The 144,179-nt window shown below is 35.8% G+C and overlaps 10 protein-coding genes across 19 annotated transcripts in view; 5 read left to right on the forward strand and 5 right to left on the reverse strand.

The window, feature by feature from the left end:
* Positions 1–5,389: 5,389 nt before the first annotated feature.
* On the reverse strand, positions 5,390–16,942 carry LOC124415953 (PDZ domain-containing protein 8). 2 transcript variants are annotated; one of them, XM_046896712.1, is made up of 9 exons: positions 16,031–16,942; positions 11,846–12,038; positions 10,888–11,150; positions 9,466–10,570; positions 7,895–8,160; positions 7,613–7,816; positions 6,806–6,955; positions 6,054–6,236; positions 5,390–5,957 (listed from the first exon to the last, which is right to left on the reverse strand). In XM_046896712.1, exons 1-9 carry the CDS (start codon positions 16,430–16,432, stop codon positions 5,754–5,756), a joined length of 2,970 nt encoding a protein of 989 aa, XP_046752668.1. In that variant the 5' UTR covers positions 16,433–16,942; the 3' UTR covers positions 5,390–5,753. The 2 variants fall into 2 exon arrangements, with proteins under 2 accessions (XP_046752668.1, XP_046752677.1); XM_046896721.1 differs by lacking the exon at positions 6,806–6,955.
* An 899-nt stretch (positions 16,943–17,841) lies between these two features.
* LOC124416178 (ras-related protein Rab-9A) lies at positions 17,842–23,945 on the forward strand. Its single transcript, XM_046897103.1, has 3 exons — positions 17,842–19,062; positions 19,135–19,391; positions 22,004–23,945. The coding sequence occupies exons 1-3, from the start codon at positions 18,583–18,585 to the stop codon at positions 22,020–22,022; spliced, it is 756 nt and encodes a 251-aa protein (XP_046753059.1). The 5' UTR covers positions 17,842–18,582; the 3' UTR covers positions 22,023–23,945.
* Positions 22,208–27,337, reverse strand: LOC124416118 (exosome complex component RRP4). 2 transcript variants are annotated; one of them, XM_046897014.1, is made up of 3 exons: positions 27,077–27,337; positions 25,862–26,102; positions 22,208–25,019 (listed from the first exon to the last, which is right to left on the reverse strand). In XM_046897014.1, exons 1-3 carry the CDS (start codon positions 27,109–27,111, stop codon positions 24,498–24,500), a joined length of 798 nt encoding a protein of 265 aa, XP_046752970.1. In that variant the 5' UTR covers positions 27,112–27,337; the 3' UTR covers positions 22,208–24,497. The 2 variants fall into 2 exon arrangements, with proteins under 2 accessions (XP_046752970.1, XP_046752962.1); XM_046897006.1 differs by having other exon boundaries at positions 27,051–27,336.
* Positions 27,338–29,055: 1,718 nt separating this feature from the next.
* Positions 29,056–34,560, forward strand: LOC124416078 (T-complex protein 1 subunit zeta). The gene is made up of 7 exons (XM_046896926.1): positions 29,056–29,287; positions 31,436–32,027; positions 32,398–32,733; positions 33,080–33,145; positions 33,259–33,481; positions 34,026–34,194; positions 34,302–34,560. Exons 1-7 carry the CDS (start codon positions 29,151–29,153, stop codon positions 34,372–34,374), a joined length of 1,596 nt encoding a protein of 531 aa, XP_046752882.1. The 5' UTR covers positions 29,056–29,150; the 3' UTR covers positions 34,375–34,560.
* Positions 34,561–37,076: 2,516 nt separating this feature from the next.
* On the forward strand, positions 37,077–42,819 carry LOC124409780 (beta-ureidopropionase). The gene is made up of 6 exons (XM_046887617.1): positions 37,077–37,125; positions 37,266–37,386; positions 38,354–38,601; positions 39,435–39,823; positions 41,490–41,807; positions 42,085–42,819. Exons 1-6 carry the CDS (start codon positions 37,077–37,079, stop codon positions 42,166–42,168), a joined length of 1,209 nt encoding a protein of 402 aa, XP_046743573.1. The 3' UTR covers positions 42,169–42,819.
* Positions 42,386–50,299, reverse strand: LOC124415964 (peregrin). Its single transcript, XM_046896734.1, has 9 exons — positions 50,056–50,299; positions 49,537–49,819; positions 47,890–48,217; positions 47,212–47,727; positions 45,951–46,250; positions 45,657–45,831; positions 44,310–44,728; positions 43,304–43,711; positions 42,386–43,167 (listed from the first exon to the last, which is right to left on the reverse strand). Exons 1-9 carry the CDS (start codon positions 50,173–50,175, stop codon positions 42,987–42,989), a joined length of 2,730 nt encoding a protein of 909 aa, XP_046752690.1. The 5' UTR covers positions 50,176–50,299; the 3' UTR covers positions 42,386–42,986.
* Positions 50,300–53,611: 3,312 nt separating this feature from the next.
* Positions 53,612–64,769, forward strand: LOC124416105 (lipase member H-like). Of its 2 annotated transcripts, none has more exons than XM_046896986.1 (6): positions 53,612–53,750; positions 60,844–60,989; positions 61,048–61,305; positions 61,398–61,628; positions 61,841–62,000; positions 64,585–64,769. In XM_046896986.1, exons 1-6 carry the CDS (start codon positions 53,665–53,667, stop codon positions 64,667–64,669), a joined length of 966 nt encoding a protein of 321 aa, XP_046752942.1. In that variant the 5' UTR covers positions 53,612–53,664; the 3' UTR covers positions 64,670–64,769. The 2 variants fall into 2 exon arrangements, with proteins under 2 accessions (XP_046752942.1, XP_046752950.1); XM_046896994.1 differs by having other exon boundaries at positions 53,648–53,763.
* A 6,691-nt stretch (positions 64,770–71,460) lies between these two features.
* Positions 71,461–125,454, reverse strand: LOC124415874 (F-actin-uncapping protein LRRC16A). 6 transcript variants are annotated; one of them, XM_046896565.1, is made up of 25 exons: positions 125,246–125,454; positions 124,513–124,610; positions 120,293–120,343; positions 116,285–116,478; positions 115,232–115,409; positions 107,153–107,391; positions 106,589–106,683; positions 106,165–106,206; positions 105,453–105,640; positions 103,164–103,241; positions 102,494–102,827; positions 100,441–100,709; positions 96,895–97,022; positions 96,425–96,743; positions 96,236–96,349; positions 94,682–94,887; positions 89,152–89,239; positions 86,444–86,647; positions 84,831–84,851; positions 82,866–83,007; positions 81,428–81,677; positions 77,845–78,746; positions 76,835–77,074; positions 73,901–73,965; positions 71,461–71,892 (listed from the first exon to the last, which is right to left on the reverse strand). In XM_046896565.1, the coding sequence occupies exons 1-25, from the start codon at positions 125,280–125,282 to the stop codon at positions 71,779–71,781; spliced, it is 4,596 nt and encodes a 1,531-aa protein (XP_046752521.1). In that variant the 5' UTR covers positions 125,283–125,454; the 3' UTR covers positions 71,461–71,778. The 6 variants fall into 6 exon arrangements, with proteins under 6 accessions (XP_046752521.1, XP_046752538.1, XP_046752556.1 ...); XM_046896582.1 differs by lacking the exon at positions 106,165–106,206; XM_046896600.1 differs by lacking the exon at positions 73,901–73,965 and having other exon boundaries at positions 76,838–77,074.
* A 3,632-nt stretch (positions 125,455–129,086) lies between these two features.
* On the forward strand, positions 129,087–136,552 carry LOC124416094 (suppressor of cytokine signaling 1). 2 transcript variants are annotated; one of them, XM_046896972.1, is made up of 4 exons: positions 129,087–129,252; positions 129,387–129,644; positions 129,730–130,190; positions 135,632–136,552. In XM_046896972.1, exons 1-4 carry the CDS (start codon positions 129,229–129,231, stop codon positions 135,993–135,995), a joined length of 1,107 nt encoding a protein of 368 aa, XP_046752928.1. In that variant the 5' UTR covers positions 129,087–129,228; the 3' UTR covers positions 135,996–136,552. The 2 variants fall into 2 exon arrangements, with proteins under 2 accessions (XP_046752928.1, XP_046752919.1); XM_046896963.1 differs by having other exon boundaries at positions 129,117–129,644.
* Positions 136,553–142,844: 6,292 nt separating this feature from the next.
* LOC124416131 (ubiquinone biosynthesis protein COQ9, mitochondrial) overlaps positions 142,845–144,179 on the reverse strand; it is a 13,088-nt gene continuing 11,753 nt past the window's right edge. The window contains exon 5 of the mRNA XM_046897026.1: positions 142,845–143,559. Within this exon, the coding sequence (XP_046752982.1) occupies positions 143,524–143,559 (36 nt within the window). The 3' untranslated portion in view covers positions 142,845–143,523. The remainder of the gene's footprint in view (positions 143,560–144,179) is intronic.

Raw genomic sequence — 144,179 nt, forward strand, 5'->3', positions numbered from 1 at the left:
ATATCTGACTTTTTCTCATATAGAGTTTCTAACTTTTCGAGCATCAGCCTCGCAGTCGTACAGTTACAGATTTTCTTTGCTATATCGCTACTTACATTTAAACCTATAAGTGTTTGAGCTTCAATGTCTTTCTTCATCCAGGCCTTGACGCTTGCTTCAGTATCTGGTCCCTGCGGTTTAACCTCAGCACCCGTTGCGACTTGAAAAAGATCCTTAGTCTTTAAGGTTAGGTTCAGCTTGAACCTCCATGACTCGTAGTTGACTTCTCCCTGACTGTCCTCTGCGAGATTTTCCAGTTGAGATCTGACTGTATCCATGACTCGATTGTTTTCCAGACGTTTGTTATCCTCTTTTATTTCAGTTCATATGTATACCCTTGGTTATGTCTGGGCCCATAACCTGTTGTAATATTTCCTTTTTTTTGGTTGGAAGTGGGTATACATATATTGAATTTCAGTCTGGTTTAAATCTCTTATTTATTTGAGTTATTGTTAATAAGAACTGAAGAGGATAACAAAAGTACAAAAGGGGCCTGCAACATTTACAATCAAACAAGGAAATGGTGGTTACATGTTGCACGCGGTTTCACATGAGAATTGCTAGTTTGCAGTTTATTGTAGTTTACGTACCTTTCTTAGGAGTATTTATACTTGTATCGAAGCTTAACAATTTAACATACATTTAGGAATAATTTTACTGACGGATTTAGCAAGTACGTGCAGGATTATATTGGATACACTTTCTTTGAAAATTTCACCATACTTGCTAGCTGACTGATTTCTGTTTCTTTGTACCGGAAGACGCAGCAGGAGCAGCTAGCGCCCTCAAGCCGCGTTTTCATTTTTCATTCAACTTAAGCTTGGTACTTATGTGCGACACTTAAAGTAATTAGGTATCTTAACACCCTGGCATTACTCCAATCTACGAATGAAATTATTTCTTACTTAAATTATTTCACGTTTACTCCAACGGCGCACTTTTTACTTGCGAGCAAATACTCAGCGCAAAAGCTAAGTTATGGAAACATGATTATTAACCCTTCAATGCAGAAATTTTTACTTACATACGATTCACTTGAAATTCTTTATGCACACGCTTTTTGAGCACGCTGATTACAAATCTGAACTCGAAATTCGAAACTTCGAAAAGGCTGATTCAATATGGCGGAGAAACAAGAACAATAAGAAGAAAATTGTGTAAAAGTTCTGTAAAATTTTTTGGTGTGTATTAAGTTTGTGTCAAAATTGGTATTCGGGTTTTTATTGTAGATTAGCAGAAAATGCTTTTTTACGTGGGAAAGAACAAATTTCGACCACTAGTTTACATGTGCTCTTTTTCCAATAAATAAACAAATAAATTTTGTATCTGTTTTTTGACTTATAAATATCTCAGGGACCACGTGGAACCTAAAAACTATGCAATTGTTATCAAAAAAGTAGTTTAATAAATAAAACTGTACAAAAAAAAATGGGACGCTGGGCATCTCAGCGTGGATTGAAGGGTTAATAATGAAAACTATTTTCATATGAATATTAATCAGAAATCAATTGATCAGAAAAAATGCGAATAAAACAGAGCTCTGTATTTTTATAGATCATAAGACTTCGTTTTCAAACTGACCTAATTCTCGCTTGCCGATCATAAATTTCCACTTGCGAAAATCATTCGGTATAGATATCGGCTGGCGATAAAGCATCGTTTTATGACAAATTTCCAAATCGGTATTAATCTATAGTTTATCAGGCTTTTTATTGTATTACTTGCGTTACTTATTACAAAGAATAGGGTAATTGTTATTGAAGAATTTTCAGAACGGAGTATCATCACGTTTTCTTTCTATTTTTCTACCTGACGAGACAAAAAATTTCTTCTGTTTCTACTGAAAAATCATGGTGGACAGGTTTCAAAGCTTTTTAGGAAAAAAGAAAATCGTAAATTCTAATTTATAATATTAGTTCAGAATTACTTTAGAAGAGAGCTACAAGTGAGGAAAAAGTCAAGTTTTTGTTAGTGTATAATTTAAAACTGCGATAAATCGAAATGTCCTTTATCTAATTCGCAGCTAAAAAGTTATTTTTAGCAGCGTTTCATCAAGTGTAAAATACAGTTCGATACAGCTGCAACAGTGTACTCAAAAAGAGTTAGCGAATATCTGAAATTGAATTACAACCGTAATGTCAACGGCGGCCATATTGTCGATTTTCCATAATTGAAAACATCTACACGGTACGAAATTTTTTGAAATCCTGTGTATTTTACGGCTTCTGTCAGAAGTGTGTAACTGACCTACGATTAAACTTCCATCCAATTTTATTTAGAAATAAAACTGTTTCCACAAAAAACTAGAAGCGAAATTGCGGCCAATTAAAAAGTGACTCCGATTCTCTATATACTGCACGTATCTGCAGCTTCGGGAGGAAAATCATGCCGCCTATGTTTTAGTTTATTTTTCTCATTCACTGGCCTCGTACGAAAGCACCGAAGAGAGGCAAAATGTTTATACACGACGGTGTGCTTGGCCGGAAGCCAGAAAATACTGCGCGTGCATGTCTTCCGACGAAAATAGAACGTGGGCCAAAATCCCCCATGACTTCTTCGCTTGGCTTTATAGTACTGGGCAATAATCTCCTACGTCTTTAGGTATAGCTCAAAGACACAGCTCATTGGAACCAGGAAACCTTGGCCAGCGCTTGAATCTTTGTGTCTTCGGCTCGCGTCGTTTGTGTTAGCTACGAATATTGTAAGCAGGTATTTTCGTACTTGCCACTCTGACGCACGTGGATAAAATTCAATATTGCCTAAGCTACGAAAAAAGTAAACAAATATACAAATACAAATGAATATAAATAAGCCATTATGTTGATAATATAATATAATATAACAATGTTTAAAATAATGCAGAATAAAAATATTTTCCACTTCAATAAGGCCATATTAATATTTCAACTCAATTTAACTATAATAACGTCTGACTGCAGGCATTTTTTGGCGAGGGCAGCGTATACTAATATCGTGATGTCTACTTCGCTAAAAAAAAATCTAGAACCTTGTACTGACGACGTTTGCGGATTTATTTGATTTGCGATAGTGGCACACATGGTAGAGTATTCCATAATAAGAATCCATGATGAGAATAACCGAAAACAATCGATTTTAGGTTAAATCGATTATTTTTTCTGATTAATCGAGTATGAACAATTACTTTTCAAACTCGATTAATCGATTAATTAATTAATTTTGATCGAATTAATCGAGTTGTGTTTGATTATTTTTTTAGATTCGATTAATCGATGCATCAATTATTTTTAGCTTAGTCTCTTAAGTGGGCATCGCTCCATGAAAATGTAAATACCCACCTGCTAGGCTCATTGCAATCTCGATCGATAAAAAAGCTAGGGAAAAAAATTAGCTGTCGCAAAATCAACTTCCGTACGTGTACTCCTTGCAAAGAATATGTACGAAACAGGTGTGGATGAAAATAAAGTAATTTAGACTTTCTAAATAATCTATATTTCTCAATGGTTGATCCTAATTTTGTACGGATATATAGTATTATAATATCATATGAAAGGTAGTAGATGAATAAACTCATTTTTCTACCTTGTTTTATGCAATATATTTCTGTTTTCAGTAGTTGAAATAAGTAAAAACTCTAAAAATGGGAAAATGTTCAACAGTTGATATTACATATTCATTTGGCGTGTTGTACGTTATCGTTATATTTTCATTTAAAATAATCATCTTGGATATATTCACCTCAGCTTTCAACTACCGTTATCTAGATGACAAATATAAGCTCCTTATCATCTAACAACATTAATTTTTTATGTCATTACTTCAAGATATGAAGGATAAACTCATTTATCTCGAGCAAATATCCAAATGTAATTAAATTGCTTTAAATTCATAAACAATAAGTAAAATGAAATTTACGCAAGTGTGTTTCACATTCTAGATACATTTGTTGTGTATAAATATACTTTACATTCGTTTAAGTTAGTCGTAATGGTTGTATATAAAAAAAAGTTGTTTGTAGATTCGTTGATTCACATATTATTGATACATATAGATTGATTCATTATCATTATTTATATTATATCCCTACATATTCCCTTTTACCTGCGGATGAAATAGTAGGCATTTTACTCCTACGAAGTATTTCATTCCTACTATAATAATCTTATTATAATTGATTAGTAATTAATAAATATGTATGCAATTATAGACAATGTCAATATTGGACATTATTCTTCGTTGCTGCATGTAGCTGTATACGGATTTTTCCAAACGAAGTGTAGAGAATGCAGCGCGTAACGCAGGGAAATCAGTCATGAAAAACATTCTCAGTCACACATTCGTGACAATAGTTAAACACTTCGTTTGTCGTGCACCGTACAATGGAATTCATATTTAGCAATAGTAATGGAAATGCAAGAATGAAATGTAGAATTTCTCTTATAGATAAATACCTAATTAACAATAATTTATATATTCATTTATCATTATGTTATTCAAGTCTTGGCTTTTGGTGTTTTCTGGTAAATAATTTACTATGATATAGCGATAATAGACATGAGGATTTAGCCTTCACGTTATATTTGAGCTGACTGGTATTTAAAAATTTATCTATGAAAAATGTAAAAACTTATTCAAGTAGCTAATAAACTTGACATGAAAATATTGTAAACTTCATAGATCATATTGCAAGTTACAATTTTGCAGATGCCATTGTATAATAAAACTAAGAATAATAATAATAATAATAATAACAACAATAACAATAATAATAACGACGATATGTGGATGATACAAAACGCCTCAATAATTCGTTTTCAAATTGATCAACAATGATAGAAATTATTTCTTCAAATTATATTTTAATAATCTGGTATATAAATGTTCATGAAATAGAGACATGATAATTCTTCAACTTTACAGACAAATGAGTTTAGTGTTCGGGACCATGAGGTAATTAGTGGAAAATTTCGTCGGTGATGGTCAGTGAAATTCTTTATCTTATTTGAATACAATTTCTAAACAATAATCGTAGTGGGTATATGTTTAAAATAAAAGCAAATTGTACTGTTTTAAATTGACTTTAATGAAACAGATTTCTGACTCTGAGATTCGTACAAATTCTGGACTTCATCAATTTCATTTGTGATTCCACTTTCAATGCAGACGAATTTCAGACAGAGACGGATTTATTTCAGATTAATTTCGTACTTATTTCGTACGACTTCGAATGCGAATTAAATCGTATAAATTGTCTGTCCGAAATCTATCCGGAATTTCTGGCAGGGAATTATTTCAAAGTGTTTGATATCTTAATATCGAACAAAATCTATATTAATGATACGTAGAACTTTAAAAGAATTGTTTATAAAACTTGTAAAAGTGGATCTGACCTAACAATTGGCCCACGCCTTGCGCACCGTGATTATTGTTTAGAAATTTATATTCATTTCGTAACATTTTCTGTAGATTAAAGATGGGCGGCCAGGCCCGACTGAAACGTCGAATGAAATAAAGAATTCCACTGACTGTCACCGACGAAATTTTTAAATATTTGCATACAAAGTTTCAGTACATTCTGCTTTGAAATTCTGATCAATAACACCTTTAATATTTTTAGACGAAAACAATTGATTCGCAATTGCTCTATATTGACTTCGTGTTTTTCATTATTATTAATATCATAATCCTTATCTATAAATAAATATATAATTGGGCTAAACCGAGGATCAATTAAACTAAAGATCCTTCTCAACTTCTGGCCGATCCATAGCTTCCTGAGCATGTTGCAGACCTGCGCAATAATGTAGGAGTAAAACACTCAGCGCTTGGACTCTCGAATCGCTTTGGGCGATCAATTTGGCACTGCCCGCTTCTCCGCTATGAGATAATTTCAGCCTAGAGGTAGTTTCGACATCGAGTGCTGTCTTCAACTTGCTCATCTGTGTGAGATAAAGACCAAGAACAATGACTTGCGAATTGTCAAAGTGATTAATCATCACGAACAGCTTGTGCACATAATTATCGTAAACAATTACCATGGAATTGATTTTGTCAACTCGTTCTTCAGGCTCCAGATATGCATAGAGACATTTCCCCGTATCTTTCGCTCGGGACATCAAGCCGTCATCCAGGTCTCCGCTCAAAAGTGGCCCTACTATCGACGGGTCCGCTCCTTCCAATAAATTGGTGCTTATTCCCAGTCCACCAACAACAGAACTCTGCGTATTTGTGTGAATTAGATCAACTTACAGAAATGATACAAGCCGGGGTAGTAGGTAATCATTAATTATTAATCGTCAAGCAACAGTAAAGAAAATATATTACTACACGATTTATTACTGCCAGCATTAGTACTGTGGATTTTTGCCACGAACGCAACTCAAATATGCATTTCTCATCAATTTCAGATTATTCAGATAAACTTTTGGTTTTTTAGTCTTCATTTTCATTGAACAAGAAGACAAACCAACTACAGTAACATGCATAAAACAGTTTCGAGTTCGCTTCCAAGATGACCTAAAACGTTTTATTAAATTAATTTTCTAAAAGCGAAGCAGATCGAAGTAAAGCGTTAAGGTAAAAGTTTACTTATTTTACAAACTGTAAAAACTACTTGGAATATATCACAGGGTACAATAATACATTATTATAAGCGGCATTCTTAAAAGTTTCTGGACAACTTTTAACAACTGCGAACTAAAGTTCATTCATTATTGTTTTGAAAGGCAAGTTTAATTGAGTTGATAAGCGGTGCTGGCCTTAGGAAGAAATGTGAGTTCCGTTCTACCTTGCGAGACGAGCATGGGCTGGGTGGGAGGCTTCTGGAGGCAAGTCCGCTGCCAGAAATCGGCGGTGCCAGGCAAGTCGCACTTCCAGCTCTCTTCAGACCAAACAGCGTATTCGCTATACTGGCCTTCACGCCCATCATCCCCGCGCCCTGATTTTGTTATTACCGCATTCAACTTTTCAACTGTATTTTAACCGTTCTACATGCTAGCTGCTACCAGGTATAACTCATAAAATTGAATTTTAGCACTTCAAAAGATGTAAATCAGTATTCATCTGTACACACACAGTAGGGTGGTCCATAAAAAGGTTATTTTTGTATTTCGACTGTCTTACCCCTCAAATCGACTTCAAAGATCAAATTCAAAAAGAATTCCATCATTTTTTCAGATTTTTATCTCAACTTTAACCCGCGCCACCAGAGGGTTGATTTCCGCAATTAACCCTTTTCAAGGGAACAGTAAATCTACCTAACGGATTTTGATGAAATTTGATATAAGGGGGTTTCTTGGGTCGTCGATTACGAGTCTGGACTCGAAACTTCGAAACTCAAAATAGCGGATCCAATACGGCGAAATCAAGTGACTTTTGGGATGTTTGTCCGAAGAAATGTCACCTTTCAGAATTATTAAACTTGAGTTTTAGATATTATATCAGTAACACGTCGAATAAATGAATAGGTTGATAAATAAAGTTTAATATTCGATTATTGAAAAATGACTAGATAATTATTGATTTGGTCGCACTTTTACTACAATTATAAGTTTAAAAATCATGTAAGAATGGATTTTTGTTACATATCTAATACCTGAACTTGGTCCTCACACGTGGTGAATGATATCTCGGGTCCGCCGTCTCCCGCAGCGATATTAGACTCGTTTTCATCCGCCTCGAAAGCCAAAGTTGTGAGACTATCAGCACCGCAAACTCCAGAAGTCTGGCACCTTGTTTCACATTTCTTGTGACAAACCAATCCACAATCCCGACACTGAACAGCGTCTTTAAGCCAGATCTGAACAAAAAATACCAGAAAATATGATTTTTAGACTATTCTGCCTGCGGAAAATAAGCCTGCGAACAGAACTGTTACCTTTTTAGAACAAAAGTCGCAGTGTGTCGCTCTGTGGAAATGTGTTCTTATGAAATCGTGCAATTTTTTGTCCCCGCTTTCGACGTTTATCATTTGAGGGGTTCTTGCTGTCTCAGGATTTTCCTTTCTGCCTGCCTCGCTGCCGTTCAATTGATTCTGACCTTGGGTGACGTTCCATGTAAAAGACAGTAATACATCTCCGTAGCAGAGCGTCGGATCAAATCCAGAATAACCTTGCAATTTCAGGTTCGACGTCATTGTAGAACCTGTTTGTAAAATGTTTATTTCAATTGGTAACCAAAAATTCATTTATATAAACACATTATCAAATATCTGTGCGGTAGACAATATATTACGATTCTTATAATACGAAATTCGTTGGTTTTTCACCTCCGACTATTTTTGCTAGGTTTTTTGGGTCACTGAAAACGAATACAACGTCAGACTTCAAAAATTTGTAATGCAGATCCATTATAATGGTTCATAATAACAAAATCCTAATTTTCATGTACATAATATGGTATCCGAGAGCTTTAGAATCGTTAATCATGAATCTGAATTTGTAGTTCGAAATTCAAATCGGATATTATTCTTTTTTTTTTCTCTATGAAATCGGAACCTGCAGTATGAAAACGGGAAGTTCGAGAGCTGTTTCATGGCCAGTCCAAAGTCGCTTGTTTCTAAATTCTTGGTGTCGCACAATGGAGGATTCCATTATCTGGTATTCTAAAGTCACATTAAGCAGAGTTTCAAAATTATTGCGACTTAATTGACTTTAGCGATAGCCAGCAGAAGAGATAGTGATTAGCGTAGGATAAAGATGATATCATTTATCGAAATTTGTCCAAATTTGCTGCAAATATTGTACCGTTAGCCGATTTTGGCATAAACTAATTATGTTTGAAATACTCTATTTGTAGAGAGTGCATAGCAAATTTCAAAAAGTTATGCTGAACAATGTTGTTTCTAGTTTGTGACAACCGTTTTTATTTTTTTCTGATAACGTTAATGAATCAAATAATTTGATATAATTTATCATAATTTGTTATGTGCATAACTCGAGAACTACTAGACCGATCGATTCCAAAATCTAATCAGTTCTGAGTTGAGAAAAGCCGTGGCGATTGAGGCAATAATCATAAAAATCCGTGGGTCAATTTTCGAGATATTAGGATTTCGAATTTTTGGTGAATTTTGTTACATGCATAACTCGAAAACTGTTGAACCGAATGTGTCAAAAATCTAATCAGTTCTGAGTTAAAGAGAGCCACCTCGATTCAGCCCAAATGAAGATATCGTCGGACGAAAAATTGACTACAGATACACAGCGAGTGTTCATATGAAAATGTTTGAAGTCGATTCTTTAGATTTCAAAACATCAAGGTCAGTCGAGATCTAGCGAAAATTTAATCTAATGAGTGAGAATCTAGTGAGTTGATACAATATTCGATCAAAATACGCAGGTCGTTGTAAAAAATCGTTTTTCAAGCATTGTCTGCCAAACACATCAATATTAAAAGACTAGTAGATACGATCATTAAATTCTAATATTAAAATGCTGTATGACGAACCAGTATCCGGTGGAAGTAGAGCATAACATTTGAGATAGTGACCGATCGTAGACATAGAGCACTGCGCCAGTATCAGTTTAACGGGAGCATTGATGTACCCCAAGAGAAGTGGAGGATTATCTCCGCCTTTTACTCTAGCCCAAACTCCCAGGTTCAAATACTGAAGGTCAGAATCAATTTGAAAGTTATGCGTTTCCTCAAAAGATATTAGCGACGCAACGCTTTTCTCCTTTGTCGTGTAATACAAATCAGTCATGCTTTGAACGCTGCCATCGTCAGTCGAGTAAATTTGGCTGATGTTTGTGATCAAAGATTGATTGGAAATGGTGGAAATCGTAGAAATTCTGCGAGATGGTGATTCGGGACACGAGGGGGTCTGTGGTGTATCCTCGCTGCTGTGCGTCGTGCTTTCTTTCCTTGTAGATAGTTTGCTGGCATCGCCCAAGTCCAACATCTCAAAGTCAGTTTCTTTTAATTCAGAGAATTTGATCGGGGTATCAAATTTCGTGTTTTTCGAATCCGAGGTGCTTTTCTCGCTAGCTGTTAATTCGGTTTTCGATACATCATTCTTGCTGACCTTCTTCTCAATGCCAACCTTATCGAACGTTGTTTTATCGGGTTCTGATTTCACGGAACCTTGTCTTTCCATCTCTGCTTTAGCATATTTTCTCTCCACCCTGATAATGAACCTTCGTTGCGCAGCGCCTTTGACGAGTTTCGCAACCTGGTTCATATTCAACACTTTCTTTCCATCCACAGCGATCAATATGTCGCCTCGCCGCATTTCACCAATTGCTGCTGGACTGCCCGCCACGATAGTTTCTACTATAACGCAGTTGATTCCAATTTCAGGTATGACGTCCTGCCTGAATACGACGCCGAGTTGCTGATGCGGAGTCTTACTGATTATCAAATCTAAGATCATGTACGCTACTCCGCTGTACTGTGTCAAGCAAACCCAGGGCGTCGCGTCAACGCTCATTGTGCAGTAAATTTCAATTTGATCCATTTCATCTGTATTAAATGAATTGGGGCTCATGTTTAATCGACTCACTTCTAGAAGCGTCACTTCCAGGTTTCCCGGACTCAGCTTTCGGTTTGAATCCTGGGGAAAGAGTGGCACAAATTGTATTAAGGATGAACGAACCATATTGCTTTAATTAAAAGTTAGGAAGAGAGAAAAAACCTTTAAAAAAACTTTCAGCAGCGTTACTCGTTAACGGTAATAATCACCTACCGCATTCTCAAGGAATTAACAATCTAAGTGTGAAAGGAAAAGGATACATACGTTCATTTTTGAACCCTTTCTTACAGACCCAGTACATTTTTTTTCCTTTTCCTAATTTTTAACGTACAAACTTTACTTTTCTAAAGAATAATAGCTGTTCGAAATAGAAAATGTTCCCAATAGGGGGTAATTACTTCGATCAAATCAACATCCTCGTCATTGAGCCTGCGAAAGAAAGGCTTGTATCGCATCTTGTATCTGGGAAGGGTGTGTTTTTTACGAATTGCTCTCCGTATCTGGCCGGTGATCAGCGATATAATTTGCGGTTGTAACTGGCGTCCCTGAAACTGCGACTGTACGTCAAATTCCAGAATTGGTTCAGAGTAGAAGCTGAGAGACCAATGGGTGTAGGGGACACGCGTAAACTGTAGTCGAGCTCTTCCCGTTACTCGTTTCACTGAAATTGCAGGATATTCCATATTTTTTGAATGAAATAAAAATTAAAAAGAATACAAAATTGTTATAGGAAATAAAATTTTCTTATCCGAGGCATTCCACGTGTAATCGACCTGACGGAAATTCTAACCGTTTCAAAACCGATTCAAACTTTATGAAACGTTTTTGGCAGCTGATAAGAGTATGTTTACTTATTCGTTGATTTTTATTCGAAGACGTTTAAATCGTAAAACGATAAGGTTAATCGTAAGATGTAAAAATCGATAATGAGCGCGTTGTAATAGAGTATACACATAAACAGAAAAGTTTGGTACAAAAAAGGTCAGTTTTAAGCGAATGAAATTGAATGAAAGCGAATAAGAATCGAATGAAAAACACATTAACCAATTCCGGTCCCATAACGAAACTTACCCATGAATCTTTACACTAGCAGAGGAGTATTCTCTGAGATGTTGAGTGCATAAAAACGGTTTGCGAAAAATCTAAAAAACTGATTATTTCAACTTTTGGGGGCCACCATGTTTTCTTTTGAAATTAATCTTCGAAATTTATAAAAAAGTACGAACAATCACACATACTCTCACCAACTGACTAATATATTTCACAAAGGTTGAACCGGCGTTGCGTAGGTCAGGGTTTTGGTCAGTTTGATTACACGTGGAATATCCCATGGTTGTATAATTTCTATATTTACACCTTGCACTGACAAATAAGCCGTCTTTCCCAGCACCATTTTAGCATCGATCGACAATTGGAAATTCCCACAATAATGAAGATCCAAACCCAAGTCCAGGGTCTCCAATAATCCTGTATCTGCGTCAATTTTTGCGTCTGCCACCTCCAACCCTTTTATTGTCGGGAATTGATTGCCGAGGTGAAGATCTCGCAACTAAAAATTCAACGAAAATAATTAATATGCATGAGAATTTTTTTTAGATACCTAGGTGTATATTTGCTATTGTTTGTACTTCTATGTCTTGGAAATAATAACGATATTTAGAAGAATTGGATTATTGGAAAGGATGAATATTCAGATAACGGTCGGTAAAGACCGTTGGTTCATTTGTTGTTTGATGAAAATGACAAGTCAAAAGGTACAAGATAGTAATAAACAAATTGCTCCAATTTTGTGAAAAGTCCTGGGAGTGAACAGATAATTTTTGAGTAAAGCCTAGGGTTGGAGTTTAAAATGAAATATGGGCCAAAGAATGAAAAAGTCATTTAGGCTCAAGAATTCTAATATTTTATAGTAAAATTCACGAAAATTTATGAACTTGAAATTTTTAACATTAATATTATAGTGCATTTTTGCGGAACATCATTGTTTCGCGACTTTAGAACATTGTCTGAAATTTAAACAGGAAAAAAAAAAGAAAAGTTCTGTAAATACATATAGTGATTGATTTTCAATGTTACCAAGTTAATCTTGGAAAAATTCTAGCTTTTTATCGCAGTTGCCAATTTTTCACGTGTATTATGGATCTCCTAAAATTTCTACAGCGTCAATGATATCAAAAGTTGATGAAATGGAAGGCCATTACGTTAATATAAAGAGAGTTTTGAAAGGATCACTATTTTGCAAATATATGGAGTTACTTTGTAAGTATTGGAATTCCGAATGATTTTTTTTTTTTTTTTGCTCTATTCGGGCTTGTAATTTACATTTAACCGTATCGAGAATAAAAATTCTAATACGTTGCAAAATAACGATTTTATTTTTAAACGTAGGAACTGCAGAATATATAATGTGGTTTTGCTGAATATCAACTAATTACGAATGAAAAGAGTGATCGAAATGTGTGAAATAAACCAAGAGCAAAATAGAAGCAAGAAGGACCAAGAGAAAAATAGCGTAACAGAAGAGAAAAAAATTCACACATTATTTGGCAAAAAAACCATTGTTTCGACATTTCACCGAGTTGCACATTGTTTTTTAAGAAACATAGATGCTTGAAATTTTTTTTCCAATATCTTCCAAGAACTTTTCCTTTTTCTAAGAATTTTCTCAAAACGTGCTGGTCAGTTTTTCCATGACTTCATATTTCAAACCCAACGCAAACTACTAACTAGATAATCAAGGAAATTTTTAATAAGTAGTCAAATTGCTCAACGACAAAATACAAATTAACCCTTCGAAGAATTTCAAAAGATTTCAGGGATTTCAAAAGATTACACGAGACTTCAACGGATTTCAAAGGATTTTTTCAGCCGAGAATTTCAGAGACTTCAAAAGATTTCAACATATTGTAAAAGATTTTATTATTGATATATCAAGTTGAGGGTCTCCAACATCAGCATAAATTTTTCTGGAAATTTTCAAGTGCATTAACAGGGTGAAAAAACGGGTCAAGGTCATGTACTACTCCTACCATTACCGACTGAGCAAATTCGCCCTTTTTCCTTCTTACATTAAATAAACGAGCGAAAGGAAAGGTTTCAAATTTCGACGGTGCATCGCTCTTTTGTTACCGGTATTCAGGAAATTTGTTCATGTCCCGAAAATCGTTAAAAAAATGTGTGATTATTTCCGGAATTGTGCAAAGTATCTCAGTTGTGCACTTTTAGTCCTTTAAATGCGGAAAGTGCGGGAGTAAAACCACACATTTTTTTACGTTTTTCGGGATATGAATCACTTTCCTGAATTGCGCTTCAAAAGAGAGATACACCGTCGAAATTTAAACTCTTTCCGTTCGAAATACGAAAAAGGGTGAGTTTGTTCGGTCGGCAAAGGTAGGAGTACTACATGACCTTAATAAATTGATAGCCCTGCCCCATATCAATTCTGGCATCTTTAAGGCTCTAACAGGGGAAAAACACGTTTTTCAGACTTTTTCATTTTGTTTTAGCAGATTTTTTTATTTTTTCGAATGAAATAGTAGACGTTTAGGAGTATATATCGTCAAGTTTGTAAAGTGGAGTGAAAGTGGGATCATAGTTAATCAGAAAACTCAAGATCTTTGGAGTTACTTATACTCATTCATTATGAATTATGATCCCATTTTCAATCCATTACGAAAAAACTTGTGGATGTACTCAAAAATTTCTGTTCTTTCTGACAAAGAAATAAAAAATAATTACTAATCCAAACGATGTTGGAGTGTTGTTATATATATGTTATATTTTATTAAGTGTATATTAAACTTGTTTTATATAAATTTTTATTAAAAAATATATAGAACTAACAAAGATGAGCCTTGACTTAGCGACTGATAAAAAAATGTCCTCTCCATCATGGCATTGATATCTCGGTGAAGGGTTATCTGAAAACCGAAAACAAAATTTTATCAATATCTGTACAGCCGTAGCTATCATTGTACGTGGCGGTTTTTTTTTTTATTATTAGTTACAAAATGGCAACAGATTAAAAGTTTTAGTATTTTCAAGAATCTTTTTATTGTTTAAGCCGTCACCATTTAGTGGAAAAAAAAAAAAAAAAAAGAAAAAAAAAAAAAAAAAAAAACTGCCACGTAGAACGATAGCTACATTTGTATAGATATTGACAAAATTTTGTTTTTCATTTTTAGATAACCCTTCAGCGAGAGTTCAATGCCACGATGGGAGGTAAATTTTATTTAACAGTCGTTGTGTTACTTTTGAATATTATTTAATAAAAATTTATATAAAACAAGTTTAATACACACTTAATAAAATATCAATAATCAGATCCCTTTAATGATTAGTTATCCGTATGAAAAAAATTCTTAAAAATCGGTTATTTTCTCAGCCGTCACAGTGGCTTCCCTTTTTAAGACCGACGATTCAATGCCTTTTACTGATTACGATTACTCAAATATTTCTTCAACTCTTCTAACAGCCTAATTTCTTGTCAGTAATATATAGAATAGATGTAATTTTTGCTTATAAAATTCTGAACAATGTGATTGACTGTCCCGAATTACTATCTGGGTATCGTTTTTTTGCTCCGAGCAGAACTTCACAACACAACAATTACTGTATCTACATAAATTTGAACAGCAAATCTTACTCTGCAATTGACCGTCTATCGTCATTACCTAACGAGAATTAAAAATTGGTTTTATCCTTACAACACTAGTTTTTATACTATAAGAAACCTCTCTAAAGCTTTATGTAGGTATGAATAGTTATTTCTTTTGTAAATTGTATCATATCTTTTTCTATGTACAAGGGTATATCCCATTAATCTCTAATAAATAAAGAAATCAATTTCTGGCCATAACCATGGCATGTAAAACAAATGCCTGGCTGCAAATGGCACAAAAGTATTTGGTCGGCTTTGAGCACTGTGAAATTTTATTTTTAAACAATTGAGTAACTGATATATCTACTGCAGAGGATATTCTTGTGATTGAATTAATAAATGGATAAATTTATATACTAGGAACAATTAAAATGCTTCCCTGGTGAAAATTTCTAGTACTACAAATTTCCACAGAACTGGTGTCGTTTGGTATTGTTTTCTGCAGAATTGTAAATATGCATAGTTTTCATGAAGAGTTGTTACCTTTTTTCAAAAAATTGTAGTGGCTTCTACATTTTTCACTGAAAGAATGCAAATTTTCTTGAAAATCTACAAGTTTTCATAAAAAAACTATGCATATTTAATGTCCCAATTTGCCTAAAAAATCGCTAAAAATTGTAGAAATTAGAATAGTTGAAAGACTCTGTGCACTCTGAGAAATATCTCTAAACGTAGACTACTTTTCAATAATAATTCAAAACTAGTTTTCAACATTTGTTTTCTCAGCAGCAAACTCTGATTCAGTGCAGAAGAGTGTCAAAAAAAATTTTTTTAAGTCAACTATTCCTATTGCGCGACTTGCCCTCAATAGCAAAGGTTTTGGAAAGAAAACAGTTGACGATCAAAGCAAATATCGTGTTCTAATTAATTATAAGACTCACTTGGACGCTGTCGAAAAATTTGCCAGTAGTCGACCTGGTAAGCAGTACTTTGAACTCGTTGTTAAGCTTCCTGTAGAGCCAAGAGCGAACTCTTTCTGCGCTTCTGAGCTCGTTGAATAGAAATTGCAGTGTCAAATTGATAGCCAAGTTCTCGTTGCCTTGGGAAAGACTCTGCCTGGGGGTGAAGCTGCTGTTGTGAAAGTTTGATTTCTCATTTTCAACCTCACCCAAAAGTTCATCAGGCAAAACTGCACGTCCATGAGGCGTCGGTTTTTCTGGAGGATCGGCAAGTGGCGCCGATTCCAAGTATTTAACGAATATGTACCATTGCAGAGCCAACATCGATATGACGCCGCATATAAACGACAATATCACAATTGTCACAGCGCTCAAGAAGTCCATTGTTTTATAATGAATTTATTGAATCTGATTTATCAAACATAATCGTCGAAGGGAGACAAGTAATTACTTGTTTTTCTAAGCGGGGATGCGTAGATACCCGATATTTATCGTGATGCGATCGTACTTTAGTCTACTTTCACCTTTATTCAATAAATATTCTTTCATTTGGCTGGTAGGAGCAGATGGAACAAACGTAATAATTGATATACCCCAAGGTGATTCATAATTAATATTTCATTACTTCAACTACTAGCGTGTGATGGTGTAAAGCTAATAAATAGTGTCAGACTTTCACTCCGAGTCACACGTTTCTAATTCAACTACATATAATGTCTACTAAGTTCAATAATGTGAACATTTTTTATGTGGAACAATTAGTATCATCATGGGGCAAGAAACAGCCGCCACATGTCGTTTTATGCGAGAATTAAATTTTGACATTTTTGTATCGATTCCAGCGGCTTCCCCGCATTGACACTCTCTCACAGCTGACGCGTGACAGCTGGACGTAGGCTTTATAGAATCATACAATACTGACATGTGAAGGGGGGGGGGGGGGGGGGGATTCTCTGTACCATCCGTACATACATACTGCACGCTATGTACCAATTCTACCCTTACCGACCGAGCCATTTTTCAAATCAATTTTACCTGATTCTTGCAATAGGATTGACTGTTAAGACAGTTCTCCTGAAAATTAGAAGTAATAACGAGTGAAATAATATATTGCTGTACTACTTTTGTGCAATAATTATGACAGGGTATTAAAGCAGTTGTATGTATTATGCTACCGGGACAGGGTACAGAAAACTACGATTTGCATACCAATAAACTCATGGTCAGTAGTTTATTTTTATGCCGTAAATGTTGCATGATCATTTATCTTTTTATTTCTTAGTAATAATCACTTTCAAGTATCCTAAGAAAGTCCCAAAGCCATGGATACTTATGCCCATGACATAATAAAGCAATAACTCGGCCGGTATGGAAGGACAGTGCAAAAAAAATTGGAATACATGACAGATGACCTTATTTATAATTATTTGTTCGCTACTGATGATTGTTTACACGGTCACTAAGAAAGTGACGGAGAAATTAAATGAAGAATGAGTTGTGTCATGCAAAACTGTGTCATAGGACTATCTCTGGCATACGATTTCTCCAAAAAAGTTTCTCTACATACTACATACGTCCTAGTTCATTTTCGCCATCTAATTTTGAGTCTAACTCTCAATTTGTCCGGAGTTGACCGTTAGTACGTCACACCCTGTCGCTTATGGGCATTATTCTGGTGACTTATTGAACCACTATTTGCTGCTTTTTGGCGGACACTTTTCCAGTTGAAACCCATATGAGATGCTTCTCCTTACTTTTACCGCCTCTACCCATTACACTGTAAATATGGCCGTCGTGATCTGTCGTCTGCAGTGTAATAGCGGGTTTTGTCCTTCGTGACATGTCAAAAATCGGTTGTCATCGATTGATTCGGGCCGTTCGATTGTGACATGAAATTGTGAACGACGCGAAGTGATCAGTGAATGACGATAAGTAAGGTATTGATGTGACTTAGAGTGAATGACTGACTATGATCTAGATTGGAATAAATCCGAATAAGTAAATAAAATTCTTGAAGTTCGTCGCGGCCGTGAGTCATTTGACAGTGTGATCAAGTCACACCCCGGACGATGGAAGTGATTTATTTGAAACGTAATTAGCAAGAAATAGGAATAAAAAATATATCGTTTGAAACTCGACGGTGTGAAAAACTTAATTTCATGAACCTCTGTGTAATGTTCCTCGGAAATTGCTTATACTGAAAGAATAAATCTATATCAGTCAACTTGTACAAAGGTTACGTACCCATGTCCGGGGTTCTTTAATACTCAAACGACGAATACGGAATTTAATTTTAACACAAGATAAGCCTACTTTGGAACCAAGCGAATGTTTCGATTGAGCGAAGCACTCTATCGAGTCGAAGAAACAATCTAAGCCCCACCGAATAGCTTTTGCGGCGTCAGGCAACTCGAGTTTATTCATAAACAGTCATTATGGTTTGAAGTAGCCTTTCTTTCTGGGAAACCAAAACTTGAATTGCATTATAATTCCGCCCAAACAGTTGTAGATACGATAATTAGCTTGTTAAACGAATGCAAAAAGGAGAGAATAAATACATTAGACAAAAGGCATCGAAGATGTCTGCAAGCAATAACGTAGCTGGCAGTGCACCACGCGTGTCGAACTTGCCAAACCGCAATTCACAGAGGTCGACGTTGCTGAAAGTAGTTATTTTGGGTGACGGGGGTGTCGGGAAATCGTGTCTGATGAATAGGTTCGTTTCAAATCACTTCGACGAGCACAGCTTTCACACGATCGGTGTCGAATTCCTGAACAAAGACATTGAGATCAACGGCGAGGCGTACACGCTCCAGATTTGGGACACTGCGGGTCAAGAGCGATTCAAAACACTCAGAACGCCGTTCTACCGAGGCTCCGATATCTGCCTGCTAACTTACGCTGTCGACGACAGAATTAGCTTCCAAAACTTGGCCCTCTGGCGAACAGAGTTCCTTTACTACGCGGATGTTCAAGAAGGATCGACGTTCCCCTTCATCGTGGTCGGAAACAAGGTTCGTCCACTTCATTCGGCGGCTTAACAGACCAAAGCTCAGGCTGCGACTCGATCGGCCATTTTTTTACAGGTCGACGTTCCTGAGTCGGAAAAACAGGTTTCTACAGAGGAGGCGAAAGCCTGGTGTCTTGAGAACGGGGATTCTCCGCTTGTCGAAACATCTGCCAAAGACGCAACGAACGTTGAGGCCGCCTTTGGTGCTGCGGTTGCTGCCTGGGCTAGACTGGAGGCCAGGCTGGAGCGTCCAATCGTCGAAGATACAGTCGATCTGTCCAAACAGCAATCTCCGCATCGCACCAGCTGCTGTATGCCAGTTTCAACGTCAGAGTAGGTCATCAATAACAGGTTTAAAAGTGATTAAAAAATGGACGCGTATATCCTGTTACTTCCACACCTTGAATTGTTGTGTCATGTTCGATGCATCGGTTGATTATTACAGCACATATTAGGTCGGGTTCTTTTTCTTTGAATGATCGTTTCAACCAAGACTATAATACCAAGTCAAATGACGCTTCTATATATAGTTTTTATTCGTCGTGTTTTCGATGTTAAACGCAACTGTCCAAATGGGCCAGCTGTTTAAACGAGACACATACACTCTTAACTGATATTGGATCTTATAATAGTTTGCGAACAATGAAATTCTAAGTAAACATTACGCTTTGTTATTCACGAATTTGACTAACATTTTTGTGAAACTAACAATAAGAAAGAATCGACTGAATTATCTGTATTAAATATTAGAAAGCGAAGAACGTTTAGCAAATCTTCAGCAATGTCAATTTGCACCAATATTAGTAGACACGAGTGGAACAACATCTCTATTATGCAATAAAAATGAATCTAAGACGATTCGAATAATGCAAGGTGATATTCACAATTTGAGAAAAAGTAATTCTAATTCAGATGATAGAAATGATTAAACATTGGTCTTATTTATTTCATTATAATACCTTTGGGCTTATTTTGTTCGCTACAGAGTTTTTGAGAGATCACTTGAAACAGATTCTGCTAATAATTGTTTCCAGAGTGGATAAAAATAGATATTGAACGCAGAATAAAATTTGCAGATAATGATTATAATATAAAATTTCTTGTATATTTTTCAGACAATTTCTGGGGATTTGTTAAAGAGAACATTTCTTTTTTTTTTTCATTTCAGAAAAATTAGGTCACGCTAGAAACAAAATATGCTACAAAAATAGCATTTTCTGCAGAGATGAATTGAAACTAGAATTTAAACTAACGAAGAGTATATAAATAGAATAAGCTTAAAACGTTAAAATCAGATCATAAATACCAGAGTTTAAGTGTTTGAACATTTGAATCACAAAGCTTTTTTTCAAATTGTTGATTTCTCAGGTTGCATTATTTAAATTTGATCAGATTTATTTCTGTTACACAGGAGGGATATTGTAGTAATTGTCTTCACAATTATTGGCGCAAATAACATTCCTGTATGCAAATCAAAGTCGCGACCTCTAAAACTCCCAGTGTCCCAAAAATGGGTTGTCTCAACCGCTTGTCGTCCTGAACCAGTATTTTATGAAGCAGAGCAAATGCGAAGGATTCTATTGATTGTGGTTACAATAAAGTGACGTAGATCAGCTTGCCTATCTAAGGGTGATTACCAGCGATTCGCTGTAACAAGTCTTAATATCGTGCCGAAAATGTCGGCACACTACACAGCAATTTTCAAAATTAATTATCATATCAAATTTCCCGTGATTCTAAATGGAAATGAAAAACATGTACTTAAAACGTTTCTGTATCAATCAAAGTCCTTCAAAATATTGAAAAATTTATACTTACCGATTCTCTCTTTTTCTCTATAATTTCAACTCTGTATTAGGTAAAATTTTTATTCCATCCTGGACGCAATGGTGCATATTTATTAGAATTATAGTGTAATCAACGAGCAATAGAACATTTATTATAGGCTGTAAGTACAGTTGATGGGCCTCACACACGTATCGACACGTAAGCTCGCAGATATTTGTCGAATATTACAAACAGCATGTAACATTTTCTTGTTATAATACAGTCACGTTAATCGTTTACTAATGCGGGCACTATACATATCAAGTATACTGCACGAATAGCTGGTGAGCTAATCTATTTTATTGTAACCAAAGTAGAATCGTTAACAGTTGCTTTACTTAGAAAAATAATGAGTTGTGATGTTTGTAGTTCTGGCTGACTAGCGGTGTTGACATTGCTATTGCGGTGGTCATTCAAACAGTTATTTTTGTAGTTCGACTGTCTCCCTCTCGAAATCGGCTCCAAATAATTATTTGATCTTTTCAGATTTTTATTTCAACTCTAAATCGTTGCCACCAGAGGGTTGATTTTCTCATTTAACCCTTTTCAATAGAACAGTAAATCTTCAAGACAGATTTCGACGAAATTTGTTAAAGAGGAGTTCCTTGGGTCGCTGATTACGAGTTTGGATTCAAAATTTCGAAATTCAAAATGGGGGATCTAATATGGCGCACAAACGTCCCAAAAGTAGGAGTTGGAGTTGAGATAAAAGTCTGAAAAAATTAGGGAATTATTTCTTAATTATTTTTCACCCACATTTCTAGTAATCTTTTAAACAGCTTTTCCTCCTTTCCTAACTGTTTATTCACTCGATCTAGCCCATCAATTTTTAACACAAGTTAAAGCTTTATAACTGATCAATAAAAAGGATCACCTGTTAGCACGTTTTTCCATAAATATACTCAACTATATAATAGCACCGATGATTGATTAATTGGAAGTTGGTTTAAAAACCGAATAATAGGATAAACCATCCAAATTTTGATCTAAAATTATAAAGAATGCATGCTTTTTTATGAAAAAAATAATAATAAATAAATAAAAAAATTAAAAAAAGATAAAATAAATTTAAAAAAAATGTACGCAAGACTTCACTAGGCATGCTTTGTTTCTTATAGGTCTAACAAAGTAATTTGAAGAGAAAACGTAACACGTTCGTGGAAATTTTTTGCTACGTACAACACTGTATGTATTACACCTTTAAAGAGAAATAAATACATCAAACATTAACGCTGTATTTAGCTAAACACACAGAGCCAAAAGTAATGCTAATACTAATTTTTCAATTTGTAGAAAATTACAAAAACGACACTGTTTTTTAGTTTTACTCTATTTATAATATTTACCAAGGATATAGTGCAATTATGCTAAAACAAGATGATTATACCCTTGCTACTCGATTGTGATTAGAAGCAGCTCATGACACTGCGCAGTATTTCAAGTCTTTTACCTAAATGTCCCACCGGCTTGTGATGATATTTAACAATAATCATAAATATATAAAATAAGAGTTAGTTATGAACTGTAGTATATACCGATAGCTTTGGAGCACAGTTTTGCCTTATTATTGCAATGTAATAAATGATCGTACCTGAGGAATGAAATGGGGCCGCGTTTATCGTGTACTGATACAAACTCTTAGATAGGTAGAGATTGCTACACCTTGTGATACACGGCTACTTTATGAGCATTATTTAACTAAAAATTCTATTATTAAAAAAATATATATTTGTAACATTCAGATTAGAAAAACACACATAAAAGACTCAGTTCCGATTTAGTACTGGTGATATTTATTTTACTAGATATGCCTCTGTCATAAAAACAAAATAATCATCATGCTGAGATATTTTCAACATTTGACAATAATTCACGATTTTTTCTCACTCATTGCAATCCTCGTTTTCTCTTCGATGTTCAAGACTGTTAGATTTAGAATCTTTAATTTATTATTTTTAAACTTCAACTCTAAAAGTTCCATGCGCAAACCCCATTACCCTCAGTCTGTACATTGCCTTGAGTAATAGCTTTCGTACAATTTCAGAATTAATATTATAAAATAATTCGAATGGATATGTTTTTATATAACGCGAGCATGTTTTATGCGTTTTTCCCTACACAAAGTATCTGTTTCCATCACGGTTGAGTGAGTCTGCGAGTGCGTATGCGCAGAGTACTGAAAATACTACTTTCGAGCCCTAGGAGTTAAAAGTGGTTGCTTCAGTACTACGCGCATGCGCTGTCACAAACAAATCTGACGTTACGCTACCGACGCTACCGACGTCAATTTCGTGCTTCGAGAAAAACGCGTAACATGTTCTTGATGTATAAAAAGTCGTGTGCAACAAGGAGGCAACGGTCTTTTCGCCTCGTGTATTTGCAAAATTCTCTTTGGCTCGTTTTCTGGGTTTGTCTTTGTTTGGGCCTTCGGCTCACCTACGACTCCTATTGCAAACTTATGCTCGGACTGAACAGACCGAGTTTGCGTGTCACACAATATACTATTTATCAAATCAAATGTGCGCGATTGACCATTGAAATTTTATTTCATGTTCAAACGTTTCAACGAATTCACGTGCTCAAGTCAATATTTGGTATTTTGAAAGAGAGACAAACATGAAATAAAAATATTCGGTTATCAGTTATTGACTTGACCTCACAGAATTGGTTCATGCTGATTTGGTGTCAGATGTGTATGCGGTGCTTTTGTATAGCTGTATGTCCGAAACAACTTTACTATAATGAATAATTATACTAATATAATGATAATAATACAATAAGCATCTAAATCTAACCATATCAAAGCAAAGGAAGAAAGAAAAGAACGTACATGCTCAAATACTGCTCTTATATATATGTATACAAACGTATCATAGTATGTTTATTTTTACAGCGCAGTTTCAAATGTGTAATTGCTTTCTAATTTAGAGCATTGTATTTTGAGCGCAAACCAAAGGTTCAACGTAATACACTTTTGTGTTATTCTCGTCCACTTTTATTTTTATTTCCTATACATTTTTCAATTTTCCATCAATAAAAGTTGTACCAAATTTGAAATAATATATGGCAATTTTATTTGTTACAATAGATATATTAAACCCTCAATTCTCTAACATACGGCTTCAAAGTTTTTAACATTTTCAGAACCAAAATCTATCTATACCTTCTCATCCATACCTTTATTATTTTAACTTTGTTCCGCGATGAAACTTCTGAAGTTTGTCAACATTCATGATTGTTTATGGCAATTTTTTATTTGATTCAAACTATACTTTCGTACTTACAATTCGTTCTAACAGAGAAAATTGTATGAAAAGTCAAATTCTACTTATTTTACTTATGGCTGCCCTTTGTTCACAGTTCGATAAGCAATTGGTCTGAATTTATAAGAATAAAAAATTAAAATATGTATCAATCTGTTTGAAAATTTTGCAATTACGTTAGTTTATTTTGCCGCTTGGCTTGAGCAAAATGTTATCCTCAGTTTTCACTGTTTCATAGAGATATTAAAAATGTCAATGTTTCGTAACTGTAATACTGCAAGGTTTGGTGAAATTGCACGTATTTTAAACAATTAGAAAGCTTGTGTGATTCTGTGTTGCTAACTTGATCTCAATCAATTCTCTCGCCGAGCCTCTGCTGTGTGAGAAGAGCGACGTCGAGTGCGGCTTCAGGTTGTAGTAACTCGTTCGCGGAGTATTTGGTAGATTCGTCATAAGCGTAAATGACTGACGTATCTGTGAGTAAAATGTTAGATCTAGCTAAAGCCAAAATGCAATTTCGCAACCGCGCGCACATTTCTCGATCCTGCTGCGGTATGCGGGACAAATCTTGCGCAAAACCACCTTCCGTCCGATCAGCGTTGTGAATGCTAGCGCCTATCCACACGTATCCGTTATTCCCCAGTATCAAACTGGCGCCGATTAACAAATTGTGGAAATGAATCTTCTTTCGTTTAATCAACGAAGGTGGCACTTTCAACAAAATTCCCTGTGACAGCTTTCCATACTTCAAAACCCTTGTGTGCAATGAGAGCGAACCGTCGACAAAGACGTTTTGCACCTCCGCACAGATCAAGTCACCCTCTTGCAAGTAACGTCGCATTGTTTGTTCGTCCTCTGCTGATCTCCGTCTCTGAAAGACATTTTTAAACAATGACAGACATTCGACATAAGAATGAATGCGTTCTCCCCTTGAGTAAGAAGTTGGAAATAGAGAAAAAGTGTTAAAAAATTTCCAGCAATATTATTTGTACCAATGATGGTGATCAGGAATGAAACGATATTCCTGCAACGGAAAAAAAATGATGGAAGGTTTTAGAATTAAAATGTTGACTATGATTAAATTTCTGCCATTTTCGTCCGATTCTAATGATTTTGGGTTCATGTTGTTCACTGACTAGACCCTCATAAATTGTCTGGTATACATTCAAGAATTCTTTAAAATCAACAAAATAAATCCAAAACGTTAGATTAGAATCGGATAAAAAACACCAAAGTTCAAGGGATCAAATTTTTATGGTGCATCGCTCTTTTGTAGCTCTTTTGTATTCAGAAAAGTTACTCATATCCTAAAAATCGTCCAAAAAATTGGAGGGTTCATATAGGAAGAGGGTGAGTCTGCTCGGTCAGTAAAGGTAGGAATACTACATGACCTTAAGTGCAGTAAATCATGCACAGATAATCGCTTGTTCTTGATACATCTCAAGTTCAGACTCAAGTTTAGAATAATACTCGAAACAATGTTTGCAACATTGATGTAACCAAGTATCTCTGAGAAATCAAGTCATTTCACAAAATTAGAATTATTTGGGATTCAGAAAACGATATAAAGACGTAAGGCAACCTCAAGCTGCGCAACAGTGATTATTTTTCAGTAGCGTCACAAGAATGTTACTAACTTGATCTTCATTGTAAAAAACATTAACCCGACCTTGCATGGATTGTAAAGAAAATCGGTAAGGTAGTCAAACCTACCAATTCTCCGCCAGGAAGATTGACACTGGATAAAAGCAGGGCCGAATCCAATTTTGAGTTGGTATCAACCTTCCAGCGTTTTTGCTGAAGCTCTGTAATTCGACCGACAACTACATCTCCTATTTCGCCTTGGTATCGTGCTTTCAGTGGTTTCACGGATATTAGTTTATTCACTTTTTCCAGCACACCGGCGACGGATGCACGCAGCGTGTCGTTGTCATCCATGTATGTTCCATGACCTCTTTATAACATTACAAGACATAGAATTAAATTCGAAGCTAATGAATCTTAAATCATAAGTCTTCTGTATGCATAATTGGTGATATTTAGCTTGGATTTAAATAGGATTAATAACACTACGGACATTCACTCGTTTAATGGAGCTCAGTGATTTCACTTTATCCAGAAAACTAATAAAATAAAAGATATATAAGAAGGTATTGAAACAGATTTGTTTGCTGTCTGCAAATCCGAATTTCACATCAAAACTGATGGCATGATTCAAAAGTTAAACTAAATCAATCGTTTTATTGTTTTGAATAAATGCCGATGGATTTGATTTCATTCAACTTTTTTGGTTCGATCGTAATACCATTAAGACCTAATCTAATTTATACTATATAATGACATCTCTATCCATTTTCCTTTGATTGTTTTGTATACTTTTGAATTCACTTGAAATGAAGTTTAATACGTCTTGATCAAGTTAATTTCCATCTGATCATTTCTGTTCAATTACTGCAACAATTGCATTAGTGCATTGAGTTTTCTTATTGATCCTCTTTGTGGCGATTCAAATTGCTATAAATCCAGTTCAATCTGTGACAAGATTCTGAATTGCCAAATATAATTATTCAAATACTTTGACCTACACTCTAGTTATATGAAATAGATTTCAATGATTTTAACTGTAATGATACTTCATCGGTCTTTCATTCTTGCAGAAATTATGATTGCAACAAATTCCACTAGTTATCCTAGCTATTGATTTCAATTGCAATTGTATTTTTTAAATTCTCTATTGGTGAATTCAATTGGTTTTGGATCTGGTTGGACTATATAAGTAGTATTATTGGAAAGAGCGGCAAAACAGGTATAAACGGATTTGGCATATTCTTCAATAGAAAATAGTCACAAGGGAAGTAATAACAGAGGAGCTCATTGGATGACAGCATGGGTTATGATATACCTCATAAAGTCAGGCTGACTACACACCTCTTCACCGGGTGTATAAAATCTGGGCATGCCATGGTCACCGTTAGATAAATTCGTATTAGTGCGATGAACTGCAAGCCGCACGCGGATAATGTCTTCACTGTTCATTGTGAGGTTATGTACTGTTCTTGTCACTGTTTATTTACTGCGGATACTGCGGTTGATGAAAAATTTTTAAATCGTATTGACAAGTGTTATTATCACGAAATAACGTTGTAACAACTGATTACAATGTTTTCACACCTCGTACTAACTCTACTGACACTGGATATGTGCGCAAAATCAGTTTTTGGCGCCTAATTAATAGACGTAAGAGGATAGAGAAGCACATGTTTGTAGACTAATTGGTGTTGCCAGCCATCAGGCGCAGTGCACTAAAGTGACTCCAGTGCTGCCAGTAGCGCTATTGGCTTATAGATATCAGCTCCATATAATTAGCTGCTTTTCGAAATCGTTTGTAGGTTGTTTGCAGGTGATTGTAAGTCGTTTCCCGTCGTTTTTAAGTCAATAGTTCAATTTTTATTAATAAAACAAATTTGGCTATTGCAGGTGATTGTAAGTGACTTCGCATCGTTTGTAAGCCAGTAGTTCTGTGGTTTATTGATAAAACAATTTTATCTAGGGAGTTCGAGTGACGTCAGCTTCTTTACGCTTGCAATATACGATCGAACACGATCTAATTGAGTTCTGCTTGCGCGAAATCATTCGTAGGTGGATCGTGGGTGTTTAGAAGCACTTCTCCAACCTTTAATAATCTCCGAATTATCTCTGAAACTTGGAACAAAAAATCTCTCCCCCCTCGAAGGCAGTCTCTTCTTATAAAAATAGGAAATAAAAACTGAAATGACTGCAGCCAGGCACCAGTTCCGAGAGTTTATCCAATCTCAGCGCATCCAACTTACCGCAGCTGCACATTAAGTGACAATTGCATCAAAATTCTATTTCGGGTCGGGCAATCGTTTATTTCACGTTTTCTAGGTGTTGAATAACGCAATCCAAATGTTGGAGAGTCGATTGCTGATTCGCAAAAATTAAAACATGAAACAAACCATTGCCCCACGCGGAATAGAATTTTTATGCAATTTTCAGTTATTGAGAAACTGTGGTAAATTAGATACGCTGGGATTGGACAAACTCTCGGAACTGGTGCCTGGCTACAGTCGTTTTAGTTTTTATTTTTTATTTTTGACAGTAAAAGGCCGGACCCCCGCTGTTGCTTTTTCCTTCTAATTGAGGCTCCCGCTCGGTGCATACATCACGCAGTCTATCTTTATAAGTCTATGATAGAAGACCGTGAAAGGCACCCGTATGTAAAATCCGACCAGAACGTCGATATTTTTTATTCGTGGTGTGAGTATACATGGTGTGCCATCCCGTTTAGGTGTGCACCTTCGTTCTCCAGAAAAGTTCATCTTTCACGCTGGACTTGAGTAACATGTGTACCAACGGCACCAAAATACCCTAGATCGGTGGTGATTAATTCTTGTGACCTTGAATCTGCATGGTGAAAAAATGAGCGGGACTTTAAATACATAGGCTTTAAATGACTCACACCACGTACACTATACATGATGGCATTACCGAGCAGGGTAGCGTTTCACCAGAAAAATAATTCCCTAACAATCTAGGGATTTCTTTAGATTTCGTGGAGTTCCGTTCGACGTCACACATAAGGCAAGACTTAGGGCGCATTCCTAAATTAACTCCTAGTGCTATCGGCTATTTGTTATCTCTTTTGTTAGCTAGTTTGAAAACGCACCCATAGTTGCGCAGCGAGTGCAGTGAAAAACGTTATTATTGGTTCGTTCTGATATTAGCTCCCAGTGCTGTCAACAATCTCTTATCTCTTTCGCGCAGCCCTGTTCGTAAGTAGCTCTGTCTCTATCTTAGGGAGTTTTTAGCGCTGCCAGTCCATTTCGGAACGCACCCTATAAACATACATTTCGGTGGTTGGTACTCTGACTCATTGCTCCGAAATTTTCCGATCTAAAAGGCACTGCAGTTGTTTCTCGAAGCGGGTGTATTCGCGGCGTTACAATCATCTCACGTTATTTATTATAAGAATAATAAAGAAATGGCAGCGATTAGTCTCCTAAACCCGAAAGCTGAGTTTGCACGAGCGGCTCAAGCTCTGGCTGTCAATATATCGGCAGCAAAAGGCATCCAAGATGTGATGAGAACAAACCTCGGTCCGAAAGGGACTATGAAGATGTAAGTTGATTTCGCCGCACATGTGATCACTCAATTGTCCCTGCCTATGTCAATTCGTCGGCATTTTCTCAATCTCCAAAATAATAATTTCCTCCATCTGTTACAATGAACCTTAATTCTGTTCTCAATCATCAATCCGAAGCTGATATAATGCAGCGAATTAACGTATAATCAAAATTTATGTCCATATAAGGTCATCCACAGTGAATACACCTACGTCTTACACACCTACTATATCCCTAAAGGCCTGATACTGATTTTGGTTTTAAACTGTGACAATACTAGAACAGTGCTGAATGCTGCTTAGACATATTATGAAGCAGCTTTAAGGCTTTATCGAAATTCTATCATAAGCGACAAATTGAATTTTATAATTATTACTTTTTCAGAGTGCCGATATCTCTTGGAACTTACTCTGATGATAGGACTTATGATTTTAGTACTTGTGAAAGTTAAATTCAATAGCCTCAAATCGAGTGTAAATGATATGTTTCCGTCAACTTTCCAAACTTTTCTTAGTCAATTCATAAGGACATTAATAGTCTTATCATCACCCAAAATTTAAACAAATTTTATCACACAGCATCAGAAAGAATTATGAAATACAATTTGCCGTATTCGATAGACGTCCGACATCTCTGTAACCGGAAAAAAATCTTTTAATTGGCATAACGGAAATTAAAACCAAATCCTTGCCACCCATGCTACTTATTATTTCAGCCATTATCTTTATAATTTTTGAATTCTTATCCTACATCTATTGTAAAAATTTGTGACAAATACCAATTTCGTCGTAATGATATTCGGAGGCTTGTTTATTACTTTATTTTTAAAGCACTTCGGACTTGACCATTCAGTCTTCATTCCTTAATAAAATTTCAATTAGAGAATAAAAAACTATACGTTACGCGTTGAAGAGTAGATACGTATACGAGATCGAGGTCCATCTCGTTATCGTAACGAAACATTGAGAACGAAAATGACTATTTTCTTAATTTTACAGTGATTTACAAAACACTGTAGAAGGTAAGGCACGGTACTAGGTTTAGGATATTTTCAAGTTCAATTCGTAGTTCCCGCGTTAATAGATTCTAGATAATCCATGGCGCGAGTGCCTAGAGGTAGTCTGTTTCAATTTCGGATGATGCGATTAATAGTTTTATAATACAGGTAGTTGCTTTTAGCTGCGGAATCCTCACAAAGAGTACGTGGGTTTCTAATTGGATAGTCGACACTTTTCACTACAAACAGTTCCACGTTGCAGTCACATTTAAAATTACGGTTTAATAGTTTGAAAGTTAAAAAATCGTCTGAGATTATATAAATGGATTAAATCGTACTTAATTTTAATCACCGAATGAACGTGCCGAAATCGTGCTCAAACCTGTTCATAGGGTTACCCGAATTTAACGCTAGATGTGTGACAACACGGTGCTGGACCGATTGTAAAATATTGACCAAATTGTTTGTATATGGGGACCAAAATGGACAACAACATAATAAAATTGGGCGGACAAGGGTTTTATAAAGATATAGTACAAATTTATTGTTCGTAAAATCGTTCGAAAATATGAAAGTAGACACGATGAATAGAAAAGCAAATCTAGCTAAGATCTCTTAACTGGATGGTCTGGGAGAAGTCGCGATTGAACAATGCCTGAGGAAATTGATACTCAAGGTATTCCACTTGGGCTCGTTATGCCATTCAATTTCCTTCCGGGTAAAGTCGCCCGCAATGACGATTTGATGATCGAGAAATCTAGATAAGGATGATCCGACTCAGTTCGTAAGCCTAGAGTAGGATATATTAGCCTCGCTCGGGGAGATATGAAGAGCATTTGTTAGGCTGTTTAGATTAGTACATAAGGTTCTCAGTGTACCATATATCTAGTATTCGGTATACGGTATGCAAAATATCCAGTTTTTTTTAAGTACATTATCTATATGCACATCCCATCGTATACTATAATCGAAAACGACCCCTAAGTAGGTAAATTTTTTAACTCTATCCATTTTATTATCTAAAATTATTACCTCATATGGAAGCCCCCGAATCCCGTATAGTTCTAGCTTCTCCAAAAGAATACTACGATTATCAGTATCAAAGTTTTCATACGGAGCTTTGAACCTGTGAATAATGATTCATAGGTTGGTGTCCGGAGCAGGAGATATTAAAATCACAAAAGATGGGAATGTCCTCCTGCACGAAATGCAAATCCAGCATCCAACGGCGTCTCTGATTGCCCGTGCGTCGACGGCACAAGATGACATGACCGGCGATGGAACGACAAGTACCGTTCTGGTGATTGGAGAGCTTATGAAACAAGCCGATCTCTACATCTCCGAAGGACTCCACCCCAGAATGCTTACGGAGGGTTTCGAATTGGCCAGAGCCAAGACAATCGAGGTTCTGGATTCTCTGAAAATTCCCATCGAGCCCACCAGAGAAGGGCTTATGGATGTAGCCAGGACATCACTGAGGACCAAAATTCATCCTAGCCTTGCCGATAAGCTTACCGAAGTTTGCGTTGACGCAGTTTTGGCCATTAGACAGGATGAACAGCCTGCCGATTTGCACATGGTCGAGATAATGGAAATGCAACACCGAACTGCAGCTGATACTACCTTAGTTAGAGGAATCGTCATGGATCATGGCTCCAGGCATCCGGATATGCCAAAGCGTGTCGAAAATGCTTATATTTTGACCTGCAATGTCAGTTTGGAATACGAAAAAAGCGAGGTATTTTATTAGGAATAATATAACGAAATGGTTACCCTTTCAGTCTGGTGTACTGAATCACTCCTGTATTATTGCGAATTCGTTTAAAATTCACTCAAGTCTCATCACACCTGTTGAAAATCTGTAAAATTATATAAAATCTCTGAAATCTTCGAAATCACACAAAATCTCTGAAATGCTTAAAATTTATGTAAAATGTCTCGAAATGATGCCATTTTAAAATTTGGGGTACACACAAATTGATGAGGGTAACCCCTTGAAGTAACATATCTCCGACAATATTGCATTACCTTACATAATTTTATAAATAAATGCATAAGGTTCCTATAATCGTTGCCTGATTTTCTAACTTATGGGCCAATTTTTTTAGGTGAACAGCGGCTTCTTTTACAAAACAGCTGAGGAGCGTGAGAAACTCTTGGCGGCAGAGCGTGAATTTATTGAAAATCGTGTGAAGAAGATAATTGCACTGAAGAAAAAACTTTGTGATGGAACAGACAAGTCGTTCGTCATAATCAACCAGAAAGGAATCGATCCCCCGTCTTTGGACATGCTTGCCAAAGAAAATATCGTAGCATTACGTCGTGCTAAGCGCAGAAATATGGAACGCTTGGGGCTTGCCTGTGGTGGTTCCGCCATGAATTCCGTCGACGATTTAGTCGAAGAAAATCTGGGTTGGGCCGGGCTTGTCTACGAACATGTTCTGGTTAGTTGTTTTCGAGATGATAGTAAAAACAGGGCGTCGACTTGCTGGAAAACTTTGAAAACCGTCAATTCTCAATACGGGTATTTTGTTTTCTAATGCAATACTTTGAAATAACCAATTTGAGATTGGAAAAAAAGAAAGTTTTTTATCCTTCTGACGCATGGATATTATTTAATGCAAAATGTGAATGACAAATTGTATCTTCGTTAAATTTTGAAAAGTGTTGATTTTTTGGGGAGTTTTGGTTTCACGCTTGAGTAGACACTTTGGACTATTGAGAAGACTGTAGCAATTGTCCGAATGACTAGTTTTATCGATTATGTAATAAACTGTATACATTTTTCAGGGTGAAACAAAGTACACCTTCGTAGAAGATTGTAAGAAGCCAACGTCTGTAACGATTCTTTTGAAAGTAAGTTGCTCAGTAAGGGTTACAAATTTAGAAACAATGAAAGCAAAGGTATTCAATATCGAGAATTCTGTAATAAATGGCTAGAATTATAATTTATTTCTGTTACTGCTTAGGGTCCCAATAAGTACACTATTACCCAGCTGAAAGACGCCGTTCGTGATGGCCTGAGGGCAATTAACAATGCGATCAACGATCGCGCCGTTGTTCCTGGTGCCGGTGCCGTTGAGGTAGCTGCCAGTCGGGCCCTTCATGCCTACAAAGAGCAAGTGAAGGGCAAGCAACGACTCGGCGTACAAGCCTATGCAGAGGCTTTGCTCGTCATTCCTAAAACACTAGGTGAGCGGTTTGATGCTTTCCCGTCCCTCCCTTTTTACAGAAAAAAAGTTATTGTAATAACAATTATATAAACAATCATTCGGAAATTAAAAAGTTGATCTTTCACTAGATCGCGACGTTTTAAGACCCAGAGAATCACCTTTGACTATTTTCAAATGAACGTTCGATATCTCAAGAATGAATGTACGGATTTTGATGACTTTGGTCCCAATCGACGTGGCTATTCCTAACTTAGAACTGATTACATTTTGGATTTGATCGGTCCAGTATTTTTTTATTAAAAATTTTTTTTTTCATGAAAATGTTTCATATAATGTTTTTTTGAGTTCTAACCGGATCCGAATGGGATATTCGTAGGCTGGTCTCTTCACATCAGCCAAATCAACAACTTCTTTCTCGTAATAGGTTACACATATCTGGCAATTCTTCGAGTTACTTTGTTGTCAGATTCTCTGAAATATTATGTGAATTGTGATTCGATTCTATGACTAACCAGTAGTTACATTATGGTGTATTGACAGTTTTATATCACTTTGTGTTTTAGCTGTGAACAGTGGGTTTGACTCGCAAGACACTATTGTAAAGCTGTTGGAAGAATCCACTGCACTTGGCGAAGCAGTCGGACTGGATGTGACGACTGGTGAAGCTCTCAAACCTGCGGATGCCGGAATTTACGATAATTATGTCGTTAAAAAACAAATTATCAATTCCTGGTAAGTCCTTGTCATATACATGATTCTTGTAAGGTTCTTTGAATTTATTATAAATGTACACATGTTTTCAGTTTGTTTACTAATTTACTCTTTTCTTTTTGTTGCAGTACTGTTATCGCTAGCAACCTTCTGCTTGTTGACGAGATAATGAGAGCGGGAATGTCTTCGTTGAAAGGATAAACACTGTGAAACTCCTTGAAAAACTATAATTTATCTCCGCAAATGCATTAGCTTAAAAGATAATTACTTGTCATTGACTTTACACATAATTTTTGTTTCTTCACGCGTTTCCATGTATCGAATTTAGGCGTACTACGACAATTTGTTACTTATTACGCTTGCAAATAATGGACTAACATTTCTTACGATTATCAGGAATACTTATTTTGTTTTCCCCGTAATTTATGATTTTCACTCTACTCTCTGCGACTCAAACTAACTTTATTCCGTTTGTTGTTGTTACAAAAAGTCGTTTTTGCCAATAGATATTTTGTTTCTGGTTGCTCTTACATATATGAAAGATGTTATGATTATTAATCAAGATGATTACATTCCTTTTGAAAAACATTTTCGTACGGGCAGTTAAAAAATTTATAATTACATCATTTAAAATAGTTAGATATTTTTTTTTTTCTTTATTCGATTCTTATATTTTTAGACTGATTCTACTCGGTGACCAGACTGCGACAAAAGGCCTGAAACACATTCTGATCGAAAGCCTTAAATTACTTCCTTCTTGCATTTGTTGCTCATCAAGCCAAGGAGTTTGTTGTTCCACGATTTAGGCCACAATTTCTCATCCCGAATTTGTTGCTCAACAAATCCGAGTTGGGAAGTTTATTGCTCCGCGATTCCGAGTACAATTTTTCTGAGCAACAAATGTAGAAAAGAGATTTATTGTCGAACTGTTACTACTTTTTACGCTGTAGGTTGACAAGCATAAGAGAAATTGTGCTTTCGAGGTATGAGGGTGGGCTTCCTGAGTAAGGGTACATAGTTGAGCTCCAAAATTATGACGACCTTACAGTAACAAAATAACAATAAAATATGGTATTTACTACTAATTTTTCAATTTTTTCCCAGGTGTGGTTTTGCTATAAAACTTATACACGAACTTTGTGGAAAATGGATAAGTATGTATTTTATATAACGCGGATATAATTTACGCGCTTTTCCTTTCGTGTTTCCCGTACACAAAGTACAAGTTTTTCTGATGGCCTAGTGAGTCTATGAATGCGCATGCGCAAAGTACTGCAAGAAAGTCACTACAGGATCTGATATTACGCGACCCTAACCTCAATTGCGTGCTTCGTGAAGAAAACGAGTAACATAAGCTTCTTATACAGGGTGTGCCAAAAGTGTAGAAACCCGTGAAAATCTTGAGGGGTCCGGTGAAAAAGAAATTACCAAGGTTAAATCTTAGGCGTTGACTGATTAGGTAACTTTTGACAAGGAATTCAATGGTGACTTTGATTTGACCTTGAACATCATCTTCAAAGTCATTTTGAGCTCAACTTTGATTTTTCGAATGGGAATCCCCATTTTTAATGCGTCGGAAAGAGCGGAAAATTTTAGGTCCAAATATGTATCAAGCTCTAGGGTCAACGTGATGTTCACGGGTTAAATAAAGGTCAAAACTCAAAAGTATTCTTGATAACAATAATGCGGGTAATTTTCAAGATCCGCGTCTCACGTAAGATGTTTAACACAAAAGTTATCAGCTTTGTTCAGGACCATCTGATCAGCTGTTAAAAGTTGACATCGAAGTCAAACTTCAAGGTTCACTATTTTTTAATGAAAGTTTTGATTTTCATCGCCATAATTCATATCATCTTTCGGCGCAACCTTAGAGCATCTACTATATGCTCTAAGGTTGAGAACAATTCAAGCATATATTATATGAATTGATTCATCTATTGCGGCGCTCTACAAAGTCACCCAAAAGTGTGAGGCAAGGGGAACTTATTTCAAAATGCACCCACGACGTCCACGTCGTCATTGCTACGTTGCGCCGAAAGAAGAATGATGGTGATGAAAATCAAAACTTTTATTAACAAAACAGTGAACTTTGAGGTTTAACTTCGATATCAACTTTCAAATGCTGATCAGATCCTCCTGAACAAGCCTGACAACTTTTGTGTGACACATCTTACGTGAGATGCGGATCCGCATACATTTGACCTTTATTTGACCCGTGAAGGTTGAGTGACCCTAGACCTTGACACATATTTGAATGAAAATTTTCCCGCTCTTTCTGATGCTGGCATCAAAAATGGGGGTTCCCATTTGAAAAATCAAAGCTGAGCTCAAAATAACTTTGAAGATGAGGCTCAAGCCCAAATCAAAGGTTACCATTGAATACCCTGTCAAAAATTACCTAAGATTCAACCTTGGTCATTTTTTTTCACCAAACTCCGTGAGATTTGTAGGGGTTACCATACTTTTGGCACACCCTCTATAAAGAGTTGTGTGTAGCAAGGACGCGACGGTTTTTTCGCCTCGCGTATTTGCAATATTTGTCTCTGGCTTGCACAAACATACTCGCCTTCGGCTTGTATGCCCACCTGCGACTCATATTGCAAACTTAATTACACTCGACCTGAAAAGACCTAGTTTTTCCTCCTTGTTACACAATAGGTATAGTATTTACATGTTATTTTGAGGACCTTAAATTCCGGGACCGAATACCTGCATACCTATTCGCATGTCCACACGCGCAATTGAATTTCAAATTATAAAACACAACTAAAAATAGATTGCACTTGAGCACCGTCAGCAGCTTAAAATGAATCGAACGCGCATCTAAACGAGCGCGAGTTTCTTATCGCGTGCCGTAAGCATAAGCGTTGACTAAAGATACGTATCTTCAGTCAACGGCATAAATGAAGCTCGTATTAAGTCATCTTCAGACGGACGATATGATTGTATGTCGTATAAGTCGTATTCGTCGGTGATCCGAACATCAAGCGCCGATTGGTCGGCGAACATTGAAATAAAAAGGAATAAAAAGAAGCACATTCCACTGATTCCACTTTGATGCCAGTCGCTGGATGATTATTGCGGGACGTGAGTCTGTTCACTTACATTCTCCTGTAAAATGGAATCTTATACATTGGAGGATATTTTAAATAAACACTTACCGGTAAACGAGTTACTAGAAGTGAAGAGAATTTTATATGGAGGAGAATTAAGGTGAGTTATGAGCAGATGTGCCTCGTTTTATGACTAAACATATAAGGTATTCAGTGCCAATTCGGACAAGCTTTGCCCGCACATTTTTGTATTTTTCATTTTTTCATGCAGCTGTTTTTCAGTTAGTATTCGATCTTTTTTATAGATCCACCCTTTTTAAAAATCTTCAAAAATTCTCCATGATTTCATTGTTTGGTCTGATAATTTTTGGGTAGATTCCATAATGAAGTAATTTGTTTTTCTACTTTTCGATTTAGCACTTTCAAAATTTTGGATTTACAAAAATCAACGATTAATCGTTTTGAAAATATTGACGATTCGGTAATTGAGTATGAAACGAAATTTTCTTTAAATAAAAACTATTAGAAACACGATCAATAATCGTTGAAAATGTTAATTTCACATTTTTTCCATAATTTTAACATACATCTTAAAAAGTTGAAAACATTTAAGAACCGTTTTAGAATTTTGTAAACTCGTTTGAATACAAATACCCTCTACATCTTAGCAAACAGAAGAATTTTGATTAATTGTTGGAGAAATTAAGAAGGTGGTTTAGTAGTATTTTATTTATGTTAATTGTACATCACATATCATGTTTTTGAATGGTCAACATTACTTCCTTTAATCTTCCTAATGTTTAAATATTCATAACTGGAAAACTATGTTGCTCCAAAAAAATGTAAAAATTTTAGTTTTCAGAAATGTTACTACCACGTAACATATTTCAATCGAATTAAATATGATGAGGTCAAAACCTGGTCGAATTGGCATAGAATGTCCTATACGCAAAATGTAGGTGAGTGTTTGTTGAGCTGTCTGCAGTATCGAAACATGGAACTAAAACGTTATCGTTTTACGAGTTATCTGGGTTTTAAGTTTTCATGTTACGTTTCAACGCCATCATGTATGTAATATAAATGCATCGGTAATAATGATAATGATATGTAAAAAATGGTACTAACAGGGATTTGAACCTTCCAAAGTCCAAAGGCACCGATGATGTCGAAATAAAGGGATGGAAGTTTAGTGCTTCACCCGAGCAGCTTCGTCAACCTCGAATAGTTCGAGTTGGTTTGATACAGCATTCGATCGTACTGCCAACGACAAGTCCTATCAATCAGCAAAGGGATGCTATATTCCAAAAAATTACAACATACGTGGAACAAGCCGCTGAGTGTGGAGTCAATGTACTTTGCCTTCAGGAAGCTTGGTGTATGTTTCTTAAAACTAAGTAGTTAACTCAGTGAGCAGGAAGGTTCTTTTGATCAAATCAATTGTTACTGAGGTTTTAACAGGCCCTTTTATGGCAAACTCATGTCATAAAATTTCCAAGATATTCTCTCGTACAAAAGAGAAAGAAAGTTTCAATTTTGGTTTCTAGACTTTTTGTATTCGCGTGCTTTGGCTATATTATTAAATTTGTCGATTTCAAAACACTCATTTTCTAAAAACAACAAATATATATAACAGTCAATGAAATATAATAAAATTTTTGAACGCTGTCAGAAGATGGAAATAATGTTGATTGATCAAATGTTGATTGCAAAAAGTAATAAAAATCAAAAAATAATTATTGGAGTGCACTTTTGACATGAAAATAAACAAGAAAGAGTTCCTGATAAATTATGTCGAAACAAAAATAACTGTGAAGTATTACAGAATTCAGAGTTATAAAATATCAATAGAAGTGTTACCAACATTGAAGTTAGTTGATAACGTTTTTTGAATATATTTGTGACTGTGTAATTTTTGAAAGATACATTTTCCATCCTGCCATTTACCGGAAATTGTTTCGATCATTTTGACATCAAAAATGCATTCCAATAATGATTTGTTAGATTATCATTATTTATTACATTTAATTGCGAATTGTGAATATTTTTTATATTCTATTAATTTATCTTGTATTTTTTCAAACTTCGATACATTCAAATTTCCTCAAATCGACTGATCGTGCTTGAGATGCCATGAAATGTCCCATATGTAAGCATATTTCAGTAATTTCTCAGTCGATATTGTAATAGTAAACGAGTGAGAATTTACAGCGATGCCTTTCGCCTTTTGTACGAGGGAGAAACAGCCATGGTGCGAATTTGCGGAGGATGCATCGGACGGTCCGAGTGTCGAGGTTCTTCGCAAGTTGGCACAGCGCTACAACATGGTCATTATATCACCAATTCTGGAACGGGACAGTAACAAAGGTGACACAATGTGGAACACGTGTGTGGTGATCGGCACAGATGGCAATATCATTGGGAAGCACAGGAAAAATCACATTCCACGAGTTGGGGATTTTAACGAATCAACTTATTACATGGAGGGCGATACGGGGCATCCTGTTTTTGAGACTCGGTTTGGTCGTATCGCTGTCAACATTTGTTACGGCCGACATCATCCGCAAAACTGGATGATGTTTGGAGTAAATGGCGCAGAGGTAAAAATTAATTTTGGAATAGGGTAAGCACTTGTCTGGGAAAGCTGGAATCACAAGAAATGTCAGGAGATTTTGTATCAGTCAGGGAATTTCAGCAAATACGTGCAATTTTCCTTGGAAATCCCATGAAGTATGGTGTTCAATGCGATCTTTGAGTTTGTAAACTGTTTCTCATGATTTAAACTGGTTGTTAATAATCTTTCTTGCATGCTACGCTTATTTGACAGATTTTTTGGTTTAAGATCATGTAGTGCTTCTATCTTTACCGACCGAATAAATTCTATTTTTTTTTTTCTATCTATGTGGAATATACAAACGAACGTAAAGAGTTCGATTTTTCCGATTTTCGGGACATGAGTAACTTTTCTGAATTCAGCTACAAAAAAACCATTTGTACTGTAGAAATTTGAATCCTTTGTGTCCGTTTATTAATTTAATATAGGTAGAAAAAGGGTGAGTTTGCCCGGTCGGTAAAGGTAGGAGTATTACATGACTTTAAGAATGGGTGCAAACGTCTAAAACGAAAGTTAGAGATCGTTTACTAAAAAGAAATTCTGCAAATAGCTATTTTCAGAGTGAACGAAATTACATTTGTATAAGTATAATACAACAGATGTTTGTTTAATTAGCGCGTTATAACTATACATCAATATAAGATTGCATGAATATTTTTCAGACAATTTGTGGGGATCTGGTTAGCGAGCAAAATAAGCCAAATAATTGTTGGAATCAGGTTAAAAAATTTAGAGTTTAGTCATTCTGAATGTGCTAATTATAAAACTTTTCTCAACATGATGATATCTTAGCTTGTGTTATTCAAATCTACTCAGATTCATTTCAATTACATAGGAGAGATGTTGTTTCATTCGTGTTCACCGTCATTGGTATTAATAAAATTAATAGATTTTTTAAATGGTTTTCCTCCTTTTCCTAACTTTCGTATTAGATTATGGGACCAAAACTTCATTTTTACTTTACTTCATTACCAGTGCTTACGACCTTCTGCTTTCTTTTAACAAGATTCGTCACTTATGAAAAACGATTGCTCTTATAAATCAGTCGGTTTAAAAATAAAATTCAATCTAAGCATGCCAGGAGATGTCTCGAAGGAAAGAATATATTTTTGAGTTGAGAAAATCAATTTCACTAATAGACTAATGAACAAAAAATGGTAATTAAAAAATAGTAATAAAATTCTCAAAATAATGACAGTAACTGTGATAAGTATCCTAAAGTCACTGCAAAAATTTCAGAGATCTTGTGTTGAAGTTATGAAAGTTTTAAAATACCGCGTGTATTATTATGACTTGGGAGGAGATTCTATGACTGCGGGACAAGGAGTTTTGAAATGGTTTTACTAGTAAACGAGCTCCCTAAAATTGGTGCAACTTCAACATAAGCTTGTTATTATTAAAACTAATCAATGAGTGTTTTCTTGAGAATTTTTACATTATCTTCACTGAAAATGTGGAAGCTTTTTAATGAACTATTCCATATCAACGTCTAAAATCACAGTAAAGCGTTGCAAAATGCGATACGGAAACGAGGAAAAAAGTCAGAGAGAAGCGTAATTTCGGTCAGGAAATTTCCAAAATCAAATAGAATGGCCACCTGTTGAAAGTGCAGAGAAGTAAAAACTTGCATTTCGATTTTTCACTTTTTATAGATCGTATTCAATCCTTCAGCAACAGTCGGTTTACTGTCCGAGCCCTTGTGGCCAATTGAGGCTCGCAACGCAGCTATAGCAAACAGTTATTATACCTGTGCGATAAACAGAGTTGGTACTGAAATATTTCCCCATGCTTTTACCTCTGGGGACGGTGCTCCTGCTCATCAAAACTTTGGCCACTTCTATGGATCGAGTTATGTGGCTGGGCCAGATGGAACCAGAACTCCCGGACTTAGTCGTCATCGTGACGGTCTTCTAGTTGCCGAATTGGATCTTAATCTTTGCCGTCAGACAAGAGACGCTTGGGGATTCAGGGTGAGGAGGTAGAAATTAGCAAGAAAAAAAACACAGTTAAAAATTTGTATCAAATAACACTGTAAATTCTATTCTACGTATCTTCAATGTCTAAAGACAGCTCAGAGTACAGTTTACACCGGCTGAACAGATATTATCTGTTTATTTTATTAAAAATCGTTCCAATTAAGTTGAAACGACATTTTTTTTATCGCACTGTAGAAAAATGAGTGTGAATTTGTATTGTGTAAAATTCATTTTTGCATATGTATTTGTAAAATATAATTTACAATTCTAGATGACGCAGAGACTGGACATCTATGCTCGAGAACTTGCAGAGGCCGTTAAGCCTGACTACAAGCCACAAGTAATTCGGGAATAAGGCCTTTCGCTTTTTCAATTTATTTAAAGCTCTTGACGTCTTCGTCTTTTAAGAGTTTGGTGAGTTGAAAATCAACACTTTTTGTTCATTTGATTAAGAGACAGTCACACATCGAATATTTACCTAGCTGATGTATCCGTAAGATACGATGATTTTCCAAAAATACGATAATACGAAGTAGCAAAATCATAAACATAAGCTTGGATATAGATTTTCAGTAGAAAATTGCTTTAAAATAGCACAAATTCTAGTATATTCATTCTATTTCGCTCTACGATTGCTTATTATTTTCTTAGAATTATATTTGGAAAATTTCGCGAAACAGATTCGCTCTTCACTAGTCAATTTATTATCGCTATTCGTTGATCAATCTCGACAACAGTACAATTTTCAAAGTACGAATATTTAGTTACACCAACGTGATAAAAAAAAAAAAAAAGTGTCTCACCGGTGCTGTAGAAAAGAGTTTTCTGAATAAATTCCGTCTTTGCAGCGAGAAATCGAATAAAAATACCAGATTTTTCACCACTTAAAAGTGATTTGACTTGAAAAATCGCCATCTGAGCTGTTGCCAACAACTTTGATCATTCCTTTTCTTTACGAATACATTAATCCGATAAATACCCAATGTACACTTATCTCGTAATGAAATTGTAAGAAAAAAAAAAGTATTTACGACCCACCAATATCCCTAATAATTTAACCCAAGTCGAAGTCACATTTAGAGAATGTCGACAAACATATGTGATTTGCGCTTGGTGAGAAAATAAAAGCGACGAAACAAAAATATAACCATATTTCAAACGGCTGGATATAAGTTATACAGACGAGGCTGTGGCAAGTGCAGAGTTGTGTGTTTGCTTGCGATAATGCAGCGCCTCTTGATAGGCCTTTTTGACTGCTTTTCGGTCCGCAGGTTTTCGAGATTCGATTAGTTTCGCTTCGTCCAACTCTTTTGACACTCCCAATTTTTCCAACTTCTCACCAGGCAGCCATTGCCTGGAAATTGAAAAATTTGATAACGTGACGGATTGTTGAAAAATGATTAAACTAATCAAAACTTATTAAATAATGAAACGAGCTGTTTGAAAGGCAAGAGAAACTGAGATTGCAGTTTCTGAAACGTCGAAATTACCAGGTACGTTTTGTGTCGAAGAACAAAACAAGAAAAACAGGATCCTTGTAATTGGCAGCGAGAGCGAGAACGTCGTCAGGCGGCGCTGGAATCGGAACTCCTTTATGAACGGTTCCTCTGGGTGTTCCAGGATCGATAATCAGTGCGGGATACCAAGGATATCCTCGGCACTTTGCCCACACAAGTTGCAACGCTTCCAAACGATCGTCGTCTTCTCCTTCTCCGTCTGCATCCTCCTCACCTTCTTCTTCGGTACTTTTCTCCTTTTCTACCTCGGATTCTTTTTCAGTTTCTACATCTGCATCCTTTTTTTCAACCTCTGGGCTCGACGTACGACTCGTCGAACAGCTGCTACAGCTTGAAGATTGACTTTCACCTTCTCCTCCGTCGCTATCGGTTACTCCACTCCTGGAATGTATGTGTGACCAAATTTGAGACTCGACGCTGAGTTAAGAACATTTCTCTTCTGATAAAATCCATTATTACTATCTATTAATTATAATATTTTTACTAAATTTGTACAGGCCTCAGAACAGTGAATTTCTTTTTTAAATATCAGCATATGTCTAATGAAATCGTGATAAATTTTTTGAACCTGAGGCACTTTACAATTTAATCGATTATCTAGCGCAAGTCTTTCGGTCACAAATCTAATGTTGACTTCATTAATCTGAATATAAGTCGGCCATACTACTGGAACTAAAAATCAGGAAACGATGAAAAACCGTTTGAAGAATCTCTAGCAGCGTTATTTTTTTTTTTTAATCCTGGTGAACACGAATGAAACAACTTCCTTGGTACATAATAGTATTGATTTTGAGCAAATCCGAATAACACAAGCTGATTGTGAGACGTAGAAAATTCGAGAAAACGTTTAAAATGGTTGAAATTTGGTATTTTCAATTGGAGTTTAATAGTTTTGGTTCATTTTAGTCGCTAATCAGATTCCTCTTCAGATAAATTATAGCATAGTTGTAAAACATAAATATATTTCAGCCTCTCATACCTGTACACTCTAAAACTATCTCCTTGTTTTTTTTGGTCCCCTTCTGCAACGGGGGGCACGCCACTTCTACTTGCACGAGCTTTGGCCTTGCGTGTGAACAACACCGCAGTTCGTCGATTAACTCCACCACCCCCTGTTTCCTTTTCGTTTATCTGTGACTCTGATTCTCCTCTGTTGCGGCTAGTTCTTTCTCGTTTCCGTGGTTTGGCGACGGTTGATTCCTCTTCGACAACAGGATCGAATTCAGGATGATCTTTACGAGCTTGCTCAATAAGCGCTCCGCCTTGCTCGCGCATTCTAACTCCGGCTCGATAAAACATTGTATCCTTCCGATTGTAAGCAAGACAATTGTTCACCATGAGGTTGAAGTCAGCTTCAAATGCGCCGATGGAATCGTACTCTTGTTTTTCTAGTTTAACCTGTAATTAAGATGTTCATTTGAATTTATTTTTTTAAATTTCCATTTCCTACAAATACGTTCCTTCAGTATGAAGCTTATCGGAATGCGGTCATACAGTGTTTCACAATCTGTAGGCGTAAGTAATTTCCCGCTCTACTGGAAAAGGAAGTTATTATAATCACCCCAAAAATGAAAAGTTGGCTTCTTACCAGATCTCCACGGTTTAACGTCTAAAGAATAACTGACCATTTTCACATGGACGCCGAGAGTGAGTCTTATCAATTTTTTTGCCAATGATATCTCGAGAATAAGGAAAACAGATTCAAATGATTTCGTCCTCAATCGACGCGGATTTTGTCAACTTAGAACTGATTAGATTTTATATCTGAATGGTCCGGTAGTTTTCGAGTTATCTGGATAACAGAATTTGTAAAAAAAAATAATAAAAAATTTCATTGATGATATCTCATGGACGGCTGTATGAATTTGAATGATTTTAGTCTCAATCCACGCGGCTCTTTTGAACTCAGTATTGATGAAATTTTGATTCTGATTGGTTAAGCAGTTTTCAAGTTATTCAAATAACAAAAGAAAAAAAAAGAAATTCAATGAATGATATCTTGAGAACAGATGAGATCCGATGATATGAGTCTGAAACGATGTACATCTTTCTTAATTCAGATCTAATTAGATATTGGATCTGATCATTTTCATGGTTTTCAGATTATTCAAATATTATAACGAAAAACTCTTTTGATGATACTTCAAGAATGGTTGAATGGATTTTGATGATTTTGTTTTGAATCGACGGCGTGCTTTTCGGCTTGGAACTGGTTAAGTTTTGGAGTTACTTGATTCAATGAATTTTTACTGTTTTCGAAACGTATCAAGGAAATGTTCGTCGGTTGGCCCATCAAAGTAAATTTTTGTCTCCGATTTAACCACACCTGAATCGTTGATAGATCCATAGGATGCGATACTAATTCAAGATAATCTGTGACTTGATCGGTATCGACTGGCTGCCCAAACACGTCGTTAGTATCCCTTGCTTTAATTCCTTCTAAGAGTGACCTGAGCACACTTTCGAGCGGTCGAAGTTCGTACCATAAGCACTTCTCTTTCCTACAACAATGATATTGCGAGTTAGTTGTTGCTTAAGTGAAGTAAACTCTCATCTAAATCCTAGTACTATGGTATACTTGTGCAAGGAAATCGAATGTATCAGATTGGAGCTTATTTACACTTTGAATAACTCCTTCTTCAGCTTTTCACGCTTTCGAACCAACTCACAGAGGAGTCTTGCCCGTTCTAAATCCTGGCGTAAGCATTGCCAATACTTTAGTTGACGATAAAGTTCTCCTCTCAGTTCACCATCCGCGGCTGGTGATATGTGACCTCCCAACGCCGGAGGACGAGAATGTGGATGGGAACTTTGAAGCCTTCTCAGAAGCGGTACACCATTTCGAAATTGGCGTTTCAGAGTCCAGTAAGCTATCAATCTTTGTATCAACTGACTTCTCTTAGGCAGGCCCTCAGCCAAGCTGCATAATTAAGAAATTCAATGATTACTAAAAAATTACATTTTTACCATCAAAAATGTACAATTGTAGATTTAAGACTATAATTTTCTTATTTGCGCGTATGGATTAGAGTGGTCCTTAAAAAAATCATTTTCCAATTTTTACCATCCCACCCCCAAAACCGCCTCAAAATAATTAAAAATAATCCTCTAATCTTGACTTCAAACGAGTAAAACTTGGTCAAATTCTATTAGACTAAGCAGCGTCAGTTGTAGGCCGCCAGACGGAGATACTGGCTGGAGGAGTCCTTTGATAGTCGAAAATTTCAGCTCATGATTACTCAAAAACCAGTAGCCATAGGAAGTTGAAAAAAAAGTGTCTAGTGGAATTTGATCTGCTTTTACTGTTTTTGAGTGCAACGAAATCGGCCACCTCTTGATAATCTCGTATTGTATATTCGAAAAGATGAGTTCCTTAAAAATGAGATCCTAAAAAAGCCAATTGCTTAGAAGTAAAAGTTTCAAGAAGATGAATATTTGTATGTTTTTTACTGGCTTTCACATTCTCAAAAATATATTTTTTCATGGGCGTTATGGAAATAATTGTTCACTTGTAGATCACAGAAATTATGGAGTGTTTTACCCCCTTCTTTTCCTATCAACTAAGCTGCAGAAAATTATTGTGCACAAAGATTGATTTGTAAAATATTTTCAAAGTGCCAAGATACAAACACGAACATGACGAATATCTGAAACTGCTGTTAAATATTAGAAGTTATTTATGGACCTAAGCCACATATTTCAAGTACGACAAATGAAAAAACTTCAGGAAGAACAATTTTGAATCTATAATATTAAACTAGTTGTTCCAAGGGTATAAAGACATTTGTATCAAGATGGTTTCACAGGATTCCACAAGATTTCAGGAGATTTATAAAATTCTGAATGATTTAAAGACCTCATTAAAATCTTCCACAATTTACCTGGCAATTTCTCGTATCCGTTCGGGAGGAATAGTGGGTATTGAAATAACTGGTGCGGATGAGCTTTTTTTGTTGGCAATAGCCCTACGCCTGGCATCAGCGGGATTGTTGGAAGGTTGGTAATCCGGAGGAGCATGCCCCTCGCAGTAAGCAGTTTTCTGAACGAGCATCGGTTCGCCGTTAGCTGGCTGAACAGTTCTCATTCGCATGCAAAGCCCGGCTTGTTGCGCACAGGTGACGTGAAAGGCGGCATAACAGCTGCTCTTGTGACATTGTATGCAGGCGCCAGCGCCTCTTCTCTTGCACACGCAGCACGTAAGTTTCCAGCGAGCTGAAGGAATACTCTCTATACTGTCTATGGGCTCCAGAAATACCGTGTTCGCAAATCGCACCTCTGGTATCCAAAGTGCGCAAACTACATGCGCCCAAGTCGCGGGGCGATCTGTCTGCTTGAAAGCTCCGCCTCTGTTTGGACAGAGAACGCAGTCGACAGCTCTGGAGGGACTCTGCAAGCACCTAAAACGAGCATAAGATTTGGTTATCTTCATAAATTTGAAAGAACCGTCGAAATGAGTTTCGCTGCAATCTGTTAACTGAAAACTCTATGTTATGCACCATAAATAAGCAAGTAAATTACTGCCAGAATCTCAACCAGAAATGGTAAAATCCAATACGCACCTTCTGCATAGCCATTGTCCTTCGGGAATATAAGGCACTCCGTAACAATCCTGGTGTACGGCTAAATTGCACATGTCACAGAACAGGATCGCGTTGCTATTCTGGCATTCGCCGTCCATGCAGATGCAGCAGACCGCATCTTCGTCTGCTGCTACTCCTCCACCTCCGTTCGTTTGCTGCTGGAAATACGATTCCTTCTCTAATCGATCCATGAGTAGCTCAAATATGTCAGCCGCCAGTGGCGGCTGAAGACCTGCCGCTGCTCGACGCTCGTTTACGATTGCCAGCCACGCTGAGTCCTCTTCGTCAAGGTCGTACTCGACTTCGCCTGAGATTACAAGATTACAAGTTAATTTTGTACATGATCTATTTAATTTTACCTAAGGTAATCGTTTTATAATAACATAAATTTAAATACTCTACTTTACAAACACGGCTTTCTTTGGCACGTGCACACTTTGAAATAACTCAATTTTAGGCATTGCATCATTGAGCGTAAGTTAGTTGACCTTAGATACTGGGTTACTTATATGATGTCAGTGGCAACATTGTCGATTTTTAAATCAAACTTTCTTTCAGAGGTTTGGAAATGAAAATGGCGTCTGTTACACCTGTGAATGAGCGATATCTGACTTGTGTGATTACAGTGATTGCCTAGCTCATGCCACGTTCACACTCATCAGAAATCGCCCACTTTCCACACTTGTAACACAATTTACTACTGTTACTGGGGATGAATTTTATTTGATCTCGCTAAATCTTTGGTTGTTTAATCCTTTAAAGCATATATTTTTGCTTGCAGTAAAAGTGCATGAAACTGTGTACTGTCGAGATTGATGACTTCAAAATGGGGTCCAATCTGAGAAACTTTCAAAACTCAAAATAGCGAATCTGATATGGCGGACAAACAAAAACAATGAAATTTTTTGGTGTGTATTAAGTTTGTGTAAAAATTGGCATTCGGATTTTTAGGATGGATCAGCAGAAAATGCTTTTGTTCGTGTAGAAATATGGACCATTTGGTTCTGGAAAAGCAGGACCGATGCCTATTGGCAGCGATCAATTAGTGAATAATTCAGGTCGTCACCAGAAATTCAAAATTGATAGTTTTTGTCAGTCAGATTTCATTTTATTGTTAGTTTGATTGTTTTTCACATCACGTTGGCATAGTTGAATATTCAATTTTTGGATATTGCACTGACAATAATTATGATCAACAGATATCAGCATTGACTTGACTACCGTAAAAATAAATTTCATTCATTGATTTTCTACAAAATAATCTATTAAATAAAATGACCAGTTCTAGAGTGAAATCGAACGCATCCAGTAGATTTTTAACCACATGGAAGTGATTTTAACAGCAGCATCAATATTGAAGCTTTACTTCGTAATGCCAGTATTTTTAATTTTTATTCTTATAAAGAGATCTTCGAAGTTTACGAATACACTAATTTGACGAATACTTAGTGCCCGAATACTTCTCAATGGAATTAATAAAAATATATTGATTTTCAGCCAACTGAACTGAAGAGCTAATTCTAAACTGAAAAAATAGTGTTTACATTTCAATTTTTCGTCATATGGATGTTAGGTACTTCAATCTCATTCTGAAACACATTGATCGGAGTGATGAATTTTTAATACCATCAAGTTCTTCCCCGCTGCGTTCCATAAATCGAACATACGAGTTCGGAAGGGGTTCGGCTTCTCCGATTTGACTTTCGTAACCATCTAAAGCTTTGACCATGGCGACTGGCAGTGAATTTAATATAGTTTTGTCGTCTTTATCCTTGTCAATAACCGTTGTGCTTTTCCTGTGGTCAGAATTTTTGTCATTCGCTTCGTATTCCTCGGATGAAACGATGGGAATAGCATCCGTTATACCTAGACGATTTGATTTACTTCCTTCTTCTCCAATGCTATGTATCTGTTAGAAATTGAATTACAGATCAAATTAACTAATACTTAATATACCGTTTGAACATCTCTTATCGATTCACTCTTAGGCATCCAAGTTTTAACATTGTCAAATATAGTGACCGAACAATAATCTTGATGCTATGTGTAATTGGAAAAATAAAAGCCGATATAATTACGAATAAATGCGTTTGCAAGCTCTTAAATAAATAAGAGCAATAATCAAGAAAATCTGGATATACGCACCAAAACAAAACGCGCGGCCTCTTGCGGACTTAACAATTCAGAATCGCTTGTTGTGATGGAATCTCCTGGAGCCCCAATTCTGTTTCGTCCCTTCTTTTTGCTGCTTTGAGGAGTATTCATGTTTGATTACGGGGATATAATTCGTTTGAGAACCGACATGAGAATGCGTCAAACATTTGGTTATACTAGAGTACAAAAATTCAAGAGCCGAGTTGTCAGGGTTATAAATGCACCATATAATCGCGCTTACAAGTCTTATAACCACAAACTACTGATTATCAACAGAGAACTAATGGGTCATGGGTAGTTGTGATTTTTGGTGATTTTATTGTCTTAGTACAGTGACAATCCACCAGGGGCTTCACGCGCCTACAAAGGGTGCGTTCCGAAATTGGCTCCCAGTGTTGTCAACAATTTTTTATCTTTTTTACGCTGCCGTGTTTGTGCGTTGCTCTGCCTCTCTCCTAGTGAATTTGCACCGCTGTCAGCTAATTTCAGAACGCACCTAAAGCCGATCTAAGCAATAATAGCGTCGTTGTATTTACGAAAAGTTGATAGCTCCACGTATGTATGTACATACTTAGCCCCTCAGAGTTGATTCTTTTTTTAATCATTTGTAGGTCATTTGTAGATGTTTGTGCACCATTTCTCGTCGTTTGTAAGTCAATAGTTCAATTGTTATTGATAAATCATTGTACGCGATTGTAAGTGGTTTTCTGACGTTTGTAAGTAAACAGTTCAGTTGTTATTTATGAAACAAATTTGTTTACGGAGTCGAGTGACGTCAGGCCCAGCTAACACCTGCTATTCGCGCAGGTGTTAGCTGGGCTTTCATGCTTGCGCAGAATCAATTACAGATGGATCGTAGGTGTTTATAAGCACTTCTCCGATCTTTCATAATCTCTCAATTATCAGGTAAAACTTGGAACAAAAAAACCCGCTCTCCCTGCTCGCGAAAAAATAAAAAAAAATCTCAGCGCATCTAACTTACCACAGCTGGTTATTAGCTGAAAATTGCATTAAAATTCTATTTCAAGTGGTGCAATCGTTTGTTTCTCGTTTATAAGTGTTAATTGAATAATGAATTCCAGACGTTTGATAGTCAATTGTTGGTTCGCAAAAATTAAAACGAGAATAATTTGTTTTATTAGTAACGACTGAACTATTGTCTCACAAACATCGTGAAATCACTTAAAATTACCTGCAAATGATTCACAAACGATTCCGCTCAGACTGGACTAAATTCGATCGCGAATTGCTAGTGCAAGGGGCTGATGTCACTCGAACTCCCTGGATGAATTGGTTTTATCAACAGCAACTCAACTATTTACTTCCAAACGTTAGAAAAACACTTAAAATCGCTAACAAGCTTAGAGCATATAGTACAATGAAGGGAGCCGGTCCTATCCTGTCCTATAAGCGGTGAGTGTAGAAAGGATAGATTTCGTAGCATTTCTCTGTCTCACAAAATGTGATTAGTTGGTTCAAAATAATCACGTGACTACGACTGACTACGTCAGAGCTGTACCAAGCGATGCGGTAAGGGTGCAGTCTGCAGTGCCCACGTAGTCCTAGAATAGAAATCTTCACGTAGTGCTTGACATGCTTAAGTAGTTCGAAGTGTGCAATGTTAATAGTATTTTTCGATACTAGTGCGCGAAGTTGGCATTGCCAACTTTCGCACTAGTATCGAACTCTATTTTTTGTTACACCTGTAATGGAAAGTCTGACATAACAAATTGAAACCAGTCAAAGAATGAAAACGTCCGGTAATCTTGGAAAAGCGGACTTCCAACAGACCATCTACACCGCCAGCAATGTGCGAAGAATTTTTTCTCGCACCGCTAGCAATGCGTGAAAGTTTTTCCCGCACATGTGTATAAAAGACCACTTTCGGTGCTTGTAAATGGTGCATAAAAGTGGACTTTCCATGCAGGTGTTACAAAAAATAATATAAACATGACCAAATTTCAGCATGGTTCTGAAATACTGCATTTGTAAAATAAAAAGTGACAAACCAAATGTTACCAATACATATATTTGATATTACACAGATTATAAGCAATACACGAAATACATTCTTTTCAATCATGAATAAGTTTTACATAATATATATAAGCGCTAACAAGTAATTCATTATTCATGACTATTCTTAATCATCGTTGATATTAAGTTTTATTTAAACATAAGTACTGATAATATAATTATTCTAAGTGCTTAGTTAGTGTCAAAATAAGTAAAGTAAGGTAAGGTAACTAAATTAAGTGTACAGTTTAATAAACTATGGTCAAAGTGCCATTGTATGAATAAAACTATCATTTTTTTTTGTCACAGTTAATGCATTAGCACATCAATGATTTCTTCAAACCCAAAATCCCAAAAATTCGATCCAAATACGAAATTCGTAAAGCAAGTTATCTTTCGAACAAAAATTACCTCTTTTTGTTACAATTGTGATGAATTCTTGAGTGTATATATAACATAATATGTTGGTATAAGGGTTTTTGAGGTCACTGATCTCAAAAATGGGGTCATATCTCAGAAATTTTTAAAGTTCAAAATGGCGGACCTATCATGAGCGAATAGGATCAATTTTAATATTTTGAATACGACATACTGGATCCGCTATTTGGATTTTTGAAATTTTTGCATCAGATTCGTTTTGAGCAACTCTAAAAACTCACGATTACCGAGTTCTTCTCAAGTAAATCTTGTATAACTGATTCAAAAACAGTGTCTCATATATATGAGATGTTATGCCGCAAAGGATTAAGGTTATCAATTTAAGTAGACCAATTGCTCAACTTATTACTTGTCGTAGCTCCTGAGGGGAATGCGCTGACACTGTGAATAGAAAAACTCTAAAATTGATATTATGATCACGTACGCTTATGCGTTGTAATCTACTTGTTATAGCGGTGTAGTGAATTTATTAAATGCGGATTAACTGTTAAATGAAATGTTGATTTTGCGGTAATTTTATAACGGCTATTACAGCGAGAGGCAGTTTGGATTCTTCACAAGCGGTCAAGCACACCGTCGTGACAGCATTAAGTCAGCGTCTGTGATTGTAGAAAGGTATCGAAAGTGCTTTTTACCTTTACTGCATTACGTCAATAATTTTAAAATAGTTCACTTATTACAATCGCATTCTACGATGCAGCAACTGGCGTCAAGGTCAGTTTTATAAATGTAGTGGTTAATTATACGGAATATAAACGGAATAGGAGCCACTATACTAATATATTGACTTCAAAACAAACGCTGTGACGCAAATGTAATTATTTCTATTTCGTGACCCAAATCTATTCTGTCGGTGATTACCTGATTTATTGCGACGGAGTTACGAGCTCGAGCATCCAGTTTAGGTCAAGCTTCGCGTGTATGAATTCGAGAACACGCGCAATGCTGACATTAACGATATCTCATGAAGGTCGAACACAAATAACACTATTGTATTAGTCTTTGGACGATATGCTCAACATTGCACATCTGTGTTCATAAAAATGTGCGCCTGATAAATATAGGGGAACCAGTCGAACTCAGGGACAGTTCATGCGCAGCTGTCTTAACAGGTAATTTGCGCTCCTAATTTTGTCTCAGAAGTCAATGATGCTCGTCGATTTGTTGTGTTTGCTGTTTGGTTGCTCGACTGTTTTGGGTACCAGTGATTTGTTCTACCGGTGCTATGAAAAGTGAGTATGCAGGGTAAATTTTTCTTTTATAATATACTAAGCTAAAGTCAAACGATGAATGATCAAGGTATCCTGCAAACGATTAAGGGAACACGTCAATCAGAAATTGCCACTTTAATTACGGGGTTCACGGTGAAAGTTATTTTTAATAATCTTAAACGATTACACTGAATTTATGTTTAATCGAAAAAACTCTGGCAATTCCGCTAACTATAGGTAAAAAATTAGGTGCTGTTATTTTGATTGAGTTCGCATTTTGTTATCATATTGTGAAAAATAAAAATGTTGGATCACTAGACCTTACTGTTCACGGGAAACACGTTTCTCAATTTTGCCACTGGATTTTCACCTTTATATTTGAAAAACTTCCTAGCATCGTCTAAGAGATATGAATCAATTTGTGGATTTCTGTAAAAAAAAATTTTATCGGAAAAGGTTTAGTTATAGTAATAGAAATTTAAGTCATGCACAAAGAATTATCAAATATTACAGATTCCAAAATGAGTTATTATCGAGGGAGTAGCCACATGATCAATTTTATTTATCTCTGCAAATTTTGTCAACGTGAAAATAATAAATGTAGCACAAATTCGGCTCTATTTGAATAAACTAAATTGAACTGTATCACCTACACACCCATGCGTCACGTACACGTCTCGATATTTTCAAGGATGGAACTTTCATTAAAATACAAAATTAACCCTCAAGAAATGCACTATCGCGGCTTCCCGATTCAGGAGCGCATAGGTATGTCATATATACCCATGTGTTACTGGATGTTAATCATTTACGGCTTACGATTAAATTAATTGATTGAAAAATTTTCTTATTAATCGATACCTCAAACGGTGTAGAAAAATATAGTGCTTACGGAATGATTGTAAAAAAAAGTATTCTTGATATAACAGAAGAAATGAAAATAATTCATTGAAAATTATCAAAATATGATATTTTCTTTAAAATATCTTATATTAGGTTCTTTGACTTCAATTAAAAAAATATATTTATTTAGTAAGGCAAAGTTGAATGATTTTGAAATAATTATTCTGAAGCATAATCCGTCATTTATTATTCAGTAATAATAACACTCTTCGAAGTATAAATTCTATAAAATATTAAGTGAATGATTGAATGGTACATTCCACCTAAATTCTAGCAGTATGCTCCTTTCACATAAGACTGAATTACGATGTTGAATATCTGTCAGGCTTCTTTTAAAAGAGTTATTTCAGCGTTCTGATGACAAAAGCACATAAAAAATATTCGAAAACACTTAATTTTTTTTTTTCAAACCATTAGGTATAGGCTTTATAGACCATGTCCCATAAAAACACTTCATTCCCACAAAACATTTATTCGGATAAACTGTCAAAATAATGACGCTACAAGAGCACTGGGTAGCACCTACTGACAGACTGACTACCCTTGTCTTTAATTTAGTTAGCTTTCACATTTCATAATGGTTCTGGTGGTGGGTCTGTATAGTGGGGATAGTAGACTTTTTTCCCGCCCCGACATTAATCTCTATTACCATTTATGAGGGACAAATACATATAATTCGTCCCTAAGTATCCCATACTCCATACTCCTCTTGAGGGTTGAAGCTGGGAAAATGGTAGAATGCAAGAGTACTCTCTTCGCTGGTTACTGATCCAATTTGCCATAAAAAAACCAAGGCAACACTGAGGACAAATAAACAAATAAACGAAAGCAGTACCCTGATAAAGATTCTCAGTCGTCGTGGGAGCTGGATCACCACGGTACTGGGTTGAGGTATATGCAAATTTTCGTCAATATGATTTGAATTTTCATACGAAAAACGAATGAATTGTCGCGAAATGATGTTAGACACGTGTCGTGTCATTTCGGCAATGAGGGTCCGTATTCGTCAAGCTCGGCGTAAAATCAAATTATCAACTTATGCCAAAAATGTCAAATGATTTTCGTGACAGTAAATATAGCAGACGGACAGTTTGTCAATGAATAAATGAATTCAAAAAGTTGTTCCGAATAATATTTATTGGACACATGGACGGAACAAGGCATACGACAGGTTGCAATAAAATAAGGTTATGTTGACCGGCTATACACATATGGTATCGATCATGAATATATTTTATAAAAATAATATTAGGTATTTCATTTTTTATTACAACGATCTTTCGTCAATTTCTTTTCACTAATAACCGTATACAAATTGTTTGAAAATTAGCGCTTTAAAAAACTTGCTAATATGCTACTCTCAAGCGGCAGCGTTTGGCAAAACGGGTCCCCATTGACGAGCTTCGATTTCACGAGTACTGGCAAACATGATGGAACGACAAAGCTAATTTCGGTTCGACTCTGACGCTATAAGTGCTAACATAATAATTCAAGGGAGTTTTAAACAAACCAATACAAACTCGTCCATTTACAAGTACAGGATAAAATAGAATGGAATCATTATAAGACCTTGGGATAAATCCTCTCTGGCCGTACTAGCAAACATACCGGGACATTATATTACACGATACGTATTACGATACACATACATTCTGAGCAGAGCTCCTATTTTCAGATGTTTGGATTGCGCATTCACGTAATGTCCTGGCATATGAAACAAAAAGGACTAACAAAAAGTCTAAAATAGATGAGTGATACAACACAAATAAGTATTGAGTGTGCAGTGAGTAACTATATGAAATCAGCAAGAGAATGAATGAATGTACACAGAGAGAAAATAGTATATTGTGTATCTAGGGCGGAAATTGTGTATCTAGTTGCCAAGGCTGAGCTGAAACTCGCACGAGCGTAAATCGCTTTCCGCCCATAGTGCAGACGATACTTTTTGTCCATAACCTGTACTGAAAGTTTACCTTTGAGTGCACAAAGAATAGGCTAATTACAAGATACACGACGATTCCGCGGTGATAGCGCGGTGCACCACTCCATTTCGCGCCCGGCGTTTGTCGAAGCGGGCGCAAAACGTGATTTTGCGCCCGCCAGCATTTTGCGCCCGCTCATTTGTCACCGGGCAGGAAGAAGCCACTTTGCGCGCACTTTAGATGCACGAAAAGGGATACTTTCGGTGCAGGTTGGACAAAAAAAGTTGTGAAATCAACCAAATCGATTTAGTGGGATGAAAAATTGTTACTTCAATCATTATTTTCTGATAATGAATATACCGTAGTTAACATAATAAATTCTGCCAGGTCAAATCCATCAAATGAGTTATTCGAAATATGCGGTTGATTTGATTGAAAAGTTTGGTTCAAACAATATTTAGTTGTGTCAACTCAATGATCCGGTCGAAGAAAGGGGTATCTGCGGTTGAATGCGTGCAATCGCTTTAACCAAATATTTTTTTGTCGTCAAAGAATTCAGTATTCCGCGAAATCAAATTTTAACCTCTTGAAACAACCCTTACATGTGATTTAGTGAACAAATTAATTTTGTAAAAATAAGTTATTTTTACTATTTTCGTTCAATCTTATACATTATTGAATACGTATGGTTGAATGAACTTTTGATGATTGAAAAAAACAAATTAAGTTCGACTAACTGCAAATACTTTTGTTTCAAATTTATGTCGAAACAACAACAAAGTTCTTTCCATACAAATCGTCCAATGAATCTATCAACAATCACGAATAGGCTAATGAATTAAGCTACTTTTGAATATTTTTTATGACATAAAAGAAATATTTACATTGAATAAATATTTTGTTGATTGCCAGAATTTCATTCGTCAACCTAACTATTTCATCGGCTTTTTCACTGCTTTCCAATTGTTAAAATATTCATGAAATCCTTGCAATTTTGCGGAAAATCTCTTCGTGTCATCTTGCAATAGTTTCATATCACTGAGACAAATATATTTCGTCATCTACGAGACCAAAAGTTGACCCGAAGTCTGCGAGAAGTTCGGCGGAGGGGATATATATATATATAGTTGTGCGACTAGGTATGATAGGTATTTACGAGCGGTCTCCGGTTCGAAACACGAACAAATTCATGTGACGTCTAATCGGAAATTAAAAAATGCGTTTTATTCGACTTGCGAACAATTATAAGTTACTTGCTTTACTAAAAAATCTGAAACTTGCCTTAATTAGGCTAAAAATTTCAAATTTATTTTTATCAGAAATATTCCAAATAATTGAAACACTACACTGAACTGAATTGTTTTCTCAACGATCGAATAACTTACCAAATCCAGCTCATATTTTAGCTCACTATCTGTCGAGACTGCAGCCTCTTCGCTAATTTTTGGGCCATCGTCAATGGGCAAAATATCGGAAGTACACGGATTTTCTTCAACACTTTTCGAATTAGATCTTTAATCAATTTCCGGCGTTGGGCACGGCTCAGTTTATGAGGCGACATTGCACGTATACATCTCTATATATGCATTCACGCTAAAGCTGTGACAGAACCCAAGGCAACTTCATAACCAACAAAAATTCCAAGAATAACGATACGACTGATCACGGAATCATTCACGTTGTACACAATAAGCAATCGGAATAAAATCCTGATACCACTCACATTGTCAGGACGTACGTAAATTGCAGATTATATCAAGATTTCTGATGTTAAAAATAAGGAATAGTATCGTGACTGTACTCATGTATGGCAAATAAATATCAGCAACTAATTTTGCAATTCCTATTTGTATACAATTGGCACATTAGGGAACTTGAATCACTTCAAAAATCTTTCACAATCATGTTGAATCTAAATTAAAATGCATCTGAATGAATATGAATTTAAATTTGTAGGTTTATAAGTACAATATAAATGTAAGGAGGCGTGTCAAGTATGGCTAAGAAGTACATTTATATGGTACAGGTGGGCAAGCGCTAGAGTATGTTTGACAACATGCGTATTTGTGTATATTCGTGTACAAGACAATGTAAAGACACCTTGCTTGACGCAGAACAATGATAGACGTCGGTATAGGAAGACACGCTTCAAACACCTTGAATACAGTAATACAAGTTTAATTATATTTCCGAAACTTATATTTAAATATATCCATACTTTGTTCTATTAACTTTCATCTTTTATTCCACTACCTTAAAAATCACAAACACCACATTTATACATGCACTATTATCTCCGACGACAAGAGACACGCTCTACCTAATATGGGGAAGCCTAGGTAAATCTCTATCACTCATTAGCCCATATTTGAGAAAACTGTAATTTGCACCCTCAATCAGCGCCATTCCTTCCACATCTATCACATTTTTAGCCTCAAAATGAGACAGTTGTTAATAACAGTGGAGCGCTGGCATCGCTACATAAAATAGTAAATGCTAATGGGTGAGGTGAGGAAAACGTTACCTGTAGGGTGCACACAATACTTTGTAATGAGAATAGTATGTCGAGTATTTTTCATCATTCTGCTTCCATCATTTCGAATGAACGCAGTTTATTGTCTATGAAGAATATTAATTTTCAAACTTTATGGTTTGGGAAAAAACGATCCAATGGTGCCCCCTAAACCGTGGTGCCCTAGGCTATACAAACCAGGATAAACAATGAAAGTTGTTTCTACTTCCTTTTTGGTAAGCTAGTCGTTTGAAATTCAACTGGCGATTTTTTAATCAGAATTTTCTTCTAACCTGTAGAGTGAAAATGATAACCCAGCGAGTTATTTGATATTCTCTTTCGTGATTTGACCTGTACTTTGGTATCCAAGCCGTTTTTTATGTAACTAAATGTAAGTTTTTTTCATTTTCTCTCTCTTCCTGTTTCTATAACAGAGCTCTGTTTGGCATAATATTGTTATGTTTTTCTTTCGATATAATTGTTAATATAACTATCGTTTCAATAAATATAGTTTTGAGGAGCCCCCCCCCCCCCCCCCACAAGAGCCGAAACATAAACCAAATGTTTACCTTTTAAATCTATTCTATCTGTTATATCTATTTTCTTGCTCACTACAAGGAAGCTGACATAGAAACGCGTCCAACCATGTGCAACAACATGACCTTCGGCTTCAAAATCCATGATTGGTAATGGCGGTGGGAATTCAAGGAAAATGAATTGTATCGGCACATCCAGTACTTCTTTCACGTAATTTGTTTTATAAATTGGTCAAAATGTTGTCCATAAACCTGAATGCACTTGTCAATACGCATAATGAAGGATTTCCTAGCTCTACTAGAGGAGAAGAAATAAAAATAAAATATGATGCGATACAAAAACCGTCAGTGAAGAAATAATTTTACAGCTGTTACGGAAGAGACTGGATTGTTGACATTGAAGGAGACTTTGAGATCGTTAGTGATCGCATCCGTCTTATTCTTAGGTAGAGAGTTATATGTAATTTTGAAGTAGGAGTTGGTGACATACAAGAAACGATTTGCGGTACCGAATAATATTCCTTTTGTTGAACAAGACGTGTAACAGTGTACACTAAGTATACGAAGTATATCACGATCGGACAACCCGTCAACAAACACATTACAGGAAAAGGCAACGAATGACTGACGCAACGACGGACTTGAGCCCAGAGCACACGAAGCGTAGAAGCCGTGTGCCGTCACACACACACGAGTCGGAAACGCGCCGTCCGTGCACTAACACATAGCGCCAGCCAATCACGGCGATGTAGTAGTGCACGGACGGTGCGCTGCGGCTCGTGTGTGTAGCGGCACATGGCTTATTGCATTTCGTGTGCTCTTGGCTAGCACATTCTTTATAATTCATCACAATTTCACTCGAATCAATTAGGATTTAGCAGCCCAAGAATTACGGTATAAATTTAATTTTCAGTTTACTTTATATTTAAGTCATTTATATTTTTCGTTTGTGCATTTCCAGTGAAATTCAAGCACTTATGTAATTTTCATTGGTATTGACTGTATCAAATATTAAACATTTAAATCTAACCACTTATTTGCTTATTTGACGAACTGACTTTGGTAACTAAAATTTATATTCCAAGAACGACATAGGAATAGGGCGCATGTGAACCGCTTTTAATCACTCGTAGGTTTTTGCTGTTTTCAATAATTTTTATGAATAATTTTATCATCCAAGATATCGTTCATGTATGAATAACGACATTTTGTAAAATGATGGTTGAAAATTAACTTTTCAGAACAATTACCGAGTACAGTGACATAGAATCAGGGAATGCGACGAAGCTGATAAATCTGTTCAACTACGAGTCGCTTCCCGTAACGTTTTACATTCACGGTTGGCGGGAGAGTTGTACCAACGAGAGCTCATTGACGATCGTGTCAGGTACTTTGCCAAAATCCGCTAATATATTTTCAATATAATTATCTCCGTGTTTTCACAGCTCTATTATCACTCAATACTGGTGGACATATTTGCTGCTTTGACTGGAGCACAATTTCTAAGCACGATTACGTGTCAGCTGCGATCAAAGTTCCGGAAGTCGGAAACGTTTTGGGCAGAGATATGGCAAGCATTTCGGATATGGGTTTAGCGATAGACAAGCGCTGGTTTATCGGTTTTTCGATGGGAGCTCATGTCGCTGGATGTGCGGGGCAATATCTAATTGAAACAAATCACGACCGTCCCACACGAATTACTGGTACTTGCAAAGTTGTTGATTTTCATCCGCGGGTACAAACGTCTACGTCTCAATTATAACGACGGCCATTTAGTGAAATCTCGTATTTATAGGCTTGGATCCGGCTCTTCCACTCTTCTATCCGCCATTCAGCGTCGAGAATTCCTGTCGTTTGAATTCTTCCCAATCTCACTTGGTAGACGTCATACATACGGATGGTGGAGTTTACGGCGTTTCTGATCCAATTGGAACCTGTGATTTCTTCCCCAATTCGGGAGTTCGTTACCAAAAAAACTGTCCCTGGCTGCCAAATCCGTTTGATATTAGTGGAATACTCCCAACATGTGAGTACGATATTTAAATAATTGTAGATTTTAAGTATATGCATTTTTTGTGCACTAATATTCTAGCAATAGCTGCTTCAAAAAATTTTCAAACGTAAAATTGCCACAATTGTAGATATCGAATATTTTCGCAAACTGTTAATCATATCACTTTTTATAACCTTAACATGTTACGAAGTTTGATTACTCATAGGTGTAGTAAACGTTTTCAGATCGATGCAGCCATGACAGATCTTGGATGTATATGGTAGAGGCGATAAGAAATAAGAGCTCGCATTTAGCGGTACAGTGCAACAATGCTGAAGATTTTTACAACGAATCTTGTAGTGGGAACTTAATAGTTGCGCTGGGTTCTTACCTCCACGTCAAATCGTAAGACTTTGCTAAATATTTTTGTAGAAAAATCATTTAATTTAAAATAGCGAAAGACAGGGAAGTGGAGCCATATATCATATATTTGGCATCCCTGCCGTACTCATTATTTCACAAACGTTGCAGCAACTTAGAGGTTATGAGATTTGTAATATTTTAGGTCTTGCGCAGCGACTTAACTTTGTGACTTTTGTTACTATATTCCGACAACACTGCAGCAATATAATTTTACCAGTTTTGAAATATTGCCACAATATTGCAGTGACGTAACTTTGCAAGCTTTGGAATATTTTAGAAACATTGTAGCAACATAATTTCGCAAAGTTTGAAATATTTCGGAACCAGAACTTTACATAAAATGTGAAATATTACCGAGTAGTAGAATTGTCTAAACCGCAACTATCATTTGATTTACTTGTTGCTTTGAACTAACCTTTATTATTATTATGGATGAATTAGCCTGTATGAATCTTACAAAGAAAATCCCGGTTCCAACTAGAAGTATCGAGTGAAAGCGATACTTTCGTCTGACATTGGATCAATATCGATTTGCCATCTTAGACGCGTAACTTGAAAATCCAGTCGCGAATTAATACTTACTTCAGAATTATTAAAATCGTCATAATGTCTACCGATCGAAAATTTGATTTAAAGTTGACAGAAAGTCGGCGAAACGCTGACTATTCACACGAGCGATGTAATAATGACCGCAGGCTGTAAGCCGAAACTTGAAGCTGTGCATTGTGGCAACCATATGTCAAAAAATGTCGTCAAATAGGTCAAGATCAAGACAGTGATCAAGAAAAACTTACATGGAGAGTATCAGGCCATTGGATCACGGATCCTGCTCAAGCTTGGAGAGTTTCTTTGGCGCTGAAAATAAAGCTCCTCTTGCTCCGTTCGATCTAATGGGCCTTTCGTCGCTCGCTACACTTCATAAACTACCATCAAATACCATTTTCTACGTATTTTTTCAGGCTTTGCCATGCGATAACTCACTATATTTGACCCTTGTTGCTCTGCAAGGCTAACGTAATTGCGAATATAGTAAGCGGCGGTACTGAAACCATGTCTGCGGAGCTAAACGAGAGCGTAACGATAAACTGCTCGTGCATGCACGCGACATTCTGACTGAAAAAGCATCCATAGCTTCGAATTTAGCTCGCTGGATCCCGCCAAGATTTCAAAAATAACATCTGACAATATTTAATGATATTCAGTCCTTACTTCTTAAATATCCTCATTGAAAACACATGGAAACACCTGCTGACAATCGCAAATCATTGATTTTAGTATACAATTGGCTGAAATTTCCCTCATAACCAATTTTACATCATTTTGATCACCGCAGCTTCACGAATGCACACTATGTATAAGCGAAGCGAGGTAAACCGAGCAAGGATTTATATTACATATCACCTTATAAGAATATGCATAGTATTGGCTAGCATTTCAATTAAATAACGCATTGAGACAAGACGTTAATATGGCAGTTTGCTTTGAAGTGCCTTGAAAAACTGCCATTTGGCCTTCACACTTATTATTATTTATTAAAATAATTAAATGATTGCCATCTTATCACAATTTCTCCATTTACCAAGTTTGAATATCTCTGACTTCATCTTGCGCAATAGATTCAGAAACTCATTCAGGTACTATCAGTTCAATATTATCAGCATCAGTCTTCGAAATCGTGCAAATAAACACAAGAAATTGATTTTTCAGTGAACTATATTGACACTTACGTTAAAACCATTTCCACAACACAAAAACAAATGTATCTTTTTAGTAAATAGTTTCGCAGAGTTTTACTCATCTAATGCAATGGTGTTATTTCGACGAAATTATGCATTTTTAATTAGGTTCGGGCTTTTAATCAAAGGATTGTGTGTCACAGCTCAATACAAAAATTACAATATGTGAGATAATGGGGAGTAACAATAATCTATTCACCATCGATTTTTACTGTTTCATTCGTTTAATAAAACAATCCATTGGCCTCGCAGAGTGACAAGGGTTAAATATAGTAAGTTATCGCATGGAATATGAATTTTCATGTCAATTTTCAAGTAAATTATTTGTCGACTCTTACATTATTGACCATATATTAACAACCTAGCGGACATTTGTGAACGTACGGTTGACATGCAGTCAACTATTGGCTTCCAATACACCCTCTTCATCAGTCTCCACTTAGTTGACTTCATTTATCGCTTAGTAGACTTAACTCGTAGACTTAAAATTGAGCGATATGTATTTGTTTTTATCTGCACTTGAACACTTCAAGGGGGTGAAACCACCCTCCAAAATAAGGCATCTGGAAAAGTTTTCTCATTACGAAAAATAAAAAACAGGGCCAAATTGCTCCTTGATATACTTTACTTTGTAAGGTCGTTTTACCCCCTTAAAATGTTTAATGGCACATTTAAGAGATCAACTGAGGTACCTTTCCTGTAAGTCAAATATAGTCGACCGTGTTACTTGGGTTGAAAAACAATATTTTACTGTGTAAAAATTTAACCTACTACGATTATTTGGAAATGGACAGAGTAAAGCATTCTGAAATAATGATTATTCTCGTCAGGTGCTCTGGAACGTATTACTATGAGACAAACGGGGAGCCTTTCTATGGCAGAGGTGAAGAGGGCACGTATCCCAACAGCCCTTAGTTTTAGTTCGTCACAACGTGGAGAAGACAATTAGACAGAAAGTGCAATTCAAACCTCTAATATCCTACGTGAACCAAAGAGAAATGACGATGGAGACGGTAAGAACTGCCTTATTAAAATCCAAAAACACTTGTAAAAACTGTGTGAGATAACTTGATCCTGATTGTATTACAAAACTAGTGTAAGCTTTAAGCATTCACCTCATATTTATTGAAAATATATCATTACTGAACCGTTTACAATTATTCCTAATCGTGTAGAGATAGAGAAAGTTCAGTGATTTTAATCCTATATTCCTTCCGTCGAGAGAATGACAAAGCGTCGCACAGGTTCGGCCAAATTGGAGATCGGATGGGGATAGTGGAGCTTGCTATTCAGTATCGTACCGATAATGTGGCACATTTTGCCCTACACCAACAGTCCACGCTCTGTAAAAGGACTAATAGGTAAACTAGTATCGCAGTTTCATTCGTTCTACTTCCTCGTCCTTATGTTCTGCCATCAGATGCGTTAACCAACCAGAATATCAAAAGCACAATTCAAATTTCACAAGTCCGAACACACTCGCAACTTTGCAACGACTGACGCTTGTCGGTTTGAAATAAACCATTAGGTTCGAGTAACGGGAACCCTTGTCAGCTATAGCCGGGTCTGGACAGGTACGAGACCCGTTCGGGTAGCTGGAGTGGGTAAAGTGGGCGGCCCATTGGATCGGATCTGACCGGACTTGACGCGTTTGGCTTCGTAAGCGTGTCGTTCTCTTGGCGAAAGGAGTGTAAAATGTCCGCGGCAGGGGAAGGATTTGAGAATACGTGGGATCGAAATAAGGAAAGAAAGTCACCTTAATATTTCGTCTTATTCCGCGTTTAGCGCAGTACTCAGCATACAGCTGATGCGACAGAATCGCGAAAAGTACCTAGAACATATAGAAATCAAGTGGCTCTGCCATTCCTTGTGACTGTCGTTTATCGACCGCCTAAGGCATGTAATCTCACCCATTTTGAGGATGCTTTCTACCGCGTCAGTGGCCCTTACACTCTTTCGGTGGTTTTCGAGGATTTTAATGGAAATGAACTTCGCCAGTCACACGACGCGATTTATGTGCGTGAGTTTGGCACGTCTAGGGTGTTCTAAATGGTTCCCTTCTCTGCGATCTCTCACACTAACATCTTTGACATACTCTTTGACCTTTGATTCATTAGCGATCATCACACTCTGGTCTGACCAATCTTCCGTGCCTTTTATAGCATGCCATGATCTCATATCGGTTGCTGTTCGATTAGGGGCCATTCATTAATTACGTAAGGGTCCCCAGGGGCAGGGGGGGGGGGGGTAAGAAAATCTATACATGCCCTTATCTTGGGGGGAGGGGGGTAAAACCCATTCTTACGTAATATTTTACAAGTCGAAATTCATTACTAAAAATCTATTTCTATTTCGGATGCTGAATGATTTTCTTCATTCCATAATGTGCACTTCGATTTACATCTTATTTTCCAAATTTTTATTGCTTATTAAAATTTAAAAATCTTAAATATGTTCATTTTCATTCATTTTAAATGTCATAAATAATAATTATATTATAGTGAATTCTTCCTGCGTATTAATTTTATTTTGATCATTTGGAAAATAAAAAATGATTCTTGTGTTATTCGTTTAAAGATTGTTTAACTGATTTATGTTTGTTCACTTTAAGATTATTACTTACTTACTTTTAATTATAATAATAATATTCCAAAGACTAGATAGTTATCTAATAATATAAAGATAATCTATATCTGATAGCAATGATAAAGTATAACCTAAATTATCTGCTAAAAAATAAAAATCTTTGATTTACGTCAAACTGTGAGTTTTACTGTAGCTGGTCCTTTTCTAACAACGTTTTATTATTCAGAAAAACGAGATTGAATCTTACTTAAGAAAAGGGAGGGAGGGTTCGAGAAATCTTATGTATCCTTACATGGGGGTAGGGGGGAGGGGGTCAAAAATCGTCAAAATCATCCTTACGTAATTAATGAATGGCCCCTTATCCGCTCCTCTGTCCCCGCGCAAAAGGATCAGATCACACTCTTACCGTAATTTCTCACTTGCGGTGACTGGACTCCGGATGAGACTCAGGTCTCGGTTGATGACCTTGTTTCCTGTCTTCAGGGTAACATCACGCGTGCCCTTGATGCTCACGCCCCTTACGTCACACGTGTAATCAAATCAGGAATACAACCTTGGATTTCCCTTGAGCTCCAGTCTCTTTCGCGGGCTTGGGACAATCTTTATCGCGCGTATAGGCGGTGTGAACGGAGGGTCTGCTGCAATGCTATCAAGAGGCTCGCGATGATTTACACAAACGCATTGCTGCTGCGCGCCTCGATTATTACGCTGGTCGATTGTCTGCCATCCATCAATCTCGTGACCACTGGAGGGAGCTTAGATATCTTGGCATTGCATCTCCTCGTTCAAATAGTTGTGGCGATTTTTCCCCAATGGCTTAATCCTCATTTCAGCGCTGTATCACAGCGCCCTTCGTCTTCGGCAGAGGATCGGCTTTCTTCGCCCGTCTGCCCAAGCCTGAATACCATGACAAGCTGTTCCATTTTCGTCACATCTCACCGGAGGAGTTTCTACGCGCAGTCAGTCATTTCAGCTCTCAGTATCGTGGGGTCGACGATATATCCATACGTGGTTTTAAACTTTCCCTACCTATTGTTTTTCCTTTGCGCTTGAGCTACTCAGTCGCTACTTGAACTCTGCGGTATTTCCTGAGATCTGGCAGCATGCGTGTGTCACCCCCTTGGGCAAGGTGAAGCTCCTCACCGCTCTTGAACAGGTGCGGCTTATCGCCAATCTGTGCTCCTCTCTAAGGTGTTTGAACGCGTAGTCATGGAACAAATCTCCATTTCTTTAGAACAGGATGGCCTGCTAGACCCCCAGCAATCCGATTTCCGTCGCGGTTTGAGCACTCAAACAGCTTTGCTTCCCTACTTACGACGTTCACCGTGGCATGGACAGCCGCAGACTCACTATTTTAGTTCTCTTTGACTACAGCAAAGCCTTCGACACCATTCCCTATGCTGTCCTTCTTGACCAGCTTCGATAGATTGTTTTCTCTCATCATGCTCTCTGCTGGACCTTCTACCTACAGGGCAGAATGCAGGCAGCATCGTTGACAAATCAATCATTATCCTCTTGGATTCCTATTGATTTGGTAGTGCCCCAGGGTTCTGTCCTTGGTCCACTTTTTTTTTTCTTTCTTTATAAATAAAATCTCATCTGTCTTGAAACGCTGCAGTCACCTAGTCTTCGCCGATGATCTCCAGATCTACCTATAATGCGCTTCTGATGAGCTTGTGCACGCTGTTGCATGAGTAAACGAAGTCGTTGAAGCAGTACTTGGCTGGTCAAGATGAACCTCGCTTCAACTTAACGCATCGAAGTCTCATGCCATGGTTCTTGGTAGCAGCAATCTCTTGACACGGCATTGTTCTGGGTCACTCTCGCCGATTGTTCTCGATAGGCTTCCTTTGCTCTACTCTCAAAATGTACGTGATCTTGGCTTAATCCTCGACAGCAATCTCCCCTGGGCTGCCCAACTTAATGCTATTTCTAACCAAGTGCATGCAACTCTTCGGCAACTGTCCGCTTCGCCCCGCCTACTCTCTAGCTTCTTGCGCAGGCTCCTTGTCGTCGCCTTGGTCTTCTCTGTGTTTGACTACTGTTGCGTGGTCATCCTTGATCTTTCTACCAACTTTGCTCTCGAGTTACAACACTTGTTCAATAATTGCACCCGTTTTGTCTGTGGCGTTGCTCGGGATGTTCATATTTCGCTTTACCGTAGCGAGCTGGGATGGCGTACGATTGCTGATCGCAGGCTGTACCTTCTTCTGTGTACTCTTTTTTGCATCCTACGCACAGGGTGATCTGCATATTTGCTTTTCACTATTCGTGAGACTGGAGCATATGGTACTGCGTTCCGTCATTGGGGGAGTTTATGCCGCCCCTTCCGCGGCCTGAGGCATTTTCCAATTCCTCAACGGTTGCTGGCATTCGACATTGGAAATCTCTCCCGACTGAAGTGAGATCTGTTTCGACTCTTGCCGCTTTTAAGGGTGAAATTTATCTGTATCTTTTTAGGACTGAAGAGCCTTGCTCCGGTTCATAATCGTTACTATGGACCTTCTCTTTCTTTGGTTTTTGCTTTCTCTATCTGTGGGTATTTCTTCTGGCTAGCTGTAGTCTTAGTTTTAGTTAAGGCTTTATTAGGAATGAACATTATAACGTGGCATTTTTGTTGCGCGTTACAAACGGCTCCTAGAACTCCAGGCGAAACCTAAAAGTAGGAATACCGCGATAATAATCAGCAATAATTTTGAAAAGAACACCAGAACAAAGGTCACGCATCCAAAACTCTGAGAGGGGACATGTTACAGGCTAGCGAATACCGTATTTCAGGATTTTTGTTTCGAATATGTGCGACCCAGGCAGGAAGTCGGCGGTAATTCGACAGCGTCTTGTGACACCAGTAGCGGAAAATTTCGATGGAGAAACGACGAGAGCGAGGCTACGGAGGGACCGTCGACGTAGAGATCTGCCGCGAGGGGTACCGAGGCGGACGAGATTCCGTTGTTGGCCAGCCAGCCGTAACCTTCCCGCAGAACACCAGCATCGTAAGCCTCGTGAAGCCGTCACCACGTGAGTGCCGAACGATGGAACACCGGCGAGTCCGGTAGCCAATCAGCGTCCCACGACGTCGGAAAGCTACGTAGCGATAAGCTAGGATTTAAGAATTTCGTAATCCGAGAATCACTAAGATCTGGAAAGTTTTCGCGACGTTCGAATTTGGACTTCTCGTGGTGGAGCTTAACACTCTGGTTCTGGCGATATTAGAGACAAGATTCAAACTTGAGAGTTAAGCCTAGAGACGTGTTTGTGGAGTAGATTTTGTTGCGTTCTGCTATCAAAGATCAACGGGACTAAGGTCCGCAAATTATGTTAGAGATTTCTTGGTGCACCTGCGAAGCGGTAAACGCTAATTTCCTTTCTGCTCCGTGTGCTAATGGTACCCTCTCAAAATCGACATAAAAAATACAGTTTCAGATGTTGATGTGATTCTAGGAGAAACGATCTTTACAGCAGCTTTGATGTTCGCGTATGAAACGATAAATTCTGAGTTCAAGAAACTAAATATTTAAGTGTAATAACGCAAAGACATTACTTTCGAAAAGCATTCTTGGCACATCACAAAAAAGCAGAATGAAAATAAAATTTTCATGCACATAGTTTTTTGTATTAAAGAAATACAAGGATGAAAAAACAAGAGTTTCGGAATTATTGTCGAATTCATTCCTTCTGACTGCTGATTTAACTGGACTAGCAAAAAAAGTGAAATAAAAACAAGATTTTTATACACATAATTTTTTACATTAAAGAAAAAATACAGGGATGAAAAAAACACATCAGTTTTGAAATTATTGTCGAATTTATCCTTTTTGGTTGCTGATTTAGCTGGACTGATTTTATAATAGCTGTATTGATGGAAGATAAATTTGAATAAATATAATCACAAAATCAGTTTACAAGATGTTTGTTAAATAATCATTAATCACATCATATAGGTACAATATACATATTCGAATACATAAAAGCCCCGATCGTAAAGTCTGACTTAAAATCAAATGTTTAAGAAAAAAAGTTAATTTAAAAAATGTGTCTGTGTGTAATCGATCTATATTTGTATATATATATATATATGCTATATGGCACAATAAATTTAAAAATGGAATGGTCTTACAAATAATTCAATATAAATAATAAACATCCAGATATATTGTATTGCGGATTGATTTTTTTCGTTACTCAATCTTTAAATTTTTATGTTAATTAAAAGGATAAAAAAAAAATTTACATATTTACAATAATCTGTATTACGACTTCAAACTAAAATAATAGTCAAGAATTATAGGTCAATTCGATTTTCATATTATATTATACAATACTATTTAATCGGTGAAATCGTTTAATAGTTTATAAAGATAATGCTAAATACAATTCGAAAAAGTGTAATTGTATAGAGTTAACGATGTCACACTTTAGCAGATTTCATGAACTATTATGATATTAAATTTGTCAAACGAGAGGTTCTGAACTGTCAGCGGTGATCGATACTACTTAGGTGAGTGGACATAAATGAGAAAAATATTAATTTTCTCCTCAAGGAGGTTGATTGACCAAAAATCAATACTATTCGTCAATGTTATAACAAGATAGTCTTACATCGAGTATTCACCAAATTATTATATTCGCAAAAAACGAAGATTCTAAAAAAAAAAGTATAATAGCAAGTGAATTTATAAACAACAGCTTAGACATGTATGTCATTTTAAATTGCTTCAAAATGGTTCAAAATCCAGTAACTTAGTTCAATTTGACTTTTGTAAACTCTAGTTATAAACAAATATCTTCATTCAACGAGGGAATTGCTGGTGATTCATTATCTAAACCCATATACGTTACATTGACGATAATCAATATCGATGAAATACGTTACAAAATCAAATATTTAATAATGCTAACATGATTAAAACAAAGTGTTTCCGTGATTTTGTAGAAAATAGTCTTCAGAATAAAATGAACCGTCGTAGAGCGAACTTGAAAGAATTTACTAGGAATTCAATGATTTTAAAATGATTTAAAGTGAGGCATTTTTTATTTTTCAAAAGATCTTACAAGCTGACAATACAATAATTTGATAAATACTTGATGTACAACTATCTTGTAATGAAATGGATAAAAAATTTCGATTTTTCACCAACCAACCTCCTTAAAGTTTTTTTCTATCTTTTTCAACTCAAGCTGGTATTAATATCATTTTGCCCTCGGAATTGTATGTGGGTAAACATGTATGACATCGGCACATGAGCAGTAATCGTCCTGCAAGGAAGAACTTAATGGAATAATTACTAGATTTTGTATTCAGCGATTTTCTCAATATCCTATTTAGTATCAAGATAGATAATAAATTAATTATTATGTCCGCGTGTGCTACATCATCTTAATAATACCACTATTCGATTTTCGTTTATTAATTGTATTAACTTAAACTATAGTTGTTGCTAAACGTCAACGATGTCGTTGTCATAGTTGAAATTCGAGTCACGTAATAGCGAAATACGTCGCTGCTTGGTGATGGTGCTGTTCTCTTCAACCGTTTTCTTCACTTCCCCGTCCTGTGATCAGAGTAATTAAAGTTAACGTAATTACTTTTAACTCACATCGTAATTTGAGAAAAACTTTTCCCTAATTGTCATCTCTGTCGAATAAATATAATTGAAACTGGTTGATAAAAATTTAGTGAGAACAAATCGGATTGATAAATCAGAGATTTTCTTAATCAATCTGTCGAAATATATTTGTGGCTGATAACACAGGCACAGAAAAAAGTGCGTTGTCCGGAGATTCGCACCACCATAAGTACGTACATGTTTTCAGACATATTGGATCCGAATTCGGTGTCAGAATTGCTCGATCACCCTCAGATTTTGAGTTATGTATGGGATATTCCACTCTAACTTGCGCATCGAAAACTTTTGCAATGTCAGAGTACTGAAAATCTGGAGGTAATAGAGCAATTCTAATGCCAGATTGAGATTCAGCATATCCAAAAGTACATAGATATGTTTGTCTGGCCCGCCAGACAACACACTTTTTTGTGTGATTGTGTAATTAGTAGTTTATAAATTTTTTTTAACGATTACTATTAGTCTTTTGTAATTTAACAAGTCATCATTTGAATTCGTTATTGAAATGTAAAATATGTGAATAAAACCCGAAAGAAATTATATTTCCGTCTTGGTGCGAGTGATGACATCGAAATATCTGCGATTTACTCACAAGGTGAATTACCGTCAGTTTCTCAATTTTTCGACAAATAAACTCTAATATTTTCCAGTGAATTCTAGAAAGTTTTTAAAAATATCTCTGTTACGTTCGGCGTACCGCAACAAGTCTTTCCCATCTATAGCGCCTACTTGTCCAATTCCTACTTTCATCAACCATGCTTCTTACTTTTCAACAAAACGTCTCTCAAGACGCACGCTTGATCTTTCATTCATTTTCACCTATAAGCAATAAACTATTCAATATTATCAGATTTAAGCTTTTCTAACCCCCCCCCCCCCCCCCCCCCCCCATATCCAAAATTCAGCTTGTTTGGTTCACTTGCATTTCTAAATGTATATCTTGACTGGACTAGAACGGGAGGACTCGAGTTCAAATCCCCAGTATGCAGATGAGGATCTGATTTGAACCACGGCCTTACACACAGGTCTGGAAAGTGCAATGCTGGGAGCGACGATTATGTGCATCATTTAGCAAGGACCACGGTCTTACATACAGGTCTGGGGACTCTAGTGGTGGGGGAGGTACGCTTACGCTGCAGTTTTTGTTTTTCAACGCTACCGCTAGTTGGCACTAATGGTAAAGTAATGTTTGCAAACATAACCTCAAATTTCTCAAACTTTGCAAATGCTGTGGTCCAAATGTACGTGAAAATAGTGAAAATCGCATAAACCGTACATCGTTATATATTTTTAAGAATATCGTGTGCCATTATCACTTCGTCATCGCACACCACTTATTGTTTGAGAAATTTGAGGTTATGTTTGCGAACATTACTTTACCATTAGTGCCAACTAGCGATAGCGCTGAAAAACAAAAATTGCAGCGTAAGCGTACTTCCCCCACCACGCAAATTTCGACGAGTCCCCAGACCTGTATGTAAGACCGTGCTCATGGGTATGATGGGTGGTGATTATTGTTATTGTTATTACAATAATTCGCAGTTTTATCGAAATAATACGTCGTTCTTTTAATCTTTTCAAAATATTCTGAAAACGTTGTAATTCTTGGCAATTTCCTAAAGTTATCAGTAATATCAGCTATAATTGATTAGCACTTATATGAACAGCTTGAACATTCAGCCATGTTACAAACGTAAGCTGTATACGTAGAGACAGTAATTCTGAAACAACCGATTTCTTGGACAAATTGGTTAAGTTGGCAATGCAGATTCAGCCTGTAGCCGCCGGCCGGCCAATGTAACCGACGTGTGCAAAAAAATGAGCTGTTTCAGAATCACTGTCTCCGTGTGTACACTAAATTAATTGCAGCAAACATGCAGCTGTGAAATAGACATGAAAGTTAATGTTAATATAAATAAACTGAAACTAAAAATACCTGGACATCTTGTTGGTCAACTGAACGTCGAAGCACTGATCGCCATGCGGCAGGCACTAAATGTTCTAAAACCATATTTACAAAAAAAAACTAATGAATATGCGAAGATTATCATGCAAATATGCGAAATGATATGATAAAAATTACCAAAAATATTAATGTATTTATTGTGTCATATTAGTGCAAAACGAAATATAGGTATATATTCGTATTCATGTTCTAAAAATAAATCGTAATAAGCAGATTTTAGTATCGGTCAGTTTTCTTATCATTTGACAAATTGATATGTTGCTAAATTTCATAATACGTTTTATTTCAATTCATTAGCAAAATGCGAGCAAGCATTCCAAAATTCGAACCATAATTGAACTATAATTTTGAGGCACTTGGGTTGAACCAATCTTGATTTTTCGTATATTGTTGGTAAAGTTTTAGAAAATCTTGTACGTTTCAATGGATAAGTTATTACAATTGTGAGTTAATGTTTAACACATGATTATAGACATTACAAGGAAACCACGTGAGGTGTCCCCCTCGGATTTCGATAAAACTTTGCAGGCTCCGTGGATAAAAATATTAGACACACGCCGTGTGTAGATTTTTTTTTGCAGACCCCATTTATAAGGAGTGAAATTCGGTCTCAAAGAGACCCAGATGTTTTGGTTTTTCGATCATAAGTGATAAACGGTGCAAGGTAAAAAGTTTCTATAGCAAAATCGTTGCACATTTTACGTAATTTACTTCTAAAATGAGAACTAGGCATAAATTTTTAAAGTTGCTCATTATTTATTGACAAAATTGTTATTTTAAAACACATCTGGGCGTGCTTTCAATCGTTTGGATTGCTGACTTTTTAGATATCTAGAGTATGGAGAAGGGGCTGTCATATTGTGGTTTTCGGTTTTACCAGTATCTGACGATTCGGGGCTGGAAACCATGATTAAATTTTTTGCTAAGTTTGCTGCATAATGTGTAATGCATTTTATATTTATCTTGATTTTTTTGTCCCAATGGAGAATCGCATTCCAGCTGAACATTTGTAAATAAAATTCATCCTAAGATGGGAAAGACTCTCTCGAAAATGACAAGTTTTTCATTTTTTAAGCATAATTCCGCATGTATTCGGTAGATAACGACGCTCAACGGAACTGTAAAAATTATGGTTTTGTGAAATACAAGAGTTTTGAGATTCAACGTATTTTTTTGTTCCTATTTAAGCTGGAAGTATAAACATTGTGTTCAAAAAACTAATTGATTTCTTTAGGCCATTTTTTAGTTTCTGAACAAAAAATAACTGGCTGGCAAAATAGGGGGTTTTAGGGGGACGTTGCCTGCATTAGGGTACATTTAGGAGAAACCTTCAGTTTTAGAGTGCTTATAGAAGAATAAAAATAGGGTATCTACACTTTTCCTACTTTTCATCGTCTTGATAAGTCACAGTAAAAATACAAAAAATCTATCATTTTCGAGGATGCACTTCTCCATCGGACAATGATCTTTTTTTTCGTAAAAGGTTCAACCGGAAGGCAATTCTTCATAAGGACACGTAATCAGGCAGATATCGCAAAAAAGATTACATATCATGTGGCAATATTAGCAAAGTACTTTAGGACCGTTTCCACCTCTAATCGTGAGATCGCGATCGAACCGAAAACCACGTGGCAATCACCATACTCTATATTCCAACACTTCAACATTTCAATCAAATGAAATGCTTATTGGATATGTTTTAGAGAACTAAATTTTTCAATAAGTAGTACGCAATTTTTTAGGGGTATTCCAAGTCAAATCGAACGATCGGCTTCTCTGACCCATTTTAAAGTGATTGCCTTTTCACACAATCAAAGTACATATTGAAAGGATGAACTGTGAATTTTATTAACTTGAAAAAAGAAGCTAATGTTTTGATAAATTTCATCCCACATTACAGAAATCAGTTTCCGCATAAAAAAAAACATATGTGTTTTGACGCACTGTGGAATCCTGAAAAAAATATAATCAAAATTGGAGGACGCTTTACACGGTGTTCTTGTAAAAAAATTTTTTTTTAAATGTTACATCAAAAAACAACTTCGTTTGCAGGAAAAGAAATTCGGAAATTTCTCTTTTATAGTACATAACATCTATTAAATGCGAAATTAATTAGTAGACACGAATAAATGGAGTTATAAAATAATTGTTTGAAACAACGCAGATAAAGATGGAAAAAGAAATAACGTAGCATATACTAACAAAAAAACTACATGCCAATTTCTAAGAGTAAAACGCTACAACTACTACTGTGTAATTTTCAATCAAGTTAAAAGGGTACAAAGTTTCGAACTTTAGACGTCACTCGAAGATTGTTTTGAAGATTAATATTTTCCAAGGTTATTTTAAAAATTTTAGAGAATCGCCATGTTTGACATTTTATGCGAAATTTTTTTTCTGACACACCACTTGCTAATAATAATATTATTTTTTAGTGATTAAAAGGAATACCGCTGCACAATGTATGTGAGACAAATTTAAATAAACCCATGAATGAATGAATACAACGAAAATAAAAAATAAAATAAAAGCTTAATTGAATTTTCTTTGTATACTTATCTGAATTATAAAAGTAATTAATAATTGATTTTTTTTTTTCAATCACTAATTACAAACGATCTTGGTTAATTTAGTTTTAGTACTGTCGCTACACGTTATTTACATACGTTATTTACAATTAATTTTTAAAAAAATTACACACAATTATACTAATTTGGAAACAATAGTGAAGTGAATTCAGAGATCTAAAATATGGAATACATTCGGTTTTAGTGAAAATCACTCATAGAACAGACTTCTGCAAGGAAGATCTTGACTAGCAGTGATTCGAGTTCACTATAAAATTTCAGTGAACGTGATGCATATCATTAATTCATAAAACTGGTGTAATTATCATGTACTTACCACCTTCTTTTTTGTCCGTCTGTACTTTATTCAGGCTGGCCGCAAGCTCTCTTACAGATCTTTTTTCTGTACTCGTGTTGCTCAACGAACTAGTCGTGCTGCTAGCAGAAAGAGTTGGTGGAAGAGATGCTGGCCCACTGAGACTGCTGTCAATTGATTCATCTAGTGCATCTCCAGAATCCGGTGTGTTTCCAGCTGACGTATTAGGACTAGATCCATCGCTTAGTAAGTTGAATTCTCCTATAATCATAGTTTGCAAATATCTTACATCATGCAACATTTATGTAGCTCGCTTCATTTGTAGTATACGACAAGAAACGGTGAAACTTAGCAAGGTAAGATAAGGTAAGTAGGTAAGTAAGGACCAAGTGCGCATGTTCAAAATAATTGAACTCTGTCGATCAACGAGATCATGCCCCAACAATGCGGAAATTTACCGAAATCTTTCTCAGCATCGTAACTCTGCACTCAGTGGCTCGTTTAAGTTTGAATTTTAAATTATTCGTTTCAAAAACGTCACCAAAGACAATGAATAAAATTTTGGGAATTGAAAAAAGTTTTGGCCTTTATTTGACCATTTTTCACTATTATATATTTAAAAACAATACTTAAACAATAACACTATATTAGTAGACATAATTACGCCTGCGATGAATTTTTAGATTAAGGCAGAAAAGAAAAGAAAAAATGTACTCGATGCAAGAAAATACGTACAATTTCCTTCCCTTATTCTTTTTTTTCTATGCTGGCAGAGGAAATGTAAAAAAAGTAGAGTAATGAAACCTTTTCAAAAACGAATTGACATGCAGCATAATAAAACGTTTGATAACAAAATCGAACATTTGTTTAATCGAAATGAATCTGAATATCAGAAGTACATAAGCAAATCACGAGGAACTTGATGTTACGCTATACTATCGTTACAAGTGAGATATTTATGAGACAAATCGATTAATCAGCAATTTTGTACTCGATAGCTGCGACGTATCCTAAATAAAACTAAGTTTTACCTGATTTTCTGTCAGTCGCCATGCTCCATGGTCTCGGTTTTGGGGCAGTCGGTGGAGCTGGTTTCATTTTGACCTGATATCCACATTTTGCAAGATCGCCAGTAGATGAACCTTCGCCTCTATTTATTGGCTTGAGAATTGGAGACTTTGATACTTCAGCGTCTAAACTTTTCGGCCCACTGCCGTTTGTCGGACTCCGCAAGTCAAACCCAGTTGAACGCAATTTCACCGAAGATATGCCTGGACTGATTGGTTTAACATCAACGGCTATTCGTTTGTTGATATTTTTCTTTCCGTCGACTTCGATAACGTTCGATATTGCAGATGAATTTGTAACATTCTTCATCGCGTCTTTCTGGGCTGACGAGCCTACGTTACTCAAAGGTAAATTTCTTTTCCCATTTTCGGACATGGGATCTTTTGAAACATGCAGAACATTGTTGATGCTTCTTTTAACGTTATCCATAAATCCCTCTTTGAAGCTACCCGTTGTACCTGAGTGTATTAAACTGTTCGTTTCATCTTTTGGACAGCCCGAGTTGACTATTGGTAAAGTACTTCTTTTTGAAACGTCGACCAAGCCGTCTTTGATGCTCTCGTTACTAATATCTTTTTTCGTCCCACCTGTTTCGCTACTTTGTGCACTTTCTGTCGTGTTTCGCCGAGCAAGGGGAGACGCAGTCAGCGGCGAATCCCCTTGAGATCTTCGACCGATCAGTGGGGAAAACTTCTCCAAATTGTCGATCGATCTCGATCTTGGCGTTGGCTCAAGCAAAGTCTTGAGCATGGGAGAACTTCGGCCTTGCTTCTTATCACCATCAACTTTGACATCAAATGCTACGCCTTTGTGGCTTGTTAAGGAAAGGTTGGGGCTTCCATCGGTTGGAAATGTGTGTAACGAACTGAAATCAACATAAATTTATACTTTATTAGGGTCTGCTTAGTGCTCGAAAGATGCTGCGGATGTTGACTTGGCGCCCCTAGTGTTTTATTACGTCGTACGCAGCGAATTTTTCGTTCACGTTTTGTGCATAACTTGTCATTTTCAATCGTAAGTATTACCAAGTGAACGGGAAAAAATTGGTTCGTAACGTAATAATATATTGTGTGACAAGGGACCAAGGTTGGCGATTGCGACGAGCGTGAAGTTTGTGCCTGAGCGAAGCAAAGGTGGCAATCACACGAGATGCGATCGTCAACATTTGGCCCGAGTCACACACAATAGTTTTTATAACAATTTTCGGTATGCAAGTGATCAATTTCTTCTCCCTAAGTATGAAAGTGAAGCAAGTCTGAACTGCGCATGCGCGAAACGCGCAAAGCCTAATTTTTTATGCACGTGTAATAAAATAGTGTATTGTGTACCAAGGTCGTAAAGCCTGCTTATCCTTTGGTGCACAACATAGTTTTAAAACGAATGGATGAATTTTTTTTACAATTTCAAACACGTTATAAGTACATTAATATATTTTATATTAATTATTTACAATTTTTTTAATTTTTAATTCTTTTTAACAAATTCTGAAATCACTCGCTTGAATGTTTTTTTGATATTTTCAACAAAGTTACCAATAACTTGGACAAAATATGTTCATGTACTTATAACGCTGCTCGGAGTAGCGGGCTTTTTTAATTCTTCTTGCCCGCTGATCTGAAAACGGTCCCTTTAGGCCCGCTTAATGTGTAAAAAAAAAAAAACGCAAAAATCGTGCATGCGTTACAAAAATACATTTTTCTACCCACATGCATGAAAAACGCTTATTTTGGAGCGTGTGAAGAGGGCTTAGTTGTAGTTTCTTGACCGGGGAAATAAAGAGGGAGATAAAACTCGCGACAGGGAAAAAAACTCGAAACAGTGAAAACAACTCAGAACACCCTGACTCTAGTGGATAACACCAGTAAACACGAATTTTGAGTGTGGGTTCTAGATGTCAAATTTTGATTTCTTCCGCGTAACTTATGAAAGAAAAAATAGTTTTATTAGCTAAAGTTTGCGTTTGTAGTAACCACAACTGTATTTTGGATTGTACGAAAAATTAGCGATTTTCTCAAACATTTGTAGTATAAGAATTAAACAAGCTTCAGTTTCACATTTGAATTTTTTAATAAAAATCCTTTCAATGCGAAACCGAAGTATGTTTATTTGTTATTTACAATAATGTTTGAAAAAGTAGGTGATTTTTCTTGAAATACAAAATATTGTTCTGGTTTCTACAAAAGCAAACTTTATCAATTCAAAATTTGACATCTAGAACCCAGACTGAAAATTCGTGTCGACGGATGTTATTGATTAATCTACAAAAGACAAACTTTATAAGTAATAAATGAAGATTTGTTTAGCTGTTGTTCGATGTATAGAATCAAAATTTATTCATTCAAATATAAACTCAAGAAGAAAATATTTTTTATTGACCTGTGTAATCTTGGTGATTCGTTATCAGTTCAATGTTTTCATGACTGTGTTTACGATCGCAAAGCGGCTACATCCCATTCGGCGGCTCGCTTCCCGAGACTCGAAAACGCTTATTTCGAATATCTGTTGTAGAAAATGCCGTGTGCATCATGAAAGGAAAGTGTTCTTATCTCGTGCGCTGTTTGTAGACCTAGTCTTTGGTCTTGCATGCCGTCGGCGCGCGAAACCTACGACTCATTCCGCAAATATCGCACTCGACAAAAAACACCTACTTTCCACCCTAGATGCACAATATGCTATTTCTGAAGATCGGCTATTGGGACCAGTTTCATTTCAGGGTATACTATCTCATAAGTGTATCCCTTCTAAATTTTATTGAAAAAAAAAATATTGAAAACTGCAGAGGTTATGTTATTTTATCTATTCAATTATTTATCTATAAGATTTTTTCGAATGCATTATTATTTAAATTTTACTACAATTACAATGGGATGTTGTTTTAAAGATTTTCAGGTATGTCCAAAAACTATTTCAAAGCAAAATCCTTGAGATAGATAATCTCTCTGGTTTTACCAATTTACCGACTCGTAATTTTTAGGTTTACTTGAAAACAGGGTGGAAGCAATTTATAAAGCAATTAGAGGCAATGATGGAGAAATTATTTGGTGCACGAATTTTTTTGAAATTCTGGCATTTGGCAATATCCACAAAAAACCTAGCAGCTCCCGAAAATAAATTTTTGTTTTTTCCAATTTTCTTGAAAACTGTGGAAGAGCAAGTAATGACAGTTAGGAAGTAATTAAAAGTAACTATTTGGCACTAGAAATTTCAAGAAATTCAAAGGTCGTAGGCCAACTTCACATAGGTGTACTCGACTTGCAGACTATGCGGAGCCGATTGTAAATTATTGAAGATACTTGCTTCAGCGACTAAAAACTTCGTTATCAACCAACTGTTACAAAATTTGACCAACAAAATCTCGAAGCTTTAAATCTGGAACATGAATTTTTAGAATCGATCTGTCATAAAAGTGAATTTTTGTATAAAATTTGACGCATGTTTGGTTGATTGAAAATATAATTGAAACGAAGTAATGAAATTGGACGACAATTGATATTCACCCTAATACGGTATATTTTCTAACTTCACTGCTGTCATACTTCTGTTTACCTGTCATCACTTGTTGGAGATACTAGAGGTGTCGTGGGTGTTGTTGGTCTGAAGAATGTGTCGAGCCCTTCGCCTATAGCCAAGCCATCAGCGAGTTGATCAGGCCGTAACATCGGTCTTGTCGGAGCCCTAGTTTTGGTCCTCCTAGGTCTGGACTTCACCAAGTGTTGCAACTGTGGTCCCACTGTGTTTGGCAGCTCAGAAACGGAGTCCAATGACTCTGTTAAAGAGTGTTCGTTTTCCGATATCACTAAAACAAATGTGAAGGTCAATGCTTATATAATTCTTGAGGTTTTATTATCACATTAGTTTACTGATTCGGGGTGAAATTCTAGGATTAATATCGATCTGCAGTTAAGAGATCAATAATTTTTCAACTTTCGTCATTTTTATTCAAAGTTGGAGAAATAATTTACTGTAACAATTCAATTGTATACGCTGACAATACAACAGCACTATACTGTTATTCGAAAGGCGACCTTGAAGTGGACAAATTAACTTGAGCGATGCCTTCAAACAGACGCAGATACATTTAAAGACGTATGACAGGTGTAAAATACCGTTTCAACCGTAAGAAAAAATGAGAGAAAAAACGGTTTCAAAAACCGCCACCCATGGTATTCGTACAAATGGTGGTGACCACGAATGAAAAAATATTCCTATTATATAATAGATATGATTCTGAGCAAATTCGAATAACAAACGCTGAGATACCAACAATTTGAAGAGTCGTTAATAATTAAGACGTTTGATATTACAAAACTCCGGTGTTTTTAATCAAATTTAATTGTTTCTGGGCTTATTTTATTCACAATAGAAATTTCAGGATATCGTCAGGAATTTTTTTTTAGCAGCTGTCATCTCCACAGCGGCTAAAAGTAGATTTTCACAAGTACGATACGGTACGGTACAAATGCTGTTTAGTCGCGTTTATCATCATTGACACAAGTACCACTGCTCGAGATTTTTTAAATGGTTTACTTTTTTCCTTTCCCAGCTTTTGGTTTATTGTTAGACTAAGAACTCGGTCAACATTTTTTTGCAGAAATTATTAAAACTTAGAGAATTGTTGTATCTAGCCCGCCGTATTGGATTTTTCGCGTGGTGGTTTCAATTTTTTATATCCAGTTTTGATTTATCTTTTGACGTTTTTTTTTTGTCGATCGTGTTTCTTTATAAATAATTACTTGGAATGAGTAGTCTCCAACTAAAAGCAAATCTTTATCTGTTAAATTGAAAATACGATGTATCTAAATTTGCTGTGGATGTGAAAGATAAGTTCAAAAATTGGTTGTAACGTTGAGCTAAACAGTTTTGAGCTGTTTTATTATCGGTAAAAAAAATTTCTGTGTCAACATAATAATTATCTTTGTGTGATGATATTTTTGTGCTAAGTTATTGATATGCAGGCTCGTGCATTTTTAAATAATTCAATTACCTTCAGCCTGATTTTTTGGCAGTGACGGTAACAAATCTGGTATATCATCAGCCGACAAGCCTTCTATAGAATCCACGACAGACTTTGGCCTGAGTTTTCGACCGTGCAAGCTTTTCCGTTTATTGGATAAGTGTGGAGTTGCCTATGGAAGAAAACATTATACGTGAAAATACTGTATTACATATTTGTATTGTATTCTATTTGCAACTAGTACTACAAAAACATTATAATTATAGACCTTCTACACGGAGAGAACGACGCAGTTTTGCCCAAGTTTGAACTGAGTGGGTTGAGGGGTTACGTGGGTTTCGAAGGTTAAAAAAAGCTTAACGGTTAAAAATCAAATCACATTTTTGAAAATTTAAAAACAATTCTTTTATTCACGCTTGAAGCATATGAATGAACAGTATTTGAAAGATATTTCACAATATTTTCATGCAAAAATTTTGAAAATTCGACCGTTGAAAACTGGTTTTTGCAGACCCAGTATCTTCAGGGTGGATACGATTTCCCAGAAAGTAATGCAGCGATCTTATTGAAATTTGGCACAATTCTTCTGTACAGGATTAACTCATGATTGAATGACGGATTTTTTTTTTCATCACAACTTATTTACAAGGCAATGATGGTGTTGATTGTTCCGAAAATATATAAAAAATTTTTGCATACAACTATACCAAAAATTAAAATGTCAATTTTTTAAAAATCTTTCGGTTAATCTCTAGTCAATTCTATGTAGAAGAAGTGTGCCGAATTTAATTCAGATCGATGCATTAATTTCTGACAAATCGTGTCCACCGCCAGGATACCGGGTCTCCGAAAACCAGTTCTCAACGGCTGAATTTAAAAAAATTTTTGTGAAATGTTGTTGAAATACTATTCTTTCATATGCTTAGAATTTGAATAAAATAATTCCATTCAAAGGCCACTTTTTTCCCGTTAATCTAGTTTTAGATTATTATTAATATCATCGTCATCGTTATCATATTCTATCGTGTAATTATTCTATCATATTTCCATTTTGCGGGAAAAAAGTTCACTTTTTTCCGATAATTTCTTTTTTCCCGTAAATGAGGGAAAAAAGTTAAGCGAGAAAAATATGCTACTTTCGTCCCGTTTTTCAGGTCAAAAAAGTTAACTTTACGATTGAGTCGGGAATAAATATGTTTTTTAACCTTTGAAACCCACGTAACTCGGTAAATGGAACTGATAAAAAATTTGGCATCTTAGATTTATACGCGGGCCCCCCAGATGACTCTAGCTGAGTTGGCTAGCTGCGAGGCCCGTTACGCAGCTTACATGGTGTAAAATGGGTGTTTCGTTCAGTGGCATGTAATCGAACTGTATGAAATTAGTCCGAGAATTGTGTAGTTCTCTGTGTGAATGGAGTATAGAAACGCATTCCGAACTCCCAAGGAATATCAGTTTGGTGGCCAATTAGGAAAAACGGTTTAAAGAGGTGAAAACGGCTCCGAAAAATGAGCTCCCAATAGGGTGGTTTCTCAGTTTTGGATAGAAGCGCTTAATGTGTTTGAATGAACACAACGCTTAAATGTTTTATTGACCAACAGAAACATTTCAGCGTTGGTTTCCATTCAAATACACGAAGCTCGTCAAGAAATCAACCTGTTCGACGACTTCTGGGGGTCGTTTTTACTCCTTTTACCGTTTTTGCACCGATGAAAAAAGGCGTGTCTTTTAGTTTTCAATGTTCTACGACATACGTGAGTTGCAATGGATTTGAAGGGGACGCCGAACCACCAGGGAGTATTCCTTATCAGATGTACCGAATAAATACTTCTACATAACTCCCAAGGTATTTTTTCAACATAGCAAGACGCAATTTCGTTTCTAAGTGCACGAAAATGGAAATCCGTTTCTCAAATTTCGTTTCAACGGATTTTGCTTTTGAATGTGATTGATATATGTTTTTTAAGATGAAACATCCACATGCTGTATACTCACCAGATTCAGGTATTCCAACTTCTGGCAAGTGAGAAAAAAGTAAACATTCAATATATTATTATGGATACATGAAGAAATATTCGAATAACGAAGTAGACCAATTGTTTCAGAAACAATATATCATTGATTGAAATGAAGTCGAAATCAATTCTCATATCAATCAATATTTCGGAACTTCGCTTTCGATTAAAAATCTAAAAAACTTTGAGAGTTTAGGTTTCTTACTATTTCTAACTAATTGTAAGTGGAATTCAAGGTAAAAGTCTAATGAATTTCTGGAAACAGCTAATATTCTTTCCAACTTGTGTTCTACTGGAAGTTGGAAAAACTTCGAGTTATCGTCTTTGTGACTGTTAGTCACAAAGTCAAGTCACAGGTGAAAATCGGACAAATGTCTAGAGAAAACTAACATTTTTGTTCGAAACTTCATTTTACAAATTTGAAAAAATGTGAGATTTGATGTTTCCGTGTATTTTCTGACAGAACCGTCTTATGAAAACTAGAATAGATTTCTATATTGAAGAGTGAAATTAGAAGATTTTATCCTAAACGATTGGAATAAATTTTACTCAAATGCAACCGACGAAATTTGGAAATATTTGTGGAAAAGATGTGCAAAAAAACAGTGAAAAATTTTCAAAAATTCTCAATAAATATCAAGGTATTTCTGTCAATTTATCGAAAGTATTTCCTGCTTAGAAATTAAGGAGGTTTCTAAGGGAATATCAGTAGAAAACGATCATTTTATTGTTTCATTGTGGCCGGACTAATGGACGGAATAGAATGAAATAAAATGCATTCGAAAGCTGTAAAATTTCGCTTCAAAATCAAAAACAAAAAAAGACATTTCAATCATCTCAAAAATTAACTCCTGTACGTCACGTCGGCACGAGTAACGCTTTGCAGAAAACGATTGGCAAAACGGTAACCACGTTGGCAGACGAACGGAATATTCAAATTACAAAAACTAAGAGTTTTTAGAATCGTTAATATATCTTCTAAGCTCCTGTGGAACGGATTTTTGATAAATTCAAATTTGGTTTGGCTGCGATTTTTTTCATTAGACTTTGTGTTTTTGGAAGACTCGGAATTGTTTTTATCAATTTCTCAAACACAAAAGGTCAAATCAAAAATTCGTCCCATAGGACTATGAAGATATATTAACGATTCTAAAATGTCTTGGTTTTTGTATTTCAGATATTCCGTTTGCTTACAAACGTGGATACCGTTTTCGTCAATCGTTTTTTGCAGAGCTCCAGAAATTTTCAGCTTTCGAATGCATTTTGTTTTATTCTATTGTCCTATCCATTAATCTAACCGCAATGAAAAAATAAAAAGATCATTTTCTACTACTCTTACCTCAGAAACCCTCCTAAGATGTTCTCAAAAAATTCCTAGAAATCAATGAAAATTTGGCAAAGATTTTTCAGAAAAACTTTCGAAAGTGCACGGTTCATGTAAATTTGTGGAATTTCCTTAGAGTTTCTGAAACTTATTCTTCGGAATTTGAGATATTAATAAATGTAATTTTTTTTTATCAAAAGCATGTTATTTTCGCCTACACTGCAATTGATATTCTTCTTCAAATTTCTCGCTACCATAAAAAGTCATACCATTGGCGATTGGTCACTCGACTGTTGACTAATGGTGTCGGTGAACGAGAGACTAGCAGCACCTTCTTCTTCAGAGTCTAAGCTAGCTCTACCAGCAGGTTTTATCAAAACTCCTCCCATGCTACTGACCCCGGCGCTTACAGATCCGCTAGATCTTAGCACGTCCGGTGTGCTACTTCTGGTTCGGCAGCCGGCATCACCAATCTACAAGACAGAAATTTGCATAGATTTAAACTAGCATTATATGCGATAAAATAATTGAAAATAGAAATGCGCATAAGTTTTTGATAATTTGTCAGAATTTATTCGAATTTAGAAGATCTATCTATTCTAGTGTGGACATTAAATGTAACATCACGATGGATGGTTATAAATCGGCTCCAAATCTAGAAAAAACATTTCTCTAATTTTTTCAGATTTTTATTTCGAGTTTTTACTGTGCCGACAGGCCCCTGATTTTCTTTTTAATTAGAAAAATCGGGAATTTTACGATTTCCGAGATCTCGCCTATTCACAGCTGTTTCGGATAGGGAATTTCATCAGGATCACGGAAAAAATAATTTAAAAAAATCTCACCTCTGCACAAATTTATCAAAAATCTATTTTATTGTCAAAAAATTAAGGGGGGACAGGACAAGAGTATGAAACACCAAAAAAAGCATATTTTTGTAATTTTTTTTACAGAGTACCTTATTTATTAATATTTTTAAACTTATTGTACGTTATTAAGCATTATTCTAAGAATATTCTGCTACATTTTCATACAAAAATATTGAAAATTCAGCCAGTGGTAGTGGTGAGAACCGAGTCACCTCAAAAAAAAAGTTTCCATGCGGTAGTCAAAATTTCTCGAAAACCTTCGGACCGATTTCGCCTAAACTTTGTACACTTTATTTGCATACTAAACACTAGTTTCTGAACGAAGGGTTTTTTTTCCATGACAACTTATTTTTTAATTAAACAAAAAGAGCAAATCAGAGTTTTTTGATTGCACCTTCATTAAAAATTCAAAAATAAATATTATTTAATTCCTTAGTTCAAATTCAAGATAAACTTATGTAATAAAGGAATCCCTTTGGTTTTTTAATTTCAGATGAAGCAATCACGATTTATCCTGACTACCGCATGGCAATTTTTTTTTGAGGTGACTCGGTTCTCACCACTATCACTGACTGAATTTTCAATATTTTTTTACGAAAATGTAGCAGATATTCTTAGAATAATGCACAATAAGTTTTAAAATATTAATAAATAATTATCATTAGTAATATCGTCCAAAAGTTGTTAACAAATTGTTTAAATGAATAATTCGGCTCTTTGTCTTTAATACGAATCAAATTTCTGCATTTTTCCTAATGCTTCTGAATTTTTCAGAACTTTCTTATGATTATTGAATAATTATTTGTTTGAACAATTTGTTAATAACTTTTGGATAATATGAATGTTGATAATTGTTGTTCACAGCATGTAAATTGTTGTCGATTTTTTTCAGATTTTTATTGAATCACGAAATACTAAAATTCTGATCAAATACAATTTTCAGCTGAAATGTGTCCAACACACATCCTTAAATACACAATAAAATACGACCATAGGGTCACTCAAAGCACGTAATCGTTTAGCCAAAGCAGGGCGTGTTAACAAAAAATTATAGCATTAAGCAAGCCTCGGTATTCTATATTGAAAAAATCAAACTTCTCTAATTTTCTGGTATTAAAATCGATTTTCAGTCGTACAGTAAAAACTCGAAATAAAAATCTGAAAAAATTAGAGAAATGTTTTTCTAGATTTAGAGCCGATCTACGACCAACATTGAAATTCCAAAAAGAGCCATTTAACAACAACCGCCCTAATCTATACACAACGACAGGTAGCTTCTATAATGAATCAGAGTTTTTATCTTCAACAGAATTAAGTTAACTATCAATTCGTTAGGGAAAATTGAGTATAACTTCGTTGGAAAAAGAATCCACGTATTTCTTCTGGGATTCTACTTCTTCTAATCTCCACTTTTCAAAGTCTATAGAATGATCTTTGTTGATTTTCAGATAGATATCTAGATGTGTGTGTATGTGATTAATTCTGTTGTTTTAAAATATAATAAATGGATGAATCGAATTTTATGACTTTTAACTTAATCCAGAAATGATTAAATTTCGGGTGTGATCGGTCTAGTAGATTTGAGTTGGTCGAATAATAAAATAAATATTTTTCAAAGGTAATTTCTCGTGAGCGACTCGACAGATTTTTATGATTTTGGCCTCAATCGATTCTTCTTAGCTTGAAACTGACTTGATTTTAGACTCGATAGGTATACTAGTTTTGGAATTACATATATAAATACCGGAAAAAATCAGGTCCAGAAAATCAGTCGTTCTACACCAGATGCTTAAACAGATATCGTACCTAATTGATGAAGAAAAGCCAATATAAAGTCTTGCTCAGATAGGCCATAGTAAGCGGTAGCTTTTATCTATTTGATTTTGATCGATACTTGTCGATGGCATATTTAAATTTCTACAAGTTGAATTACGCTTGATAGTGATTATAAAAGTCTAAAATCGTACCCGTTAGACCTTTTTTTGCTGTGAATTTTTTTGGTGTGTGGAATTCTCGTTATTTACTAATACCTACATAACTTTTTGATCGATTGATAGATCACTTAACTCAATGAGTTATAAACTGTTTTTCAGATTCAATTTACTTACCAGTGTCTTGTAGCTTCGGGATAGCGATTCGATCACTTCATCGGTGATCCTGTCTGATACGTGAGCCGCCACAGCCAAGTTTAATTCACTGTTACAACAAAAGTTCTATTATAAGATTTGTGCAAGTTTTTATACAATTTTGTTACGTAGAACTGCCCTGTATTTCGTATAGTGTTTCAGGCTGGGAGAATTTATCAGTTTCAACAGTACTCAGAAATTTTGCTCAGCCGAATGATTCCAAAAACTAATTCAAAACAATAAGTGTCAATGCATATGATACAATAGCTATACAACTAGGAAAAAAGAAAGGATAAAATCTATTCTCAACTTTGGCCAATAGTAAAAATGTTATCGAACATTATGATTATAACATATTAACATATGACAGTCAGCGTAATTTCTTACGCTATGCTGGACAAAACTAGCCGAAAACTTTTTTACTTTATAAAATTCAATTGCACAAGTTTATTTCTTGGCATAATTGTTGTGTAAAACAAAACTTGGATCTAAATCATCAATGGACCAATGGATCTAAAGTATCAACTGGTTCACAGAGTATTTCGTTGGTTGAAGTGAAAGCACCGTGTGACTCGTTGGTTTAACTTCTAGTATTGAAACACTACAGTCGGTTTTTGGGGTTTCTAATTGGCACAAGCTGCAATGTGCTGGAAGCATAGGAGTCAGCCATCCAGTTAGTGTAGAGATCAGTGGTCTATCCTGACGTGCCTACTCTTATCACTGAAACTTGTATTCTTTGCAAGACCTGTACCAATCTAAGACAAATGAAATCGGCCCTAAAAAGAGACGGACGACTTCCATGTCTTTGTGTCTTTATCTTACATCGCACTATCTCGTTCTAATATGCAAATAGTGGGGGTGTAGTTACACCAATGAGTTCAGCGATATAGCGACGATGTACTTAGCCGGCGAAACTTCATACTTGTAATTTATTGATTAAGAATTGTTTATAAATCGGTTGTAGGTATCTAGAAGTCAATTATAAATATTTATGACTCCTAATCGGGACGTAAAATCAAGACACCTGGGTTTCGCTCACTATAGTTGAGTTAAAAAAAATCGTAAAGCTTTGGGATCAAATCATTCGCAAGGTAATTCTATTCCCCGTTAGTTGAGCCATGAGCCATTGTTGTGTGAAATTGAAGAGTGAAGTAATCATTCAATATATGTTCAAAAACGTAGTTTTTGCACATTTTTTTCTGTAGCTTAACTTCAATTCGTTATCACTCTTTCAAAATAGGCGGAAAAAATATTTAAAAAATCATGCTCAATCGTTGAAGCTTTTTGCGTGTAATGCCGTTTCAATTTAGAAGAAATTCTTAAAATTAGGATCACGGTAGTCAATAATAGCCCAAGTGGTGATCCCAGTAACGGGAATTACATGCGATTTTTCTTATAGAATTTTATACTGTGGCTCATTTGAAATTCTCTGGCAGGCAATTCTCTCTTCCTGCTGTTTTGATTCAACCGTACTTATTTAAGATTGTATTCTGGTTCTGAATATCGTTGGCTCTGCAATTATTTGTATCAGAGGCACGTGCCTGCAATGTTTCCTGTGAGCTACGGAAACCCGAGTCAGCATTTTACAGCCATAGGCGTCGCACGCGTGATTTCGCCCCGAAAACTCAACGTGGAATACTTCGAATTAATTGTTAAACAACGCACAAAAGTTATGAAATCGCAATGGCAACCGCTTACCGTAATTTTTCCCAAAATTTTCAGCTGTAACGCATCCTTCTATCGTTACCCGTTACCGAGATTACTACTTAGGCTATTATTGACTACCGTGACCATAATTTTAGGTATTTCTTCAGAATTCAAACGGCATTACACGCAAAAAGCTTCAAAGATTGAGCATGATTTTTTAAATATTTTTTCCGGACATTTTGAAAGAGTGATGACGAGTTGAAGCTAAGCTACGGAGAAACATTTGCAAAAACTACGTTTTTCAAAATATATTGAATGAGTACTTACCTCCTCATTTTCACACAACAATGACTCATGGCTCAACTAACGGTGAATAGAATTACCTTGAAAATGATTTGTATCCCGAAACTCTACGATTTTTTTATATCCTCAGTCAACGGATATAGTGTCCCAATCTCAGGTGTCTTGATTTTACGTCCAGATAGTGTGTAATTTGCTTTTGAATTCCCGCATATTTGGGCTTACTTAATGGCGTCGTTTTGTCGGTTCAATTCGGAACAACGGCCGAAGCCCTATCCACCATTCAGTTAGTATATATATCAGCGAGTGTAATCATAAAACAAGTCAGATATCGCGCATCCGCACGTGTGTGTCACGTGGTATTTTTTGCAACACCGATGAAGGGAAGTTTGATTTGAGAAGCACCGAATATGCCATTGACAGTGCATAAAAGGGGGGGAAAGTAATTTACGCTCAATGACAGGGTTCGTAGGATTGAGTTACGCCTATGTCCTAAGGAAAACTGTAGTGTGGAAAATCGAGTATTTCAAAATCTTGCACTTTACGCACGCTCCACGGACTTTGATAATAGATTTTTCCAAGCAGATGTTGGAAAAAATGGATATGTGTAGGTACGGTGAAACTGGATCAATAATTTTCACATTCTCACGTTATAACTAAAATTTAGATTTTTTCTCTGAACAATACTCGGTGATCTCGTTGGTGAGCAAAAGAAGCCTAAAGAAATGAGAACGGGATAAAAATACACCAAAGTTTTATCATCTTGAATGTTCTGATTATAGAACATTTTGCAAAATTGTTTGTATTCGAGGTTGTGTTATTTGAATTAGCTGATATTCATTTTTATCAAGTTTTGGGGATGTTGTTTCGCACTGCTGAAGATTTTTGAAAGGTTTTTTCACTTTCCCGAATTTTTTATTCAGACGGTACGGCCCTGAACAATTTGTCCACATTTATCATGTAACGTTATCAAAGATACAATTTGATTTTGAATCACAAATGAAACAGCAACATTCTCTTGACGTAACGCAAACATAAATTATAATCGAATGATTACGAGTGTAAACGATAATTTTCAAAAGACAATATTTGAGCATATAAAGTTATTTAATTGAATCGAGAAGGACTAGAAGAAACAATTTGATCCGTACCGAATCAGGAATTTGTTTTCGAAGTTCAGACGGTCCCACATATGAAGAGTTGGATAATTTATAAATTCACCACTTCTCGTAGTATTTGACGAGTAAAACGCAGAGTGTTTTATGGTTAGACGAGATTCCACAAATGAACGATTATGAATTACCTATAATATATGTGCATATTCCAGCAAATTCTGACCAAAATCTCACCGACTGTTGTATAAAACTGTGTGCAAAATCCTTCTATAATCAAAAAATTTCTAAGGATGAGTTGAATGTTAGTGCAGAACACTTTTATGAAATGAATACGAAATATTGTGTAAATATGCAACTGGTATTGACGACAGCAATGTACAAATCGGACAGTAAAGAAGTAGCTTCTGATAACGGTTATCGATTTTATATCTGAAAAAACAATTGATACACACTGCAGCTTTGTCAGGTAGAATTCTGGTGTGATAAGCAAAGAGAACAATTAATCTAATCTCGACAAAGTCAACGTTTGGGCAAGCTGCTATTCTGACGAAGACAATATTTTCTCGGTGGACGTATCACGAAAAAGTTTTTTTCACACGAGTTTCATTAATATTACTACGAGACGGCCAACGTTGAACACTCCTCAAATTATGACGTTCACACCCTATCACGACTCTCCAAAAAATGCACGAGAAAAATGTCCAAGTCATTGACAAGAGCTGAGACCTTGATCTGCGATCTAATTCGCTTTGAAATTGTAATAAATTTCACTTTCCAATGACTCATATTATTCAATAAATAGTAATATTGGATTGGCAGATGTCCAAAACGGCATTGACTTCGTTGTGATCAACAAATCCGGCGAAAGGGCAAGCAAAAAATCTCCGAAGCCCTATTTCTCTACAAAAGCATATTTTCGCCGATCAAGACCAGTCGCTGGATGGAATGCATTAGCGGGCATCTGCCGAAATCTAACAAAAAAACTGCCAAGCGCTCAACAATGCTCCATACCTTATATTTCCCGCTTTTCGATCGAAGCCAAGTACGCGTCTGCATACGAAAATTCGATTGGCAATGGAGCTTGTTTGACGACAAGCTAACTATTGATTGGTGCCCAATTAGATACTTAATTGAGTAAACGAAGCTCCAAGTCATTTTTTTTTTTTTTTGCGTTTAAACAGTTTTGCTCATAGAGCTAATTCCGACTCTTGCAACTTTTATTATACTCTAGAGAAAAATTACTCTTACCAACTTAATGATAAAAAGCTTTTTTGTCAAAAGAATCCATCATGAATTGAAATTGTACGATGTCTTGCATTGTTCACCGTTTTATAGTGGTTTGAAATGAAAAACGAGCAAGTTTCAATATCCAGGTCCGTTATAGCAGTGGATTTTTCATTATTGCTTACTCTTGTTCTAATTATCTTTGAAATAGGCTTCATCCGTATCCAAATATAATTTTTTTACCGTGGAATAGCTGATTCGAAAATAATCGTGAATCTTGCCAAGTACTTTTAGTAGTTATACTGATGTAGAATAAAATCGACGTCTATTTTAAGGTCTTATCGGACAGATATTCCCAACCAAAAGTGAGTCTCGGTGAGAATATTGAACATTTCGCGAAGAGAACAAAATCTGACAAAAATCAAGCATAACCGAAGTCGATAAGATAATTCGTTCGGAATAATAATAATGCAAAAAGTTATTATTAAATTGTTCAAACAAAAATTTGTTTAACAAATTTCTGGTGATATTAATTTATTTCATGTAGAATGAATTCATTGATTTTTCTGAATACGTATGTATTTTTTGGTAATTTTCGTCGATTTTGAATAATTCCGTTTTCCAAAATTTTGTAACGCTCTATTTATGAAACTATCCGTTCCATGTCTCTAAAACGTCTTGAGAGTAATGTACAACTATTTACGAAAACCTATCCAAAAGTTCAAGACTTTTGATTCATTTTCCAAAGTTGAAAAAATTCTCGAAAGCGGTTTTTTCAACATCGCTGAAAATTCCCAAAAAATTCATACGTATTCGGAAAAATCAATGAATTCATTACACATGAAATACAACAAATTTCACTAGAGATTTATTGAACAAATTTTTGTTTAAGCAACTTCTTAACACGTTTTTGGATTTATTATTATTTAAAACGAATCATCTTATCAATTTGGCTATCGTAAATTTTTTCAGATTTTCATCTCATCGCGAAGTGTTCAATATTCTCACCGAGACTCACTTTTGTTTGGGAATATCCGTCTAATAACTTTACAGTAACAGAAAAGCCCTAAAAATAAATTGTCACGTAAAATAGTTCGAGAAGGTTAAACTTGAGCTATAAAATGTAATCAGTTTCTCTGCGGTAACGAGTAATAGCACAGCATTGACTAAATATTGGAATAAACACCTGAATTTCCTTTAAATAAGAAAATTAATTATGAACTTACTTTACTTTATTAATGATGTCAGTCCCAGCTTGTTCGAATATGGAAGTATAAATGAAATCTGTGCTAATTTGATTTTTCTCTCTACAACTGCTTCTCAGGTCATATTCGACAGAAATTGGTTCGCTTTCATCGCCTCTGATGACTGTCTGGTTCAAAACCGTTGGACACTGTTCGATGGCACACTTCAGTATACTGTCCAAGGAATCCTGCAAAATACATTGAACACTGAAATACTGGATTACACAAACAACAGAACAGAGAAAAACAATGTTCAATAAATTTTCACCAGTTTTATTTGAGCCACGAAAAAATTACATCCTTGCTATGAGAGAAAAATTATTCTAAGCAAATTCAAATAGCACGAGCTAGAATATCGATAATTTAAGGAACGATTTTATGATTAAACTCTGGTCTTTTCATCCCAATCTAACACTTCGTGTTCCATTTTGCTCGATGATCAGACTCACCACAAATTGTCCGAAAGACATTTCAGAAATCTCACATCACAACACAGTTATAAAGCCTAAATATAATTGTGGTCAGAATAACGAATTCAAAATAGCGATACATCACGATATAGTTTTATGGAACTGAATCGTACCGACGATATATTTTTGAGCAAGTTTTTCCGTATATAAACAGGAGTTATTTCTCATGTTATTTGTATTAACAACGTTTGGGATGGCCATGGCGGGATACGTTGCTCAACCTGAACATGAGAGACCTGAGACTTCTGTGAACATGGCCCCTCATTTTTCGAAAATCGATTTTTTTTTTTAGAGTTCTAGCTTTTATTCAAATAGTTCTAGACTTTTTGTGTAAGTTTTAAAAATAGTTCTATCGATTTTGATAGTGAAAATCTAATTTAACACTCGAGGGGCCAACTTCACAAAATAAAAACGTAAAAACCAACGCAACTTTTTCCATTTCAATCGAATTCAAAAATTGTGCTCGAATATTTGTTATCATTCTTGTAGGGCTACCTGGAAATCTCCGAAAATTTGGATGAAAAGAAAAAAAAAAAAAAATTATACCGGGAAACGAAAAGAATATGCCTGACTTTGTCTACTTCGATCAAATCGCAAAATTTCACTAGAATCATCGATAGAATCAAGATAGGGCTACCGATAAGTCCGATCAGAACCCCCGGAAAATCTAATTTTCCTAAGGGATATGAAAAAAAAATATTTTTATTCATCTTGGAGATAACTATTTGTCAAAATTAAATTTGTTTCATGGCAGTCTCTGATTACAAAACTTTTTCTCGAGTTGTTAACATCTTAGCTTGTTTTATTCAAATTTTCTCTGAATCATTTCTATAAACTACATAGCAGGGATACTTTTAATTTGTGCTCACTATCAGAGTCACAAACAACGATGCTGGAGGTTGTTCAAGCGATTTTCTATATCTTCCGTATTGCTGATTCAAACTTTATGACCAATTTTTCTTTGATAAAATCACAGAAAATTGATAATACATTTCGGCATTGAATATCAAAAGAAGTGTTTATTTACGCTGACAAATTTGAATGACTCAAGCCTGGAATTTCATACCTGCAGATATCCAGTGACAACTCTGTGGATCTCGTCTGCTGTTTCTTTCAATTTGATTTCAATGGGACTACTATCGTCCCTTCTTGTAACAACCTCATGTAACCTCGGCAAAAGCTGTAATAAGTATGAAACTGGCAGTTAGCGATGATCAAGATTTTGATACAGACAAAAGGAAAAGTTGTAGCGTACCTGTTTCGAATTATCAGCGTCCTGTATCAAGCCAGTAGCGTAATTTATATCGTTATTGGCATCACAGCTCTCAGCCGCCAAAGCTTTTATCGTGTCTTGCGTTTGCACGACTAGTCTATCTACCATTTGTTGCGTAGAACTCAATAAGAATCCCTGTTGAAGTCGGAACGCTTGCCCGTGACTGTATTTGTTCGGCGTTACATTTCTTTGCAACAAATCTTGGATTTTTTTCATAAGCAGTTCAGTTTTTTCCGCAGACGTTTTCATGCAAGGTTGCGCATCGAATATTGGAAACGGCATATGCCTGACGCTGTAGTTGCTATTGGACGAAGATTTGGTTGATTTTGGTTTGTAAAATAATTCGGAAAATAATTGAACGGTAAGAAACAATAAAGAGAATGTTTCATCATCGAAGTAAAGTGAAGAAGTCGTTGCACTTGAACCAAAACATATTCGAACATTCAACTTACTTTTCTAATGCGTATGCAATATCACTGTATCCTTGAATCGTTATGTTATTCCTATCATAAATAATATTCTTCAAATGATTGTTTATTTGCAATGCCTTTGCTAAAAGACGAGCACCAGCGTCACCAATCTAAAAATACAAAATAATCGTTGATTAAAGAATAGCAAATTTGCATGCGGCAGTCCGTGCTAGTCTCCTATTTTATTCTTGATTTTCACCATGTCGGTACGATGCGAGAGATCAAACAACTCTAAATTAAATGAATAATGTTTCGACATTTCTGTAGGTCGTTGAAAATATTTTTATTCCCTTTAAATTAGGACGATACGGCGAACGACTTAAAATACACTGGCTATAGAAATTAACGGGCCACTTACTTTTCTGTGAAAAAAAACCTACAAATTAAGAGTTGCATAACTTTGCAAAAAATTCATGCATAAAAACTGTGATGCGATTTTGAAACTCGAAACATCAACATCAAAATACTTTTTGAGATTTAGTGAATATTAATTTTTTTCCGAAGTTACGTCACTTCGAATCGACATTCGTCAAATTTGTAAAATTAATGTTGAGTTCGAGCACTGCATGGAGCACAGCAATTTTGATAGCCATTTTGGAGTGGAAAGTATACCTTTCAAAAAAAAAATTCTAAGTTGCTGTACGACTTTTTTTTTAATTACTGACTAATAATCGAAAAGGTGTTACAAAAACTTTGATTAAAAAAGTGTTGTGCCACTTTTGTAGCATGACACATATGTGGGCATTTGAAAAAAACGTGTTTCTACTACATCGATTTGACTGTAGTTTGGGAAATCAACGTTATTCACATCGCTGTATCCGATTCTGAAATCGGATTTGCAAAATTCAAAATGGCGGATCCAATATAGCGGAGGTAAATTCGAAAACTAGCTTTATTCCGAAGAATGTATATACCTCGAAGTTTTTGAGGTTGCTGAATCTGAATCTGAAATCGGATTTGTGAAATTTGAAATGGCGGATCTAATATGGCGGACGAGAAGTTCAAATTTGATCAAATCCGGTCGAAAAATTGTACCTAGGGGTTTTCGGGATCACTGATTACGAATCTGAAATCAGATTTTGAAAATTCAGGATGACGAATCCATTTGGCGGATAAAAAGTGCGAGTCTAATCGAATCCAGTTGAAAAAGTTTCGGTCCGCCATCTTGTATTTTCGAAATCTGATTTCAGATTCGTCATCAGCGACCCCGAAAACCCCTGGGTAGCATTTTGTGCACAGATTTGATCAAATTTGAACTTTTCATTTGCCATATTGTATAAGCCATTTCGACTCTTACAAATCCGATTTCAGATTCAGATTCAGCGACCTCGAGAACTTCGATGTAATCACTTTCGTTAAACCATTTTCGAATTCACGTCCACCATATTGGATCCGCCATTTTGAATTTTGAAAATCTGAGTTCAGATTTGGATTCAGCGATCCAAAAAACTGTTACACTGCAATTGTAGGATAAATCTATGGAAATTTTTTTCCTACACAAGAGTGGCACGAAAATCTTATTTTCGCCCGACACTCAAGGGATTAATGAATATTACTGTACACACAGGGTCAGTAATTATGACAGCTCATTTCTTTAACAAGTCAGTCACGTTGGAAATCCAGATTCAAGCCGTGGTGGCTGTTTGACAATGACACTGCAGGCTGAAACTGCATTGCCAACGTCACCGACTTGTCCAAGAAAATTAATCGCTTCAGAATTACTGCTCTCATGTGTACAACTTTTTCAATTGAGACTAACTGTAAATGAAGCACCCAAGAACACGTTATCTAGCTATTTTTTGCGTATGCTCATCGTTGACATTAGACCGTATACTTCTGGACCGTGCCTCGTTTATACTTTAACATTGAAGTAATTGTGACGAAGACAGTGAGTAAAATAATTTTCTGTGGGTCAATTTCTGTGGGTGGTAACTAGTCTGTAAATTTTTTTTCAAAATTTTGAAAAAGTAAAAAGACGATCCACTTTTTACCAAAATAAGGCATTAACTAACCAAATTTCACCCTGAACGCTTGAGCGGTATAGGAGTTTTGCATCCCCGCGTTTTCGAGGTGTACAACGGGTCTTTATATGCACCTTAAGATGCGAATTAAGACGCAGCGAAATTAAAAGATGGTGAAAATATTTTCATTGGGAAATGCGTGTTATCAGTTTAAAGTCCGTTTTTATCCGACTGTTTTTACAATAATACTGGTCGACGCAGCAAGCTTATTCTTTTTGTGAGATATGAAAACTTTTATGCGTATTTTATCTGTGATGACTAGTAGATCAGAAAGGAGGGGCAAAAGGGGTGATTTTGCCCTTTGTAGCAATATTATCAATATTTGGACAGCAGCGGCAACGGGTGCGTAAACTCTGAAAGATACGTTAAAAGTAGCAAAAGACAACTCTAGTAGAAGACTTTATCAAGTTAATTAACACGAACATGGTATGACCAACGGTTTCTCTGTTCTCCACATGCTTCCCTTGTCTGGCAACTCGTATCACAAGCGGGACGGCAATGCGTGATCCAGAAGTATACGGTCTAAGGTTTCTCGTTTTCGATCCAAAAATTGTGTAACAAATTGACAGGCTTGCGAGCATTGTAAACAAAGTTTTATGACTATAAATTTGTTGGGAAGATTATTTATTCAACTAATAAGAGCTCTGTCCTTGCACGTATTGCGGCTCAACCCCCCCCCCCCCCCCCCTTTAGCACTTTGATCCACGCTTTCTTGTGTAGGTGTTTTGGTTTTGAATATGTAATATATTGGATAACTTGGCGAGAAAAAATCGAAGGAATAGTTCAAAACAAAAAAAATTTGACAGTAAAATTCCAAACTACAAAGTGGCCATCTTGTAAAATCTAATAACGAATTCTGTCTATCACGTACGACTGTGTTAAGTCGAAGGTTCACTTTTCAAATTTGACAAGAGTGATTGAAAGATAAGTTGACTCGAAAAAAAATGTGTATAGACTAAATCTGAAAATCGAAACATGAAGCCAAGATTTTCAGCTTCCAACATCGTTTTTGATTCAACCCTTTGCTTGAAATTCACGCAGTTACAGCGTTTCAAAGTTGGATCTTTTTCGGTCTAAGACGGGAGGGCCCGTTAATTTTTTCCACGGGTATAGATCAATCATTATTTCGTACTTTGTCAAAGATGAATTAAAAGGAAAGCGGTGGAGTACGTATTTTATTCGCTGCTGGAATAAATTTAAAAATGGTGAGGGTCATAGCTAAGTCAGGTCGAGATAGCTGGGAACCTCTCATATACATAACAATCAGCATTCGCAAAAAAATGTCCAGCAGTGTATTGGGCCAATGATGGTGAATACGAATGAAACACCTCGACTATGTAATAAATATTAGATATGAAACGAAAATATGAAGAAATTCGCGTAATTTTCAAAATTTTCATAATAGAAAAACATTCTACAGTTGAACTAGGATACGATTTTCCAAATTTCTCAATAAAAAAAAAAGTCCATAAAGGGCCCATTGAAAAGTATCATAATTCGTACATACCTGATTACCACTGATATCCAGCGTATGTAGGCATGTGTTACTCCCCAAAGCGTTAATCAAGTTGAATAAATCACTTTTCAATCTAGAATCTGGTAAATGCAACGCCTGCAATACGCAATCATCTTCCTGCATCATAGTTACCAGTGCTTCCATCACAACGGCAATATGTTTAGTTTTCATGCCAGCTAGATTTCGACCCATGTATAGCTGTTTGATGGATTTATTTTTACTCACTGCCGTTATCACTTGCGCTAAATCGACATCCATGTCTGAAACACATAGATTACAAATGAAGCCGGATAATTTTTATTCGCATGATTCTCTGCAGCAAGTAAATTGATGTTAGTTTTTCAAATGGATTAGTCCATGGCACATCGTTCGTTCAGACAACATGACCACTAAAGTCTTTATGATCGAAATATACATATAATGTGAAGAAATAAATTTGTAGTGTAGTTTGATTGCTCTTTTTATTAATCTTTCTTATCTCAACCCGTACCCGTAAGAGGGTGGATTACCCAATTAAACCATTCAGGGACACATTGAATGCACCTGACAGATTTCGATAAAATTTGGTATAGGGGGGTTTCTTGGGTCACTGATAACGAATCTGAACTTGGAATTTGAAAATTCAAAATGGTGGATCCAATATGGCAACATCAAGTGACTTTTGGGATTTTGGTCCAACATATTGGATCCGCCATTTGAAATTTCGAGTTCACATTCATAATCAGCGATCTTAAAAGTCCTTGAGTACCTAATTTCTTCAAAATCGAGTGACTTTTTGGATTGTGGTCCACCATATTTGGTCCACCAATTCGAATTTTCAAATTTGGAGTTCGGATGCGTAGTCAGCGGCCCAAAAAACCTCGTATACCAAATTTTACCGAAAACCGTTCGACAGATTTGATTTGCCCCTGAAGAAGTTAAATGGAGTTAAATCCACCCTTTTGCGAACACGAGTTAGAATTGAGATAAAAATTTGAAAAAATGTGGCCATTATTTGCGAAGTATTTAGGGGGTGGGCCGGTCACTGTATCATTGAGCGTAAGGTAACTATCCCCGATATTACCTGCTGCCGGTAGCAACTTTCGTTGCTTCTCAAATCAAACTTCCTTTTACACGTGTTGTAAAAAAATCGTGTGTCACACATGCAAATGGACGATATCTGACTCATATCGTGTCATATCTTACTTGCTTTTTGGAACCAAATTTTCTTCTTACCAAATCTTACACTCATAAAAAATCACCCGCTTTCCGCACTTGTAACACAATACACTACTTTACAGATATGTCTAGATTTTATCGAAGCTACGTTATGAAAAAATTAATTCCAACCTTTTCCACAAAATTTCCTATTTCTGTCAGACATCCGTCCCTATTTTTCATGTGGCAGTACATCCAGAAAATAAGCAGAAACACCAGAACTAGGATTTTTTCCGATATATGAGATGAAATGTGTGTAAGATAAAGTTGTAGAAAAATATGAGTTTATTCTGGAAGTTGATCCGAGATGCAACTTTAACTCAACTTGTTCAGAAACAATTACATATATCAAACTCAGGAGTTTTTTTTATAGATTCTCAGTTGAAAATAAAGTTATGAAAGAACACGAGTTATTGTTGGAAACCTCTGGAATTTCTTCGAATCCTTTAGTGAAATCGGACAATTTTTTTTTCTTATTGTCTAAAAATGTGGTAAATTTTTGCCATAATTTCTCAAAAAGGTTGTACGGAATTTCAAATAACTTTTTACGCCCAGTAATATACGGTAGAAATTAACAAAAGTGCAGACTGGTCCGGCAGTCAGGTTTAAAAGTAGCGTTCTGCTGAGAAATCGTTAAACATATGTGTATAATTTCTCACGCCATTGAACCTGTGAAATTGATCAATGAAAAACTATAAAAAAGGTATTTCCGATGAAACAAATTTATAAACGGCGTTGAAACTCAACTTGTCAAGAGTTGCAGAGAATATAATTGTGGAAAAATGCTATACACGAAGTATAAACTTTGTAACAGACACTGAAACGGCTTTTAGGAAAAGAAACTTACTGCTGTCCGAGATATCCAATGACGATATACATCGCACACCATGAATACACGATTCGAGGACATGGGCACCCATCGAACCTAAATTATTTCCACTCATATCCAGCTCCAATTCGACTGTGCTTTCATTACAAGCCAAGCCAAGCAGTAAATTCTTCAGTCCTTCTAAGGGTAGTTTACAAAATGAAATGTTCATGTATTTTAATGATAACGTTGCCGTGAAAAACTGCTTAAAGCTTGGCGGTATTTCCTTAGTCTTTTTGCTCGAAAAGGAATTTCGTGCTACATTTAAATGCACAAGATTTGTTGCGCAGCCTCGCAACAGTGCACCGAATAACTGAAAATTGATAAAGAAATTCAATTTTTACATACAAAACACTCTTCAACGTACAAGATTGTGTTGAAAAAAACAAAAGAGAATGTAGTCGTTAAAAGAATTCTAGCAACACAACTGCGATGGATCTTTGAATCCCTTAAAATGTAAAACTATTTAGGAACGGCACGCGGCTGTTCAATTATTGCCTTTTTCTGCAAGAGTAAACGAGAAAAGTATCTAAATATAGTGAAAAAATGTAAATTTCTCTAACGTTACAATTGCAGAAGCAGAAGCTCTGCCTTCAATATCCAGCGGTAAAAAGATACGAAGAGTCTGTTATTTATGATTGCAACTTACACATTCTAAGGTCGTATCCGTACCACTGAGGTCCAAATGAGTTAAGCTATTTGGTTGTGCCAGGAAGTTGCACAAGTTCTGTGAAAAAAATTCTTACTATTATTTATTTTACTCTGAAAATGTGGTTTTACAGAATTGTCAACACATAGTCACCTCTGAAAATTGAGGCAAGAGATCCATCATTTTCAAAGCATACGAGTTTACGGCGGCGTGCAATTCAAGGAGGTTAGTTGCTCAAGTCTTGATAGTTTTTGTTAATTTTTTGACGAGATAATCTCCAGAAAAAAAGTAAGCAACTTACAAAGATATTGAACGAATTTACTACATTTTTAACTACTTTGAAGCGATTCGAAACGAAGCATCGATGTCTAAGCTTTTCTTCATAATACTAGTATTTTGCAGTTTTGCATTTTCAAAGAGATATTCGTAACTTTGTGGTACCTACAATAATCTGATAAATACTCGATGTAGATACGACTATCTCGCAATAAAATTTAAAAATAATATCAATTTTTGGCCGAACCATCCTCGTTAAGCATGAATGAGCTGTAACATTTGTATCGGAAGATAGAAAAAGAGAAAAAAAACTCATTTTTGCAAAATCTTTAACAATGTCATTTGAGCCAATGATGATGAGTGAACAACAAAAAATAATATCTCTGCTATTTAATAGAAATGATTCTGAGCAGATTAGTGTGATACCAGGTAACAATAAGAGATGAACAATTTGAGAAAAGATTTTATGATTAGGCTGGGTTCACATAGGCAAAGTTTATATGATGAACATATTAAAATATAAGCTCGTAATATATTTATTTATTAATATCAACGTTTCTACCTACTTAGAAGTGTTCAAAACTCCCCACAATTTCGGTGTGCAAGGAAATGAGGTTAGAATAACGAGTTGACTTCGTTCCATAACGAAGCTGAAGCTAACGGTTACAACCAGCAGTCAAACTCTCCAAGCTTATTTTAAATAAAAGAACGCGGTATCCTTCATTGTAGCGGATTCTATAAAAGTATCAGCTTTTCATGCGTATCGTTTTTTCAACAATCTTAAGGATATGCAGTACTCCTACCTTTATCGATTGCGTAAACTCTCCCTTATTTTTCATATGTTTAATAAAAAAGATTAACGGTAATGGTTCAAATTTCTAATGATTTTCATTTACTGACCTTATTATTGCATGAAAATAGTCTCACGATGGCTGATTTTATCCCTCATTCTTTCCAGAATGTCGGAAAGTATCTCATCCATGCACTTTAAAGCTCAAGAAATGCGGGAAATTGGAAAATAGTAAGACGTCGTGAAAACTACACATCTTTTTGATGATTTTTGGGATATTAGCGACTTTCCTGAATTCGACTACGAAAGAGCGATGCGCCTTGGAAATTTCAACCATTTCCGTTCATTTGTTTATTTAATATATGAAAAATAAGGCCACGTTTGCTTGGTCGGTAAAGGTAGGAATACTACATTTCCTTAACGCGCATGCGCGAGTAATCAATCGGCCATTCTCGCTAGCGAATTTCCTCAACACGTCACCACATTCGTGTTTCACTTTTAAATCTCTCAGATTGGTCCCCTCAGTCTTACTTTTTCGTTCGAACCCCGATAATAAGTTTTTATTTTTTCTTCTCATCTCTCAGAATACAGAAATCACGGATTGTGAAAAATGTTTCAGAATACTGAATTCGGATTTATTTCGCTCCGATTCTTCGATACGTAGTTATCGTTGTGAAGGTAAATTTAACGACGGGGTAAAATGAACTGAAATGAAACACTTTTATAGAGCATAAATATTTTTCATTTCAGATGCATTATTCACTAATTCCACTTTGAGGTTTAGGGACCGTTCGGTAGCGCACTCGCTGATTCCAACAGCCGGTAACGTCACAAGCTGCGCGTTAAACTTTAATGGTAACATTTTTCTAAATCAAGCGTTTTCCGTTGGAAAACCGGCACCGACTTACACAAGGCAGATCACTGTACAACGTGGATAAGATCCGCCAAAATCGGTGATTATCAGCCTTAATCGTCAACTTGTTAGCTGGAGTTATTCGGCTTTGCTCAAATTGATTTCTACTCCTTAACATGGACATTGTTTCATTTGATTTCGACATCATTGCTCGAGCAACAGCTCAAGACTTTGTGACTAGTTTGTACTCTATTTTCAACTTTGGATTCAGACAGTACATTCCATTCAAAGTTAATTCACACCAGATGTACAGCTGATTCGTTGGGAAATAATTAGTAGAAGTATATAATATAGGGAATGTTATACTTACATTGACATCATCTTTCAAACTGTTTCCAGAAAGATTCAAGTATTGAAGACTGCTGGGCATGCTTCTATTCAGACTCAAGGCATGTGCGATTTGATTAATGCCTTTACCCGTCAAACCGCAATGAGCAAGATTCAGCTTCTGTAATCCCTTAGGTAGTTTACCCATGAGACCACTTAAGTGTGTAGCACCTTAAAAAAGTTATATTCAAAAAGACGGATTCGGACAAAAGCAAATATTATCAACTTTATCAAGATGCATAATTAGACTTGAAAATAATTCGATAGTCAATATAGAATGGCACGTTTTAAAAAGAAGCATACAATTATTATGATAAGAGGGAACTTGAGCATAGCTTCTGGCAATGTGAATTAGTTCATTTGCACTGCAAGCATTATTTCAGCTCTACCTTGGTGGAAATTTTTTGTCTATAATCCAGTTTAAATTCATCATAATTTTTCTGAAATTTTATGAGATACTCTAGAATTCTCAGAAGAAGTGTAAACCGGGTGTTTGCAAATGAATTGCAAAATTTGAATGAAAAATTTACACCAAGGTATAATGATCGTCTCTGAGAAAATTACTTTTGTTACATGCTTGAGAGAAAAAATTTCTTAGCTAAAAATAATAGATTGAAGAGTAGGAAGAAGGTAAAATATTTTGGAAAACTACTGTGATATAAATAATAATTAGTTACGTTAAGTTTTGTGCACACCTTGCATCAATTTGGCAATTATCCCACACAAACTAGAGGCTCCTATAAAAGTATGAACACACCATTTATAAAATGCGGTCTATAATTCAGTAAAGTCTATAATATTCAAATCTTTACTATCAAAAAAGAAAAAAAAAAAATTACATATTACATTTCACTCGACGTATCCAATATTCTCTCAATATAATATCAATACAAATAAGCCTACGGTAGAAATTAAACGACTGGATTTGTGTCAATTGTTTGATGAATTATGACTGCACGCGACAAATATCAAAACAGTGAGAACAAAATGTAAATAAGTATTTACAAAGCAGTGAATGTTTGAACAGCTTAGCGTGAAAAAATGCGTAAATAATGAAAAATATATATGCCATATGTGATAGCGACAATTTTCTATAAAATATTCAAAGCTTAGACTCACCTTTATCTTCTATCATATTATTTGACAAGTCAATTGTATGTAACATAGTATTGGTGTTGGATATCAAAGCTATTGACAATTTGTGAGCAAAGTCCCTGAAAGCATTGAATGGGTCTTGAGATGAAACCAGAATGATAGCATTTCCCATTTCCGGAAAATAGATTAATTTTCATTATCAGACCCAGCAAACATTTCATAACTATCACTACAACAAATTATAATAATGGCAAGTTGTCAAATTGTTCTTCAACCGTATCATATACCGGACAAGAGGAGGCTGAGACGTTCGTCCCGCCGATTTGATTGAAACTCACGGTACATAATGTTGATAGCGAGAACGATAACAAGATAGAGCAACAACGCGCTTTTCAGTCGATTTAGAAAAAGTGACATTGGCTATATGCGTAAAACTGTAATTTCACCATTGTGCCGATAGAGCAGACAAGTTTTTCCAAATTTCGATCTTTTAACAGTTCGAATTTTAGCAGTTACAGAAATCTTACCTGATAATGTTTGCTGAGAAATGTATTTGATGATTACTTTTTTTTATATCATTATACCTACCACTTGAATCCTAGATTGTCTAAATAAATTTCTTGAATCGACAGAGATCTTCGCATGACGTGCAATAATCTTTCCAGATGTTCATGACTTAGTTTTATATGGGAGGCTCTTAACTTAGTGAACCATGTATTGTATTCTAATGCTGAAATAATTGGCACCAAATCTTTTTGCTCCAGATGATCAAAGTCCCTCAGATTGAGCTCTCGTGTGTCGTGGGATAAATATATCGTATCAACATCCTGCAATAACATCATTATATTCGTAACAACAAACTGCAATACATTTACTCTTAGCGAGGAAAAACTCTCAGGGATGAATAGGTCGTACGAGTAGGAATACGAGGGGTATTCAGGCTCAAGATTCCTGTTACCGGCACTTACCGACATCTTCCCTAGACTCAAACCGTTCTCCGCGATGACGTCACAGTCTGCCGAAGAGGCCGAAAGGCAAAATGGCGTTGCCTTACCAACAATTTGATCTACCGAAGGTCAAAATCGCGCTGGTTTACCAACAATTTTATCGACTGAAGGTCAAAATCACGTGGCTTTACCATCAGTCTCGCTGCCATCCCCACCTACCGACGGTCAAGGTGTAGCGCAGACGCAAACCCTTGTGTTCTCAATGCGATCAGTCTACCCATGAATGTTCTGGTTAACCTTGAGCGGCTTCTGGTTCGATATTAAACACCCTACATTCCAGAATTAATAGTTCCAAGAATTGTTTTCGTTATCCGAGATGCATGTGGTAATATCAACCATACTACATTCTTTTCCCACGATATCAATCATCCCCCACATTATGTCCCCATGACCAAGAACTGTTTTGTGAGGTTTAAAGTACGGTGTGACATCAACCACGGGATATTTCACAATTAAGAGTTCTGAGAATTGTTTATTACTAACCCTTGCAAATAAGTTGTTCTGTAGTTTGTCTTTTTTTTTTTCCTGTTTTTGGAATTTTTACAGCGCTAAGAGGGAAGTCCGCAACGATATCAGCACGCCCAGATGTAAGAAGTGTAGGTGGGAAAGCAGCCTATACTTGGTCATACAAAACGCTGCGATTTTTAGGTGATGTTTCCGGAAAAATTCGTAAAATTGCAACAGAAGTACTAGAAATGCTGTATATCTAAACGTCCATAACAACCAGGTACACTGAATGCACTAAAAATGTCGGACGCTGATCGAATTTTTTGGTCATCATTTCGCGACAGCCGGAGAGCGCAATACAAAAAAACGTTAAGAAGGAGATTGAATCGTGGCACGTAATGTGTACTGCGGTGACCGAGGCACGATGGACTCCCTAAGCCGCTAATTATTTTTTTATGTCTCTTGAACACCGGGTACAAATTAATTTGATCTATCTCGAACAAATTCATCATCATTTTGCCATAATAAAAAAAAAAAAAAAAAATTCAGAGGCAAGACGAACACCCTCCAAAAGTTTTACAATTGTTTTTTTTTTTTTCTTAAAATAACTGCATCCTTTAATTCTACCTGTATTCCATAAATTATTAATTATCTATCACTGTGTACGACAAAAAAAAAATCATATTTTGAAGCAAATGGTCTTCATCTGACAATGAAATGTCATTTTTTTTTAATCTTTAGAACAAAATTTTTTAACCCGAAAAGAATGATGCAAACTTTGATTCAACACATAATAAATAATCCTCTGAAAGTCTCTCAATATTAAAAAAAAAACATTGTCAAAATTTGTCGACAGGTCCGCCGTGCCCCGGGTCTCCCCTATTTCATAAAATCGCGGTATACTTCAATAATACATCTACCCAAAACAATAACCTAATTATAAGTAACATTAACTGAATCTTAACCAGGAAAATGTCAGTGAGTAGTGGATATATTCAATTACAGCATTTCCATTTGTAAATTCAGAAACTTCGTAGCAAATGCGTACAACTCGACAAAAAAAACCTACGGATAATGACAACACATGTTTATTGCAGGGAAATTATATGTAAAGTGTATTACTTTTCACGAATAAAACATGATTTCAGATTACGTGTGCCATATTTTATTAAAATAAAAAACCACGTTTTGCAGTACGCCGCATTTCTCGGCTTCTTGAAAACTCGGACTTCGGATATCGGTACACCTTTTACGACATTGCTACTAGTGCGGTTTGTCGCAGCACGTCACTCACTCATTATTAATGTATCTTGTAGTAGTGTATTTCACTAACCTCGATTTACAGTTGTGCCTAAATGAAATTGCGATACGACTTACGCGGTATCTTTGTCAAGTGACGTTGTGTAGCGTCTACTCGAGTAGTTGCTGGATGGATTTGAGTGCCTCTGTCACAGCGGTACCTGATGGATTTCTAAAGAAACTCCTACATCATAGTCAGCAAGATCGGCGGAGAACCACATGGCAACGACTTCAATCGAGGAATACGATAGCGCCAAGCATGCATCGCGAGCTTGGACCGCCAAATTATGAAACTGCGGAGGAAGTGCCAATATAAAGCTCTGCTGGAGGGGCTCTGAAGCAGAAAAGATTCCCGCCGTTTGGGCAGCAAGCCGTAAGCCTTCCGACGAAACGACGAAACACCGGTAAGCGCACCTTCACTTCCCGATGGGAGACACCCATCGGCATGAAAATTGGCCACAGGCTAGAGTTTAAGAATTTTTATGATAATGCTTTAATAGAGCCGGATCATACTAGAAGAAATTGCGCCTATGTTCCGGATTTTCGGTTCCGCGTAGCAATGCGCGTGCAGCGTAAGTGCATTACGTCCTAACGAGAATTTGCCAACAATGTGGACTTGAATGTAATTTTTTTTTTTTTTTTGGTAGGCACTGGAAATACACAAGAGTGAAGCAAGAAGCGGGCATTGCAATCTATAGAGGATAGCGAATTCAGCGATTTTTCGATGTGTCTATACGGAAAAAATGTTGGTGGTGCCGTTCGTCCAACTTACAAGAGCAAAATTATTTTAGAAGAGCCAGGCCTATCCTCCACCCTTTCCTTTATGGGCATGTCACCCACTTAGAGAGTAGTCAAAATCCGAAATATTAGGTCCCGCAAACATTTATTGGCTGAGGTAGAGACATTTTTTTACATTTTTTACTTGAATTTGGGTATTTCTCAGTACGCAGAGGTTTTTTGTACGAAGTTCCCAAAAATCGGTTTCCTGGTGTAAAATTGACCAAGGAACGAGTATGTCCACAGATTTGACCGACGACAAATACCTACAGATGTATTGGCCAAAAACGCTCAAAATTGACCAAGAGTTCCCAAATCTTGGAGACATGTTCAACAAATGGTTTTTTGACTATCCCTGAAATGTGATAAGAAAAGAAAAAATAAAAAAATGGCTCTCCCTCAGCCAATAAATTTTTTCAGGCCGTAACATTTTGGCTTTTGCCTACTCTTTACTTTGGGTTAACATCCCCACAAAAAATAAGCCAATTTGGAGGGGGTGGACGACAGATTCAGCGTTTCTTAAATCATTTTGCTCACTTAAATACACGGGACGCTGGGCGAGATTCCCTCTCTCGATGAGACAGCAGGAGCACCGACACGTTAGTGAGTCAGTGCTCCTAATCAAAAAACAAAAATCAAAAAAACTAATTTCAATCAGAAAACTAGAACTCTTATTAATAAATTCAAAAACTATTTGAAAGATTCTCACAATTTTCAGATCGAAAACGACGTATTTACATCCCTTAAATATTCACCTTAGCAAAGGTGATCAACGCGGGCTGATTCCATGTCTTTTTTGTGGTGTTGAAGCTCGCCCGGAAACACGGCGAACCGATCGAGCACACTTGCAGGGAATGACTTTTCCAACTTTGTTACTATTGCGGCATCTATCACGCGGCGCTGCGCTACTTTTTTCGGTCGAGTGGTTCCACAGAAATATCTTGAGTGTAAGGACTGGTAAGCGCTGACTTTATGTTTCCTCTAATCAAATTAGGAGAAAAATAGAGTAACGATGTGTCAAACGGTTTAGCAAATTTGAATTGGCATGTAGAAAAGAGCTCGAAATTGTATTGGGAATTTCTATGTTTAGTGGTCGTAGTTTGAGTTCTGCGATAAAGGATCGAGTCAACTATGTTAAGGAGTCTAACCACCCAAACCGCTTTAAAAATGGGTATACTCTAAAAAAAAGATTCATAAACTCGAAGCTATAGAACGAAATGTTTTTATCTTTGAACAAACAGTACAATAAGGCTTTAGGAATGCCTGAAATGAATATCACACAAAAATATTAAAAAATGTCAACGCTGTAGCAATTATCATGGAGGTCCTCCGCACGATACGCGCGTAGCTAGCTGCAGGTGTAAAACCGTGATGTTGAATATAAAAGAAAAATCAGCTCATTCGTCAGATTTACGCTAAAATGTGGTGTACGAATTTTTTGATTCTATCATCGGGGAAAGTATGGAGAGGTGAACACAAAAACCGTATTTGTCACCGGAATTTGACGAGAAAAAACTAAAAATAAATACGAGAAGTAATCGCAAAAATCATACGCTACATTGTAGATAATGTTTATAAGAGTATTTGTATGCAAATTTCAAGTCAATCGAACTGATAGTTTTCGAGATCTACTTGTAGCTAGGTCGAAAAAGTAGTTTCGAGATAATCGAAAAAGAAATTAAATGTGCGCGGTTATTCAAGTGACGGTGCGGTTTTTGTGTTCCACCTTCAGCGATTCTGGACCCATATACGAACACTTCGTTAGCTGATTAAGCATCCTGGGCTTCTTTTTGGAAAAATTTACGTGCTTGGTAAGCCTCTTTCGTGCTTTTGCTAGTTCGGACGCCTGCGGTAGCGTAACGCTCTTCAGATCGACTTTCATACCCAAACTGTAGCAGCGAAGTTTACTTCAACCTGCGTAGTCAGTCAGAACCTTAGTTAGAAGTTCATGGTTCACACTATATTGTACGGTGTACGGGTTTTTCAAAGCCTGTAGGTTTATGAAAAACTCACATTATTGTGAGTGTCTTTGCCTTCTATTAATAAAAGACGGTAATGCAGTGCAACTGAAGGATTCCCCTTAGTTATGAAAAGGAAGCGTCGGGTTTGCCAAACCGAAGAATACCCTGAATATCTAATTTTGTGTCACAGACTCGGGAGTTAATCAGAGTGACCTTCCTCCTCGGAATAAGGTATGAAACCGTTAAGTTTTTACAGCAAAAAGTATGATACAAAATAACGTAAAATTTAAAATTCTGCTCCTGATTTATTTCAATAAAGTTTTATAATTCTATCCTTGAAGAGAGCGGTGTTCTATTCGGTGCTTTACGCGAATATTCCAAGTTAAATTATGGTAGTTTAATTATTCTGTGCTCTACAGGAATATTCTATTTTTGCGGAATTGAAAGAGAGTTCAAAAATGCTCTTTCGTTTGTATTGGTGAAGTGTTGAAAAGCTAAATGTTTGAAATTTGTCTAACAAGAAGAGTATCACACCTTCGAATCACAGATTCTGTTCAAACTCATGGAGGTGTTTACTTGGATCACATAAGCCTTTTGTCGCTCGACTCATTCAATAATATACTACTATCGAGCTATTATCAGTCCTCTGGTACGATTATGAACTAATGCAACCAACTTGGCTACACAATCGAAATTTCGTCAGCGGATTATGAAAATTGATATTCATGCAGAAACTCACCACTTTTTAACTTTAAAACCACAGTAAGGCGAACCAATGGGCAGGAACGAAGGGAATCGAAAGTTTAGTATCATACTAAGGTGATGTTTTAGAATGCTGAGGGTGATTATTCAAAAATAAAATAAACTAAAGAATGTCATAATAAAACAGGATTATTAAATATATAACTTCTAATTGCGTTGATTCGCATTCTAGACTATTCAGCCATATTATCAGATGTATGTACATTCAAGATCCTCCAAAATACTTTTAAGCATTCTCGAACGTTGAATACCTCGCATTACATGCAAGTCATAGCTGATGTCTGCGATACATTTGACACATAGTGGAACGTTTGATCTCAAGCGCTCCAATTTCGCAGTCAGTCTTCATCGTATTCTACGATAGTCGCGTGTTAAAAACAGCATTGACACGATTTCAAGTAAACATCACATGTTGCGGCACGAAGAAAATACTAGTGTATGTAATTCTGTAACTCTGGAAATAATCGCATAGAAATAATTTATCTACAAAGTCTTAGCACTTTCACGATAATGATACTTTTATCATACCCCATTCCACATCGAATAGATTAACATTTACGATAAATATTTCAGACAGGTACTACCTATCTAATACAATGGTTGATCGTGTTAGTTTGTATATGTTTGGTTAGGTTATGTTTTGTTGTGTAGTTTATTGTTCGAAATCTGTCATGATCTGTCAGATACGTAAGGAGCTGGCTTTCTGATTTTATATTGGTTGAAATAATTATCTAACCGTTCGAGGCTATCTTATTTCGAACAAAAACAGTGAAAATGAATCGTAGACAGATAATAGTTTAAGAGTTATTTCGTGATGATTCGTAGTTTCTGTTTTCGTCTTGAGCTGTCTTCGTACTTTTCATAGTCGGTTGACAAAATTTCGATAGTATATCCGAGTTGGTTGAATTAATTTAGAGTCGTAGCAGAGAACCAATAAATGGCTCGATAATGGTATATTGGTATATATAATGAGATCGTTCTGTGCATCAGGGGCTTGGTATCTTGGGACAAGTAAGCACCTCTACAAGTTTGAACAGAACGAATGATCTGGAGGTGTGATACTCTCCTTGTAAGTCTCGAAATTGATTCTAAATCGAAGATTGAGATAGCTAGCTTTGGTCAGGAACCAAGAAGTTCGGCAATAAATGAGTCAAACGGGTATTTCGCCACGGGTCTGCTAACATGAGCTCTGACGCACTCCTATTTATACTAAAAGCTTCTGTTGGCCGCGGCACCGCGTTGCTCTTTTCGTCGTTATCGAGCCCGTCCATGAGTCACTCTTAATTGCATCGAAGGCAATCTCTTGCTGTCTCTGTCCGTTGTCCAGTCGTCTTGGTCTTTAGTGGTCACAGGATAAGCAACCTTCAACCGAATCGCTGAAGATAAAAATACTCGAAAAAAACGATGCAAGAAAGCAGTCGGAATCGGAGTCTGGTGCAGTGTTTGCTAAACACCGAAGAGATCATGACCAAAATTGGACATCGAAAAACACCCGAATGGCCGGAAGAAACAAATATCAAAGCAGATCAAGCTCGAAAATGTTGGCTTTTAAATTCAACCGAACGAAACACAGGATCGCCATGGCAAGCAGAAGAACGTTCTAGCGAGGAAGAGGACGAGGAAGACGTCGCCATATATTATGTAAGTGAGGCAATGGTGGAAGAGGCACGCAAGTTCGACGTCAAATCGACAACAAATAAATGCAGGTGCCTCGACAGCGGCTGCACCGCGCAACGAACCCGAAGTTTGCTCGGAAATCCTCCTCCTTTTTCATTTTGAATAAATTACTGAGTTAAAATAATCAGTTGTTTTCAACTTCAAACTGTATTTGCAGCCAACTGACAAAAGTCTGCATCAATTGGCTATAGTTACTCAATATCGGCACCTCCTCGATTTGTCTAGAACATTACGCTCACGTAATATTGGTCTTATATATATATCATTTTCACACGCTTGTCATACAGTGACGCTACGGGGGTGCGCACCACAAGAAACCAAATCATAGGCAATTGGAGGTATGTATCTAAGCAGTTCCGAGTTTCATCATGGTGATATCAGCCGCGCGCTAGCGGCTTCAAACCAAAAGTCTGAAACTCTAGTGTCCATGTAATCTCATATATCAACAATCACGACGTTACGAGAAGGCGGCGCATTCAAACGATGTTCTAGCTTTTCAGATATTTTCGTACCTTGGTGCACAAGATAACGAATCATTGGAAGTTCAGCCAAATCAAAATTTCGGCACGTGATCATTTTGCTCGACTATAATAAGTGACAGAATCATCCAATAATTCAATAAATTATACTCGATATTCGACTATCTCAAAATCAAATTATTAACAAAGGGAATTGATGAGTAAGTAACTTAGTCCTAATCCATATCATTCGATTTAGGATATCAAGATTTCCCTTACCCACGCCACTTCGTCTCTGTACGGAACCCCATGTAAGTCACACATGCAGGCATACTGTGTAGAAAATCCGCCACAAGGTCCTGTATGCCTCGTAGCTTCCGTGCTTCTGGCTAATTCACTACTTCTAATACTTTGGAGTCTGCTAGTCGGTATGACGTCTATTTTTCGTATGATGTAGCTGAAAAATTCCAAATCCATCGTTTTATTTTACACATGGGTCAAGACGATAATACCTGAAACAGTTCATGCTTATGTGATGGTAATCAATACAACGGATGGAAAGAAACAACATAGGTATGATTAATCTGGATGACCATAATGGGCAAGCAGCATACCAAATTCCCGTTTCGATACATTTTGAGCTCAGAAAAGATTATTATATAGAATGTATCTCTTTTTTACAAGTTTGGTACTTGAATGCCTCAACAATTACTAGAGCGGTCAAACCCCAAAATCTAATCAGTTCTGGTGTATATTGCGAAAAGCTACGCTATTTCTATCGGGATCAAAATCATAAAAAATTTTCTTGGAGATCATGATATTCGAATAAATCAAACGCTGCTGAACCGAACGAATTCAAACTCTGTAATCGGTTTTACAGGTTGAGAAGAACTGGATTAATTCGATCTGAAGCCTAAATCTGTTGGTCCGTTCTCGGGGTATCGTGTATCGGCTTTTTTTTGGACACCTTTTTGTTATTCGAATAATGAGTAAATTATCGAACCGATTGAGTTAAAAATCTAGCCTGATCAGTTCTAGGTCAAGAAAAGCAGCCGCGTGAACCGAGACCAAAATCTTCAAAATCATTTATTTTGTTCCCGGGATATCGTTAGAAAAAAAACTGATCACACATCCGGACGTTCATCTAAAAAAGGTTGGGGGTCTATAGCACTAAAAATTTGGAAATCTAGTGTGAAAACTCGATTCTACATTTTCCGGGCTCTTATAATATCTTCCTTAAGGTCAACATACTCTGTTGATGTGATCCGATCCGATCCGCTCCGCTCCGAACGGAAATAAACAAGTTGGTATGAATAAATGGACATGACTTACTTCAGAGGTACCGTTGGAAAAATATTGCGGATTGCAGTGTGCAAGGCTTCTATCATAGCGTCTACTTCTGCTGTATCGATTCCGCCACCCATAGTTGTGAAGCTGTAAATTCTGTCTCCCACAGTTAAGCTCAACTGGTTTCCTCTTTTCGACTCCACGGCCGTAATCTCTAAATAGTGAAAATGGCAGTCGATCTGTAGAAAAAATACAGCACTGTTAGTGAATATGGTCATTGTCATGACCAGTTTCAACTTTACCATTAATCTTAACCGAATCATTACGAAAATCAATTAACATAATTTCAATTTTCTCAACGGCAAACAGGCGTTACAATTTCGTTCGTAAGTTGGCACTCTAGAAAGCCACGTGGTGTGGCAAAAGAACCTAACCTCAATGAGATTACCGCGCTACGCGGATTTCCAGAATGCCAACTCACGAACGGATTGCAACGCCCGGTTGCCTGTCTGTAGGCGGGGAAGTGGTTTGTGAGTTGTGTAATCGCACGAGTACTATTGTGAACGTAGCATAACATAGTATGTCACACATGTGACTTAAGTCATTTTTTTCAACACTCGAGAAAAAAATAGTTATTCATCTCCCATCTCACGCTCGCAATATCATTCGCGTGAAACTATTTCAACCTGTAATGTGTGTTAATATTCAATCAACAGGGTGTGACTTTTGTGACGAATGCTAAAAGCCTTCATTCATCGAATTGAAAATTGCCATAAATACCTGATTCCCGTGACTCTACCATCTTTTTTAATAAAAATTAATATTACGTGACATTTCTATGCTAAATATTTACCCCTGACTTTTCTAAGTATATCAGTATGTGTGACGAAGGTGAATCAAGTTGAATTCAGTTGAAACATTACAATGCCTTATGAGTAAGAAAAACCTGTTTAAATCCACGAATTTTAGCAAAAAAGCGGTGGACTATCAATATTTTTAAAACAATTACATTATTGTATCATTTTTTCAACGGTTATATGATTTTGGTGTTGAAAAACAGAACAAATATTGTTAATATGCTAAACTGTACTTTCTCTTACGTATTTGAATTTTCAAGTGTGATTTGATTTCGAAATTAGTAGATTATGCACCAAGGCTACTAAGTAAATCTTTTGACGCCAAGTGTGAGAGTTTACAATATGAATCGTAAGCGACCGCGTGCGTGAGCTGAGAACGAATATCGTAAATACGCGAAGCTATAAAAACTTTACCTTCGTGATGCACAACCGACTGCAAGTTTTTTTTCGCCGTAGAGTACAAAAAACGGTATTTTTTAGTACTAGGACGTAAAAGTACTCGTTTTTTTCGCGCTCTGGCGCAGTTATATTTTATTCACAGAAACGATTACTTCAAGTGCGGAGCGTCCTCAAAAAAACAGACACGTCGAGCGTACTCGCGTTATATGAAAATAATAATGGCAAACCTTGCCATTTAATGAAAAAAATTGACTCAATCAATTCTTACGTTTCACTTTTTTAGGGTTCGCCATCTGTAACCAGATCAAGAGTTGGATTCTAACAAGGAAACCTCGCGAGGTAGGCTGCTTAGATTTCCATCAAACTTCACGGATTATAAAGACAGAAGAAGATACTATTCAACGCGTATATCTTTTCATTTACCTATATGGAATATCAGCCTACGGGGGTAAAGTCAACCCCCGAAGATTCACGTGTTCTGGTGTTTTTTTTTTTATATGAAATCTCTAATAAAAGTTTTCGGCTTTACTGATTTCCGGTCTACAAGATTTGAAGTTTGAAAATTCCTGATAGCAAACCCAAATGATAGATGAAATTGTTTGAAAACGGGCTAGATTGGAGACAAAGTTACGATACTGAGGTTTTAGGGGTACTAATTCCAAAGCACAAAACAAAATATGAATACTCAAAATTGTGGATTCAATATTTCGAAATTAATCTGAATTTCGTGAAAATTAAGCGTCGAGGATTTTTGCTATAACTGATTTTGATTTTGTGGCTAAAATAAAACATTTAAAATGGCGAAGCAAACCGATGAATTTAATTGTTCGCAAACACGCTGATCTGCATTGAAAATTATTATTTTACCCTCTTCGGGTTCGCCGTTTCCAAATCGAAGGCGTCAAAATTTTGGAATTCAAGTGAACAACCCGAAAAAGTGCTTGGGATACGTAGAAATTACTTTGAATTGCACGAAACCTAATAGTGGAGAATTCTTGTGCTTGGTGATTTCAATTTGGTTAGTAAAAGTCAAGAAATTTACTTCAAATTTTATAATTTTCCGTGTTGTATGAGTCCGATTCACGTGATTTTTCATTGCTGTGTTGGTAAACTTGTTTGAAAAGTCGGTGTACTGTGTTAACCATATTGAATATTTAATCAATTGTCAGCTGTCGAAAAGGTTAGGTGCATGTCTTTTGATAGAATCAGCTATTTTGAAATGGAATAAACTGCAACAGAGTTTTAATAATGTTAAATATTGCTTTTGGTGAGTCTGCTATAGGAAAAACAAGGGTTTACGAGTGTTATAAGTGTTTCCAAGATGGCCGCGAAAATTGTTATGAATAGTTGCCGAATCACAATCAAAAAAAGTAATCTTTAGCATTTCTAAAACTTTATGCATCGTATTCCATTCTTATATCAAAACACGTGTAACATTTATGACAATTGACAATATAGCTAACACAGTACAGCAACTTTTCAGAGAAGTTTACCAACACAAAAACAACGAAAAACGCGCAAATCCGACTAATACAACACGCGAATTTACAAAATTCTTGCTACTTTTCGAACTCACATTGTATACCTGTACATAGCCGAAAATCGCTGTAAATTATCAAGAACTTATGACTCTAAACATGGCATTGCCACTTGAGCACAATCCATTTTCTGCGATATCAATGGCGATGCGAAGTTGAAAACAAGTTGGCATCATAATTGATAATGAATATAAAAATAAAATAAAAATGGTATGTTTAGTGACTTAAATTTCACGACAGGAATTCCGGCAACAAATTAGCCACAAAACAGCACTAACAGCACTAATTCTCTATAAAGATTTCAATCGATTGCGTGATTTTGTTCAAGTGGCAATGCTACATTTAGAGACATTCTCCATTTTTCTTTCTTTGAAACTAAACTCGTTTATCTCAGGGAACTACTTTCTCGATATTTGCCGCAGCGATAAAAAAAACTATACAACCGATTTACTTCAACCAAAGTTTTTTAGATGTACAATTCCAAACCCTCGTCGATAAATGAAAATGTTTAATGAAAAAATAAATTGAGCATTTTTTTTTTTTTTTTTTTTTTTTAAATCTTATTATTATTATTATTATTTCTCGAGAAAGCGAAATGTTTTTGTGAATATCGCATTTTTTATTTCTGAGTCCTACCATTGTTTAAATGTGGAACTTTTTAATTTCATTTTTATTTTTCTGAAGTTAATCGACAGGGTTATATCATATAAAATATAATTCTTCGAAATTTCGTAACAGACAAGCAATGAAAGAACTACAACAGCCGTAGTTCGTCATACCCAGAAAAATCATGCAGCAAATAATTCTCTCCAGATTATTCAAAGATAAATATTTTAAAGTAACCAAAATTTTTTTTCACATGTTTAACCCGTAGTTACCACACTTCTATCAAGCCATACGTGCCAACCACGTTAGGGGGTGCAAATTTGTACTGGTGGCGTTACTAGGGGTTAAACGTTCAATAAAGTATCCTAGAAATTTTCGTAGAAATTAAGTCTCAATTTCGATAATCTATACGGCCCTCCCCCCTCAAAGCATTGTTATCGATAAAAAATGATATGTAGAGAGAATTATCGATATTATATCTGGAAAATTATGCAAGCGATTAATTGATCGCCAATTTGAACGATAATAATGAGTAACTGCCGTATTATTTTTGTTGAAAAAAAAAAAATACCGACAAATCATGATACATCAAAATACATACACCTTATAGGCAAAAATATCACGCAAAAAATTATTAGTTTCTAACAACTCACCCGCGTTGGCACTTTGGCTGTTAATAAAAATAGGCGGCATGGTGAAAATACCTGTTAAGAAGAAAGAGAAAGGTCATAATTAATAAATATGAATTTATCACTACTATAGTTGAAGTGACATTTTAAGACTTGCTGAGATGTATATTTCTGTTCAAATAATTCCATAAAATATTATGAATAATATTGTGAATAATTCACTGGCTGTGTCCTCGGAATGAATTGGAAATATTGGTTGATGAACGATGACAGTGATTGATTTTAGAAATATACTATAATATCGATAGAAGACGACCGTTGTGAGTTTGTAATTACAATACTAATACAATGACATAATCAACCACTTTCAATTCTTATAGTGAGTAATTAACAAAAATCAATTACTATAATGCTGTTGTAATTTATACAGGTATATACATTTATGAAGGGAATTTAATGAAACACAAATCCCGTTATTACATTAAATAAAAATTACAAGAAAAAAAATCGAATACATTTTATTGCATTTTTTTTTTTTTTATATACACGTACACGTGTGGATACGGATTGTGAGGCGAATAATTTGGGGATAAGTCGGTTACGTTGGCGACAGGTTATGTTTAGGTAATTTGATTTGTTTTTTGTATTCTTGGGTTGGCTCCACACGAATGTGTCTCAACGACAAAATAATCCGCCTCAGTTACCTACGAAATAATAACTCGAGACAAAATAACATCGATAAAATAACCAGCGTTAAAATTCAGGAGAATAATATTTATTTGAACGTTACTAGTATATATACAGAAAACTTGACAGAAAAAAGTATTTATCATATTTTTTGCATACACATAATTGATTTGGGTTAGGATAGGGTAGAACACTAACTGATCCCATAAACACCAACAAACTGTGTACAACGCAGATGTTGTGTCATTTTGTCCAGTGACGTTTTGTCGTGAGATGTTTGTGTTTGTCTATGGTTGTTTCGTCTTATGAAGTTTTATCGTTTTATCGAGTTTTTGTCTCTCGATGTTGTGGGTTATTGTTACGGCGTCATTTTCATAAAACATTTTCTTGCGGGGTTGAAAGTTTTGGGAGATCGTCACATGGAATCATTGAGTTGTGTTATATTTACGAAGATTGATCCTGTTTCACAGCCGGCTTTTCTCCAGAATCGTTTCTACAGAAGATATTTTCTACAAAGTTTGATTATACAGAATTATTTTAGGTCTATATGTATATAGAGATCCTCCAAAAAAGTCGTTTCTACAGACGAATTCTTTCAGATCGCTCGAATGCTTGTACAGAATAAATGAGAAAAGCTCGCTTCTACAGAAAACGTTTCTACAGAATTGCGATCTGCAGTTCGTTTCTACAGAATTTAGGTCTGGAAGTTCGATTCTACGGAATTCGGTTCGGGAAGTTTGTTTCTCATAGATTTAATTGTCAATTTCGTACATTTTGATTTAATTTAATTTAAATCATTTGACTCCCACTTGTAGAAACGAACTTGTGGAAATAAAACGGACTTGCAGATCTGCATTCTGTAGAAAGGAACTTCCAGGACCGAATTCTGTAAAACCGAACTTCCAGACATGAATTCTGTAGAAACGAACTTCTAAGACCGAATTCTGTAGAATTAAGCTCCGTATAATCGTACAATTGAAAATAGTATCTCTGTAGAAACGAACCTGTTAGTAATTGGAGGCCAAAAATGATCATGTAGAGACGAACTTTGTGGCAAAATATCTTCTGTAGAAGCGAACTCTGTAGAAAAGAACTCTGTAGAAACGATCCTGCCCCGGATTCTCCATTGCCAACTTAACCGACTGGTCTAAAAGATTAGCTGTCTCAGAATCACTTTGGCCGTGTGTACAGTTATAAAGTATAAATGCAATTCCTGACGAACACTATTGTACCGTATTTACTCAAACCTATTTTCATCCACCCGGGAAATAACTTTGTATCCAAATTTTATCTGATCAAAATATGTCCAAAAATGTTGAAATCAGACAAGAAACACCAGAGTAAGCATTTCGATTGTTCTTACTATAAAACCTCGAAGGGTTGACCACTTATTTGATGTTACATACCTGATTTCAAGATTACAAAGATTTCAAAGGATTTCAGATGATTTTAAAAGATTTTAAAAGATCACAAGAGACCTCAAGGTACATACTTCAAAAGATATTAGGGATTTGAAAAGTTTTCACGACTCTTCAGCTGGAATAACCACTTCATCAAAATCGAAAATTACCTATATGGGGATTTTGTGCGCTTTAGTTGCTGATTTGTTCCCCAAATTTTGATTTTGTTGCTCCAGTAGTTTCGCCGAAATTGAGGGCGATGTCAAGTTTAATAAAATTTTGCAACGCCAGCCAGGCCAACGGATGACGGAATGATGACGAAAAAATTATGAGAATTTGTTGCTAATTAGTTGCCCGAACAATACATTCATTTTGAACCAGAATCATCAACCCCTAGTCCGAAATCCACCCCCGAGTCATCGCGTACAAACAATACGCTTGAAATACAATGAAATGCACGGTATATTTTGCTTCCAATGTATGAATCACTGAATGAAGTGAATCCGACGTATCACGGATTTTGTTGCTCAACCCCGAACACTCGAAACTCACCCCCATGCCAACGACGTTGTAGAGAAATGACAGAACGGGTGGATTTAAGAATTTTCTGAAAAATGAATCGAATGAGGGTAAAAATTCGGTGGAAATTGAATTTTGAGATCCACCCGTTCTGTCATTTATCTGCAACGTCATTGGCATAGGGGTGAGTTTCGGGTGTTAGGGGTTGAGCAACAAAATCCGTGATACGTCGGATTAACTTCATTCAGTGATTCATACATTGAAAGCAAAATATACCGTACATTTTATTGTATTTCAAGCGTATTGTTTGTACGTGATAACTTGGGGGTGGATTTCGGACTAGAGGTTGATGATTCTGGTTCGAAATGAGTGTATTGTTCGGGCAACTAATTAGCAACAAATTCTCATAATTTTTTCGTCATCATTCCGTCATCCGTTGGCCTGGCTTTGCCAACGTTTTTTTAAACTTGACATCGCTCTCAATTTCGGCGAAACTACTAGAGCAACAAAATCAAAATTTTGGGAACTAATTAGGAACTAAAGCGCACTAAATCCCCATATGGGTAATTTTCCATTTTGATGAAGTGGTTATTCCAGCTTTTAAGAGATGTGATAAAACCTCTATATATTTTTTCAGTTAACTTCCAATTAGAAGAAGAGAGAAGGATTTTTTGCAGATTTCAGAAACATTACAGCTGCTTTTCTGGTTAATAAAATTTTCACCCAGTTATTCGTTTTGATAAGGTATGATGTATCAATTAAAACAACTTTGAAATTGCTTTTTTTCACTTCAAGATTAAAGCAAAAGAAAATTTCGGATAACGTTAACCCATATGTGATGAAATCAGACTTTTTGATAATGTGATGTGTAAGGTCTAAAAATCTGATTATTGCAGTTTATAAAAAACGTAGTAAGACAGTTGCTGTATGAAATGTATAAAATTCCTATCACAGAACTTAATATAGATCATAACATGATCTTTTCAAGGGATTAACAATCACTAATTGCCAAGGTCTTGATACCATTATATTCAATGTAGCATAGGTATATAGGGAAAGATGATTATTTTCAGGAATGGGTATCAGGGTTCACTTTACATATTTTGTATCCTCAACTTATTTCTGATGCAGGTATATTTCAGTCAGAAAAGGCAACTGGATTGAATTCCAATGCTCAGTTGTTGTAAATGATCATCTGGACAACGATATAATTGAACTTACAACACATTGTGTATAATTGTAGAAGTGAAGGAATGGAGCTTCGTTATGTGTCCATAGATTTTTCACTATTACAAGCTCAAGTTTGAAGTAATATTGCACTGAGTAAAAACATTTTCTTTTTCACTCCAGGTAGTGTGTAAAAATCTTGCATTGTGAACGTAAACTCAAAGATCTAAGGCTAATGAGCATAATAGGGACTGACATCAGTTGTTGAATTATTAGACGGGTTATAACGCTTTTTCTATCCTAATCACAACCAACGTAATGAATCACAGAAATACCATAATGTTATCATATACGGAGTATGCTATTAGGTGTTTTACAATTCGATATCAGAAGTTACCCTAATGTGTTTACTATCACATGGAAAAATTACCACTTCCCAACAAATTATCTAAAAATATAGGGTATACTCACCAGAACACGATTATCTTGTTTATCCTGTTTTGTTTCTAACCTCACAACATTCTTCAGTAATATTTTAACATGTTTGCCCAATAAGGACTTCACGGATTCTGTAAAATAGGAAAAAAACATCCTTGTCATTACAGGAAAGTTATTGCTGGAAACTGAGGAAAAGTAACCACAAAATAGTTGAGCAAAGGAATTAAGAGATTTTCCTCAACCAATTGTAATCATCCTTGGATAAAAAAAAATGGGTGAAAAGGTGTTGTGGAAATTGTCTTAATTGGATTTCATAGATTTCAAACATTGAAACAGACTAACGCGAATGAGTCAAATAATTCACAAATCATTGTAACACTCCTGACAACAATAAAAAAAAGCGAATGATAATCGTCTAAATTGAAAATGGCAGAATAAATAACAATTGAAGATGCATTCCAAAAGATTTTCTCCGATAATGTAAACTATTCTTGTTTGAATTTTGCCGCACCGAACAAACACTTGCCGTACGAAATTCGGTAAGTAGGTATTAGAAAATATTGACGCGATGACGTGTTATCAGTAAAATTCTTTAGCGATGACAAAATATCTGGGGACATGGGGATGATATTCCCGATTGATCTGATCAAGTTGAATCCTGAAGAATGACAACATAAAGAAGACACACCTTTGTCCTGGAATTTAAATGCGACTGTCAACCACTTTACGGAAATTTTAAAAGGTAAACATCTTATAAACAACGTACCGTTTAAATCCTTCGTCAGCTGCGATCGGGTAGACATTTTAAGAATATTTTCACTTACGCGTCACACAGCACAATAAAGCATTATTTCCACAATACAAATTGGTTAAAATTGAGGGAAAAAAAAGTGAGTGTATGAGAAGGAAGGAGGGACGTCACGAGAACATGACACAAAACTGCCGCCATGTTGTACTCCGACTGTCTACTGTTTTCCTCAAACAGGACAGAGAGAAGAGGGCGGACTCGACGTCTGTATAACTGTAAGACCGCAACGATTGAACGGTACATCTTTTTTCCGCTAGTTGACGCGGCGAGCACTTAGCACCGGTGTAACATACTAAAGAGCACGGTCTTACATACAGTTCTGGGGACTCGTCGGAATTTGCGTGGTGGGGGAAGTACGCTTACGCTGCAGTTTTTGTTTTTCAGCGCTACCGCTAGTTGGCACTAACGATAAAGCACGGTGTAAGAATAATAGGTGGTCCGGCTGGGGCTTGGTGGCTGTGATTATTTTAGCATAATTCAGTGCTTGGCCACCAGACGGATACGTGTCGCAAGGGTCAATTGTAAACAATTATGGCACACACAGTGTTCGAAAAAGAGGAGATGAGGGTGTCATGTATATTAAAATTTGAGCAAAAGTTGCAGTTGCCAACATAAAATAACAATAATATCAAATTATAAAATATATAAAACATGTAAAGTAATATAAATTAAATACGAGTAAACTTATGAGGTTGAAATTCATAACGTTGCCGCAACAGAATGATTGATAAAAGTTTGAAATTTTCAAACACGAAATTATACGATAAAATTTTCGAAGTTTAGTCAAACATTATGTGTCTCACTTATTTTGCAATAACAATATTTGAGTCACAAAATTGTGCCTTTTTTCAATATTCTATTGCAGCAACGTTACGAATTTCCTGTTAAAAACTACGTACTCATCAACCTTGATAATTTTCTCTTTTCACGGCTCTGCTTTAAAATATCCCGTGTATGAATTTTTGCCCATTGTCGCATTCTCATCGTTATAGATTAGTGCATGATATATGACACAATTTCATCCTTGTGTTGTTCGCAAGGAAATGAAAAGCTATAATTCTATATCATGTCAGACACAGTCGATTCATATACAGATCGATTTTCAGATTCTATGTGCTTACAAAAGTATTTCTCGATCGCTGATAGAAGAGAAAACAGAAAAATATTGCTATGAATTAAACCACCTCGGGTTTTCATATTAATTAATTCTGCTTCGCTGAGAGTATCATTATCTTTAACAGACTGAAAAGCTTTCTGACATACTCGACACTTATTTTGTTTTCTTAATTTGCGACACAAAAATCCGGTTACATAATATATTATGCAATTGACAACCGAAGCCGACGCATAATCATGGTCAAATCTGACAACATCTTCGCATTCCCATTCTGTTGTTTGGATAATGGAGTCTAACTTTGTCTTGAATTCTTGCAAATGTTTTGAAATGTGTGTAGTATCCTTTTTGAAAATCATTGGGTAATCTGCCAATGAAACTAAAGGCTTGTGCATATCTTCTTGTACTGTACAATTTCCAAATTTCGGGGGTTTCAACAGTTGATATATTGATATTAATTTATAAAGTTGCAAAAATGAGGGAAGCGTAGGGTGGTCATTGGCAGCTCCTGCTTGCCGGATAATCCCAAAAAATTGCTGCAATATAGATTAGATACTATTTTCTAATGAGGCTGAAGTTAGTAACGTGAACGGAACGAAACATCAGGGAAAAAATCACTTTTTTACAATTTTAGTATGACTTGTAAGGAGTCGGTATTCCAAAAACCTTTTTCAAAACTACACCAATACGAGCAATTGAGTCTTTCCATTTATTATACAAATAAATTTCTTTCGGAACGTTGAAAAAAGATATGTTCTTCCCATACGCGTCTGAAGCACGTTGATGACAGACACAACAAGTCTTGACCATATTTAAATGTATTCTTATCTAAATAAATAATAAATAAATATTATATCGTTGAACACCGTTATCGTTGATTATATTCACGATTTATATTTCAATGGTTATACCTCCTCTGTTGTGATTGAAACTTAGAGCATGAAACCTAACGTGCCGCCATTATTGTTTACAATTGGCCCTTGCGACATGTATCCGCCTGGTGGCCGAGCACTGAATTATGCTAAAATAATCACAAGCCTTAGCATTGCGGGGATAGGGCAGCCGGACCACCTATTATTCTTACACCGTGCGATAAAGTAATGTTCGCAAACATAACCTCAAATTTCTCAAACAATAAGTGGTGTGCGATGACGAAGTGATAATGGCACACGTTATTTCTAAAAATACATAACCATGTACGGTTTATGCGATTTTCACTATTTATACGTACATTTGGACCACGTAATTTGTAAAGTTTGAGAAATTTGAGGTTATGTTTGCGAACATTACTTTACCATTAGTGCCAACTAACGGTAGCGCTGAAAAACAAAAACTACAGCGTAAGCGTACTTCCCCCACCACTAGAGTCCCCAGACCTGTATGTAAGACCGTGGCCCCAACCAGCGGGGCGACACTCAAATGCTTCAGGACAAGACTGTTATTCGACACCGGATTGCGAAGCATTACCACCTGAAAGAAGCTGAGTAATGAAGTAACCAAAGGCTAGAAGAACTTTTGAGTTTTTCTTGACGTTTGTTTACAACAGAATTTTATCGCAACGTACTCTTGAGATAGAAAAACAATAGTATATTGTACATCAAGGAGGCTAAATAGGTTTTTATTCGCCGAGCGCGTGTTTTCAATACGAGCCGAAGACGAGTATTTCAAACACGCGCTCGGCGTGTAAAGACCCAGCCAAAGAGTATGGCTTTGGCCATAGGCAGGATGCAGAAGCCGTAGCGCATGCGCAATTTGAAAAATCCAGTCCAGCCATTTGGCTTCTGCGTTCTGCCCATGACTTATGGATTTTTAATACATATAAAAATCCATAAGGCATATTCCATGGCATAACAAACGATAAGCCTATAAGCTGTCTGTGGAAGCGTCTGTGATTGTAAATATTGTTTTCTGCCGGCAGTCCCCTTTCGTGGCCCCAACTCACTGATCTCCATAACAACCCAACTCCAGGAAAGAGCGACAGAGAAGACGCCAGAGTTAATTATCTTCTGTTCTTACATAAGACCTATTCAATTCCCGCTCACGGGACGCTTTACTCCATGAGTGCGTTCCGAAATTAGCTGGCAGCGCCAAAAACTCCCTAGGACAGGGGCAGAGCTATTCATGAACTCGGCAGCGCAAAAGAGGTAAAAGATTGTTGACAGCACTAGGAGCCAATATCGGAACGCACCCTATGTTATATATTCTATGGTATGTACCATTGCTGGTAAGCAAGACCGTCATTTCCATGAAGCGAATCTACGTGCTATCGGAACAATTTTAAGTCGAATTTTTTTTCTTTGCATTTGCAAGAAAAAAAAATGCAAGTTTACTGTCCCAATAATGGAAAACCACCCACCAACAAACGATTTCACATTGATTTGCACTGAAATAAATTTTTTCTTTGAAAGGCTAGGGAAAAAAAATCCCTAAGTTATTTTGGTAATCAATTTGTAATGAATCAATTACTGATACACGTTCTTATTAGTCCATAAATTATTACCAAACAACCAACAATCTATTTTAAAATATAAATTCTATCAGGATTAATGTGAGGCCAAATCTATGGGGGTCACAAATATCCTTCCAGCTGTTCGTCTTACATCGTAACTGCCAGCTCGTAAAAATCCCTAGAATATGCTTCACAGTCTTTTTGTTTTCTATCGCGACCACGAGCAGCCGGAGCAGCACGCTGCAATTTCAGAATTGTAGAAAAGACAATCTGCGGCTTGTCTGTTTTCATTTTTCAGTGCGACTCACAAACAAAAATGAGAGTAGGTGTCGCAGTCATGATCGGAACGAAGAATTAGTATTAAACGATGCTTAGTCAATGACAAATGAAACAATTGCAATCGTGAGTAATCTCTAAGCTCGGATTAGCCGTTGTTTTAACTTTTCACGATGGCTGCCAGCGGGAGCACTGTCTGTGATGAAAAAACGAAAATACGAATGATGAGTTTGACTTACCTGAGGAATACTTTTCAAAAGAAGTCAGAGAACTCAGGCTGTGCCGAAATTGCGTCAATTGAAATTGAAAAGAATTTGGGACGAATTGAATGTCGCAATATTCCGAACGACGATTTACGTTCGGAAAGATTAAAGTTCTCCGCTCACTGTAAGCCCATCGAATGTTATCAGGACATGGAGTACAAAGAAATTAGTAACGACAACACCTTCGGACTCCTTAGAAGGATAAAAAAACGGCTCCACATTAGAGATTTGAAATTTTGTAAATCCAAGCAGAAGGTACGAGGTGAAAACCAAACCTGTAGATTAACACTGTTGTACTTACACCTTTGCTTACATTCTCTTACACCTTTTCTCATCTCAGATCAAAGCCATCGAACCATCCAGTCCATCCTACGGTTTGACCAGCACTTTGAACGTCACGCAAAGTCAGCTGCCGATTAAATTCCTTAATGAAAAGAAGAACTCGCTAACAAACATTGTGTACAATTTGACAAACGAAGAGAATGGTTACTCTGATGATATCCCAAACCAGTCGCAGAGCGATTCGATCGACGGGGAAGACAGACTTCGGGAAGAACCTGAGTACATTTCTTCTGGGATCGGCAATACGGCCATACCTCAAGCCAGTTGTTCTGGAGAATCTGGAGATTTGACCTCCGACGCCGAAGGCAAAAATGATAAAAAGGTTAATTTGACCGAAGAGTTGCTAAGGCTCAGTAAGTATGGATGGTACTGGGGACCAATTTCAAGGGACGAAGCAGATTCCAAGCTGACTAATGAGCCAGATGGGGCATTCTTGGTCCGGGATTCATCTGCAGACAAGTGAGTGTACACAAAAAATGATAACACATTATACAGAGATTGAGGTACCGTGAGGATGAATCTGCCAGGTCGTCTAATCCAAATTAAGCATAGAGAAAAAATTAGTTATAGAATCTTCAGGGTATGTTATGTGCCCCAATGATCAAACATAAAGCAACATTCCTACCATATAATAGAAATGATTCTGAGCTGATTCGAATGACAAGCTAAGATACCCCGGTAAAGAAAATTCTCCGGAATTCCTCATACTTTTATTTACAAATTTTCAGAAGTTTACCATGTTTTCGGACAGTTCTGAGAAAAATTTCGTATCATTTCTGGAAAACTATGAATTCTGATATCATCTGCGGGGTTTCAAAAAATTCTAAAAAGCCTTGGCAAAGAGCTCATATTTTTGTGGATCTGCTCTTTCAATTGAAAATCCGAAAAAAACTCCCAAGTTTTTGAAATTTTGACGACTTTTGATTGAGTTGAGTTTGAGGTAAGAATTGAATGAATTTCTAAAAACAACTGAAATTCTTTCCAAGCTGCATTTTTTGTTTTACTGAATATCTGGAAAACGTTTTTGTCTGTCTACCTATTTTTGACAATGTCGAGCTAGAGATGAAATTCGGGCCAATTTCCAGAGGAAACTCATAGTTCTCCACAATTTTTTTTCTATATCAAGAAGTGTGTAAATCTGTTAAATGTTAGAAATGTTCAGGAAACTGTGGAAATTATTTATGACATGTAACCGACAAAATCGGAATATCTCTGTGAAAAAATGTTTTCAATAAAACTACAAGTACAAAAAATTTTTAGAAATTTTAAAGAAGTATCAAATTTCTCTCACAAAGCTACTGATATTAATTTTCTATATCAGAATTAGATGGTTTTAAAAAGTTTCTAAAAGCATTTTTTGCCAAGATATGAGCAATTTAAGAAAATGTTTCTTAATCAATACATTCAGAATGCTTGAATTTTGGAACTGTTTTTTATCTGAAGGAACTCTTTGCCTTGAGTTTATTTTTCAACCTTAGAAATCTCCAGAGATTGCCTGGAAACATGGTTACAAAAAGTTATCTCCAGAATGGATGAAAGTAAATCTGTGAAAGTACGGTACAATAAATTTTCGTTAGCGACTGTATTCGTACTTTATAATTACACTGGAATGTGAAATTTCTTAAATTTTTTCTCAGACAATTTGTAGGACTGTTGTCAGCGTGCGAAATGGACTAAAAAATATAAGAGTTTTAGTTACAAATGTGGTCAAAGTTAGTATTTGTCAAAGTAAAGAAACATTGAGAAAAGATCATTACTTTACAATTTTAGAATGATTTGAAGGAAGTCAAGTTTTTCAAATGTGAGACATCACATGAAATAAAAAAAATTTAATTATGCAAATTTTAAATTCATTTTTTTCCAGGTTTCATCACCTTCGACGAATACTAGCTTCAACAATGTTTATAACTAGAACACTGAAGCTTTTAAGCTTATTTTGCTCGCTGACAACATCACCACAAATTGTTTAAAAAACATTCAAGAAATTATACAATAGCATGAAATTATAGCGTGTAAATCTAATCGCTGACAAAAATCCTCTCCAGCGTACTTTCACAGATATATTTTTAAGTGTGGTTGAATTTTGGACAATCTTAAAATTGTTGAATAATAATGTTTCCTAAACTGTTCGGTCACAAAAACATTGCTAACTTCTTTCTTATAATTATTATAAAACGTTTTTTCGGACATTTAATATTTAAGTTGGTGTTATGAAACCTTCCAATGGCAAGCACTTTTGGCGATGGAAATATTGTACACCTCCCGAGGTGGATTCTGACCGTTTCAAGGCCACCGGTGTCGTCTACTACCACCTATTCGACCTGCGTATCCGTATCAGAATCCACCTCGGGAGCATTATTTATTATTTATTGAGCAGTATTTGTTAATTAAAACACACTCGATTTTTCTATTCAAATGTATCGAGTTTTATATTTGACTAGCTGCTCGTCGCGGTTTCGCCGCATCCAAATTTAGTGACATAACCTTGAACCGGACCTAATCTAACCCCAGTCATGCAACTAATGCAACTACATGAGATATGCTCATGTGTCGAAACAACTTGCGCGCTACCTACTGTAAAATGGTTGTACCAATTCAGAACCTTCTCGAGTGTGAAGAATGCATACGGGACAAAAAAAACATTCATTTTTTACTGCACAATCAATATAAAAAAATTCATTTTCATAATTCAGAAACATTCGCGGGCGTGCGCACAACAACTCCCTAAAGTTTCATCACAATTGGATGAATGGTATAGAAACACATACGGGACAAACGGACAGATAAACAGACATTTATTTTTACTCATGCATACATCCATAGATATACACTAAATAAGTAATAATTTCGCTTGATTATCTAATAAATTTGAAAAATGGCAGATAGTAGATAATGTTTGCTGAATACGTTTGAGACGTTAAACTGACAAGTGAAATTTTGCTTAATCATGTATTTTGGATCCATATAACACAAAATAAAACCAACTTTGTTTTATATTATATGTATGTATTATACACATCTGTATGTTTCTTATATGTATCTATTACGATTAAAAAAAATCTGTTTGCGCCGGCGTGAAACTTCTTCAAACATTGAAGTATGTTAGACTAGAGATTTTGAAAATTTGTCCGCTATAACTCAGTTTTTTATCGAAAAAAACTCCCCTTTCACTGGATTCAATTTTTCTTAAATTTATTTCTATTAGGTATACAGCAGAGATGTTTTTTCATTAAAGTTGACTAATAATAGAACAGCGCACACAGCTAGAGATTTTTCAAACAGTTTTTTCTCATTAACTAATTTTTGATTAAGACAGTCTGGCCGATTCATCCCTAGTATTAGTACCTATTCATTTTTCACACAATTTTTGTCATTCCGCTATAAAGCTGAAACTAGCAGCCAGAATTAGCAGCGGACATGTTAAGATCAAATGAAATCAGACAGCAAAATCAGTAATGAATATTTTGTTAAATCCACGAAAAACTCTTAATATTTGAGAATTATGGGTTTGAAATTGTGTTGCTTTATCTTGTTTGCAAACAATTTAGTATGAATTTAAAAAAAACTTGGGCTGTTTGATAAAATTACTTCTGAATTACTATCTGAAATCTTTTGTAATTCTTTGAAATCTTTTGAAATTCTTTTAAATTATTGAAATCTTGGAAATATTTGAAATCATCTGAAGTCTCTAATCTTTCAAAATATTTTGAAACCTTTGTAATCTGAAAATCACTTGAAATTTTTATTAATTCAAAATTTTCCTATTTCAACTATTTTTAAAAGGATGTTCGTTTATTTTGTCAGAGATTTTAAAAGTGAAACGTTATTCGTAAACTGTATTTACGATAGTTTAAATTACCTACGGTTAGAAATCACTTCAATAAATGTTCGAAAACGTTTCCACGCACTTCAATGCACCGATCAGCTTACTTATGTGAATCTGGCACCAGACCCGTTCAAAAATCAATTTTCAAAATTTTTATCGATCGTAAATCGTGTGTAGTTTGTAGTAAAAGAATTTTCGTTTGTAGTCTAACCGAAAAAAGTTACAGCCATTCACTGATTTTTGAAAAATCCAACTCTTCCGTTATTTGAGGTATGTACATTCGACCTGAGGGTGGGTATCGAGCTCTCATTTGAAATTGTTCGACTGTGGACAATAGTACAGGAGGCTGATTACGGTTTCTCACCTTTTCACATTTTCCGTCATCCAAGAATTCTGATTGGTTCATTGAATTTTGCAAACCAATCAGAATGCTTTGATGGGTGGAAATCTAAAAAGTGAATAACCGTAATAAGCCCCCAGCGCTCGGAAAAGCGCGAAACGCGTTGATAATTCGATAATTTGCTATCGTAAATAAGGTTTACGAATAACGTTTTATTTTTTTTATTTAAAACTTGATATATATAAACATCCTTTTAAAAATAGTTGAAATGATGCAATTATGAATTAATAAAAATTGGAACTGAAAAATTAAAAGTATAAATTAAAATACTTAAATAATTTAGAAATTGCAAGATAAAACTTGGAAAAAATATTAACATTTAGAAAAAAAGGGAGGAGCCCACAGCAAGAGCGAGAAAAGTGTAATCCTTCGAGTCAAAGAGATCTAAGGTTAAAAATAGTATGCATTTTATCAAAATGTACCAGTGATCATATATTAATTTCTATAACATCGATACATTTAGATACATTTTCATGAAAATTACATTCTATTTTCTGTCTTGAAGCGAATTTTTTTGATATTCATTTATCTTTCGAATGACTTCTTAAAAAACAAAAATTAGAGATTCGACAAAAATTCCAGTGTTAGGATCATGTGAATTATTCAAAGATTGAATTCGATCATTTCCGATTAAGGAGGTATATACAGATGAAATAGAGGAGTAGACTGTTTGAAAAGTGGGCGAACTTTGAGAATTTATATACCGACAACCAATTGTTTAATTCCATTGTACAGTAGTTTTAAAATGACTGTAATTTGTTTTCTAATAATGATAACTATGCTTCATTTTAGCGTTTTGGAAAGTTTGTAGAATCAGCTCTAAGGATCTGTGCGTAAATTTAAGAAATATTGAATAGTTTACGAGTATTTTAACTTTTATGAAAAAGTGCAATTTCCCATGTCAAGTAAATGGGGGAAAAGGCGACCTGTTAGACTTGAGCTCGAGAGCTGATCTTTTGGGAGGATTTTTTTCTACGAATTACTTGCATTTCAGGGGGTAAGAGGGAAAAAAAGTTTTTGGAATCACCTTAAGCTAAATTGTAATACTTTTTCATTAGATTCAATTAATATAAAGAATTAGCATTTAATAATAACCTAATCATTTCGCTCGGTGACATGTTTAGATAATTTCTTTTTTTTTACCACGATGTAAATTTTTTTTATGAAAAATTGAATTTCAACTTGGAATCTTGGCCTTTTCGTTAAAACATAGAGAAAAAATAGCGGATCTTAACAAAGCGACCGAATTATCCGAGAATACTTTTCCCAAATTTGAAGAAATTGGTTCAGCGGTTTTTAAGATATTATAGGCTCAGCAAAACATGTCACCGAGCTAAATGGTGAGGTGATTCTTAATACTAGTGCTTTCTATCAATCGAATCTAACACAAAAAGAACATGCAAATGAAGCTCAATTGAGACTTTTGAATAAAACAAACCCGACTCGAATCGAATGATTTACTGTAGAGATGTGGATTCCTTAAATTCACTAACTTTTTTAACCTTTTGCTCGTATATATCAAGGTTGATCGATCGAAAATTTATTTACATACGTCGGTACCGTCTCCTTGAAACCAGAAGCACAAGATGATTTTAATACTGATTTTTTCTTTCATTCAATTTTTATGAAAAAATACTGAAAACAGCACGACTAATACTTTCCTCATTTCTGTAGGTATTTACTGACACTCAGCTTCAAGTCATCTGGAAAACTGCTTCACACCCGAGTTGAACACAGTGGCGGCTTATTTTCGCTGTATTACCATCCAGAGTGCGAACGGTTCTCATCTGTAGTAGCTTTAATCAATCATTCAATGAGTTTTAGCCAGTCAGCCGTATATTGTTATTCCCGTCCGAGGTATCCTGGTCATCCAGCTTTTCCAGTTAGATTAACTAAACCGGTTAGTCGATTTACGCAAGTCAGAAGCTTGCAATACCTCTGCCGTTTTGTCATCAGGCAAAACACTAGGGTCGACAATATCGACAAGCTTCCGTTGCCTGATACTATTAGAGGATATATCGAGGAAGCTCATTATTAAATTATAAATAATTATCGCCCAAAATGAGGCACTTAGTTTCTTCCCCCGGTTCCTGATTTTTTTTTAAGATGTCTCTGTCTCAAGTCTCTCGAGTATAAGATGCATGGAATAGCCTTTCACTTCCCTGAGATTATAAATTGCGTATCTTTTTATAATTCTCTCAACTCTGCAACATAGTTGGGGTGTGGTTGAATTTCATCTAACTTCTACGTTGAGTTCGTTTGATTCGTATCTTACGAGAGTAAATTGTGTCCACCTAAGCTCGATTTCTGTGTGATTGAACTAAACCTCGCAGCGTTAAAATATACAAGAATGAAAAATTTTGTTTCTCCGTTTCAAATTAACCGTAATAGAAAAAGATGTAAACTAGTACGGTGTATTTGAAACACGCTTATACTCGAAAGTCTATCAAGTTTCATCCTAATCAGGTTTAAAGTAGCCATTTCGTCACCGTTTCGGTATGAAATGCTCCATATATTTTATACAGAATGAATCTAGACGTACGTTATACGTATTTTTGTACCTTCTTATTTTTGGAATAAACTTTTATGAACATCGGAATAGAATGAAGTAATTTTGTACGAAGAATAGCACTGTAAAAAGCACTTATTGGAATTTTATTTAATTATATTATATATATATATATATATATATATATGTATAAAAATATACATATACTCATATAAATTGGTATATTTATGGGTTAGGCTTGGTGGAACAAGACACATTTATTATCAATTAGTGAATTCGTTAGATATCTAAATTGGCCTAACTACTGTAAGTCGTAAAAGTAAACCAGAATTTTATGTCCTGGTGTGTGGTTCAGGATATGTTTCCCTGAAAAAATGGAAATACATATTTCCACCTGCTTGAGACCAGTCTTATACCGTTTGTCCATGAGGAAAGTGTTCACCTTATGCGCGTGCGTCGAGTCATTCGAATTTTATTGGCCGACAGTTACCGCCTGATTGAGCAGCCGACGCAATACCAATCACGAATGTCAGAAAATGTCCCTAGGGACCCACAGCTAACGGCGGGCTCCTAGAGACATTTTTTGACAGTCACGATTGGTATTGCGTCGGCTGCTCAATTAGGCGCTAACTGTCGGCCAATAAAATTCGAATGACTCGACGCACGCGCATAAGGTGAACACTTTCCTCATAGACACACGGTATTTAAAACCGTACAATTTTGGATTTGAAAAAATCCATGTTTTGACGGTGAAACTTTGAAATAATATCTATTTTTATATGATTTGCACTATTTTGAACTACCCTTCAGACATTCTCACGCACTTTCTTAATATGTGTACTATGTTGACATACGATTCGTCACAGCTCATATTACGTATAAAATGACGTCGCATAACCGCCATCTTTGACCAATGTATGGTGTACATATATGGCTTCGACCCTATCACAAAATTTGCAGCTCGTGCTCTTTACCGTACTTTTTATGCATCGGTTCGATAAGAGGATGCTATAGTAAGCCGTTGTGGACGGAATCACATATTTTGACTATTAGAGTCTACACGTCATTGACGTGAAAACGCCGCAGATAGCGTAATTCTACATTCAATGTCGAATATAAACTTTATTGTTTCATGATAGTGTAACGATAGAAAAAGAGACACTATTGTTTCGTAGAACAATAGCTCTTCATGTGGCACGCCCGTGAACCGCCTGTTTTTTTTGGCAAGGATAAAGATTTCAGGACGAGCTGAAGGCGAGCCGGAAGCGAGCCGGAAGCGAGTACTGAAATTATCTGAGCCAAAAAACGGTTTACGGGCATGCCACATACAATATTTTTTTACGGTATGGGCGTTGAAAAGCAAAACGAAGAGTGAGGTTATGTCGCGATCTGTTCGACGAAGCTACTTTATTCGGTAGTTTGGGATGCGCACTTCGAACTGCGCATCAAAACTGCGGAATAAAGACTTTATTCCGCAACTTTGTTCGCTGCCGTATAAAACGTCACTTTACGGAACGAAAACTGCCACAAAAAGTTGACTTTTCGATGCCCATGCCGTAAAAACAATTTTTTTACATATTTGTGATCGGCATGTAAAATTATTATCCTCAGCTGTGACTTTTTTGAGTCAACGATGCGCAAGCTCTTATAATAGCCAAAATAATAAGTTACGTCTTACACGGTTGTTATAAATTGAGTATAGCATAATCTTAACCGAGACAACTCCTCGTATAACACATAATGTATAATTGATTCATCCGTGGAGGTTAAAGTGATACCGAAAAGCAAGTTGATACGCTTGAACGAATGTTGCAATTGTACGTAATAGACAAAGTGGTTCGTAAATCTTATCAATTTTTTTTTTTTTATATCATTGACTTGTTTATTCTGTATTCATAGAATGGATTTTAATGTTGATTAATTTTTTTTTCTAATAGCATATATGATCTATAGGTTTTTTAGTACTTGAGACAGGGTCGTAAAAAAGTGAAATCAGCACAGCATTGTAAATAAGCACTGGATAAAATCCTTGAAAATGACATTGAATAATGGTTGATTACAGAATATATAATTTGAAAAGTAACTGTTCAGTGGAAATGTTTGATAGTTTTCTTTCGAAATCTAAGACTGAAGTGTGAATAAATATAACAATTAAATAAGAAATTGAACCTTGCTAGTCGTGAAAGCATGTGTCGAAGGTATTTTGCTTGAACTGCTTAATGAATCAATAAGAGTCCAATCGCTGTAAAATATGCTTCTGTCCCCAACAGGCGATTGAATATTCAAAAAAGAGTTTTCATAATAGGTATGAGAATTTAAGAAATTCACAAGTTTATTGCAAATTGGTGTCAATAACGACGTTATTGATTTGGTGCTATAGTTGGGTGGATATAAATAAAAGTTTGCGTATATTTTCACAAATTGATTAAAGTTATGTAAAGAAAATGATATTTTATTGAGAATCTCAACATATTGATTTCATAGACTCTGGGACGGTATTCAAAAATAATTATCATTCTCTATAAAATTGGTGCTAAAGAGTATCTTTTCCTGTTATTTTTTTTTTTCATTCATCTCGGTAAGTTGTATCATGCACCAGTAAAATATCACGCTGGTTCTTCTTCAAGCATTGTTATCACTTTTTGAATAAAAACATATAAACAATATCATAGTTTAAGGATATATAGAAAATATTGTATTCTACAAAGCGCAATAGCAGTATAAAAGCTTTGACTATTAATAATATTACTTTATGTACAATATCCGCCACACGCAACTCAATTGTAATATTCATTTGTACGGATATTTGGAATTGTTTACGAATTAGGACTATGCGATCAATTGATTAATCGGCCCGTTTGATTAATGGTATTTTTCATTAATCAATTAATTGTCGCTCTTAATTAATAAATTGTTTTCTCAATTTCATTACCTTTTCCGATCAATTGGTCCATATAATTAATAATTTTTCCAACGACTCAAACTACCCTTCAATAAATGTTATTTCGATTAATCAACTAACCAAAAACAATTTACCCAAAGTTAAGGATTAATCGAATAATCTCCGAGTCGTGGCATGGACATGAAATATATAGGCATAATTATGTTTATAAATGGTAAATTTGAAAACTACACATTTTTCTATGGAGCTGAAGCTAGCAGCTAGCAGCTAGAGTTAGCGGCCAAACGTGTTAAACTTTTTAGAAATAGGAAAATGCAGTTCACTTTTTTTCTCATAATTCTATAAAAGTATTGGGGGTTCAAGTAATTTCACAAAATTTTGATTTCCGGACTTCGCTACCTTGACTACTATGACGAAAAAGTTGATTTCATTACTATAAACGGTTGAACTAAAATATTTTTTGAGAAAAATGTAGTTTAAGATACTGAGTGTATGTGTAAAAAAATCAAATTGTAGTGTTCTAGTAATTTTTTATCAAATTTTTTGCACTCCATTACAACACCGCTGTAATTCTATGCATCGTATATCGTATTCATTCTATGAACATGATGGATATATATATATATGTTGTTCATCTTATTTATGAATGATTATATTTCTTTTACAAATTCCGTTGTGAATTTTTCTCATCTATTAAACGCAATTTTAAGATATCGATACTTGAACGAAACTTGAATAGTTCCGTCTTATTCCCGATAAGAGTATAGAAATGATAATGAAAAATCAAACGATATTCAACTATTCAAAGTACACTTTACATAAGTAATCTTCAAGATCCTAAAACAGAAATTAATTAGATGGTCTCTCCCAATCGATTTTTTGGCAGTGTCGAAATGAAAATGAAATTACCTTATACATTCTATCGTCAAAGTGAAGTGTTGCATTGATTTTTAGACGGCAAAATATCATCTCCAAACTGTTGAACATTTACAGATAACCCTTAGGGTACGGGCTAAGAAAAAGTCTCGACTAGTTTGAACTACATGAAGAATTCTCGGTAGACCTGATCACTTATATCTTTGGCTTAAATTAGTCAACTGAGATGTTGAATCGGTAAGAAATTTAATCAGGAACTCAATGGTTAATGGGAAATCATCGTATCTTCACAATAAAAAAGATATCGGTCAAAATGTAATGAAAGTTAAGAAAATGATTGCTGAAATTTTTTTATTTTCAACAGCGAATATTTTTATAACAAAAAAAGAGATATCGACCTTCTAATTGTGGTCATTGAAAAGCTAAAAGAGTCCTATTTTAAGATTATCCGATAAGTTTTTTGATTCGCTGAAGAGAATATATTTTTTAAACGGTACGAAAGTACGCCATTTTTGATTTAGCGCAAAAATGATTCGCTGAAAAACATGATATCCTGATAACGGATTTGTCGATCGGAATATGTTAGTGGATGGCCTCTAAGTGTAAAACCAAGCTTACGTCACCGTAGGGCGTGAGCGTTAGCCGACATCTTGAAAAACGCGTTTTTATGAATATCTCATCAACGGTGCGTCGGATGATAAAAATGATCAGAACTTTTTTGTAGGAAATTCAATTTCCTATCACTTTTTTCAATAACTTTTTTTTGATAGATGATATTTTTCGGGATACAGTCAGTTCACATTAGAGATACTTGACAAATATCACATTTGGAATTCTCCAACTGACCACATCTCGAAAAATATCATCTATAGGAAAAAAATATTGGAATGGCTACCCAATAACATATTCCAACCGAAAAATCCGTTATCAGGATTTTATGTTTTTTGACCCCCATGACTTGGTGCTCTGGCGCCTGGACTAGTAAGGATAAATGAATCTCACTAATTGCAAATCGAAGATTAAGAGATTAAAAAAAAGAAAAGCGCCATTGAAAAAATTTCCAGCGGTGATATCTGTGCCAATGGTGATGAATACGAGTGAAACAACATTTATAATATGTAAAAATGAATCTGAGTAAATTTGAATAACACGAAGTAAGATATCAGCAATTTCAGGAAAGATTTTATAATTAAATACGTTCAAAATTGTTAAACTTTGGTGTTTTCTTCAGATTCTCTTACTTCTAGGATAATTTTTCAGAACAGAACATTGAACAGATTTTATATTATAGTATAGTTATAATGCGCAAATTTAACTATCGACCAGAATCTGTTGTACTATGCTCACACAAATCCATTTTAATCAACTCTGAATATAATTGTTGATAAAAACTTCATGAGTTCATTTCTGAAGATCTCTATGGTGAACAAAATGATTCCAATAACATTCTAATTGGATCAAGAATATCAGAGTTTAAGCATTTTGAACGTTCTAATTATAAGAACCTCTCTCAAATTGTTTATATCTCACCTTGTGTTATTCTAATTTGCTCAGAATTTTTTATTTTACATCATTTTGAATATTGCTTTTGCAATAAAGATTTTTTCTTCTTTTCCCAACGTTTGATTTAGAGAGTGGAGCTCACTCATTGTTACAGAATGTGTGTTAAATAATATACACTCATGTTATATTCATATATATTACTGTCCTTTCATTTTATTGTATAAAATTTTTTTCTGTTCAAGTCTCTGAGTTACTGTTTTTATAATTTTCCTTTTGTCCTGTTTTTGTACATGTACATATATCTTGGTATAATTTTTATTCATGTTTTCATCTTTGTTATATTTATCACTTGTGTGTGTTAAGTTACTGGTATTTCATATATTTACTGTCGAGTTAATTAATCCTAATATACGAATAACGTATATTTTTACTGTTTCATTCCTTAAGATCCTGCGTTTCCATGCGTTTCCTCAAATCACGATTGCAGGAATGTTTTTAGGGCCTTCTCGATTCACTTGAAAATTTTACTAAAAAATTGTGGTATAATCATCAGCTGGACGTTTTTTTTTAGTGCACCAGCAATAAATTATTGAAAAAAGACTCAATTTTTCAACTGAAAATCATACCACACTTTGTTTTACAACTTGAATTATTTTCAGTAAAATTTTCAAGTAAATTGAGTCGACCCCAAGGAAGATTTGATAAATCGCGATTTAGGGGGAAGTTAAGACCTACTTGAGTCCCAAAACTATGGAAGACTCTTCATAAGATAGTAAGGAATGAGATGATGAAGTCAATTGTTTCTTTATTCATCAAATGAGGGAATATTCAACCGCGATGCAGCATCTCTTAATCCTAACCTACGGATCATTTTTTTATATCGCAAAATGGTTTCTGGGGGCAAGAATTTGAAGAAAGATCTTTTATTTGAGTGGGTCTAATATATACATAACAGATATTTAATATATTATTATTTTAAATTAATTATTTGAATTTGAAATCGCAATGATATTTAGATTAGTGTTGGATTTCCAGTTGAATAAGGAAACGTGCGAAAATTGATATACGAATGACACCAGTGTTTCGTACGTTGTAAGGATGCAAGCATAGCTTATTAAGTTTTATTAGCTTATGTAAGCTAGTTTTATCTCAGAAGAAATAAAGCTGCGGCCATATCTCCAAAGTTACGATTATTAGCTGCATTACTGCTATTCTAATAACGAATTTAATGGTATAAACTCATATGTTAGTGTTTCGGAAAAGTTTATGGTACGGAAATGTTACATTCTTCAAGTACATTTTTGTTATGTGTAAAATAAAGGTTATCTACAAAGTTTATGCTTAAATTATTTATTGTGAATATTACAGACTCATTTTTCTGTAACAAATTTGTTTTTTCCTACTCCGTTTAGCGTTGTTACATGATGCGGTAATTTTTACAAATCATAACTACTGAATATTGATAACAAAATATAAAAGCTACATTTCCAATTACTTGTCTCGTGCTCACAGATTTTCATTGCAATTTATTTAACTTTGTCGAGTTTTAAATAACTCATTTATCAAGTGATAATTTGCTGTCGAGAATGCGTTAATCTACTAACAAAATAAGGTCTCTGGAAGATGAATAATGAAACGATAATCCGGAATGACGAATATACAAAAGATTTGTACCATCTTCACTAATTACTTGCCACAATTATTTTGATTGTTGTCGTCAATTAGCTAAGTATATATTACACGCTTTGTATTTACTAAAACTTGTGGAAATAAGGCTTACCTGTTCCAATTCAGCCCCAGTATATTCCGTGCCTGAGAACCACAAAAAATGATACAGTCATTCAGGGAATTGAAAATCTCTTGAGGTAAGTAATAATTGTTGAAATGAGCGTCGAATAATATATTAATTACATCCTTCGCAATGTTCAAGTGACCGCGAATTTTTCAAAAATATATTACCCAAATAACAAACAAATCTAGGACAAAAATCTTTAGAAATATCTTAAAATCGTTTGAAAGCTGGTACAGAAATATTTCAGGAGTATCTCCTACGAAAGCGAAGCACCATTTTAATTTAATTAACATTGATTTTTTTCATTTAGATTGTTAGTTGTGATATTTTGTAGCAGGCCTAACGTGTAGTTTCAATAAATCTGATATTTTCATAAATTCAATCAAGATTTAGTCATATTATATTACAATAAAACTAGTAAATAAAAGCTGAATAAAAGCTGATCGCAAATGAAAAAGTTAGTAACATCGACATTATGAAAAAAAATGTAAAGCTTTGCGGGGCAACTCTTTTAACGTTTGCTACAGGGTTTTTCAATGAAAATACATTTTCTGACCCAATAAGAATATAACAATCACAAACAGTCATTTTTCAATTCATTTTCGAAAATTTGTAAAGGCTGTATGTACGAAGCTATTCG

The sequence above is a fragment of the Diprion similis genome, chromosome 1 (assembly GCF_021155765.1).
Source record: "Diprion similis isolate iyDipSimi1 chromosome 1, iyDipSimi1.1, whole genome shotgun sequence".
Classification (NCBI taxonomy): Eukaryota; Metazoa; Arthropoda; class Insecta; order Hymenoptera; family Diprionidae; genus Diprion; species Diprion similis.

Coding starts and splice junctions, on each gene's coding strand:
- LOC124409780 (XM_046887617.1), top strand. CDS start 37,077: ATGAAGCTCGTATTAAGTCATCTTCAGACGGACGATATGATTGTATGT. Junction 37,387..38,353: donor TTATATGGAGGAGAATTAAG/GTGAGTTATGAG, acceptor TGGTACTAACAG/GGATTTGAACCTTCCAAAGT. Junction 39,824..41,489: donor TTGGAGTAAATGGCGCAGAG/GTAAAAATTAAT, acceptor CACTTTTTATAG/ATCGTATTCAATCCTTCAGC.
- LOC124416118 (XM_046897006.1), bottom strand. CDS start 27,184: ATGAACAGTGAAGACATTATCCGCGTGCGGCTTGCAGTTCATCGCACT. Junction 26,103..27,050: donor AGTCAGCCTGACTTTATGAG/GTATATCATAAC, acceptor AATGTTATAAAG/AGGTCATGGAACATACATGG. Junction 25,020..25,861: donor ATCTTCCTGGCGGAGAATTG/GTAGGTTTGACT, acceptor AATGTCTTTCAG/AGACGGAGATCAGCAGAGGA.
- LOC124416105 (XM_046896986.1), top strand. CDS start 53,665: ATGATGCTCGTCGATTTGTTGTGTTTGCTGTTTGGTTGCTCGACTGTT. Junction 53,751..60,843: donor TTCTACCGGTGCTATGAAAA/GTGAGTATGCAG, acceptor TTAACTTTTCAG/AACAATTACCGAGTACAGTG. Junction 61,629..61,840: donor TAGTGGAATACTCCCAACAT/GTGAGTACGATA, acceptor AAACGTTTTCAG/ATCGATGCAGCCATGACAGA.
- LOC124416178 (XM_046897103.1), top strand. CDS start 18,583: ATGCAAAAAGGAGAGAATAAATACATTAGACAAAAGGCATCGAAGATG. Junction 19,063..19,134: donor TCATCGTGGTCGGAAACAAG/GTTCGTCCACTT, acceptor ATTTTTTTACAG/GTCGACGTTCCTGAGTCGGA.
- LOC124415874 (XM_046896565.1), bottom strand. CDS start 125,282: ATGTCTACCCGATCGCAGCTGACGAAGGATTTAAACG. Junction 96,744..96,894: donor ATTGCATACGCATTAGAAAA/GTAAGTTGAATG, acceptor TTCGTCCAATAG/CAACTACAGCGTCAGGCATA. Junction 83,008..84,830: donor AGTTGGAATACCTGAATCTG/GTGAGTATACAG, acceptor TTTCTTCCATAG/GCAACTCCACACTTATCCAA.
- LOC124416078 (XM_046896926.1), top strand. CDS start 29,151: ATGGCAGCGATTAGTCTCCTAAACCCGAAAGCTGAGTTTGCACGAGCG. Junction 32,028..32,397: donor TGGAATACGAAAAAAGCGAG/GTATTTTATTAG, acceptor CAATTTTTTTAG/GTGAACAGCGGCTTCTTTTA. Junction 32,734..33,079: donor TTGTCTACGAACATGTTCTG/GTTAGTTGTTTT, acceptor TACATTTTTCAG/GGTGAAACAAAGTACACCTT.
- LOC124415953 (XM_046896712.1), bottom strand. CDS start 16,432: ATGGACTTCTTGAGCGCTGTGACAATTGTGATATTGTCGTTTATATGC. Junction 7,817..7,894: donor GCGACTTTTGTTCTAAAAAG/GTAACAGTTCTG, acceptor TTTTTTGTTCAG/ATCTGGCTTAAAGACGCTGT. Junction 6,956..7,612: donor CGTGTGAGGACCAAGTTCAG/GTATTAGATATG, acceptor TAACAAAATCAG/GGCGCGGGGATGATGGGCGT.
- LOC124416094 (XM_046896963.1), top strand. CDS start 129,300: ATGGCTGCCAGCGGGAGCACTGTCTGTGATGAAAAAACGAAAATACGA. Junction 129,645..129,729: donor TTTGTAAATCCAAGCAGAAG/GTACGAGGTGAA, acceptor TTCTCATCTCAG/ATCAAAGCCATCGAACCATC. Junction 130,191..135,631: donor CGGGATTCATCTGCAGACAA/GTGAGTGTACAC, acceptor TCATTTCTGTAG/GTATTTACTGACACTCAGCT.
- LOC124415964 (XM_046896734.1), bottom strand. CDS start 50,175: ATGAATACTCCTCAAAGCAGCAAAAAGAAGGGACGAAACAGAATTGGG. Junction 45,832..45,950: donor AAGAAGGAGTTATTCAAAGT/GTAAATAAGCTC, acceptor TCATTGTTGTAG/GAAAGAGAAGTGCTTATGGT. Junction 43,712..44,309: donor GATAGTTTTAGAGTGTACAG/GTATGAGAGGCT, acceptor CATACATTCCAG/GAGTGGAGTAACCGATAGCG.